The sequence below is a fragment of the Lycorma delicatula genome, chromosome 5 (genome assembly GCF_047948215.1).
Source record: "Lycorma delicatula isolate Av1 chromosome 5, ASM4794821v1, whole genome shotgun sequence".
In the NCBI taxonomy this organism is placed as follows: Eukaryota; Metazoa; Arthropoda; class Insecta; order Hemiptera; family Fulgoridae; genus Lycorma; species Lycorma delicatula.
In genome coordinates, this window is record NC_134459.1 from 72,351,317 (window position 1) to 72,495,495 (window position 144,179).

The 144,179-nt window shown below is 28.3% G+C and overlaps 2 protein-coding genes across 2 annotated transcripts in view; both read left to right on the top strand.

Moving 5' to 3' along the window:
* The first annotated feature begins 1,007 nt into the window (after nt 1-1,007).
* Nucleotides 1,008-81,963, top strand: LOC142325689 (uncharacterized). The gene is made up of 10 exons (XM_075367721.1): nt 1,008-1,203; nt 13,137-13,238; nt 50,969-51,508; nt 54,176-54,494; nt 63,954-64,165; nt 71,041-71,322; nt 72,389-72,581; nt 74,509-74,786; nt 75,762-75,901; nt 81,791-81,963. Exons 1-10 carry the CDS (start codon nt 1,008-1,010, stop codon nt 81,947-81,949), a joined length of 2,421 nt encoding a protein of 806 aa, XP_075223836.1. The 3' UTR covers nt 81,950-81,963.
* A 24,301-nt stretch (nt 81,964-106,264) lies between these two features.
* Nucleotides 106,265-144,179, top strand: part of LOC142325077 (salivary peroxidase/catechol oxidase-like) — a 56,888-nt gene continuing 18,973 nt past the window's right edge. Inside the window, exons 1-9 of the mRNA XM_075366403.1 lie at nt 106,265-107,208; nt 117,802-118,087; nt 127,826-128,034; nt 130,665-130,838; nt 134,770-134,963; nt 137,737-137,923; nt 138,516-138,713; nt 141,908-142,055; nt 142,407-142,563. Coding sequence (XP_075222518.1) covers nt 106,407-107,208; nt 117,802-118,087; nt 127,826-128,034; nt 130,665-130,838; nt 134,770-134,963; nt 137,737-137,923; nt 138,516-138,713; nt 141,908-142,055; nt 142,407-142,563 — 2,355 coding nt within the window. The 5' untranslated portion in view covers nt 106,265-106,406. The remainder of the gene's footprint in view (nt 107,209-117,801; nt 118,088-127,825; nt 128,035-130,664; nt 130,839-134,769; nt 134,964-137,736; nt 137,924-138,515; nt 138,714-141,907; nt 142,056-142,406; nt 142,564-144,179) is intronic.

Below are 144,179 nucleotides of genomic sequence, written 5' to 3' on the forward strand. Positions count from 1 at the left end.
ACGAGATAATAATTTTATAAATTATTTCCAACATTTTTTATTTTTTTACTTGTAAAAACGATTCTATGACAAAAGAAATTACAGTAGAATGACTCCTTTTATGATGAAGGACCCCTTCTTTGTTTATAAAATCATCTACAAAAATGCAATCACAATGTCGAAAAGCAGCTGATAATCCCATAAAGTAATAAACTTTAATCGACCATTAAAAATTTCCATATCAGTTTATGAAAACCCACCCGGTTGGTCGACTAGTGAACGTGTCTTCCCAAATCAGCTGATTTGGAAGTCGAGAGTTCCAGCGTTCAAGTCCTAGCAAAGGCAGTTACTTTTACACGGATTTGAATACTAGATCGTGGTACCGGTGTTCTTTGGTGGTTGGGTTTCAATTAATCACACATCTCAGGAATGGTCGAACTGAGACTGTACAAGACTACACTTCATTTACACTTATACATATCATCCTCATTCATCCTCTGAAGTAAGACCTGAATGGTAATTCCCGGAGGCTAAGCAGGAAAAAGAAAAATATCAATTTATAGAAATAAGAATTAACGGAATCCAAAAGCTTGACTTTATCTTTTAGTTTCTGGCCATATCTTTGAACAGTATTACGCCTTACAAAGTATGTAATATCCTATTTTTGTAAACGAAATAAATATTAATAATTTTTTCATATATTTTTTTCATATTTTGTATATCCTTGTATTTGCAAGAATCTCAAGAATAAATAAGTTGTAATGCATGGACTGGAACGTCGTCGAGATGAATTTTTATAATAGTATGAAGGTCATCCTGAAAATCTTTTTGGTTATCAACTCATTAAATATATAAAATTTAGTGATTAAAGATTAACAAAATCTTTAATCACTATGACAAACATAATGGGTGAACGACATATTTTTGCAGGTACTGTATAGCGTTCATACGTTACGTAAGAACGAGAATACTCATTCATCACAAGTACGCTCCTGAAGCAGAAACTGTCAATAAGAAGTATTACGTAAATGTCTTGTGGGCCAAAAGATGCTGTTCGACGCAAGAGACCACAGCTTTGGAAAATTGGCGATTGGGAAATTCAGATTGAACTTCAGCAGGCTCTGTATTTACCAAACATGGGTCCTTGCAATTTTTACCTGTTTCCTAAGCTTAAAATTCCTCTTAAAAGAAAGAAATTTGCAGGCAAAGAAGAGATCAAAAGAAGTACACTAAAATATGTTGGTGTTCATTAAAAATTACTAAAAATGCTTCCAACAAAGGAAACATCGCCGTGTGTTGGATCTGCAGAGGTATACTTTTACGTGGGCAGGTCATTGAACTGATGGTGATTGAACTGACCGGCCCAGGAGAGAAAAAAGGTCATTGAACTCCATGGGTAACAGTCAGGTAACAGCATACTGAATACCGAAAAGACCCGGCACCACGTCACGACACACTAGGTATGGAGTGGTGTCCAAAAGAGCAATAATAATAAAGAACTCTCAAAAAGAGCTAACCGGTAGGCCGACCTGCCATGCGGGTATTTAGCCGGTAGGTGGGGAGGCCTATTTGAGTTTAAAGACACTCCCCTGGGTGGCGTAATACCAACAAGTCGGTCCGGCCCAGGGGAGAAAAAAAAAGATCATTGAACTAAACAGATTAAGTATTTTTGTTTTTATGAATCAAGGTCGGATACTTATTGACACAAATCGAATATAAAAATAGAAAAAAAGTTGACAACAAAGTTGTAATACTTTCCTGGCATTGGTTATTTATTCTTATTCAAGTTACTGGAAAAAAATGATACATGACAAAAGGTTAAAACAATTTTTTAAATCTATATTTTTGAACTTCGATCGGCTTCCCCATATTCAATGTTGCTCCTAAAGTATTTTTTTGGGGCTACTGTTATGGTTAGAAAAACATAAAAAAATTGGGTTAAAAATATGCAATAAATAAAAAAGTATATTTTATCAATTTTTTGAAAAGGAAGAGAATTTGGGGGCACATTTCTTTTAAAATGATAAGAACGATAAGTATGTCCACGTGTAGTGAGCTTAATATAGGGTTATATTATTCAAAACTTTGAGAAAATTGGTTCCAAAATTCTAACAAGTTGTACCATATACACGATAAAAATATTTCTGTACAAAATTTCATAAAAATCGATTTATCAAGTCAAAAGTTATTAAGCTTCAAACACGCCAACACAAGTACATACATACAAACATTATCCGCCACTTTTTTGGTGTTTGGGTCCCTGGAAATGTCGAGAAATGCAAAGCACCCATATCTCATTTTTTGATTGATTACCACACTTTTCTTCTTACAGCATAGCTCAAGAGCTATGATGCCAGGAAAGTAAAAACGTAAATGAATATATTTTTCTAAACATAAATCATTCCACGATACTGAAAGAATTTAACCTACTGCAAGTTTATATTTTACATTAAAATCCTGTAAATTTGCATCAAAAACTGCGTAAATATTTAAGTTAAAAAATAATTACTAATAATAAATTTATCATAAATGTAGAAACACAGCGTCATCTAATCGTTCGTTTTATAAATCATTCAATATCTTTTATGATAAATATGAGGTGAAGAGAAACAACCATTAAGTGTATACAATAACATTTATTTGTGTTTGTACATGCTACCTTTTTTCTCAATATCAAGTAAAAGACATCATCGAAATAAATAATAATTGTTTTGTATAGTATCTTTACTGAATCAAAACCTTTGTCATTTTTATGTTATTGGCTTTATAATTTTAAATAGATTAGGATATTCCGTGGTGTGTAAATGCACAATTATCGTTATTTGTAAAAGTGGCCTTCATTATTTATAAATATCATTCGTTAATTATGATTACGATTAAAATTTTTTACTGTAATTAATATTTAAACAGAAAAATAAACAACATTTCAGTTTTTCATTCCCTTTTAAACCGCTTATTCCTAGACGAGCATTACTTGCTTTATATACTAACTCAGTAAATAAGTTCAAAGGATTGTTTTATAATCTCTTTCTTAGATGATGTAGAGTAAAAACGTTGAAGGAATTTTTCGTTATAAAAGTATTAAAATCCCTGTCAAACAAGTCTGTTACTACTTTACGCCAATAGAATGTAGTTTGTTGATATAACTTGGTTGTTAAAGAGTTACCTAAACGATCTTTGTCATCCGAAATCAAAAACAATAAAATTTAAATAGCGTTAATAAAAAAATTGTAGTTACTACTTGAATTTCAAAATAAAATAATCCGGTTACATCTAAGATATCTTAATCTTTTTGAAAAATTTAACCTAATTTAAGTCATAGATACAAGAGGATGGTATAACGAGGAAAGTTTCCGCCACTTTCAAGGTCACCATGATCTGACAGATGAAAAAATCATTCCTCCAAATATTAGAAACAAAATCAATTCATCTGAGATACAAACACTTACTAAACAAGAAGTTATAATGCTGATATCTTTGAAGACAATTTCATTGATATGTAAAAATGTTGAGGAAGCTCTGAAAGATGATCTTAAGAAATGAAAATAATCATACGTGAGTATAGTCAAGTAAGAATTAGTACTGATGTGCCGACTGTATAACAAAATCCCTGCAGCGTGAGATTAACCGTAAAACGTTTCTCCTCTAATTTATACCTGCAGCTATACAATCACACGGTAGTATGAGTTTTGAAAGTGAGAGCTCGATTAAGTCACGTTGAGTACTCAGGTTTTTCCCTATATTTCGATTAACTGTTGTTAATTATCTGCATTAGAATTTTTATTTTTTTTATTTTTTTTTTTCGAATGAAGGAAGTTAATTAACTTTCAAATAAGTCAATTCCGAATAGATCAATAAAATTGTTAAGTAAACGATTTTCCTATAAAACTTTCATTATGACGTCATAGGTTCATCTAATACTTAAAGACGTATTTAAATTATAAGTTTATAGAATGTACAGATTTATTAGATTCAATATCTGTTGTTGCAGATTATCTAGTGGTGTTTTACTGAGGTTTACACTGGGTACCTTAATCAGTGACGACGTAGACTACAATTTATAGTCATCTGTCTTTTACTAAACTGACTTCATTAAAATTTGATATATAGATTAATTACAAAGACAATTTAACTTACTGACAGTTACAAAGAGATAATGTAGTTAAAAATCGTCATCAAGTAAATATTGTATGTGACACGTATAAGGATGTACACAGAGATATATAGTGTGATTAATTCTCCGAATGTATCACTAATTAATTTAAAGAAACAGTTTTCAGTGGTGGCTCGTAGCTAAAATTAATGGAGATGTTGCTCCAGAAAATTTTTTCTGGTTCTTTTTAAGGCCATGGGTTAAAGTTTTCTGTAAAATAAAAGAATCGAAAAAAATGAATCAAATAGAATATCTGGAAACAGGTTAATAATATAATTCTACACTTTATCATATTCAAGAATATGATAAACGGTTTTTAAGCACACGGAGAGTAAAAAAATAAAAAGTACCTTCCACCAGCACGCCAAGGTCGGCACTGTGGAGCGACAGTTCTATCTGTCCCTCACAGCCTCGCGTGCAGCTTTCTATGTGCATATGTGCACAACAGCCAAACACTACGCCGCTGGAACTGTGAAGCGTACAGTTTCATACAAAGATTTTTGTATCTTTTTCATAAACTGGGGATGGCTACTGACATAAAGCTTAAGGATTATATATTGTATAAGTATATAGAAAGAATTAATGAAAAAAGGTCTCATTATATTAAATATTAACATTAATATGAAGTGGAAATAATTCCACAGTGCCTTTACGCAAGCCGCCAATGATTAGTTTTGGACTAGGTGACCGGTTTACCATTTAATTTGTCGTCTGCCCCAGTTATTATGAGATCACCGTGTGAGATTCCTCAACAAAAAAAGTTATTAAAATCAGTTCATTTAGTAAAAAGCAAACCTTGAACATAGAAATATAGGCACAAGTACACATATATAGTATATTCATATGTATATATATATATATATATATATATATATATATATATATATATATACTGATGACAGTTAAAAAATAAATAATATATTTATTACATAGAAATTCAGTTCCAAAGTTTTTTTCATAAACAAGCAAATTTTTTCTCCAGTTTTTTGAATTTTATCAGAAATGATTTATGTATTTTTCCAGAAATATAAAACGAAATATTATATTATTCTTTATTAGTGTATGATTATGAATAAGAAGAATATAATGGAAAATAATTAAAGCAAATATCTGTGATGTGTTTTTCATATTTAAAATAAACAGGAATTAAAGTAATTCAACTGGACGCCTACCTGGCCATTCTCCTAATAAACTCGACCTTGTTTTAAAAATATTAAAAGAGAAAATTAAAATTGTCACTAGTACTTTTTATAATAAAAAAAAACCAAAAAAAACGGTGGTTAGGTATGAACAATAAAGCATATCTAAAAGAAAATAAAAGGATATGCTTTTTTTTGTAGACATGCAAAACGTATTGTTGATATTTTGCATGAAAGAAGATTAAATTTTTTATATTAAACATATTTGAAACAATTTTTAATAAAACATTAAACTTTTGAATTACTAAAACAAAACATTTTCCAGACCTTTCAGCTTAGTCAAGCCAAGACAAAATCGCAATTATTTGTTTATTATTACTTAATTCTCTTAATATTGTTCGGAGTTTAACAAAAAGGTAATTAAACTGAACTTAGGAATATAGAGAAAACGCATTAAAAAGTTTAAAGATAATAAACAAAAAGTCTAAATTGTGTCCTCAGAAATAAGGTACAATTAGCATTGTTAATGAAGTGGGTGTCCCCAGGAATTATAAAATAATAAAAGCGATGTAAAAAAATGTGAAAGTACAATAAAGATCACTGTGGGAGAGAAAGAAAGTTTTGCAGGAGAAACTGGTCAAAGACAAGGTAGTGTACTTTATTATTTCTTATGAATAAGGTTCACAAGTATGCAAAGACAGGAAAAAACAAGGGGAAAAGTAATTGTTTATGGATTTTTTTTTTAGCAAAAAGGAAGTTGTAGTCGAAAACCATCTTATGCTTCTGTAAAATAAATAAATAACTTAATTAGCGGGAACGAAAATCGGCTAAGAGAAAAAACGAATTAGTGTTGATAACAGATTATGAAAGAAAGGCAAATGACTGCAAATACGAAGAGAAATTTTGGATATCTTTTAGGTATTTAGAATTTGCCAGCCTCCGTGGCGTGAGTGGTAGAGTCTCGGCCTTTCATTCGGAGGTCCCAGTCAGGCAAGGCATTTAAAAGGTATTTAGATGTAAAATTTCTAGACATGAAAAGTAAACAGAAAAATTTAGATATAATCCAGATTACAACCCGAATTTATCGGAATATTTGATGTTTATAACTAATGAAGAACGGCCACTGTAGAATTATAACTTTTCAGAGATATAATATTTACATCCTAATGTGCAGCTCAAAGCTGTTGGAATTTATCCAAACGTAAATTTTTAACCATATTCATAAAACTTCAAATCGTTTAAAAACGAATTAGAACAAAACTATTAAATACTTTTTCATATTTTGAACGGCGTTGTTTTACTCGCCTGGGTTTTTGTAAATTTAATTTTTCAGAATGTACAGTATATTATAATTAAAACTACAAAATACAAAAACTATAGACTGTCCTTGTTCGTAGATTTAAACGTATTTAAACATACATTATCTTATGATTCAAAGACTTAACGATATTTCATATAAGCAATGTGAGAATTAGGATGACCCTACCACCTTGTTTTTTCGTCCACTCGTGAATGAATTGACAAAAATATATGAGCAGATCAAAGTATGATCATGGGAGAACACAAAAAATTAGAGACAGCTTCTAGTAGCAAACGGTTTTATTCTGGCGTAATTTATATATCATCTCTTAGTACGGCGAACATTATATGTGGACAAATAGTTTAAATGCTGATCGTTAGTTTGTAGCAGAATTCTTCAATTCAACGCTTAAGTGAAGCATCTAATTAGAAAGGAGTGACAGACTAATGTAACTATCGGAAGTAAAGGATTTGCTGTTTTGTTCTATTGTTGCAGGTACCGATTGGAAATCCCGTTGAAGTTCTTATAGGATCCTTTTCTTTGATTGATTTATCTTAATTAAAACTATCATTGTTAATCATACATGCAAATATTTTATGTATGATGTTTATAATTATAAGTTTATTGTATAAATTAGGTTAACCACATTTTTTGACGAGTCATCAATTTTGTAAACAGTCCTTGTTACAATACTATAAGAAATGTATGTAACAATAAATAATTATAATTATTATTTACGTTCTACCTACTTTGAGGCGATGAGTTTCAATTGTGAAACTGGTTAGGGTAAATAGGTTTATTTATAACTAGCTTAGATGGATTAATAATGATTGGTTTCATGAAAAAAAGAAACGGCTACCGTTATGGCCAATGGTTGAATTCCGTAGGGATGTTCGTGGTCTTGCGTTGGGCATCACCTCCATAAGGTTATAGTTAGATAACTGAAACAAAATTTTTAACCTTTTAAATAAAGATTTTATATTTTTGTAAGGAAATTACAAACCACAAACCAAAAACAATAAAACACCTTGCATAATTTTATTTTTAAAAACCATTTTCTAAAATTTAATGAAATAAAATTGTATGAATGAATTATCTTGTGTTGTGTAACAACACCAGAGATATCTAAATATTTGTTATATAGACAATATTGGTGATTAATTTATATTTCGCTTCAATTTTATAAACGTGAAGTTGATCATAGATTTAATAAATTGATACCGGAATCACTAAATTTAATAAGGAATGTCGGTCATTGATAAAAAGTGTGGTAAAACCCAGACAAGGTTTATTGTGTAACAACTATATGACGGATACAGACTTGTATTTTGTAACCGACTATAGTACTATTAGTACGAGTATTTTTATTATTATTATTACTAATACTACTAGTACAAACAGTACTAGTAGTTCGTTGTATAAACAGTAATAGTTCATTGTCAACTTTCTTTTCTTTAATATTTGCATCTTTTGTTTAAAATAAGTGCTGACAGTTACATTTAAACTAAGATCATATCTATTACTAATATATGCGCTGGAGGTGATACATATTTTAAAATAATATAACGTTTAGTATGCCTAAGTTAATTTTTATAACCATAAATTACACCCATAACTATTACTAAAAAATAAAAAAAATATAGAACAATTAATAAATTGAATTTTAGTTTTTAACATTTGGGGTGAATCATATAAAAATATATTTTTATTTTTTTATAGTTTTAAAGTTTATTTAAAATCGGTTACATTTCTAAAAAAAGCTTGAGTAAATTGGATCACAATCGCAATCACATGATAAGGAATTCCCAGCGAAATTCCTAAAAAATTACACACTAGTATTACAAAGAACTTTTGTGACAAACAACACATACACTAAGTAATTATTAACAATATTTAACATCTAAGAGTACAACAAGTGAAAGCAAAATAAAACAAGTTATAAAGAGAAAGAAAAACAATGAAAAGAAAAAGAAAAGAATATGCAATAAATTTGAAAAAAAAGAATTGAAGAAAAAATACACAGCACTCACACTTAAAACACCACTAAGGTAAAGAACATATTCAATCTTCAATCTTCTAATGCCATTCGTTGTCTAGGAGGTTCACGGCTAAGTGATTCACGTGATATATTCGTGTATTTCACTGTCTTCACTGTATTTCACTGCAAACCAAGGTGCTTTTATTTAACATCGCAAGTTTATTTCAAAACCGCTGTAAGATTTTGATATCGAACTTGCTCACAGTATCCCAAAGTTGGATGCCATCGATTCGAATCGACTTTAAAATTGTAGAGTATATCAGCACAGCAGCTTATTAGATAAAAATAATCGAGAACCTCTACCCAATAACCAGAATATTTCCTTTAAATTTATTTCAAGTTTCCTTCTCTTCTCTCTCTTATATGAACTTTCCATGTTAGTCGACGGTTGAGGTGTAGACCTAAAATTTTAATTTTATTAAAAAAGAAGACTTTCACGATGTTTTAAGTCAGATAATTTTTTTTAAAGACCCCACCACTCTTGATGACAAAAGTATAGATGTATGTTCCTAATGAGACTGCATTTAAATACAAGTTTTTTTTTATAAAAATAGACAAAATACTCCAAACTCCTAACTAGTGTTTATAACAAAATACAAATCCGTATTTTTTTATCAACTTCAAGAAAAAACCTGATGTGGACACCACATGACTTTCTTGTACGCCTATTAAATTGCATGTACACATTTTTTTTTTTTTAAATCAAAAGTGCATAAAATTTTTTTTCATTAATAACTTCTGATGTTGTATCATATATATATATATATATATATATATATATATATATATATATATATATTATTGTTACTCGTATTAGTGAATTATTATTTATCGTAATTTTTTTTTTACCATCAGAGCCTAATAATTATTAATAAATCAATATATTTAAATTAGAAAAAAGTTAAAAAAAGAAGATGAAGTTGGATTTGAAATGATGTGCCTTCCCTTTGTAAGATCCAAATATTTCATTTGTTAAAATTTTATTTGACTATAATTCTGGAAACAATGAAAATAAATACCACTTATGGTATATTGTTGAAAAGCTCTCCTTGAGGGCTTATTACTACAGTTAAGAAAATTTCAAAATCCAATTTTTTTGGATTTTGGGCTTTTTTGGACACTTTTGGTCCAAACTATAAAAAAATTAAAATAAAAAATGCATATACTACAAATAATAAATTAATAAAATATAATAATAATAATTATGTTAAGATATCATATAATAATGCTGCTAATCGTGATAAGCAAGATGGTATATAATTTGGGTTGTGAAGATTGTAACATGATGTATATTGGTACGACCAATCGTAAATTCTCTATACGTGCAAAAGAACACATGGATAGTATAAAAAACAATAAAACTGAAAATTCTAACTTCGCTAAACATGTATTGGAAAAAGGTCATACATACAACCCAAATATTTTTATGAAATTTTTAGACATATCTTATAATTATTATGATACATCTAATTTAGAAAAATATCACATTTATAGTAAACAAAAAAATCTAATTAATGAGAAAAAAGTTTAAAAAAATAATTTATTTGAATTATTATCTCTTTATATCTATATTTACGGCGTTTTTAAACAATTGATCATTTAAAAAAAAAAAAAAATTGTAATATTAAATTAATATTAATATATTAAATAAATATATAATAATATAATGCATTATATAATTAATATATTTAAATTTTATTAACATTTTTTTTTTTTATTATTATATTATAATAATATTCTTCGAATAGTATTTCATTTGAATTATTATATGTACATTAAGGGCGTCTTTATTATCATTCGTACAACGTGGTCCCCGTTGATTTTCATTTTATTCCACCACATTACACTGTACAATTCAATCAGTATACTGATTGAAATGTACAGTGTACTAGCAATCCATCATGACTGGTTAAAATTTTAACTTTTTAACTTTATTTTATTATGATTTTTTAATCTCCTGACGATGGTATAAGGACTGGAAAGATCACGAGAATTTCAAAATTAATTGCTGGTAAGGTGGATTTATACCTTTTAATAGTATTTAATAATTTTTTTGATAGTTATTTTACGGGTAATAATATAAAATTTATTAAATAATTGAATTAAAGAAGCGGTATATAAGTATGGCTTTCTAAATGTTTTTATAATACCAATATACGCGAACAAAAATTCATATCCTTATTGAAACTATTTTATGGAAAGAATTCGTATTTTTTCATTCATTATACTTATTAATAAACACTGGTGTCAAATGATATCGTAAAAGTATGAGCCATAACAATGTATAGCTCATGTTTTTTTTTTTTACTCATGAACTTTATATACTCTTTCATTTAACAGAAAACTTCATTTACGACTTGCAATTTCAGTAATGCTGAATTGTATATAAATAGGCCAAAGAGCGGTACTATAATCAATTTATCCTTCAGGGACAATGTTTCTAAGTTAATAATTAAAAAAAAGAAGAATTACATTAGTTCAAAGTTAATCATTAGTTCTTATGATTATTATTATTACTAGTACTACTACTACAACTATTATTATTATTATTAACAAAAGTTTATCAATAATTATTTGTTAATAACTTTTGTAAAATTTCTATTAGCATCATAAATAGATATCTCTAAGAAAAGGAAAATTAAATAATTTAACCTTCACCACACTATATATATATATATATATATTTTTTTTTTTTTTTACTTTTTAATTCCGAAATTAGTATAATTTTTATCATCAATCATTTACATTGAATAGCTCTTCTTTATTCTATAATTGTTACGAGGGTGAACTAGTTGTAATCGGTAAAAAAATGAATTATAATTAACAGCACTCAAATGTATATTATTACTAGAATACCATTTTTTTTTCTTAATTCAGAGGGTACTGTATCAACAAGCTATGGTAATTACGACCCAAAAACAAAACGTAGGTTTGAGAAGTAAGCTAAAATTTCATACAAATTAACTTTCGATAAAATTATAACGTAAAATATCAATTTTTTCCGATAAAATTAGACTACTTATTTTTTTAAAAATCGGCATCAATAGTTTTCAATGGACTTCATAATCTGCTTATATATACTAGCTTCTATTATTATACTTTGAAGGTTATTCTGAATAAATAATATCAAACGTGAAATGTATATAGATATATGGATACGACACCCTTTGTTTTCTGGCATTTTGTTTTTTCTAGAACGTTGCTATTTGGAAAGGATAAGATAGTAAAAATCTAAAAAATTCCACCTGTCTAAGGTAAAAGAGGTCATTGAAAATTATATTTGTAAAAATCAGAAGAAAATTTTTTCCACGTTGCTGTATAATTTTTTTATAATTAGTTTTTGAATCGGTTTATATTGTGTACCTTTATTTATGAGTAAATTTATATATCATTTGTTTACTGTCATAGCAAGTAAATAATAAACAATATAAATATTGCACATTAGTATAGTATACTTTAACCGATATTTTTATTTTAAAGCCCCCCCCCCCCAAAAAAAATGTTAAAGAATTGCATATGATTTTAAAATTAATTTGGATAATTATTTTAAAATCTTGCAATATAGACTTCAGAAGTTATGAGTGTTTAAAAGAATGATTCTGTACAAATATAACAAAAAAAAATTAATTTCTTTAAATCTTAAGTTAAGTCCAGCATCTAGGTAGTATTCCCTTGAGAGGAATTCATTACTCCTCTGATATTGTCGGACAATATTCTCCCTAAATCGGAGTTGATCATCATTTCGTTTATTTGTATTTTGTTGCCAATCATTTAATCGCTTTTTGGTTTGATATAATTCTTCTGATCTTCATTTGTGTACACGTTCTCTAGTTTTCATATTTTCTCTCTCTTTACACTCATCATCCTCTCTTAATATTTTTATTTTTTCCATGGCCTTAAAGTTTTCTTTTTATTTATATTTATCATCTTCTCTTAATGTTTTATTTCTTTCTTTGTTTAACATTTTCTTCCGGTTTATTTTTATTTTTTTTTTGCTTTGCAACATTTTATTAATTTCTTTTTAATTTAAATATATTGATTTATTAAACTGTGATTTTAAAAAACTTTTACAATAAATGATAATTCAATAACAATAAAAAAAAATCAGAAGTTATTAGTGAAATAGCATTTATGTGCTTTTAAAAAATGTGTAATGTAATTTAATAGGCGTACAAGGAAGTCATGTGGGGTCCACATCAGATTTTTTTAACATTAAGTTTCTACGGTTTCTCATATTTTATGACACCTAAGTAACTTTTTATTGATTAAATAATTCAGTGTAGAATGTTTATCTTTGTCAAGAGATATTTACTGATTTAAAGTTAAAAATAATTTTCATACTTAAGTATTAATGTGTTTAATTTTAAGTTCTTTGTAATTTCCATGAAGTTCAGGAAAATTTTGCCAGCTTTTTTTTATGTAATAAATATTAATTAGTACATGTTAATTTAGGTGGCTTCTAAATCTCAATTTTTATTTAGAATTAAAAATTCGCTATTTATATTTATTTTTATTTCTTTGTTTTAGGAGTATCAACCTACTGCTTAATATCAGTACAACCGGTTTCACCTCAGAGAAAACATTACCGGCATCATAATAATTATCAGCCTTCCAGAACAAGAAGACAAGGTCAGTGCAATTTTATAAATTAAACAATACTGTTGCGTTGTCTTAGTCTTAATAATTTAAAACTATTAAATCGTTAGTTGATTTCAAAATAGTTGAAATTTACTAATAGTAATAATTAATAATGTTCATAATAACGCAATCAAAAGATTCTTAGAGCATTCTTAAAATTTTTTTCACTTAATTAAAAATATTTCATATTATACAGGAAATCAAAGACGGTTTTACACAACGGCCATACAAATTCCAGAAGATTACTTTCAGGTGTTGGGACATAGAATAATTTACGTCAACATTATTATAATTTTACTAGAAAAAAAGATAAACAAAAAAATTTTAACTAAATTTTTTAAAACGTACTTTTCTTCAAAAATAAATAAATAAAAACAAAACAAATTCGTTTTAAAAAGTAAAATTTAGATTTTTTTTAAAGAAAATTACTTTAAAAAAATTGTGTATTTATGCACGACTAAAATGAAAATCGTTAGTTAAATTTGATTAAATCCAGTGAACTGGAGGTATGGTGGTAATTGATGATGGTATTGGTGATAACTTGAGAATAACTTATCTAATTTGCATATTTAACGTTAATTAGACAAGGTTAGCGTGAGAAGCTAGTGTAGGTTATGTTTGGTACCCTCGCTTCGCTCGCTAACCTGGACTAATTAACAGTAATGTTTTGATTTTTTAAATAATAAATTTATTAAAAAAATCTCCACTCGCGCTACAGCCGGCCTCCGTGGCGCGTGTGATAGCGTCTCGGCCTTTTAATAATTTAGTAATTACTGCTTATAGACGAGTTATTATTTTAATATGTAAAATATATTAATATGGAGAATATGAAAATGACTGGTATATTTAATAAATGGTTATATATTTATTAAATTCTTCATCACTGGAGGCGATTAATCAAATTCACCGGTAATTATGCATAATCACCGGCTTAATCAAATTTACCGTACATAATGGTATTTAAAAATATATCAGATGATAAATTTTACAAGGTAAATTTACACTAATCATATTAAAATTACTTCAACAACCACCTGACTATTCATACTTGACTGACAGTCAAAAACAATCTGATCGATAGTTATATGTTATCGATTCAGCTCTCTTTCTCAAGATTTTCCCTTGTATTGTATACAGATAAATTCATGTGTATATAAAATACACAAATATATGAAATTAACAATGGAATATTGTATTGTCATCCGACTTACGTTGCTGTGAAATATTTCCCCACTGTATGATCTCGAAAAATTAATTTAATTAAGGTTGCAAGATTTGAGGACACCAATTGAACCATTATAAGTTAAATAAAAACATCTAAAAAATAAGTAAAACAAAATTCTATGTTAAATGCGTAATTAATTGCCCCAAATTTTGAAACTCTAAACTGTTTTTCTTAGTTTTTATTATGGTTGTGGAAAAACAATGCTTTATATACACTATTTTATTATGTAGGGAAGAATAGGGGATAAAAAAAAAATAAATATGATAAAGAGTATGAAAAAAATTATTAGTAGGTAATGAATGCACAGAAAAATTACATAATGGGGACTATTACTGAGCGTTGCAAAGGCTCTATGTAATGCGAGAACATGAATTATTTCTTACAATAATTTTTCAAATTATTTTCGTCAATATTTACACGAAAATAAGAAACACAGCTGGTAAATATCATTACGTGATCACAAATGTTACACTGAGCAATTATGATATACTGTTCGAGTAAAAAAAATATCTTTCTACTATATATAAAACTGGAAGAATCTTTTAATGGGACCGCTAGAAGAACAATAACAAAAAAAAATAGATGCATTTAGCAAAACTTAAAACTTGATAAACTTAAAACTTGAAACAATAAAACAAATGCAGTTGGATCAAATCGAAAATTACTTTTCCTTCTAACTAACTTTACAAAAAGGAGGATCAAATTTCAACCCTAAGTAAATTTTTATTTATATGAATGATCAAGTATTAATCTATATGAATAAATAAACCTTTTTACGTGCATATATTTTTTATTATATAAACGAATTTCCTTTGAATAGTAGTAATCTAATCCTGTAGTAATCTTTTTCATAACTTGTGAAACTAATTTAAACTAAAAATTGAGTAGTTGACTAATCGAAGATAGTATTACTTTTTTTTTATGTTCATGCGGTTAAAATTTACGAATTGATGCAAAGCGTAAAATATTAAGAAAATTAGTATGAAAACTTAAGTTATAAAAATAATAAACATCACAATATTTCACAGAACTTTGGTAGCAGGCTCTTTTTAGATTGTTTGTTTATATTGGGTTTTCTTGTATATGCCTTTTGCCTCTTTGAGTTACTTGCAACAATTATTTTTCAAATGGGCTAGTTTGCTTTGTAGAAGTATATTTTAAATAAAAGAATAAAACCGATTTAAAATACAGCAAGAATAATTAGAAATAATAATAATAATAGTTTTCAATTACTTTTCAGTATCAGATTTTTGAAATCGGGGCAAAATTAAGAGTGTTGGTAGTTGTTTTCAATTTCGTGTCGACTTAAAAAATAAAAATAATTGAAAAATTTTTTTTTTTTCAGTTTACCTTATGTAAAGTCGGAAAACAAGGAAGTATTTACCGTTTCCAAAAAAAAAGTTAAATCTAAAACTAATTGTTTAATTCAAAATAGTAATTTAATTATTTATTTGAATACAAATTTAATTCAATAACAATCTATTACATTTTTAAAGCCTTTTAAAGTTTGTTAAAGAGTATATATACACATAATTAGGTTTGGATGGAATAAATAACAAACAGAACTGAAATCTGATAAAAGTGAAAGATTACAAAACATTCAGTCTTATTAAAGCTCATTCGAATTTTGATTGACACATACACGATTAAAAAAAAACTTAAATATTAATTTGAAAAGAGAGATTTTTATTTTGAACCAGAAATATCTTTAAAGCGATAATGTATAATATTTGCAATAAAATATAGGAAGAAAGTTACTGTAATTAGGAAAGATATTTATATTATTAATACAACTAATTCACTTAAATTAAACCAGATTTACAAGATTATAATTAATGTACCAGAAATAAGTGTAAATAGGAAATATTTAAATTATAAAATAAAAAATAAAATAATTTCTAAATAGTTTTAACATAAATACAAGTTTGTTTATCTTGCAATTAATAGAGAAAATATTTTATTTGAAATCTGAAGGGAGCAAGACAAGGTAACATTAACTCTTCCGTTTTATTTTTACTCGGTAATATATAGCCTGTACAACAACATTACTTTCACTAGTCTTAGCTATCACTTATTCCCGTGCACTAACTTTTTTTTTATCACACAAAAGAATCGTACATAAATATATATATTTACATAAATATGCATAGTCGTACACATTTAACGCTAACGAATAGTAAATGAAATTCTTAAAACGCCATGAGAAAGAAAACTATAACGGAGAATGTAATTGGCAAACAATTGCTTTTTTTTCTCTCAATTATTTATTTAAATTAATTTATATCACGTGAAAACAGGTACTTGCTTCTTTATGTAATAAATGGGAAAAGTATATATATATATGAACACATTTTTTTAATATATATATTAATATATATTGAAACATAAACATTGAGGATCTTCAACAAAGGATCCAAAATAGATTTCAACAAATTTAGAATACTCCCGGAATTTTTGAACGGTTAAGACATCTCTCTAAAAAAGACTGGAGACTCGTGCATTAGAATTTCTAATGGTGGACTCTTTGAATAACTGTTATAATTTTTAACAATTGTTAATTGTTTAATTAAAAAAATAAAATACACCTAATATTCTACAACAATTAACGTAAGATTATCACAGATAGTTGTTTTATTTATTTAATTAGTAGATCTAATATTGTGTGAAAATTATTACTTAATTTGATCAATCTACAATACCAGAATTAACAATAAATAAAAACAATTAATATTTAATCGAATTGAATGTAAAGTGAAGGACATGAAAATAGACACAAAATTACAACATCAATTTTCTGCCATAACTCGGCTATATGTTACGCGATTTTAAAAAATAAAATGCCGTTTTATTCAAAATAAAAGGGTTAATATTTTAGAATATCATAAATTTTGATAAAACTAATATTTATAGAGATATAACGAATTGGAAAATAAAAATGACTCCCATTTTGTAATTTGCGATGGTATTTAAGTCCTGATTTTTTGCTAGTTTTAAAAATTTATTACAAAGACGCTTACGAAATATTAATTTGATCCTGTATCCGTACTTGAGATACAAATTTTTATATAAAAATAACAAAATGGCGGACAGTGGGAGAACGAAGGAGAAATTTTTTGTTTAGTTTTACAAGTAGAATCCGAAAAAATATAGCCAGCCCACCATTTTAGAAAAGAACCTGTATATATAGATATGTATCAACCGAATTAAGACTTAGACAATCTTTCGAATCCACAGTCCTAGAAAACTGAAAACTCAGTGACTGAATTAACTAATAAGCAAATAAAGTTGATTCATTATTATTTAAATCCACACCAAAGTAGAAATTTTTATTTTAATTAATAAATAATGATCGTCTTTAATTATAATCTTCTACATGTTGATAAAAAGGAATTAAACATAACATTAATAAATTAAAGCAAATAGAATTTAAAAAAAAAAAGAAGAAAAACTGTAGGTAGTAAAAAATATTGTTTGAAGGTATAAAAATCGACCTCCGATTTTCTTTTCATTTTAACAATATATTTTCTATTGAGTAAAAGATATCAAAAGATTTTAAGAACTGGTCGAATTGTTATTTTTATTTACTAACATTCTAACTGCATATTAATTGATATATATATATATATATATATATATATATATATATATATATCCCGAATTTATAATAATCTTAAATTTAATAATATATAAAATTACGTAAGCATAAAAATCTAATTGCCCTACTTTGTTAAATAACCTCAAACGCATTCCAACAATTAATCAGCGTGACTAGTGAATTTCAACCAAACTTCATTTCTAGTTAGAATTGTTATTTATAAACTGCTAAAGATCTTAGTGAATCAGAATTTTGTTCTGACGTTTGGTTTTGTTTATGAATTTCTAATTCTTAAATAATTAAATTATATTTATCAGTTTCATTATTTATATACTACAATAATAATGAAATAAAAAACTACACATCAACAAAAAATTAATATTCTATAACATTATAATGATTATGTTGTAATTTTATAATAATTCTGAACCGGCAAGAAAGTAATTTCGGTTTTGTATTATGAAATAAAGCTCAATTTTTTTATCCAAAAATAAACTTTAATCAATTATATATTTTCAATTCTATTCTGTAATATTTTACCATCTTTCTAGCAACTTCATGATTCCGCGCTCATAGAAATTCTTGTCCTTGTCAGCAAAATACTGAACCAAGTGTGACATAGCCGACCAGGCTGGTCTAGTAATTAACTCAGCATAAATCATTTATTTAACAGCTGATTTTCGAAGACAAAGCTTCTGTGATTCAAATCCTAGTAAAAGTTAATTCCTTTTATATGGATTTGAATTTTGGTCCATGTATACAAGTGTAATTTGATGGTTGGAGTTAAATTAACTACACGTCTCAGGAATGGTCGGCCTGAGCCTGTGCAAGACTACACTTCATTTACATGTCATCCTCATCTCAGTGGACCGAGGTGGGGTTGCTATTATTTATTAGTTGAACAGACTGCAATGTACACATTAGGAAAATAAAATAAAAAATGCGATTTCAGGTCATCATAATTAGTGAAAATCGTTCCATATAAAAAGAATTTTGAAAAATTCGAAATATCTTGTAATCTGATGGTGCAAGATCAGGGAATGAGACTTCACTTCCCACTAGCACCAGTAATTTTCCATGAGTTACCAAAGATATGTGAGGCCGTGCATAGTCATGGTGGAACACGATTCCTTTCCGATTTCCTAATTTTGACAAATTGCTTCCTCCAGTTTCATTTGATGTTGACAGTTAACATCTAAATTGATCATTTAGTTCCTTGAAAACAGCTAAAAATACACATCCTATAAAGCAGTTACTTTTATAAGGATTTGAATACTAGATCGTAGATACCGGTGTTTGTTGGTGGTTGGATTTCAATTAACTATACATCTTAGGAATGGTTGACTTGAGACTACAAGACTAAACTTCATTTACGTTCGTACATATGATCCTCATTCATCCTCTTCAGTAATACCTTACGGTGGTTCCGGAGGCTAAACAGAAAAAGAAAAAATGCTGAAAATTCACAACTTTGTAATCCCACCAAATTGAGAGCATGATTTTTTAAAAAAATATAATTCAGCTTTCGATGTGGCTTTCGTAAGTGGTAGTCACCTGCGTTTTCTTACGAAAAAATAAATTTTACATATCTTTCTGAGCCTCGACAGTTTTTTTGCCTTTACAGAAATAAAAAAGTAAAATATAAAGAAAATATTTGGTTTTGCACTCCATGTTAAAATTGACCATAAAATAAAGGCTGTAAACGAAATTAAGCTCTATTTGCTCCTAAATAATGTTAAAAGTGACAGCTATCAAATGCAAAAAAAAAAAATTCATAATATTGACAGAAGTCCTTTAAAACAAGCATAAAGCTCATTTGTGAAAACGGAAATTACTTTTTTGCCAATTCCAGTAAATGCAGAATTGTGGTATATTTTATTGCTCGAATTCAATTAAAAAGATTTTGCATCTATAAAAGTTTGTAAAACCATGGTAAAAACGGAAGTTCTTTCACAACAAATTCATAAGAGTTAATACTTAAAAGACTGTAAAATTTTTCAGAAATAAAGTTTTTTTATTCAGTGCAGTAATAAGGATTCTAACACTTCACAAAGTAATTCTCTTTGCTTGATATGTAAGTAAATTAGGATTGTACTGAAATGTTAGCAAATATAAAGCCTTCATAAAATATTCTATTATCGTAAATAAAATAGAAGTATATCGAAATAAGACTGGTCATTGACTATAATATTCTGTAATAAAATTTTAATTAAGATCTACTTAAACATGTGTTCATATTACATATCGGTCTAAATAACTTCTTTTACTTTATATACATATATTAATATGTATGAAACTTTTAACTTTAAGTAATTAAATTTATAAAATTACAAATAAGGAAGTAAATAATGGGTATTTAACGACTATTAATAATTCAAATGTATCGTAAATATTATATTAAATTAAACTTTACAACATTAAAATATTTCTGATATAAAAATGAAAAAAAAATTCATATGAAATTTCTTAATGCACCTAAAAAAAATATTTATTTATTTATTTTTTTTATTTATTATTTTTAAGGAGCACTAAAAACAGAATAAAATATTAACGAGGAAATACATACGATTAGTTAGTTTAACTGTACCATCAAATCCAGTTCAGTGAAAGTGGCATTACTGATGGGAACAAAAAGTAATGTTCAGAGTTGTAATGGTAAAACACAATAAACTTCTCTGTGTGTCCCAATTTTGACAGAACAGTTGGTAATAACTAAAAGGCTGCTTAAGCAATAAAATAAATATATTTCATCTGCTCTTAAAAAAGAAGAAGAAAAAAGCATCAAGTCATATATGCTTACTCCATGTTAAAAAAAGACAGTCATTGATTATTAAGAGTTAAAACATAAAAATTGTGGTACATTAACAATCGTATATTGGATGTATAATTTTATGTTCGAAAATATGATCTCTTAACCTATTTCACGGTAATCGGATTTATTTTATAACTCACATTTCCTTAAAATGACTAACAATTTAAAAAAAAAATTAAACATGTTTAAAAATAACAATCTAAACTAATTTTAAAAATCTTCTTTTAATAATACGGATCGTTTTTATTTCTTTTGAAATTTTCAACGAAACTCTAAATTCAAAGGAAATATATGTGTATGTGTTAATATATATACAGGGTCATTCACGGGAACCGGATGTTTTTGAAGTGGGTTGTACTTGGGCGTTCGTGGTGGTAGGGGCACGTGGCTGGTGTCTGACGTTTCCTTTGTTCATAGCATTTACATTTTAGTCGTTGAGATGGAGCCGTGAACGCTAGACCAACGCCTGTACGCGTATGACAGTTTTGTGCGAAATGACGAATCCGTAACTGCTGTTAAGCGAGATTTCCGCCTTCAGTTTATATCCATCGTAATGCAAGTGTCCCTTCTCGTAACACAATATTGCGATGGGTAAACAACCTTCGAACAAGCGGTTCAATATTGAAGAAAAAATCACCGGGTCCCCGACGAACTGCTAGCACTCTGGAGAACATCGAACGAGTAAGGGAAGCCATTGTCAGAAGTCCACGCCGCTCTAACCAGAGGCATTCAGCAGTTCAAATGAGCACAAGTACGGTAAGACGAATTCTGCATACAGACCTGTATTTCTATCCTTACAAGATAGCCGTCGTGCAGCAGTTAAACGAGCAAGATTTCACGCAGCGATTACAATTTTGTCGACAAATGCTTACCATTTTTGAAGAAAATGAAAATTTGTTATTGTTAATGAGTGACGAAGCCCATTTTCATCTGAATGGCTTCGTCAACAAACAGAATTGCCGATATTGGGCAGAAAGAAACCCACATCAGCTTCACGAGAGACCACTTCATAGCCCAAAGGTGACTGTCTGGTGTGCAATAGGAAAGGTCGGTGTTATTGGACCATATTTTTTTGAAGAAAATGACGCTGCCGTAACTGTAACAGCTGATCGTTACATTGCGATGTTGAATACGATTTTCATCCCTGAGTTACGAAACCGGGGAATCCATTTTCAAAATATGTTATTCTAGCAGGATGGAGCTACAGCGCACACAGCGAGGGCAAAGATGGCTGTTCTCCGTAACTTGTTTCCGGGGCGGATCGTTTCCAGATTCGGCGACATTCCTTGGCCCCCTCGGTCCCCCGACTTGAGTAGTTGTGATTTTTTTCTTTGGGGGTTTCTGAAATAGCGTGTGTACGGCAATAAACTGCGTATATTGGAGGACCTAAAGATCACAATTCGTCATCACGTCACCCAGATTGATGTAGACATGCTGCAAAGAATTGAGGCCAGTTACCGTGAAAGGCTACAACAATGTATTGCCCAAAATGGACATCACTTGCCGGAAATAATTTTTCGTTCATGAGTAAGTAACAATTGTTTTTATTTAACAAGTGTTTCAGTACCAATAAAACTTTTTTAAAGTAAATATTCAATTTTTTATGATTATTTTAAAAACATCCGGTTCCCGTGAATGATCCTGTATATATATATATTCTTTGATTCTATTTTTTTTTTTTTTTTTTGTTTAACCTTCGGGACCATCGTTAGATATTACTTCAGAGGATGAGATGAATGACAAGTAGCGTGTGAAAATGCGTGCCTGACCGGGATTAGAACCCGAGAACTCATATGAAAGGCCGAGACTCTAGCACTTGCGCCACGGAGTCCGGCATTCTTTGGTGGTTGGGTTTCAATTAACCATACTTCTCAGGTGTAGTCGATCTGAGTCTGTTCCATTCTACATGTTTACCGGTATATTTGTATTTGCATTGCAGCTACGTCAAGCCTGGCAAGCCGGTAGCGGTAATTACATTTGCTTACACTCGTGCGCGCACACTCACACACCCAGAAGTAGTTGGTTAACCAGTTACAGAAAACATCTATATTTATGTGCCAGAAGCCTACCAACATAAATATTTGATAAAATCATAAGAAATTTAATACTTTAGGTAGATTTTTTTAATAAAAAACTGAGAATTTTCTATTTTTTACTACTATAAAATAACTCGGTAACATTTTATAAAAATTATTAACTATTATTGCCGTTTTATGAAATAAAAAAAAATTTCAAAAGAAAGTATTATAAAAAAACTTCATCAGATTTAAAAAAAATATTGGCAACGGTATTAAATAACGGTAATATTTAAACAAATTAAACCAAATTATAATTATGTTAATTTTAAAATTAAAAACTAAAACTACAAAAAAAGTAATTAAAATACTACAAATTTTTCATTTTTATCTACATTTATTTAGCCTTCAAATAAAACTAAATTAACTCAATATGAACGAAGTAGTAGAAATTTCACTAAACATAACTACTACATAACATTATAGCTTGATAACTGTACGAAGTTTAAACAAAAATTATAATTTATTACTTATTTAAAGCTCAAAATTTAATAAATTATCATTCTTTTTCAGGATTTTTTTTTAAATCAACATTTTAGTATAAAAGCTTTCCACATTCCCGTTATACGTTCAAAATCCATTATTGTACCAGTTTTACTGAAAAACAATACATACCGGTGATAGAAATATCCCAAACCTAAAGGTTTCCGCAAGACAGTAGTAGCATTGTTCTTTATAGTTTTAATCAAAATTATTACAAGAATTTTTCATGAAAAAGCAATTCTTTTGTTATAATTTCATATTTTCATATCAGATGTACGATTCAGATTGATTTACCACATAGATGATACACAAATATAAATTAAATTAATCCGTTATAGTTTACTTTAAGTGAATACATTGGAATGGAATGGAATGCAATTTGGCGGGAGTTTCCCTTTCTTCCTACAAATCGCAGAACCTGGACAGTGTCCCTTGCTGCTGGATGATTCTAGTATCGGGCGTGTTTAAGGGTTTATTTTTAATGACGGGTCTAAATTTTCAAGTTTTGTGTTATTTTATATTTTAAATTTTAAGGACGGATTTAATAGCATTCCAATCCGTTTTTAACAGCGCTCTCGAACCCATTTTATGGTCCGACTGCGGGAGGCTAGGCTTTTGAAACCTGTTCTCCCGACCTAATTCCCCTTCAGACCGTCCACTGAAGTCCTTTCGGTGCTAACACTTCATAGGCTAGCAGGAATACGCCACAACGGGGCACTAACTGCATGGAGGAGCAATGCGCCCCCTTCTCCGGAGGGAGTCGCAATTGCTGGTTTAAATTAATGAATACATTGTCGCCAGTTAGTACGAACACATAAATTAAATACATATTACGATTAGGGATTCAAAATAAATAGTATACAAGTTAACGATACGTAAATTTTTGCACAAAATCGAATTTAAAACCAGGAATAAAAAAATAATTAAAATTATTTAAGAATAAATAAATGTATAATAATTTTTGCGATGTTCTTTTCTCCCTGAAAAATTTACGTAAGTCAATGTAATAATATTCGTCATTCAATCTATATCATATTGCTTAAAAAATTTTCTGTCAACCTGATAAAATGTGTGTATTTTAGAAATTACGATTCTAACTAGAGCAAAATCCTTAATTATTATGTAATGGATGGTATATTAAATAAGAAATAAAATAATATGAAAAATAAAGTTTTTAGGTCCTGAAAAAACATGTTAAATTATATCATAAACAAATATATAATAATAATAATAAAAAGGTGAAGAGAGGTTAGAGGAAAGCAGTTGATATCACGTTCAATGAACCGGTTTCGATTGTTACCGGGAGTTAACGCTACTTGCAATTTTATTCAAGATAGGTAACGTAATACTGTTAGTGTTTGGCTGCTAATAGCCGTAATTGTGTAGACGCCACTTTAAATTAAATTAAAATAATGAATTTTAGTTAATATATAAAGAAAAAAATTAACACTAATTAATGTTTATTTATTTGTTTATCTTTGGTAGAAAATATTTGAATTAATTTTATAAAAATGAATAATTATTAATAAATTTTAATAATTTTATGGAACATATCGTAGATCTGTTATTGAACAGATCAATCTTTTCTGAATTAATAATAGTTGAGATTATCGTTACCGATGATTTTCAAGCTTAATAATTTGCTTTATAATAACGATAAAAAATCGAGGATGTATTTATTTTATTTCTTCGTTTCATTTTTACTAATCTAATGTAATTTCATTTCATTACTCAATCTTTTCAACGAAAAGGTTAGAACCATTAAAGAAAAATAAATGAATACGTGTTATTTATCTCGATTCTTCACCCAGCTAGGTACGAAAACGCTTTAAAATATATCAAATTACATGCTTGATAACTTATCTGATCTCACACGATTTGAACGTTTTTTGGCAATAGGTATACCAGTTATCGACTATTTTTCAAATAACAGTTATTTCAATCAATTGCTACGCGTACGTCTCAGATGAGTTATCCATAACGGTACTGGTGATTTTTCGTAACTCTCACAAAAAAATGATTAGCCGGTGGACTGTTTTTATGATCGTTCACCGTAGCTATTTTATTTTTGATGTTTTATGTTATTGTTACCGTTCTCTTAAAAGCTTTATTTCATAAATACTATAGAAATTTTCATATTTATTTAAAAACATATATATATATATATATATATATATATATATCTAAAGCAATATCCGTTTCATTGTAAAAAACTTTATTCTCAAAACGTTTTAAATATTTTATATTTCTCTTAAACTATATATACCTTATACTACTTCATTATATAATCATCACATGAATTAAGACATTTATCGTAGCGATCCACCAGCTGCAATATACCCTCGTCATATTCTTCTGCCGACAGTTCATTTAACATCTTTTTTAAGTTCATCGTCACCAGCGAATTGCGTACCATTCAAATATTCTTTCAATTTCCCAAACAAATGGTAATCAGAAGGAACTAAGCGGGATTATATGGTGAACGATCGTAAATTTCCCATCCAAATATTCTCAGTAAATCACATGTCGGACCCGCAATACATGGACATGCATTATCGTGCAGCAGGACGACACCGTCGGTCAGCCGCCCACGTCGCCGATTCTGAATGGCGCGCCGTTACTTACGTAGAGTTTCGTAGTAGGCTTTTTCATTTATAGTCATTCCACGTGGCATGAAATCAATCAACAGTATGCCAAACCGATCCCAAAAGTCTGTGGCTATCACTTTGCGTCCAGATAGCTGTGGCTTGAGTGCTGGTTGGTGGTTAAGGATGACGCCATTCACTTGACTGTCGTTTTCTCTCTGGCGTGTAATACGAAATCCATGTTTCATTGCCGGTAACAATTGAATTAAGGAACTAATCACCTCCTTTTTCTGTGTAGCGCATCAAAAATTCCAAAGCAGATCCCATTCGAATTTTTTTATGACGTTCCGTTAATACGTGCGGCACCCAACGTACACAAACCTTTCTGAAGCCCAAATGGTCATGAACAATGCAACCAATAACAGCTCTTGAAACATCAGGAAGAAGAAGGCCAAGTCGGAAATCGTTGAGCGACGATCTTTTCTCATTTCATTTTCGACGCGTTTCAACGTCCTCGGTGATTATCGAGAGCCTCCCCGAACGTTCTTCATCATGCACATTAATTGTGTTATTTCTAACTTTTTCACACAATTTTCGGATGTGTCTTTCATTCATTACATTATCACCGTACACAGCCACCAACTGCCTATGAATTTCAGCCGGCTTAAAGTTTTGATTATTTAAAAAACGCATGATTCCACGTATTTTGCAGTCGGTGGCAACATCGATTTTCATATTCATTTTATAACGTAATAACTTACACGTAATCAATGATACTACAACGTGACAACTTACAGACAACAATGCAGGGTATACATTACTAGCGTGGCCATGAACGATATAGATTTGCCAACCTTAAGGAAAAACATTTCACAGCTGTCTTTACTTTAGAGATATCCATCGTATATATTTTAATTTAAAGTAGTAATTCAGACTGGAATAGCATTTACTTGTAAAAAAAGGCGGATAACTAGTTCGAAGAAAATCTCTTAAACTTGGCGAAGAGAATAGGAATATTAAAGTCAGTAAATAATAATTTCGATTATTTTTCCACGTTGTACAAGGTAATAAATTCGATTTAAATAAACACTAATCAGTAAACTAACATTTTTATTTAGTTTTCATCATTTTCTTTAGATAAAAAATTAAAATAACGAAATGAGAGGATTGGTCAACGAGACATTGAAGGGGAAATAAAACAGACCACCCGTAGAAGTTTTGCTGTTATAAAACGTGTAATTAAGTTTTAATTTTATCAGAGATGAAATAATGCAACTAATATCGATACAGCCAATTATAAATTCCACTCAGTATATTTTCATTACATGATTTTCTATTTATGAAGAGTTTTTTTGCCATTATCTTGACATGCGTTTCGCTATATAATTAATTTCACTATAAAAAGTAAATAATCACTATTAATTGCAATATTAAAATCGTTAATTCTGTGAAAGCCGTGAAAAGTAATCATAATAATAAAAAATCAAGATTAAAGTAAAATTAAAGCAATTAAGTAAGAAGACAACTAGATCCTATTTATTTTTACGATCAAATACTATTTAGCTTCTAAAAATGTGAGATTCTCAGGTAAATTCACAATTAATTTAAAAAAAAAAATTCCTTATTTTTAATAGTATTTATTAATATTCTCGGTTATAATAGAATAATACGAGGTGAAAACTAAGATTTATGTTAAATCACTTATATGAGTATATTGTATAATCCATTGAAATATCGATGTAATCGTATAATTTTCTTCGATCGATTAAAATGTTAAATAAATTAATTAGCAATAAATTTTTCATCCCTTGTTCAAGTGGCAGTGCATATATCAATAAGTTATATTTTAGGTTTACCAGGCCAGAATATGTTGTTATTAATTAAAAACTAACAACATAAGACAGCTAAAGACCAAAATAATACTAATAGCGGTTAAAATGTAACAAGTAGAGCTGTCAACTTTCGAGATAGAAAAGCAATCATTTTTAATCTCCACGTTATCCAAAAATGTAATAAGATTTACTATAAATATTTAGTATTTATATTAATATATATACTCCTTACATTGTTCCAGCCAGGAAGTTGACTTTTTTTCGCCTAAATTAGTTTTTGTTTATTTACTGTAACATTTTGTTTTTAATTTAATTCTTCTCCGATTCCAACTGATATTATTTTAATTAAATTTCCCGAAAATACGGATTAACTGTTTTTTCTTATTTGATTAATTTATTTGATTTTTATATTAATTTCGGCCAAGTCTCTTTACAACCAATTTACGTTATTTTATATAAAATGAAGCGTTTCCTTTGAAGGTATTTTTAATTTTCTTGGATTTTCCCTTGCAAACTCCCTCAAAAAAAAAAAAAAATTTTGAGGGGCTTTTTATTTTTTTATATAAAGTAAAAGTAAATTATTTCAATATTTTTCTCTTGAGTACGTACTTTTTCTAAAGTTCATATTACAGTAATCGTGTTGGATGCGCAGTCATTAAGAAAAGTAAAAATGTTTGTTTTCAGAACATTTTTTTTTTAACTCCGGGTCTACCGTTAGGTATTGTTTCAGAGGATGAGATGAATCATTTTTAGCTATGATGTGAAAATGCCACGCCTGACCGGGATTCAAACCTGGGACCTTCGGGTGAAAGGCCGAGATGCTACCACTCGTGCCATAGAGCCCGGCAATGTTTTCAGAACATGATAAAAGTTAATTGACAGTTTCATATAGAATTTTTTCCGAGATTAGGCCTTCAAGGATCATGCAAATATTATTTCATGTAGTTTCTTTCTTTTTCTACCAGAAGTTTTTCATTCTTTCGGAATGTTTAGCTTTTCTTTCTTCTGTTCATTTTCCTCTGTTGAGTTTCTGTTTCCACTTATAGGGATCTTTAATTAAAAATTTTTCTTTATTATTTTTTTTTTTTTATATTAACAGTCGTTTTCGGTAATGTTGAACTTTTAGAGCTCTTTTTTCATCTATTTAAGGACACCTTGACCTTTCCAGAGTTTATTGAAAATCTATTTGTTTAGCCTTGATTGGTTCATTTGGACCATGTATCCACAGAATTTTAGTTGTCGTTTTCTTATTGTTATTTCCAGTTTTTCAATTTTATCGTATATATCTTTGTTTGATTTCAGTCTGTAGCTTTCTTATGTTCTTCTTGAACCATAAATCCTTGATAAAATTCTTCTTTCTATACTTAGTAAATTTCTATTCTAGTTATATTTGTAGTTCGCCGTGCAAGATTACTAGTCTTACAACTAAGCTATAATGTCTTACTTTTGTATTTACAGAAACGTTCTTTTTATTGTAAATGTTGCCAAATAGATTATTATATAAATAAAATTATTAATTTATAATTTGTAGGCAGCACAAGACAGCGATAAGATCGCTTTTATTTTTTAAAGAAAAACTAATTTATTGTATTTTTGTCTTCAGTCATTTGACCGGTTTAATGCAGCTCTCCAAGATTCCCTATCTAGTGCTAGTTGTTTCATTTCGGTATACCCCCTACATCCTAGATCCCTAACAATTTGTTTTACATATTCCAAACGTTGCCTGCTTAAATAATTTTTTCCTTCTACCTGTCTCTCCAATATTAAAGCGACTATTCCAGGATGCCTTAATATGTAGCCTATAAGTCTGTCTCCTCTTTTAGCTATATTTTTCCAAATGTTTCTTTCTTCATCTATTTGCCGCAACACCTCTTTATTTGTCATTTTATCCACCCATCTGATTTTTAACATTCTCCTATAGCACCACATTTCAAAAGCTTCTAATCTTTTCTTCTCAGGTACTCCAATCGTCCAAGTTTCACTTCCATATAATGCGACGCTCCAAGTATGTACTTTCAAAAATCTTTTCTTGACATTTAAATTAATTTTTGATGTGAACAAATTATATTTCTGACTGAAGGCTCGTTTCGCCTGTGCTATTCGGCATTTTATATCCCTCCTGTTTCGTCCATCTTTGGTAATTCTACTTCCCAAATAACAAAATTCTTCTACCACCATAATCTTTTCTCCTCCTATTTTCACATTCAGTGGTCCATCTTTGTTATTTCTACTACATTTCATTACTTTCGTGATGTTCTTGTTTATTTTAATGCGGTAGTTCTTGCGTAGGACTTCATCTGTGCCATTCATTGTTTCTTTTAAATCCTTTTTACTCTCAGCTAGAATTACTATATCATCAGCAAATCGTAGCATCTTTAACTTTTCACCTTGTACTGTTGCTTCGAATCTAAATTGTTCTTTAACAGGAAAACTAATAGCAGCTAATAATAACACTGAATAAATTAAATAAATCAATTCTGAGACTGTTTTAAATACATGTGTAATCGTATTTATTAAAAAATGTACTCAGAAAAATCAAAATTTATGAGGTTAATCTGTAGTTACAAAATGAGTCGATAATTTTCGGTTATTTAAAAAAACGTACTAATGATATTTATTAAAATATAACCTAACGTTCTTTCATAAAATTTTAGATTCAAAAAATTATTATTTAAGTACGGATATTCTACATTCTACGATTAAATATATATATATTTTTTTAATTTAAGTTTAATTTTTAATTTATAGTTTTAATTTCCGCAAATTTCACTGAAATTTGATTTTTAGAAATTTTACATCGAATTATTATTTTTGATAATTATAAACTTTCATTTATTTGTGTTAATTATTGCGGTATTATCATTAAAAAAATGAACAAATAATTCTCATTAATTTTTTCTAAAAATTTGTTACAAAAAAGTGTTTTAATTAATAACATTTTCAAATGTTTGTTTCTCCGTTTTCCGTACATTTATAAAGTGACGCTTCCAAAAGTCATACATAATTAAAATTCGATTCAAATATGTTACATCTAATAAATAAAATAAAAAGAAGGTGGAAGGTTTCTAAAAAATAGTATTTTTATTTCTATGTTTCTTTTTTATGTAAATAGCAGTACTGCTGATGACAATCTTTTTGAAAATATTTTTAAAAAAATAATAGTTTTTAACTTTCTTTTTTGGTTAAAAGATAAAATAATTTCGTTTATTTTCTAACAGCATATAATCTAGTTAATACGATATCTAAAAAAACAAAATCAATCCAACTTTTTAAAACATCGAGAATTATTATTCTGATCGGCACAAAAGATTTTTATGCGAACAAAATTAATTTAAAATAAATTTTATACGCAAAAATACATTTAAATATTATATTTCATAGAGGATTATATAAATAAACGTGTTTTGTAATTTATATAATTATTAAATTTATAAATAACATACAGTATTGCATATACATGTAACAAACAACGCAAACGCTAAAGCTACCATAAGTTAATTGGCAGCCGATCCAACGATGTTGTAGTAATACAACCAGCTAGCTAACTTTAAACAGGGAAAGTGAAGTAAAGTCGTTAGCCATACAAACCTGACTTGACTCTACCGGATATTTCTCTTGAAAGTGAAATTATCCAAGCGAATACGCGGAAACGGTTTATACTATATGTATAAGATATGCACGCGTAATGTCTCACCACAACAACTTCTACTTATAAACAAATGGAGTATATTGGATATTCTAATATAGAAAATCACTTTCTACTTTGTACAATGATAAAGCGTTGTAGCATAAAACAACAACGATATTGACAAGTCACTCGCTTCTCAGTTGTAAAATGTAATATAATTCCATGTAAGAAAGCTCCTCTTAAATAATTTCTTCCTATTTATTCACTTTCTTTATAACTAATACCACAGTATAATACAATATCTTACAAAAAAGTTAATAATCCTTGTTTTTATTCTCTTCCAACATTAAAGACACTGGGATATTAAAAGTGTCTTTGTTAGTAGTTTGTGAAAATATTATAATTTTTCTTTCTACAGAATATTTCACTAAACAATATTACGTAATGAATAACATTGTGTCAATTTTCATTATTATGTTTCAATTAACACACGTATACTTTCCAAAAAAAAAAAGAAGGATATACACAAAACACACATTCACGCGCGAGCACTGGTAAATAAATACATTTTTTAATTGAAATCAGTAGATATAGTAATCCATTATACAAGTAACACATAAGATACATTATAATAATATAAACTTAAATTATAAAAAAAAGTCCATTTTATAAGTTATTTTAATGCAAAAATATGAAAATAATGTTAAGGTAAAATATAAATTACTACTGCAAAATAATTAAAAATTCAGAAAATCCCACTGGAAATTGTTTCGAGTGCATATTTATGTACACGTTGAATGCAGAAAAAGTCATGTGGTTTTTTTTTTAAATAGTATTATTTAAAAATTCATCGACAATTATATATTTTGTGTAAAAGAAAACTTTTTAATTGGTGAGAAAATGTTTTCAAATGATTCGGTAATTTATTAAAAATGGTAAACATAATAAGGCCATTTTATCATAAGACGAAGTATTGTGTTGAATTCCGTTGACTGGTTTGGTAGAGTTAAATTTTTTTTAATGAGTATGTTTTTAGAAAAGATTGTACATTCATAAATACAAATACAAGGAAAAGTTAAAATATTCGATTTTCTAAATATAAATCTTAAAAATGGGTTCTGACTTTTTGTGGTGACCCAAGAGATGACATTACACTTCAGAGTTGAATTATGCATTATAAATGTTTAATTATGATGAAAAGGTTAACGTTTTATAAAGGCCCTTTAAAGTAAAGCAGTACGGATTGATTTTTGTTTCAAATGAACTCAGTTTGATAATTCTAATGCGACTGGCAGGCCGGAGCTGTATCCAACGCGAAAAAAAAGCAATGAACAATAAACAACATGCAATATTGCTTCGAGCCGTTCTCATCCCAGATTAATTACTAACAATCATGGTAAACAACAAAAGTAATCTTATTTGGACTTTATTCTAGTTATTGCCAAGCTATACGGTTACTGTATTCTTTTACAGTGAAATATATGATTATGTCATCTGACGAGGATAGGAGTTGATATTATGGTAGTATCTGAGAAAAAGAAGAAAAGTAAGGAAACTACGGAGTATGTGGGTACAGTCTTCACGAGAACTTCCAATAGATCATAATGCTACAGTTTGTGCAAAAGAACTACAGAATTAAGCTAGGCATTTTAAAACTACTACCGAATGGGTCCTGAGAATTGTTTTACAACACAATAATACTAGTTAAAGTAAATTGATAAACTTCCAAATAGTATTCATTCGTATACATGGAAACTCTTCACCAACTACACACACACACACACACACACACACACACACTCATATATATATATATATATATATATATATATATATAATATTATCTGGTTAAAGCGATACGTATCTCTTCGCAATCAGTTGTTTGTGTTGTTGTTGAATGGCAACTTTTTCAGCATAGTGATATCTCATTGCACTTATAACTTATATTTTACGGAACCACCGTAAAGTATTATTTCAAAGGATGATATGTATGAATTTTAATGAAGTATAATCCTGTAACAGTTTCAGGTCGATCATTCCTGAGATATGTGGTCAATTGAAACCCAACCACCAAAGAACATCGATATCCACGATCTAGTATTCAAATTCGTATAAAAGTAATCTTTACTAGCCATTACTTGGATTTGAACCTTAAACTCTCGACTTCGAAATCAGCTGATTTGTGATGACGAGTTCACTACTAGACCAACTTAAGCGTTTTTGCTTTACAACTTAAGCGTTGTAAAGCAATTCATTTTATAGTGTCACTTTAGAAACAAAACCCAAGTTTACTACGGTTTCCGGATAGGTAAGAGACTATACAGATTGAAGCGGGAAGTGGGAGACCACTCCACACTTCAATTTCATAGTGTACTTGTAATGAAATACTTGTTATTCTTGAGGATAGCTATGAAATTTTTGTTATTGCCTTGTGACTTGTCCGGTCACAAAACTACAAAAATATTAACAGATCACAGAACTGTTTTAATTATTTTATTCCAAAAGCTTCACAAAATGTGCGATCTCGTCTTATTATATAACTTGCTACTTTTAACATGGTTAATTGATGCAAATAGAAAGTTTCCACGTATGTTTTTGCTTACGACTTTTGTGAGGTTATAATGTCATCATAACCAGTATTTTTAGTTTATTTTATGTATTTTTATAATTATTTCCTTGTGATACGGGCAATGGATTTCTAACATTTTAAGTTTTTGTGTCACTAACTATAGAATATTTAAATAACAAATGAATGGAAGTTTATGAATGGGGTACATATAGAATATCAATAATATAGTGGGTCTACGTAATAATACATTTAAATTACTCGTATATTAAGTAAAATGTTATTAAACTTTCATTACACTTCCAATAATTGTTTCAGTTATTAGTTCGAAAAATATAGATATTTTATTTATTTATTTAAAAAAAAAAATTTTTTCAGTAAAAAAATATAGCTTAGAATTATGTATTTTTCTCAGTATTTTTTTCTTATCCTCTTGTTCTGATTTCAATTTAATTTTTCTTTTCTCGCTTGAAACGTAAAATCTTAAAATTATTATAATTTTGTAGGCTATCACTCCCCACTTACAATACAATAGTTATTAGTGATTCAATACGAAAAATACATTATAAAAGGAAGCACACCACATTGATAATTCTAAGGTTTAGCATTCATTTTTTTAATCTAACCTTTATCTGTTTTCTGTATTAATTCTAATTTTTTTTTTGAGTGGAAATGCTTCTGTAAATGATAAATTTGCACAAAAATATTTCTAAATGGCACATTTTATTTTTTTGTTAAAATTTTATTACTTTATGGCGCCTGTAGGAAACCTTTTTCCTTATTCAGTTAAGCCTCCGGAACTACCGTAAGGTATTACTTCAGAGGATGAATGAGGATGATGTATATTTTAGATGTGTTGTTAACTGAAAACACAACCACCAAAGAACACCGGTATTCACAATCTAGTATTTAAATCTGTAAAAAGTAAATGCCTTTTTTTAGGATTTGAACCGTAGAACTCTCGACTTTTAAATCAGCTGATTTACGATGACGAGTTCACTCACCACTAGACCAACCCGGTGGGTTTGTAGGTGACGTGACAAAATGACATTTTCACAATAATTATCTTCCTCCTCAGACATTTTAGGAAATTGAGGAGTGGAATAGTTTCCCATTATCTTATTATATACGAGTAGCATTGTCTTATTATAGCATTTGTAATGAATATCACTATTCTTGAAAAACGTTTCTGCGATTGGTGCCGTTTTTTACTGCACGTGCTGTACAAGCGTTCAAAGCTATACGAAAGCCTGGGACGAATAATGTAAAACAACAAATTCATTTTATATATTATATATAATCCTTTTTATTTGTACCTTGCTACAAAAACTCACCAGCAATGGTTTTTATCTCATATGTTTTGTACTGAAAAATAATTTAATACTATCAGAAGCTATTTCTCGCTAGCAATACATCTACAAAAAAAGACACTTTACAGTATAATATACTTTATATATAATATAATAAAATATAGATACAAATTTATTTATTTCATTTATAAAACAGTGGAGATTAACAATTTAATCATTATTAAAAATTATCTATCTTACTGAGTATTTTGGTCATTACGACGCACCTCATACACATTAATAAATTTACGTAGTTTCATGTATGGTAGTTTTAATGACCGGTAGCAGGTCAACTCTCCAAAAAAATAAAAAATAATAAAATTAATAAATTTAATAAAAATAAAATTAAATCATATTGTAAAAATTTAATTTCTTTAATTTAATTCAAACAAATCCACCTAAAAATATTTCTATATACAAAAAACAACACAAAATTAAAATTAAAATTATCCACAATAGAAACATGTTTCTAGGTTATTATTTAACAAATACTTCGAAAATACTTTGAAACTGTAAATAATTTATAAATTAATAAATATGTGAAAAAAAATATTTTAACAATTAATTGTATGCCTGTATGGTTATAGATTATCATAAAAAAGTTCTTAGTTTTGAATTTTTCGTTATATTAATAAGCCTACTTTCATTTTATTGAATCATAGAAAAAAATACAAAAACATAGGTAGCAATCACTATGAAATAAAAGAGAAAAGGAAGATTACCAAAACACAAACCTGTTATGTTGGATCGCAATTTTGCAATAAACAAGCAACAGAAGAACAATAATTAAATTCACTCTTACTCAATCAACTGCACCTACTTTTATTTTAAATAATAAAAGAAATTTCCTACAAATGATGTTTTAATAAATTCTTTATAAGAAGTTGCATAACACAAACATCATGAAACTTGACACGAGAATTTTAACCAATGATGAACGTCAATGTCTCTTAAGGATACAGATGCACGTATTCTAACTGTTTTTAATCATTGTTCGAATTAGTCCATGACCACCTGCTTAAACGGTACTTCTGTGATTTCCCATTAGTTAAGGCCGATACGAACGGTAGTGAGTCCTCTAGGTCACAAATGACTGTTATTCAATAACTGGGTTTAACCCGTATAAGATAACCTTAAAAATAAATCACGTAAGTTTAACTATTAACTTTTTTAGTTAAATCTCAATCGATATGTTTATTTTTAGTAAGATAATTATAATACATCGATCGATGTTTTGCTTATTAGTAATGTTATTATATAGCTTATTAAATTTAATAATCTATCAGCCACATTCGTAATTAGCATCCCAATGTCAGCTCTTATAATACCTGTAATAAATATGAATCATATGTTACTGTTTATTGTATGTAAATTTTAGCACTGTATTTTACTCATTGGGGTTAAACTAAGGTCACTGATTAGGAAACCTTAGAACCATGACTTCTATTCTGGCATTATAAAAACTCCATTGAACTGTAACTGGGTTCAGTAATAACATATAATCACTATGATGCGTGGAAAATTTTAAATTAGTAATGGTTTTAACAATTATACTTCAATATTCGTTGATATATAGTTCGACTCCCAGTACGCTGGATTAGTGTTCAATAACATCGATATTGTACTCCATTCCCAGCAGAATTTATTTATCTTTTACACTTTTTGTTTATTTATTATAGACAGAATTTTTAAAATTTTCTTTCTGAATATAATTGTCTTTTTAGTTTGTTTATCTTATTTGTTTTTTTTTTTTTTAGTAATGCAACTTATATACTCATTTTTTTACGGTTGGCAATAGAACATACATGTTTGGCCTTCCCAGCATCAGTATTTTCGCTGCGGAGCTTTATGCTGTTAATAAGGCCTTAAATATAATTATCCCAATAAATCAACACGTACTTATCAGTTCAGATTCCATGAGTGCCTACAGGAGATTAGTGATGTATTCCTGATGTATCTTGTTGTCTGTGAGGTTCAGTGTGTTATTTCTCAAATGACTCAACATAACAAATATGAGCTTCTGCTCAATTCCCAACCATATTAGAATTTCGGGCAATGAGTGCGCTGATAGTGTGCCAAAAGAGGCTTATTTCCATCTTCCTTTCACTAAACGTGTTGTTTCTGATGAGCTTGTCTGTTTTCTGAAGTGGCAAAGTGAATGAAATGCTACCATAAACAATAAATTTCGCCTTTTTAAGGACACTATATCATCGTGGAGTTCCTCATGCAGGAATAACCGTTCAGAGAAGGTTGTTATTTACCGTTTGCGAATAGGGCACACTAACTTCACTCATGAATATCTGATGACTGATGAAGATCTGATGACCGATGCACCCGTTTGTGTTCGCTGCAACTGCCATTGTATACATTCTTGCGGGTTGTATCTGTTATACGGCATTGTGTCGGAAGTTTAAATTAATTGCTAATTTCCAAAATATCTTAGAAAACAATGAGACGGTGTTATCAAATGTTTTATGATTTCTTGGGGCCGTTCGTTTATATTCAAACATTTGATTTTTACTATAGTATGTTTCCGCTGTTTATGCCATTTAGCGTATAACAGGTGGGAATTTTATTGTTTTAATTTAGATTATAAATGTAATATTTTATTGCGGTTTTATTTCACTTTTAGCACACATCATAGGAGTTTTCCATTTATTCTGTGTTTTTATATTACTGGACTTTAGTTTTTAATTAAATTTTTAATATTTATTTATATACTATTTAAATGCGCTAATGACGATATTTCGTTGTGCCCGCAGGGAAATAATTTTTCTATTATTTAGTTATTTTTTTTTCTTTATTTATTAATTTTTTAAGTATTTTTTATATTATTTAAAAAAAAAAAAACATTTCGATCAAAATTATATTTTTTTAATAATCATCATTTACAGTACAATTTTTCAAAATAATATTCGGACGATACTTTTTTGGCTTTCTCGTCTTTGAAAAAAATATTTTCTTACAAAAACAAAACTAAAATCTCGTATAAATTCAAAATAGAAAACAGATTCTGATGAAAAACTTAAATTAATGCAGTGGAATTATTTACTTCTGATATCCAAATAAGAAATGATGAAAACAATAATGAAAAAACTATTGGAAAATTCTTTTAATTCAACACTTAAAAAGTTTTTTCTCATTAATTTTATTTTATGATCATGAATGTGATAAATAAGAAAATAAAACTGTTACACACACACACACACATGGGACTAACCTGAGAATACTGATGGCTTATATAAAAAGGCTTTATTGTATTCTGTTTGGTAAATAATACAAATCTAACTCAAAATCGACATAAAATATTTATGGGTTCCCGAATTTTTATTCCAATCTTTTTACTTCGACAATACATTACTGACTAATAATTTTTTAATGAAAATATATTGAATTATTTCAATGTTTTTGTTTTTCAAACGTTCACTTATTAGAATACAAATATAAGAGAAAAATGGATGTTGATTTAATTTTTCCTATAAAGAAAAGTATAAGAAACTAAATTATAGCACCACTGATATCATGTTCATTGTAAATTTTTTAACCAAACCAAAACTTAGTAATTTAAAAGTGCATATATATATATATATATATTTGCATCCATATGTTACAGAAAAAAAGGTTTTGTTAGAAATAGCTAAATAATCGAAAATGAGTCGAACAAATAAAACCTACTTTCTTTCAAGATACTGGTTAAAACAATCAACAATATTTTATTTACTCCATTTATTTTTCGTAACGAAAAATCTAATTTAAATAATTTAATTTCTTTTAAAATATTTTATGATTAGCTAGCTAATGCCATGAAGGAATGTATTTACACAGAAAATAAAATTCCATTGAAGTATAAAACAGAAAGATTAAAGGATTAAAATTATATTTTTAAAACTATTTGTCGTTATTTGAGTATTGTACTTTATGTTAGTGAAACATAAAGAAAACTAATAAAATTTGAAATGAAAAGAATAGAAATTTATGAAACATGGCGTAACAAAACAATGTTAAAAACAAACTAAAAATTTAGAGACCTTCAGGTGAACTGGGAAACAAAAAATTAAAAACAAAATATTGAAAAAAGAACTGCCCAGTATTTAATTATTATTTTCAGATTTAAACATTAGTAATGAAAAAAAAGTAGAAAATTACATTAGATTAGTCAAATGAGTAATAAATTATAAAATATAATTTAGTTAATTTTTTTTTAATAATAAAGTAGCCTATGCACAAAAACTTAACAAGTAAATAAACAATGAAAGTAATATTGTATTAATAGTGAAAGTTTTATCTTTGATATAACAGTAATAAAATAACTTCAAAGATTTTATAACATGACGTGACTAGCATTACAGTACACAAATTATAAAAGGTATATGTGTGTGTTATAATATTATTATTATTATACTCTTAATAGTGCCTCTGTTGGTAGATGTAATATACTCAAATTACAATAAGAAAAGACAGTGACTATGTAGGTATACACAGAATTGTCAAATAAAATTTATACCGTATAGTTTGCTCTGTATAATGTTATTACTAGTTATTCAAGTTTATATTTATTATTCAGTTATTGTTGTCATTTTTGTCGTTATTATTACTATTACGTTAGATACCATTAATATGCCATTACCAACCATTACATTGGATTCGATATGCGTAATGTAAGTGTTGCCAAACATAGATACCATAATGTAATATAAAGGGAAAAAACACGACTTACAGATTATAATGCAAATACGCTTTAAAAGTACGAAAAATTAATATATATATATTTATTTTTTCTAAATAAATTCATTAATATTTGATAAGTAAAAAAAATATTCTTCGTGTCAGCGTGATATATGAAGGTCGTATCAAACTTTTTAAACTTTTTGAAATCATTAAACTTGACTAATACTTAAAATTCCATTTTTCACGCAATATTTTTCATTTATAGACAAATAAGTGTTCATTATTCAGATTTGGACGACGGAAAAGATGAAGAACCTTGCTAAACCATAGTGTCTTCACTCTCTTTTTTTCTGTTTAGCCTCCGGAACCACCGTAAGGTATTACTTCAGAGGTTGAATGAGGATATATGTATTATTGTAAATCAAGTGTAATCTTTTACAGTCTCAGGTTAACCGTTACTGATATGTGGTTAATTTAAACCCAACCACCAAAGAACACCGGTATCCACGATCTAGTATTCAAATCCGTATAAAAGTAACTGCCTTTACTAGGATTTGAACTTAGAAATCTCGACTTCGAAATCAACTGATTTGCGATGACGAGTTCATCACTAGATCAACCCGGTTGGTTGTAGTATCTAGACTAAATGGACGCAACATATCTTACTCATTTTCTTTCAATCATTTGTCGCAAATAGTAAGCTTAGTGCTGAAAAATAGTATATAAACTTAAAATTTATGGACAAAATATGCAAAATACGTCAACATTTTTTTATAATAATTAAAGTATTATTACGCCTACCAGTAATAGATAGTGATGAGATTGAAAAAATGTGGTAAAGGTAGTAGCTTTTTACTTTGATAACCATCAATACCGATAAATCAAACTGACTGGGATAGCCCATTTGCCAACAATATCTAGCAATTCCATGTAATTTGTGAATAACTAAATATAGTTTATATTTCTTAATAGAAAGTTTTGTCTGAAGGCCAATGATCAAGTATATTAATTGCTTGAAAAAAATTAATTTGATAATTAATGATTATATCCTATAATTACAAATCATCAATTGGACGAAATAGTTTGAAACAACAGTGGACTAGATTTGTTAAACTTATGACAAAGTTTGATTTCATTTCTCTACGTGACACCAGGAAAATATTTAACAATCCAAAACGTCTGACTACTACAAATCGTTTTAATTTTTTTTTTAGTTTGTTACACGGCAAGAAAAACAAGGTATGGATAAATTTAGTGAATGAACGACTATGTTTAACAATTATGTTTAACTTTTTGGCATAAAAAAATGTAGTTGAGAAGTTATAATGAAAAAACAAAAAAAATATTCATTACATGTTACATTAATTCAACAATTTCGTAGTTGTATTTATAAAAAAAGGCAAATATTAAAACTGCAGTAAGTCTGAATTTAACTGTTAATATTTTTTTTTAATAAATAAACATTATGAAAATAATAAAAGTACATGAAACAGTGAAATAAAATAGAAAATCATTCCTGATCACTGGATTCTTTAGACCACAAATGGCCGTTAGATTTCACAAACTAAACCAGTTTTTAATGTTTTCAAGGCAGAGAAGCTTATTAATTCACGACTTACATGGCATCTCTTCGTGTCTTTTGACGTTAAAATGTCACAAATATCAAACTAACTAAATTTTCGACCACATTACATATCGATTACCGAATAGAAAACGCCGGTCTACTATATGTATCGTTTAATCTATTGTTACCATACTGAACAGTTTAGATAATCTTGTACCGATACAAACAGAATCACTTTTATACAGAAAATAATTTTTTCGCACTAAATCAGAAGTTTTATAATTGTACTTTTTTTAATATTAACAAACAAATATAGAAAAGTACATCACATATCAAGATAAAGGCTACTTAATTTTCATTATGTTTATTATAACAAGGGACTTATACTTTAGAACTATGTTATTCAAAATGTATAAATTATAAGTGTAATATATATTTTCTTTATTTATTTAATTAATAAATGATAATTTGATGTACATACTTCTGAATATTGTTGTCAATCGCTGAATAATTTTAATTGATTTGTTAGTGTATTACAATGTAAGTAGCGGACTGAATAAAAAATACAGTGTTTCAAATTAGAGATTTAATAAAGAAGTAATTCCCAAATTTAAAACCAGAATTTCTGTGTGTTAAAACATACTGGTTTTAATTTTGCTTAGAAATTCTTTCAAACAAATGCTGTCATTGTATAATAGTCAAAGAAAAAGAAATGTGTAATTTTTTTATTATTTATAAAGTTTTTTTAATTTATTTTTAATCACGCGGCAAATGCTGAAAATATGAATCGGAGGAACATGCATGTGTGGATGCTTAAACCAGTAGAATTTGAAATTCAGTCTACCTATCTCATCCCTTTGAATCGGTAAAAAAGTATTCTAATATTAAATCAAACTGCATTAATACATTAAATTGAATAAAAAATATTTTTTCCCAGATCTGCGCATAAAGACGAGTTTTCGTTATTTTACTTCATGAAATATTTTTTTGGATACTTTTTTATACAGTAAATATAAGAAAACATAAATTAAATAAGGGAACTAAAAGAGGTATAATTTTTTTTTTTATTTAACTTTAAAATATATTTTCTGTTTATAAGAAAACTAAGTTTTTATGACTGTAACTTGATGAAATAATTAAAAATAACGAATAGACCGTATATACAAGCACAAAGTTTAAACTCATTCACCACTGTGATTTGCTGCATAACCGCGTATGAAAAATACTATTACTAGGCCATAATCTCACATTAACCTAAGGCAGCATAACCTCAATTTGAGGTTATGCTGTCTTTTGTCGACCTTAAATTGAGCGTAACTGAAAAACGAGTTAAAATATTATCAAATGCAAAATTTCCGATATACTAGTACAGCATACCTAAATTTCTAATGAAATTGATCTAGTAGTTTTGGAGATTTTAGAACCACTAAATTTTATATATCTATGCTATTTTTGAAAACTCGAAAAACATTTTATATATGGATGGTATTTTCGTAATCCTCGGACCTCAAAACTGAAAATAGGGCGTGATACTCATCCCCCAGTCCTACCATGCTACAGAAGTAAATACCTAAGATTGAAGTTATTTTGTCTGTTGCTAACCTAAAATTAAGCACAACCAACCTTCATTAAACTTTCACAAACACAATTTCAGCAAAACTACTGCAGCTTATTCTAAATTTTAATGAAATTGACCGAGTAGTTTTGAAGATTCCTTATATTTATAAGGAAACTGTATTTTAAGTGAATGGTATTTTCGTACTCCTCATATCTCAAAACGTAAAGAAAATTCAACTTCATCCACCAATCCCACCGTGCGTCCAAAATTAATACCATACTTTTCTTCAAAAATTCGATAAAAAAAATCTATATTAAAAAATATGTACTACGTAGAAACACTGAAGTATTAAATTGTGTAGTATTTTTAAGTTTTGATTAACTCAATTTTATAGACTAAATTGGTTCTGGAAAAAACGACAAACGTTTAAAGGAATTTTAAAACATTAAACTAAAAGATATATATATATATATATTTAGAGAGAGAGAGGGGAGAGAGAGAGAGACCGGCAGGAAGTAATTTTTTCATAGGCTGTATGCAGGCTAAGGATGAATAGTTTGACTATTCTGAAAGATACGTGCATGGATACTGTTACACAGTATGGCGGACTAAGGTAACAACTACTCGTACTCGTATTAATAATAGATATCTCTGTACAGCTGTTTCATTGCCACAAGGATAGAGCTATTTGATGAATTTTGTCTCATTACTGGTAATTTGTACAAAGATATAATGCATTAGCTAATTATGATTGTAATTGATTTGAAACAGCGATTTATGTATTTTGGCATGAAAAATACATTTTTATATATTAAAAGAATTATAGTATTTTCTCGACTAGTTGCTAACAAATAAATTTTTCTTCATTATTTAATATATTAAGAAAGTCATACGATTTTTGTTTGTGTTATTTTTTATCTTATTTATCAGTAGAGTTATGTCAATAACGGTTAAAAAAACAAAAAAAAAAACACAAAAATTAATTACATAATTTACTTCTTTACCAAAGAGCAGATAAAATAACGACTGAAAATGTACTTTCCAATAACGAAATAAAAAAATTCAGGAAAATAAATCAAACATAATAACAAAAATATAATAAATAAATAAAAAGTGTTCTTAGCAACGAATATAAAGATTTCTTTTTTTACAGATTTCTAAAAAATAAGATCTCAATTCGGGTTTTACTTTTTTTATTTAATGTGTGTTTAAACGTTACTCCTAAATATGCCGGTTTCGATGATTTTTATTTTATTTTCTACAGCTACTACTTGTTTTTATTTTTTTTATTTTTAGTGTTTCTGTGATATTTAGTTCTTTCCGGAGGTTTGATAAGATTTTAATGGGAGAAAAATTGCTCCCATTCTGAAAACAATGAAATATTGAAATGTACATGTTGTTTTCTTCAATCCCTTGTAATCCCTTAACAATATATCCTTGTATTCCCATTCATTAAAATTGTTTTAGGAACATTTTAGAACAACTCCAAGGTAGAACTGTTAGCTCATATTTGTTTGCTAAACTATTCATCAGGAAAATCAGGAAAATATGGATATTGGTATCCATATAGGATATTGGAACCTATATAGCCTAAATGTATCCTAAATAGCCTAAATTGTATCCTAAATGGGGTGAAGAGATTTAAAACTTCCTTCCTGTAGATGTATACGGATTTGAATAGTAGATCGTGAATACCAGTGTTCTTTGGAGGTTGGGTTTCAATTAACCACACATTTCAGGAATGGTCGACCTGAGACCGTTCAAGACTACACTACATTTACATTCGTACATATCATCCTCTGAAGTAATACATTATGATGGTTCCGGAGGCTAAACAGAAAGAAAGAAAGGAAGGTGTCTACTGTAGAAGATTTGAGAAAATGGATTTTTTATTTTTTAGACTTCTATACCCCTGGACCGGATCTGCAATCAAGCATGAATCATCCAGGGGCGTGTCGTTGCGACTCTAACGGGCCTCCCCGTCTGCCGGCAATAGGTCCAGCATGGCAGGTTGGCCCACCGGTTCTGGATCGTCTTATTTTAATTTGCCTGCCTCTAATAACTTAGGCAGGGGTAACCGGGTCCAGCTATGCTGTTCCCGGGAACCCCCCATCCGCCGATACTCGGTCTTATCTCCAATTTTTTTTTTTTTGACCCGGAGGGTTGGGAGTCCCCGTGCCTCCTCACTGTTGCCCACTCGTGCAAGCACGGACGAACGGGAGCTCAGCAGGGAGCTGTTCTTCCTCCCACATCTTCCACCCGGGCTTCAGTCTGCCCCCATTCACTATAATCCTTTTTCTTCCTCTTTAGGATGCCTACAGTCAGCTTCTCCGTGTTAAGCCTATTCCTTAAACCCTTCAACATGTACGAGACAGCGATTTCAGGTGTCACCCATTCGAGATTACAATTTAACTTGGCCGGATCTCACCGAGGACATTCTAATAAGGTATGGTAGGGGATGTCCTGCAGCCCGTAATATATGCAATTTTGGAACATCCTTGTATCAAATCGGTAGAGATGAAAAAAATGTATTAAAAATGTTATGTCTTATAATAAGAATTATTGACTACTGATTGCATTAATATGACGCAATAAAAACTTGTATGTTTATGAGTATCGACTGTATATTTACAAGCGGCTAAGATAATGAATTATGAATTGCAATTACAAGCATGCAGAACTGCCTATTTGAATTGCGTTGATAATTACAATTATCAACATGGTTAAATAATAAAGTAATATAGTAAGCATGAAATGTAAGATTAGTGTAATATATGTTATTAACTTATTAGTGGCTTTTAAATAATTAAATTTAAACACAAAAATAAGATGCTACCTTGGAGCAGTTTTAAAATGCCTCTAGACGATTTTAATGGGAGAATTTATGTGTACATTTTAAAGGATTACAAGGTTCACAAAAATCGCATATATCCTTCAGTAATTGTTTTTCTCAGTCAGAGCAATTTTCTCCCAATTAGATTCGTATTTAACCTCTTTCAGGTAACTTAGATGTAAGAGTTATTTTAACAAAAATTATATGGTAATAAATGTATATTTATTTCTTGTTTGTCATTATTAAATATCACAATCATATATAGCCCAAGATTATTCAGATAGCCAATTTCATGTTAAACGTAAGGTAAACATAAAAATTATTTCATGTTCGATACATCCTGTAGCATACGCTTGCTAGTAGTTATATATATATTTTTTTTAAATTTAGTCAGCCTTTTTTATTGACCTACTCATACTTTACACTAAATAAAACAGAACTACAAATTTAAAAAACTACTATCAGTATTTTCTTAAAAAACCGACTTAAATAAACGTTTAAAGAAAATTTTTTAATTACAAATCTTTTAAGTTGGCGACAAATCAAAAGTTAAGTGTTAAACTAAGCGCTTACAAAAAAATTAATTAAAATTTTTTCAAAATATTTAGAAAATAATTTTTATGATTGTTTCTATTTTTTTAACAAAATTTTACGAATACATTAAGATCTTTTAGGAAAATACATGAAATCTGGGTAATAAATAACATCATACCTCTTCAACAATTTTAGATTTTCCACCAACTTTTTCTAACTAGCACTGGATAAAAGTACACAGCTCTTGACTGCATTAACACGAATTTTTGACAACAATCATGAAAAGTTCTTTCATAAGAATGCCACGGATAGAAAAACCCTTCTTGGAACACATCTTTACAAAGAAAGAAGAAAATAAAAACATACACCACAGTGGAGGGATCGTGACAAGTTCAAACTGAAAAAATAATTTTACATATCGTATCAGGTTAGCTTTACAAGTTTTATAGAATACCTAGGTATAGTATCTAATCTTTTATATTTCACATTTTACCGGGCAATTTATACAGAGTGTTACACGAAGAAACGGAGAAACTTTCAGGACATGTTCCACAGGTGAAAATAATGAAAAAAAAACATAGGTTTGGAAACGCTTTGTTTTTGATTACGGTTAGCGAAAGATTTCCCCAGATTTCAGCTCTTCTAACAAAAAGAAGACCGACTGTAATTTTTCAGACCCAAATTAAGGAGTAAAGTTGGTTGTTTATTATTTAATTTCAGATGTGAAATAGGAGTTGTAACTTTAGTAGTTTTTATGATCTCTGATGTAAAACACAAAATTCGATCTCGAAGAAAATTTTTTTTTAAGTTAATGTAAATACAAATAAAATATTTTTAGTTTGTTTTGCTTCAATAAAAAAACCGATTTTTAAAAGTTTCTGTTTATTTTTTATTGGCTGTATTTACATTACTTTTCTCAGAATTACATTCTCTACAATTTTCGTCTCTAAATCTTTTACATTTATTAGTAATTCAACAAACCCACTGTACTACAATCCTAAAAAAAGTTGTTTTTCAACACCGAATTTTGTGTTTTACGTCGGATATCTTAAAAACCGCTGAAGTTAAAGTTGTGAGACCTAATTTATCATACTTCCCAGCTCAAATTACATAAAAAATGACCAACTTTACTTCTTAATTTGGCTCCGAAAAATTACACTAGGGGTTCTTTTTGTTAGAAGAACTGAAATCTGGGCGAAATCTTTCGCTAAACGTAAACTCAAAAACACATCATACTGAATATTACTTCATTTCTTCGTGAGATACCCTGATGATTAACTCATCACCGCACAGCATAAAAATTCCTAATATTAGGTAAGTGAATTTTAGAGGGTATATTGTCTTTATAACGTAGGCACCCACTAAGGAACGATTTTGGAATAATCCGACTACAAGGTATTAAAAATAAGGGGGAAAATTTTTAAAGATGATTCTATATCTCAGGAACCGAAAGATTTACAATCGTGAAAATTAATATTCAAACATTTCTTTGAGATTAAAATTATACGTACTTCACCATAAAAAAAAAAAAAAAAAAAAAAACATTTGGAGGGGTGAAAATTTTCCATAAAAATATATATTTTTATGGAAGCCAAAGGTGTTTACACCAGTGGAAATTGATATTTAGAATTTTCTTTGAAAACAACAATTCACATGTTACACTATTTTTCACAAATCCAATTTGAAGATCAAGGGGGGTGAACCAAAAGTTTGAATAAAAATTTTTAAATCTCAATAATGTGTCTAAATCCAAAATTCGTTCAATCGAAACCGCGGACAATAGCTAATTAAAATTAAACATGTATTTTTGAATTATTTTTTTTGTTGTAATTATTATAATTGTGTTGTAAATATTAAATAAACAAACTTGTTGATATACAATTAAATCAACCATAACTAATTTTTACCTGCCATAATTAAAATTTCAACAGGCATAAACTAAAAAGTACTTACAACAATTCACAGTTCGATAACAAACATAACTTCTAAAATATTTATGTTTTAATGGGCTTGGTTATTAAAATAAATTAATAATTATATTAAAAAATATTGTAAATACTGACCGTTAGATCCATTAAGGAACTTCTAGGGTCATTATTTTGTTTAGGATTCTCATCAACAATGATTCTCAATAATTACACAATAATTAGAATTTCTTTTGCGCTGAAGAATTGCAGTATTCCATTCTTCTAGGCCATAAATTTTTAATCTGTAATAAAATAAATGAGAAAATTAGTTAGTCAGAAGATAATTTTTTTCTTTTTTTTTAATTAAAACAAATAATAGTTTTAAGTAAACTAATATAAAAAATATAATTACACATCCTTTATTTTACTGCTATAAAATTTCAATTATGTTAATAATAACAATAACAATTTTCTAAAAATACTTTCCATGAATTCAGTTCTAATTACTTTCTTGATATAAAAAACAGCGGGATATAATATTTTGTTAACTCAAGGATATCCGTTTCACAATGTGGTCTTTATATGTTTCTGCTAAATGAATTAAGAAGACAAAACTTATAAATTTTAACTGAAAGTAAAATTTTCTATATTTTTTTATTTATTTATTTATTTTTTTTTACGAACCATGTTCTAATCTTTTTTTCGTGTAAGATATTTCTTTCGTTATTATTATTATTATTACGTGAGTTTGAAATATAGGTTCTATAAAATATTCTATAATATAAATATATAAAACCTTAAAATATTCTTCCAAAAAAAACCTATTGCAGAACATTACACAACAATGACATCTTCAATAAAATTGTTGTATAAAAATTATATAATATTTTTTGTTTATTTAATAACTTACTTCCATACCTTTTTAGTCGTCTTTACAAACTATTTTCTGGAACTATTTGCTTGCTGTTTTATTCCTGGTATTAGCTGATGTTACTACTGGCGGTTTATTTTTATTTATTTTTTTGTTATCTGATAGATCCATGTTTAGAATATGGTCAAAAAATGTGTTAGATGTGAATTGTGCCTACTCACTTAATAATCGTTGATTTGTAAAAAAATATAACATATTTTTTATGATATTCAAATACGCTACGAGTTGTTAATGTTTAAGATTATATCTCCCTTTTTTAAGTGTGGAATATCAAGGCTATTAATGCGGGTGGATTTTTAATATATGTTTACGGTAGGGTTGTCAAATATTGATTGTAAAGGGTTTTAAGTATTCATTGTATTTTTGTTTAAAACTGCGCCTTATTTGACTAATATAAAACATCGATTAATCGGGACACTTTATATGGTTTATATATTTTAGGAGCGTTGTGTTTGTTTCGTGATTTTATTCTGAGAGCATCGTTCTCTTCTGCTCAGTTTGTTGTTCTGCAATCTATACTGTATCAGAATTTGTTAATATTTATGTATATAAATATTTACTATATTTGTGTAATATTTATGTTTTTATATATTACATTTTTTTACCGATTTTTCGAAGAAAAATACGGTATTACTTTCGGTCTAATGATATTAATAGAGGGGGGATGAAAATGAAGTTTCTTTAAGTTTTGAGGTATGAGGAGTACGAAAATACCATTCGCTTAAATTGTGGTTTCCTTATATTTTTATAGGCCTATGTATAAAATTTTGTGGCTAGATATTCTTCAAAACTACCCTATCAATTTCACTGAAATTTTATTTATGCTGTAGAAGTGTAGCTAAAGTTCTGCATGTGAAAATTTAATGAAGATTATTTTTTAACCTCCGGGACTACCGTTAGGTATTACTTCAGAGAATAGAATGAATGACAATTTTTGTAGCCTGTGAAAATGCCATGCCTGACCGGGTTTTGAACCCGGGACCTCCAGATGAAAGACCGAGATGCTACCACTCGCGTCAAGGAGGCCGGCAATGAAGATTAGTTGAGTCATTTTTGAGTTTCGCTAAATCTAATGTCGAAAACATTTGAACGGGGCAAGTAAGAATCGTGATTCTTTATGATGCTGCAAGTTGGAACGTTGACCTTTCTTTATCTGGGTTATCTATTATTAGCAATATTGTTCGGCGTATTAAGGTAGCGTTATCTACTTTGAGGATCGTGATGATTCGGTATGTGTTTGGGAGGTGCAAAAGGAAACAAAATAAAATAACGAAAAATCTATCTTCGTGCTTAGTACTGTGCAAAAATGTTTTATATATGTTAAAATTATGTATTTTTTTGTTTATCTTTCTTTTTATATGAATTTAGCTATTTTGTGTTTATTATATTTCAGCTTATCGTTATAAAAATGATATATATTTAAAATTATTATCATTGCTTACCTTCATGGACAAACAGTTAGCAGAATTCGAGTATTTTTCTTTTCTCAAAGAATTCAATGAAAAATTCAACTTAATAAATCATATTTATAAATTTTGATTATATCTAATATATATTAATATAATTTTTTTTTCAGTTTTTTTCAGAGACTGGACTAATTACGGATCGGTCGGAAATTATGATTTGGATTATAATAATAAAAATTCTACGACAAGAAGGTACTCAGAACCGTCATGGTCCAATTATAATATAGAAACAGAAAATTTTAACAATAGAAAAAATGTAATCCACGAACCAGAATATAATAATTTAAACTTAAATCGTCGGTTAACCTTTGAAGAAGATTCATATCAGCCTCGATTATCCGGATTACATACAAGATCTTCATACTTATCGTCAGAAAATAATTTAAGATATCCAAGTGCAGCGTATTCAAGAAGTAATATGCAAATTTGGCGTCCAGATATGAGCTCAAGGACTAGATATTCCAAAATATCTCCAGAATTCGTAGAACACGTTGACGAAGATGAATCTGCACGATTATTATCACGCGATACAATAGCTACAATATCAGAAACGTTAGGTGCCATCAATACTGTCGGCAGATATCTGGTTAATTATACAAGAGGCAACGTCGTTCCTGGTGATCGATTAGATATGCAGCATACCTCTGTCAGTAACTGTTATTTTTTGTAATATAAAACTTTTATTGTTATTACTTTTATTTATTACAGTTAATTTTTATATATTAGTAATTTACAATAGCAAATTAAAATTTTTAAAGAATTAATGAAGATTTAGTCAAAATATATACATTTTACCTTAATTTTAATACGTATGGATCTTATACAAGTTTCCTTTTTATTAAGACCAGTAAGACTAATAAAATAAAAAACAGAAGAAATACAAAACAGATCGCCCATTTAAATAAAACACTTGGTAATTTATTTATCATTTAAGAATTTTATTCCAAAGAATAGTTGATTTTATTCCAAAGAAATTTTTCGATTTCTAACGCAAAAAAAAAGATTATTGTTAAAAAATGCCAGCTTTTTCCACTTGGTTTGATATAAAGCTGATTACTGATTAATTTCAAGATTTTATATATAAGTTAATACGATTACTGCTCACTTCAGAACAAAAAAAAAAAAAAAAACAAATATATATTTAGAAAAATCGTTCATATCAAGAAGTATAAATCTTTCGAACGAATGAATCTATCGAGAAGTACAAATCGTTCGAACGAACTGAACCGTTCGTGCGCTGCGCCCAGCTGTCCGGCGGCCATCATTGGTCCGTTCTGCGCCAATAGCAAATAAAATAAAAATGTGAGCAAATACAACAAACAAATAAACCCACGCCCTATTATTTTTTATGGAAAAGGTGTATGTGACACATTTAAAGAACCTAAAATTTATAATGTTTATTGTTTGTCGTGTCCGTCCGGTAGTATATATACTTCAAGGCTAAGGAAATAAATAAAATGATTTTATTTTATAATGTAATTATAAATATATTTTTTGAACCTTTTAAGATGTCTTAATTGAACTCAACGATGTCTTTAACAGAAATCTCAATTTTTATAATACGGTATTTAAAATACTAGATCGATGCTAGATTTCACTTTGATAATTACTTTTGAAAATTATCTTCCAAAGGTGGTATTTCAATTAATATATATTATAAAAATGGATTTTTTATAATACATTAAAAATGTAAAAAAAATACAAGTAAATATTAAATTCAGGAAATACATATACAGCCTATAGTTTTCCTATAGTGATCAAAGATCGTCACTTGAAAGACTGAATGTTACATGGATTTCGTTGGGCTCGGTATGTTAATGCAAAACAATATAATCAGCTCGGTGAGATAATAACAAGAAAGTACTTCATTCCTCACTTACCACTGTAAGTCTGATTAATTGTTTTTTCTTGATTACTGCTATGCCATTCTCAGGTTTTGCTTTTTGTTCATACCACGGCTATCATTATCCTTTTTAATTTTTCCATCTAATGGAAAATTTATTTTAAGATAGAAAATATGTTTAGGTTAATTTCGGTTATTTTAATAACTGAGTATGCTTGACTAAAATGCTGAGCTTGGTAAAATTTTCGTACATAATACAAGTGTACTATTATTAAAAAAATTATTAACTGTACTATAATAATACTTATTGAATTATTATTATTTAAACATTACCTTCGAAAGAGAGGTCAAATGTTTACCTTTCAAGGTGATATTAGCATTTTTTAAAGCAAAACCATATAAGAAAAATAAATTATATTGAAATAATGTACAATATAGGATTATACAACAAGTCAAACGAAGACTATTACAATACGAAAACATAGTCAATTAAAAAATTGTCAAATTTTAAATCGGCAACAATGAAGAAAAAATTGTAGAACCAAAAACTTTGAATTTTTTTAACATTGATAAAACCAAAAAAAAAACTATTAATAAAATAACGGTTTATTTAATTACTTAATCAACGAATAGAAAAATAGGATATTTTTTATAAATAAGTTACAATGAATATTCAAATTCATAATAAATCATTAATTATTTGGTTTGAAATTTATAAAATTATCTAAAATTGGTTATAAGCTGTATAAAGAGATGTAGAAGAAATTTGAAGAATTATGTTGAATTGTTCTTATTGCTGACAGAAAAAAGAATTGTAAAGCCAATTAGAATTTATTTTATTTTACTTAGTAGACTAATAAAAAAAGTAGGTTAATGACAATGTACCAAATTATATAACTCCTGTAATAGAAAAAAATTATGAAAAAAAAAATTTAATGAGTGAAATCCACTATGATAGTAAAAATTGGAATGTTAATAGATTAAAATGGTAAATATTATTAACTTATGAATTTTTACCTATTTAAAAAAACAATTTCGAAAGGAATTTGAAGTAATATACCTAAGAATAAATTTAAGTAATAGTGACTAGAATAAAAACATTTTTATTTGTACGGGTAAATGGATTTATTACGTACGACAATCTTCTTCCTTTTTTTTAAAAAAAACTTATACATCTTTTCTACAATCTGTGTTACTTTTTTACATTCAATTATAGATGCTTTTATAGATTTAGAAAGGTAGGTTAATAGTAATTTTACATGATTTACAAAAATTAAGTACTGCTTTAAAATGCAGTAAAATAATAATTTTCAAGAAGCTTTATGGTCTAATCACCTAATATTAAACAGGGAATAAGATTATTATTTTAAAAAGATAATAATAAAGTAATATTGTATGAGGTTACACTCCAATTGTAATGATCGGTAATGAATATATATATTATGTATTTATGTGGTATGTTAATAACAGGCAGCAACTTCTGAAGAGGATTTGCCTGGAGCCATCTATACGATAAGCAAGAATGTGTTAGGACGTAACGTAACGGATAGTATTGCTCCACTCGTACGAGGTCTGCCACCATTGGTGACAGGATCTGGTAAAGCTCCTGTAACCGACCAATCCGGAAGTCCACGTCCTTGTACGACACCATCAGGTGGACCCGGCTTCTGTGATGATCTCAGTAACTGCCCGCAATTGTTACTTAATTTAGGTAATCTACGATCATCGATATGCTTTAAAAGTCTTTTTGTACCTGGAGTGTGCTGCCCAAAAAGATCTGGAGTAGGAGACAAGTACGTAATTTTTTTTTTTTTTAGTTAATTAGCACATTAAATATTATTAGCAAATTGATTCAATTTAATTGCAAGAAAATTAATTTAAAAAAAAATTAATATATATTGGTGGTTCAGTAGCTGAGTGGTAGTATTTCCATCAATCAAAAGGTTCTGGATTCAATCTCGGACAGACATCGTAAATTTTATACGCTACAGAATTTAGTACTAAATTATACTGTTTTTCAGACGCAAATATAAAACCTCTTTCCAAGTTCTACTTGCTTAATCTCAGAAAAATTAGAAAAAAAATAAGAGAAAATGTTAGGTTTAAATTTAAAAAAAAAAATGAACCAAAAATAAATTTCTTAATTTATAATTATAAACAAAATAATTTAACAATTTAAAACTATTATTTCAAAAGCCATGTTATTTCAGCGATTGTAAAAATTATCTTAAAAAAAATTATTACTTATACCTGCATCAGTGCACCTCTGCCTAAAATACAACTTATGTTTGTGATGGCAGCCGTTTTTTCCAGAGCTTTCTCTTTTACTATAATAAACTCAGATTTTACGAATTACGATCTCAAATTGTTGAAGAAGTTGTTCTTAACTAGTTAAAAAGAATACTCGGTATTTATTTTTAGCATCCGTAGATAATTCATCAGATTATAGAAATCTTACGCTTAGAGAAAAAGGAAAACTCCGATAAAGAACAGACGAAATACTGATTTTGCATTGTCATTATAGGATTTTCTCCAAATATTTAAATTATTTAAACCCGTAAAAAACCAAAATTGAAACTACAAAAAAAAAACCAGTACAAATATGCGAAAGGCGATCTACATCCCTTCTTCTAATAGGAGTATAATCCTGCAAACGCTTCCTCATTATGAATTTTAAATTTTAATGAAAGACATTTCTAAAAACAGTTTTCTAGAGTCCGTTGGATTTTTCCTTCAAAGGATTTAATTGCTAGTTTAAAAATAAAAACGCACAACTATACTAAAAATAATGATCAGATTTCCATAAATGTAACTAAAAAAATTAACAATATCCTAATCCAATTTCCTTTTTTGAGAATCTACATAAATATAAATAAATGTAAATATTCGTTTGTTCAAAATCTTATATCTCCGAAAGTTCTTCACCGATTGCTTTGAAACTTTGACACAACGTTGCACGTTTGCCACACGTTGCATTCGAATTCGCGCGTATTTTTATATACATACTTTTTATATACCTAATATGTCACACCTGTGACAGGTAAAAAATGCTTTTTTTGAAAAACAGCGTTATTTGTTGGACGTAAAAGCAACATATGCTATACCAAATATTTACGATTCCATTTCATTGTTTCCGATATGTGTGTCCGCTATAGACTAAAAATATACTGGACCGATTTAACGCGCGGGAAAAAGGGAAAAATCGAAAAGGTAAAAGGGAACATGTAAAAAAAGGGAAAAACGAGAAAAGGAAAAGGAAAGGGGAAAGGAAAACGAAAAAAGAAAAGGGGGAAAGAGGAATGAGGAGAGGTAAATAAGGGAAAGAGAAATGGAGGAAGAAAAGGGTAAGGGGGAAAGGAAAGATGAAACGGAGAAAGGGAATATGGTAAAAATGAAAATGGGGAAAAGGAAAACGTTAAATTTTGTGAAGTACCGTAATGTTCATTTTATCTATATATATATATATATATAGATAAAATACTCAAATCTAGAAATAGCGAATCATTGCCGGGTCTGCTAGTAAATAATAAGTTTATAACCATAAATCAGTAAACGCAGCCTTAAATAGATCGTTTAGTCCTAGTTTAAAAAAAAAAATGTACGGTTTCAGGACTTCGGTGATCGTTGGATAGTCAGACGAGTTGAATTAGGTCGATAGAACAAACACTTATTTTTCTTGCAAGGTAAAGTTAATAAAACAAATTTCCCGGTGACATTGAACCAGTAAGACTTTATTAAAATGGGTCCGTCATGATCGCTGGAGAGTGAAATAAGCATCTTCCTTAAAATCATCATGATCTGTAATTGAGTAATTGAAGTACTTGAATGGTATTTATTTTAAATGAAAGCACTGTAAATTAAGAAAAAAAGTGCCAAAACATAATAGTGAGAAAAAATTGGCTATTTTATGTAGTACTTTCCCTCCAGTTTCCTTAAAAATCTTTCTTCTGTAGAAAAACAATTGTATTAAGATCTACTACCTAATACAAGGAATAGAAACAGACTGATTCATATTTCAACATAAAAGATGTTTAGGTCAGCTGTTGTTCCTTTTAACACAAAAAGAAATGAAGGCTTTATAAAATGCATCTTTAAAATTTAACATTTTTCCTGTTAACAAAAAATGTGACGCAATATGAACAAAAAAAAATCGGGTGGGGCTGTATCGGGGCGCACGGCCGTTGGTTTAACGTGAAACGTTACAGACCTTGGATGAAGTTCCTCCGAGCTACTACAGATCGACCAACTTATCTTAAATCTTATCCAACTTATCTTAAATGGGAGAGCCACTATCGTATTTTTTTTTTTTTTTTGAATAAAACTAAAAGTCTCCAATGGAAAATTTTTTTCATTTCCCCAACTCTACAGATAAATTGGTCGGCCTGTATGTCAGCGAGCCACTTTTAGTGTATTGGACCGAAATAAAAACGAGACATTGACTACGTACTAGATTTAATTTTAATATGAAACAGACACTAAATGGTTCATGATATTTACTTCGACTAATATTCGACGACAATTTTGTTCAAAATTGGTTGTAATATGAGAAGTAAGAGACATAAGGCATAATAAGCAGCGGTAGAGGTGCTCGCACCGTCGGCATCGTTCACTGAGCCCCCGTGCCAGCTTTGCGACGCTCCCGAACAGTTTCGCTCGCTCGGCACCGGATATTGAAATACCTATGCGTGGTCGATAACCTCTCCTTACCAACGGTATGCGTAATTTATATTTTCGGCTGACTTTTGCGCGGGCTGAGGCTGACATACTGAATTTTTATACTTTTTTACATGTTTACTTTAATTTTTTACACATAAATATTGTCCAATATACTTAAATCGATCTATCTTAACAACTCTAAACACAAATACACAAATCTCTGCGCTATCACGTCTAAGTCGTGAGCTACACTGAATAGAAATGAGCGCCCGTTTTGACCGATCTGCGTTGTGCCCCCACCCCCTAAACTAGCTCACCTATGACGCAAACTCAAATCGGCAAGCTGACCATGTAACTTATAGAATGGCATCGCATATATGTCTCTGAGACTAATAAGGGGTTTTTAAGGCAGGACGATATAGACCTTTTCGTTACGCAACAAATTTCTTTTCTGGTAGCCGTTTGTTTCGATGTGATTCTAAACACGTTTCACGTCAAAGAAACAAATCATTTTACAAAACATTATCATTTTACCCTGCTATATAAGTTTTGTATAAGAAATACATAATAAAATAAATAAATACTTACTTAGAACGTTGCATAATTATACATTAGATAGATCTTGTCATGGTAGTTATTATACTCCAAGAATAACAAAAGAAGTGACAAGCATTTGATAGACGAATCAACATGAAACTTTAATTAAATAATTTTTAAGAAATACAAAAGAGATAATAATAAAAAAAATTAGAATTGGTCAAAATCCGTTTTAATAAACAAAATAAATCTGTGAAATAATATTAAATCGAATGTATGAAATACATTTTCCACCTCCATTGTAGTTTGATAGGTACCTCAGAGCTTCATTCGGAAAGTTCCATCTCAAATTCCAGTCAAAGAAGCATTTTTCGAAAGCAATGCAATATTTATACTGTTCTCAATGCACAGGCTTCGAGCTTTTGAGGATAATTAATGAGATATTAAAAAAAAAGTAAAAATTATAACATATTATTTGTACACGTTTAACGAATATGGGAAAAATTCATAAATATTTTTACTTTCCCGTCCAGCGCAATAGCAGTGCTATAGCTTTAGAAGGGAAACTATTGTAACCGATCCAATTTGGGAATATACGGTTTGCACCGAATCTTGACGTTTTCACACCTAAGGAATCCATAAAACCGGATAGAAATTTTCAGGATGTTTGTATACGTGTATGTATTAGGTGTCGCATTCCTTATATCTCCAGAACTACTAGACCGACATTGAACAAACTTTGTCAGATTACTTCTATTTATGGGGAATTGATGCCATGAATTTTTCAACTTAAAAGGTGAGGCTGTACAGCAAGGTCACCTGTACAGTAAGGACATCATCTCGACATTTCGCCTGATTATTTTTCTTAGCCATATTTGTTAACAATTAAAAAATAATATATTAAAAAAAGTTTGCAAAATAGCACCCCCACCTCAAAAAATGTCCTAAATAAGCTAGTGGCTAAGTGGGAATACTGTGTCAATAGTACCCGATCACACCACAAGAGCGATAGTGTAGCACTAACGTACAGATGTAATCGTCCGCTACGTTGTGACGTCACACGTAAGTGGTAAAATTAAATAAATGTATAATATTTAAAATGTAAAAAGTATTTAAAATGGCCGCTAGTACTGCTACACCAGCGTGATGAAATACAGTACACACGCGCGCTTTAGTTAGAATCATTGAATTAAATAAATAAAAAATAATATATTTAAATAAAATGAAAAATATTTTTAATTAAGTTGTGTGTGTAAGCCGTGCATCAGGAAAAAGCCGCGTGACGGGAAAGTCCTACAACTGTGTTGACAGCTTTTTTCTTATTTAATTACTATTATTTAAAAATCGGGAGGTTAATATTAGTACTATAAAAAAAAGAAAAAAAAACTCTATTTAATTTTAAACATGTTTGTATAAGATTTTTAAAAGGATCCATAATTTAATAAAAATGGCAACAAAAATATTATTGAGGCTGTTTCTCGTAAGCTGAAATACTGTGTTTGTTAGATGAAAACAGTTCTGTTTCACGGTTTATATAAGTTAATTTTTTTATTAAATAAATGACAATTTTTAGTAAAGGTAGGGCAGTTTTAAATACTATTTTTAAAGGTTTTATTCAATAAATATCGGCCAACATGTACGAATAATGAGGAACAAACAATAATCTGACAATCCATTTTTGAAACCAGATTCAAAAGGAATAATTAGGTATAATTTTAAAAGAAGCAAAGGCATATATATGTATATCTTTCAAAAAATTTATATAAATAATTTTTTATAAAATATATATATATATATATCACTTGGAGAATTCATTATTTATTAACGGAGTTCCTTAAGAAATTTTCTAAACACGTGCTTCCGACCTAATTCGAAGCTCCCAGCGGTACCTTCATTTCATAGTACCATTAGTTCGGGAGTTACTGTATTTAGCTGAATTCAAAGCAAGGATTTGGCATTTTTTCACAATTTCATTATCATAATAAAAAAATTCCTCTTGCCCTTTGGTAGTAAATAAGCAAACAAATAAATGAGTGAATAAATAAAGGGGTCTTATTTTATCGCTCAGTTTGTAATCATAATTAAATAGAAGTTATGTGTTTACATACAACCTGCTTATTATATAGTTTTTAACTCCGGTCTGTAATATAATTATACATCTTACGGCCGCTTCGAAAGTTCAGTTTCAACTTGTTTACAGGATACAAAAGTGGATTATCAGTTTTTATTTCACGCTAGTAAATATGACTCATGAACAGCGATATACGTTTATATTTTTACGAATGTCCACACTTTGATAAAAAAAAAAATTTCTAAAATATAGCAATATTTGCATGTATTGAACCAAAAAGAAAAAGTTATTTACAACATAATATGTCAGCCTAAGATAAAATGACTTTTTAAGATTTAGTTTTTATTTTTAATAAATTATGTAACAATAATCTAAAATTAATTTAAAGGTTTTCCTTTTTAGGAAAAAAAGGTAAGCTTATCACAGGGTATAGAATATTACTGTTCACAGTTTTTAAATAATATTAGATATGACAGAATTATATTATTTACTTATTGTTGTTGCTTTACTGAGGTCTATAGATAGTTACTGTGTAAAATTTTACAATTTTTTCGTGATTGTGTAAATTTTGTGGTATGGATTGCATTTAAATTAATATCTAGCAGATATGTGGTATTTAGATAATAATGTAATTGAAATAGAAAATCTGATTAAATTTTAAAGTTCTACTTGACTAATGTAAGAATTTTAGTTTATTTTCATAGTATTTTTTCCCCTTAATTCAGACTGTAACCCTTACACTTCCACTTAGATGGGATTAATTGGATTACTTTAAATTTTATAAATAATTATTACGTGTGGTTAGTTATGTTGTTGTACTTATTTATTTTAAATATATTTTTCATTTGTTTGTTTTTTCCATTGAATTTTGTGCTAAATCTAGATTTTTACACTCAGATGGTTTGTTTTCATTAATTTTTATTGAGTGTTTTTATCTTTTATTTTGTCTGCTTGTTTTTTTATGGTTACTTAAACTTGTTTTGTTGTTTTAATAGTTTTCATCTTTTTTTTTGTTTAACTGTAAAACTAATATATTGCTTAAATTAAAACTATAGTGCAGCTCTCTTATTTTTTTCACGTTTGAACAACAATAATCTTTCTGGTTGTTCATCCTATAAAACTGAAAAAAAGTTTATAATGTAAATGTACTGGTGATGGATGATGTGATGTTAGTATGGGGTGAAGGAAATCCTTCATTCTAAGATGTCAAATAAATACTTTTTGTTTTTTGTTGACAATTTAATAATAAAACATAAAAATAATAAAGGTTTGGTGTAAAACGTTTACTGTCTTGAATGTGTGTTGTATGGTGCGAATGAATGAATGAAAAGATGATAAGACCTGGTGAACAAAATACATTTTGTATGCAGCATTTTTTTTTTTATAAGTGAAGTGTACGTTATTTCTGTGTGGATCTGTGTGGTGAAATTCATGATCTCAAAGATGAAGTTTAAGAGATTGTTGATTCATTTAATTTTTTTCTAAAAAAAATTACAAAAGTAACAAATAAAAAAAAAATCCTTAAGTTGGTTGTACAGCATCATAGAATGTATTAACACTTCAAATTTGTTAAAAATTGAGCAACCCACTTTCAAAACTGGAAGTTTTATTTCAAAGGAGTTTTTGAAGCTAATTGGCAGCACCTTCTTCAGTCAAGTTACTGAAATTGCTAATTTTAATGGTGCCTATCTTAAATATGTTAGGAAATTCTTTAAGTATGTAATCAAATAATAAATTATTCAACGTACAGTGTTTTTTTATTTAATATAATATTTGTCAAATTCTTTGTTCAAGTATATTGATATCTTAATTTTTACCTATTACATATAAAATTTATGTGTTTTGGTTAATGTCTTCACATATATGCTCTGGTTTTATGAGTTCTCCAAAATTTTATTCTGTAGTTGTATCATTAATTTCTATATTTCCAGTGTAATATTAGTGTGAGCACAGCAGTTTAGTTTATATAATTCTGGGTTGCTGTGTTTACTAGTTCACATTTTGTTATGTTAGTATAGTGTGTGTATTTTGTTAACAATTTTAAAAACAAACAGTAACCTTCTTTCCTAAAAATGTTGGCAATCTAGTGTGATTACAGACTGATATATGTTACGTATTTTCTGTCACTAGGATTGTTTCTGACTTTCCTCATAATTTTATCTACCTTTTGTCTAACAGCAAGCTACAACAAAGATGTGTGTTATAGGCAATGTAATATGTGTAAGAAAGCTACATTTTTGTGCTCTATAGGGTGGTTAGTTATGTTGTGGGTAAATGTGTCAGTTGTAACGGGTTTTCTGTCAGTTTTAACGGCACGTTATCATTTATTTTGGATGTGGTGAAAGTAAAAGTATGTTATTGGTGAGAAAGTAAGTAAAGTAAGTATCTTAATGGTGAGAAAAGAAAAATGACTTTTATACAAAAATAAACTCTAAATAAATGATTGCTTAAATGAAGTATACTCAGAATTACATAAATTTTACAAGCATATATATTTGCTTGCGTCAGTAACAATGTATTACAGTAGATAAATGATTTTTTTTTCAATACATGTCCTAAATCAAAGGAATTTTGGTCACTAATCCTTAATAAGAAAATAAGATTTTTAGATGAAAAAGTTTTTCATTAATGTGATAACAATTTTTTAAAAAGTGACAGATTCTTTACAGAATCAACTTTCGATAGATTATTTAATACATAATTAAAATCTGTTCAAGAAAACAGAACAATTAATGAATGACCGATCAATTTTACTTTCACCACTCAATTAAAAACCTCCTGTTCAGATTTACATAAATTTAGTTGTTGGGAAAGATAACTGGAATTTAATGAACTTTTAATACAATGAAACTATATAAGATAATTCCCAGAATAATATGAGATGATATGTTGGTATAAAATGGTAATATTTTTTAATACCTAAGTTAGTTTTGACTGATTACATAATTAGTAATCAGGCACCATAATTAGTAAATCTTCATCACCTTTATCTGTAATGAAACAATGAGTACACACTATACTGAACAAACAGGTCAGTTTACCATCAACAAACTGATTAATAAATTATGATAGTCAGCTGATAGCCATAAGTCAGCAGAGGTTAGTCATCAGGAAAGGTAGTTTGAGCTATTTCTAACAATCAAGAAAGAATTGATCCAAGGTACGGAATTTACTTATAATTAGAAAATATAAAGTAAAAAAGAAGTTTACTAACAAAAAAGTTGAAACACCTTGATTACAGAATTAAAAATATCATAAATAATTGTATATTGTTAAAAAATAGTGAAGTGTTAAAAAAATGTAAAATTAAGTGCCTGTTTATATTAATAAAATTAATTTTGTCCAGCATTAAGATAAAGTTTTCAAGCTTTAACCAATTTATTCAACACAGTGGAAAAATTAATGAGTGATATGTATTCGTAGTTATAGATATTGACCTTCAACAAACAAGAAAATAAATTTTTTAGATACAATTTTTTAAAAAAATTGTTTTATATTCCAAAATATCTGTATACATTTCTTAAAAGTGACAATCAAAAGTTTTCATAATTCTCAAAAATTATGATGAGACTTTTAACTAGTTAAAACATTTTGCATCTAACAATTTAGTATACATTGTAGCCTGAATACTTGTTGAAGCCTAATACTTCCTTTTTTGCAGGAAGTATTATTCTTCAGAAAAATTTTAACTTCACTAGTTAAAAAACCCATTACTTAATATAATCATTTACTGTAGTGTAGTTTTCTTTCTTGCATCATAAGAAAGAATAACCATTGAAAGAAGAAGAGTTGATTATTATTTTATGATTGAATACTGTTAAAAAAAAGTTAAATCATTTAACAATGAATATGATTAACAGCATATACTCATTATGTAAAGTATGCCATACCACATATTATCATTTATACTCTGTTAGTTATGTAATGCAAAACCTTTATCACTGAATATAAAAATTTAAACGTATTATGTTTTTCATAATTTTTTCAGTTTTGGAATATTTGATGTAACAACAGATCATCCATTAGTACACACAACAACAACATCGACAACAAGACGTCCACAACCAATAGTACAACCAACCTTACCACCTCTTCAGCCATCACCATCACCTGTGCAACCCGTATTATCAGCTACAAGTGTACCTTTATTAATTTCAAACAAGCCAGTGACATCTTCACCAAATTCGTTATTCACTGAAGGTAATTATAATAAATCATAATATTAAAGTTCTTTGAAGTTCTTTGATTAGCTAGAAAAAGGCTGCATCACCACAAAAATATTTGATAATTCCTTTACTTTGATTAAAATTCTTGATTACATAAGTCTCACCTGAATATACTACTATACTTATAAATTAAACCCAAAATATATTGCCTTAATCATAACAAAATTTTTTTCAGTTTATATTGTAGGCTTCTTATTGCAGACTGAAAATGTAATAATTCACGTCTCTTTGTCAAAAATTTCCTAATACATTCTTTAAAAACATTTTTTTTTAAATATAGTTTTTAATTGAACTAATAATTTGACATGTACTCTGTAGTATTATATGTTGCTACATTAAGCATACATGTCATACCAAAACAAAAGTAAGAGGTAGTTAAATTCTAAATTCTAATCTTTAATCTTACAAGCTAATTCATTTCATCAATCTCTAGATAAGGAAAGAAAACAGAAATAAAATTCAGAGTTGCTAGTCTCACATCAAGTTGTGTTTGAATAATTTGTTGTTATTGATTATGGATTGTTGTTTATTCATACTATTCTGGTAGAACAAACAATCAGGAACTGTCAGAACTGAAACTATGATTACAAAGAACTAATGAAGTGCACAATTATTTTTTGTAAGAAAAATTAAATAGTTTTTATATTTCATTAGGGTAAAAGTTGTTCTGGTGTCTGCATAATAAAAACACTTAAGCTTCAAATGCCACTTGAAATTGTTTTATAAGCTTTTAGTGAACATCAATTATAAACTCTTTTTTAACAATTACTGTAATTAATAGATTAAAGTAATTTATTTTAATTCACTCAAATGTGAACAGCTTTTTCATGACATTACAAACAAACAAGTAAAAAGTTTCTTGCTCTAAAAACTAATATTGATGCATAATTTTAAATTCAGAAGTCCTTTTTTTCATAATAACCTATAAAAACAAAATTTAATTTTAACTGAAGGTAAATGTTGTTGTAACCTGTAAACAACAACCAACAACTAAGTACAATTCTTGGTACTGAATAAGGAATGATCAGCCTGAATATAGCCAAGTTATTCAACTCATTAAAATAGGTGGGTTAAAGTGTCCAAATCAGTTTATATTTTTCAGATAAAAAAGAAATGCCATAAATAAGTTTTCAGATAAGCTATTTTTCCAGTAAATCATATTTGTTTAAGAAAACACTCTAAAAATATATTTTTTTTCCTGAATGCTACTATATATAAAAAAAAATAACTTTTAGTAAAATATGTTTTATATTCTGTACAGAAAACTGTAAATAACCTGTTATTAATATTACTGAGATAGTATTGTAATGTATTATATAATATTTCTATATTGAAATTAAAATGCATTGTGTGTAACTTATGTAAAAACTTTCTTTTAAACTTCTTATTAAATGTACAGCAGATGCTTTTGCACATTTCAGCACATAATAGAATTATTTTTATCTTAAACATATATCTTTAGCATATTAGATGCCTTAATCTGAACAATTCAAAACTTGAAATGTAAAATCTGAGTAAACAGATTTTTTACTACTCAGCGTAATTAATGAAAAAGCTTTTAAAAAAATTAGACATTTTATTTACATTATTATAGAAGAAAATGATCTTTATCCTCAGTGATGTAGGATTACACAAACTGGCAGTCACGAGTAACATGTGACTTGTCATTTCATATTGCTGCTCTATGATTAACAAAATGAATGTATTCTATAATTTTCAACATAAGAAAATCAATCAATGTTAAATAATTTATGTCACTGATTTTTTCTTGCGTCTATTCTATAATAAAATCTAAATGACTCAACAGAAAACTTAAAAATACTTCATTTTGTAAACAACTGCTCTTAAAAATTTACTATTTTTCATTTACAAAATTATTTTCAATGAATTTCAAAATATTTTACATGAAAGTTGTAAAACTCTTAATACTGTCTTATACAGTTTAATTAATACTGTAAGTTTTTACCTAATGGTATTCTAGAGAAGATGGGATAAGAGATTGAGGAATTATAAATTTATTAAATACCACATTCAATCCTGTATTTCATTCATCTGAGTTTTTAAACAATATTCAAAATAAAATAATGTCACAAATATAATTTCTTACTATCACATTTTAGTATTATTATAAACCTATGTAAACCCGTTTCCTCACATAAATCATGCAACTACTTTTAGGTAAAAAAGTTGGTCAAAAAAATAATGAATTGCGCAAGTAGATATGGTAAACCATTGAATTAAAGTATAGAGTCAAAACATTGTGTCTAATGGGAGAGAGATTATACAGTTATCACAAAAACTTTTGAGTGCACACCGGTTGAATGAATATTATCGAAAAGAAAATGGAGACATAAGTTAAGAACAGGTAAAAATGCATAAACTTGAAAGCAAAAGAAAAATACAAACAAAATGATAGTATTTAAATTCAGAACTTAAAAATTACATTTAATTTTAATTTTATTTTAAAGTTATTCAATTAATCTGGATAAAAAGAAAAAGTGACCTCTTTTTATCTTATTGAAAGAAAATAAGAAATAAAAAGCAAGATATATATACAAACATTAATATACCTTCTGTTGAAAGTTACTTGACTATTTCATGATATATTAATATTATAAATGAATTAAATAAGTTATCCAATTTTCAATAGTTTATAATAACTAAAATAAATTATCATACTTCCAATAAACTGACTTGTATAACAACTTATTGACTTATTTAACTTTAATATTACTATTCAAGAAAAGTATAATACTCAATAAAAAGTTTTCAATTCAACCATAATTTCGGTGAAAAATATTTACTTTGGCAACTCAGGATTTATGTAGAAAGTTTAGCTAAAATTGACTTACTTTGGTAAGTACCAAGAATTGTTACTTGATAAGAAATCTCTAATTTGTAACAAGATACAGATAAGGTGATGAAATATCCAGTGAGAATTCAGAAATTCTTTTAATGAGGAATAAGCTCCATACTCAAAAATATATTTTAAAGACTAAAACATTACATCAAATGTAATTTAAAATAAATAGCATAGGTTAATTAACCCTAGGTTAATATATGCTAAATCATAGTGGTAGCATCACTCCCTCTCTTTAAAAGGTTGTGGGTTCTCACCCAGGTCTGGTGTAACATTTTTTCATATGCTGTAAGGATTCATCTATAATTAAGTACACAAATGTTAGCCTGGTTACTGGAGAAAATAAATAAAATATATAATATGATTGAAAATATTAAACGTCTAAATTGGAGTCATATCAGTGATAAGAGGAAGGGAATGTTAACTGTTAATTATAATCATTCCCCTCCCCACCAAAAAAGGCTATTTGAGTATTTTTTTCACAATCAAACATTATTCCATAGTGAATGGCTGTGAATTAGATGACAAATTCTGTACTAATATTGAACTAATTATTTTTAACATTTCTAATAATCTTTTCAGCAAATCTTAAGTTTCAGAAAATTTTTGTTCATAAGTTCAAAATTTATTTTGATATTATGACATTGAAATACACTTATGCCAATATATTTAATTAGGAAGATAAAATTAATGAAATGTCAATAAAAATAGTGTCAAACCGTTCCTTAGAATTGAACCTGAGATGATCTGATTTCAAAGCTAGCTTATCAATTATTACCCAAACTGGCCAGCCAGTATTCTGCCATCATAATACTTTCTTAAATGAACTGTCTACTTATATAATATTATTTCAATGAATGGGAAAAAATTGAGGTTGGCGTGACAACCTTGCCATTTTGTCATCTTATACCTATCTGATAATAATTTTCAAATGACATAAAACAATACAGTGTTATCATTAGAATCCTGTGTTATTCTTATATCAATATAGAAGCAAGGTGGCCCTGTGTAAACTACAGGGCACCTTGGTCTCAGTTCATTTTCCAGTATGAAAATACTTCTTTTTTTTTAACCTCCAGATCCACTGTTAGGCATTCTTCAGAGGATGAGATGAATGATTTGTAGCATATGAAAATACTGGAAAAAAACAGTTTGAAAACACTGGAAAATGATAAACCTAATTACTAATTTTTCTTTAAATATGGTTTACCTAAATAAATAAAAAAATAAATAATCTTGAAAATTGTGTTATCCAACACATCGTTTATACAACAGTAAAAAGAACCTAGAATACTTGCTTAAACATTTTCAAAATTTTACTCTATGACTCTGCTTACTTATACTTTGATATGTAGATTACAATAAAAAAAATAGCTGAAGGAGATTTTGAAAAAAATGATTAATGTTTCTGTATTCAGACAAATTTAACATTTAAAAAATTTCTTAACTGAAAGGATAAGCACAATTATAAGTGCATTAAAGGATGTTTCTAAATTGTAATGGTGATTGATAATAATCTTTACAAGGAATATATAACCATTAAATCATAAGAAAGTTGTGTTTCATTACATCACTGTGTTATGTTACACTATTTGTATAGCGTCATTGAAATAATAAATATTGCAATAAAAAAAAATTCAACGATGACAGTAAAACTGAAGATGGTTATGAACATGTCATTGCATGCTGTAAATCATACACAATAAATAAATTATTTCTAACATGGATGGACAATTTGTTATTTTGTGACTTGAAGCAGTGAGAACTTACCATTAATGTAACACATGAATATAATGAAGGTACAACTTCTGTTTTTCAAATATATAATATATAATATCTACTAATGATTAGGATAATTTTGCAGTGAATGACAAAACTTTTGATAAAAATATCCATCAGCAACAATACTAGCTGTAATGAAGATAAATTTTACACCAAATCAAACTAACTGAAGATGATGGGGTTCAGCACCCTTTCCTGTAGTTGATTTGTAGCTTAAAAAAAGTGAGAGCTATCTCAATACAGTTTGTTGATGTTAGCTGGTTAAATAAACATAAAGCCTACTGCTTCAAACAGGTATATGTCTCATTCCACATTCAGATGCTACATGTTATTCATACTAAGCGATTTCGTCTTATATATTCATGAAAATAGCATTAGTTTGAAACTCTGAAAAAAAAAAAATGATCTTAATTAAAGAGTTTAACGTAGTATCTCATAGAACCTAGCTTACCAAAATATTAAGAATGTTGATTCTTAATTCTAACCATAGGTTGACATTATTTTCAATGACACTGCATTCTAGTAAAATGCAATTTGTCACAAGTACTAAATAATACTTTCCTAACTCCACTGTGAGGTGGTAGTGTCTGCCTTTTTCTAGTTGTTCTGAGTTTGATTTCCAATTAGGTTTTGTATTTTTTATAGGCTACAAAATTCATTTATGGCTAAATGACTAAACTTTGGCATAAGCTTGTTGTTGCTTGAACAATAAATAAATAATATTAAAATTAATTTTAAAAGAACAAAAAAATTCATTGTCTACTAATTTTTGAGAATACTCCAGCAGCCACACAGTCCTTAAAGCTGCCACAGAGTTTCATGCATATTTTTATTAAATAATAAGATTTTTAATTCATAATAATTTTATCAAACATGGCCCATTAGTATGATTATACAATAAATAATTAAAATATAAAACCCACTTACCAACAAATCTTTTTGTGCATTCAAGCGCTTTCGGAAACAAATTCCATCTTCAGGAACTTAAAATTTTTTAAGATATTCTTAAAAATCTAAAACTTTATTGTCATAAGTAGAATTGCTATGTGAAGTGTGAAAAATATATAACAGTGGTCATCATGTGTTTAAAATTGTGTCAACTTAACATCCTGTCATTGTGAATGTCTCCACCATTATGGTAAAATGCGAGGGGAACAGTATGGTTAACTCACTCTATAGTTATTGTTTAGAATTTGTTTATATTATACATCATTTTCAAATCTTGTTTGTTCATTTATTAATTTATCATTATTAATTACCATATATATCTAAATAATGACAAATTAATAAATAAACAAACAAGATTTGAAAATGATATATAAGCAAGTACTAAACAATAACTGCAGAAAGAGTTGATCATACTGTTTCCCTCCCATTTTACCATAATAGTGGAGACATTCGTGACAGGATATTAAGGCGACACAATTTTAAATACATAATGGTCACTGCTATATATTTTACATTCTTTACACAACAATCCTATTTATGACGTCAAAGTTTTAGTTCTTTTAAAAATAATATAAAAAATTTTAAGTTCCTGAAGATGGAATTAGTTTCCGAAAACACTTGAATGCATAAAAAGATTTCTTGGTAAGTGGATTTTATATTTTAATTCATTATCAGTGAAATATATAAGAAGGGCAAGCAGTTTATTTATACATACTATTATTTATATATATCATCTAACCTGAAAATTCTACTTTAAGCACATATTCATGCTAAAATTATTTAACTTGATTGCTTAAATCACAATGCTATTGCACTTACACAGTATAATATTAAAATCAATGAAATGCTTAAAAAATCATTTTTTCAAGGAATGTTAATATTTATTTTTAATTGTAACATTAGAGACAAGTAGTATTAAAATTTGCTTTTAAATCAAATTGTTGCAATTTCAAAAAAAAAAGAAAAGTTATCAGAAAAATATAAATATAAGAAATGATAAAAATCTTACAAAAAAAAAAAAATTACAGTATGTTGAAAAAAAAATTATTAGCTTTAAATTATCAAATTAACAAATTTTTTTATTAATTAATTTTCTGCTTGTTCAATCTTCTGTGAATCTGCCAAAAAATAAAATTGCTCATCTACTACACCCATGAAAAACACGCTTTGAAAACACTGCTTGAATGAATGGAATGAATTTATTTAAAAAAATTTATACTACAAAAGAAATTAATATATATTTATCATGATGTTTATAGACAATAAAGATAATAAACTTGATGTAGACTCAACGAATTTACTAAGCTTTAAATACCGAAAAATGAATGGTGAATCAAAATCAATTGATTCTGATGAATCAAATGAACTTTACAATGATGACTCATTTGAAGATGAAGAAGATGATGATGATGATGATGTTGGTGATCAGGATGAAGATGATGATCTTTCATCTGAGCTTAACTTCTATCAAGAAAGAAAAAAAACTAGAAAGAAAGAGATTAACAATTCATTTGATGAAGAATATGATGAAGAATTAAAAGGTAATATTCATCAAATTAATACAAATAAAAAGCAGAACATTTTTTAGAAAAAAATCAAGTTTTTAATGATTCTAACTAATATAGAAATATAATAAAATTTTCAAATATCTACTTCACTTTTCATTCAATGTATTATTTTATGATTTATATATAAATATTAGTTTAGTCAACAAAAATTTAGATTAACACTGCAGCACAGAGCTAATGAATTTATTTTATAAAGCTAGTTTTATATTTTATGTAGGATGAGAAATAATTTTTATTAAGATAACAAATTAAACTGTATGATGTTCAAGTCCCTTGTAATTAGAACACTTATCAATCTAAAAATAGGAATTAAAACAACTTGCTTTCTAAATTCATGGAAATATAGTTGTAGATAATCTTTTTGGAGCTGTTATTTAGCTCCTTTACCATTAGAAACAAAGATTACAATACCAGTGATGAATCACATACGATCCCACTGGCCTGGTCTACAGCTCAGAAAAAATCCTTTTGAAGTATGTACTTAGAAAATGAATAAATCTTTCAAGTTTAAATCACCCCTGTCATTTTGATCAATAAATTAATTACCTTTACACTTAATTCCAAAATATTTTCTGCTTTCAAGACTAATTAAAATAACTTGGTATTTGTAAATACAAATGTAAAATTATAAATTTATACTAAACAAAAAAAGTAGTATATTGAGAATATCTATCTGCTAGACAATCTGTGAGAATCAAAATTTTTATTTGTTATATAGTGCATAATATGTGTTTATCTGATGTACTTACTCTTCTACCTAACTTCCTACTCCATGAGTAAAATATTGGTAAATACGGATATCTCAGAATGTCTAGATATATTAAAATGCTTTTCAACATTATGAGATAAAATTAATAAGATTTTAATTTTAATTTTATTTTTATAAACACATAAGCAGTCAGGTTAATGATTCGTAAAATAAGATAAGTTTTTTTACTAAGCTAGAAAGTAATTTGTCATATAAATTTTAAAAATCTAGTATAATTAATTATAAAAAAAAACCTATAAAAATAATAATTTTTTTATGAAATTTATAAAGACTGTGGACAACCTGAAGTAGCCAAATTCAGAGTTGTTGGTGGAGACGAAGCACTTCCAGGAAGATGGCCATGGATGGCAGCTATATTTCTTCATGGTCCACGTCGAACTGAGTTCTGGTGTGGTGGATCATTAATTGGACCGAAGCATATTTTAACAGCAGCTCACTGTACAAGAGACACCAGACAAAGACCGTAAGTATGAAAAAACTCAACTTATAAATGAATTGTGTACAGCATTTTTTAAACAGTTTGGTGATTGGAATTAACTCTTACTAAAATTGTGAATATTGAATAGTTTTAAATAAAAAAAGGGAAATATATTAATCTAATATAAATGTAAGGCTGAAATTTAACCATGGAATAGAGTAACAGATTATAACCTGGAAAAAAATATGAACTCAAATAATGGTTAACTGTTTACAAATGCAATGAAATGTGTTCTAAATCTTTTTATAACTATTAATAGCAGCTCATTTCTCAGTGATGGTAGTGGTGATGGTAAATGTTTTAAAATAGTCATACAACAGAGCATACTGGATACACATTCAACCAGAAATTTCAGGGTGTATATGACTACACATAACAACAGACTGCAAATCCTTTTATAGATAGAGAATACACTAAGTTAAAATGCAAATTATATGCAGTTGATGAATTTTAAAAATGAACAAGAACTGGACAAGAACATATGAAATGAAAGACCACAACAAATATAAGTTACGCAGTTGCATAATTAACAAAAGATAATTTGTAATCACTACAAAATGGGTCACAAGCAACAACAAAAACAACACACACATGCACACACATACACACACACACAACAAATACACACAAAACACACAGAGAGAGTGAGAGAGTGAGTGAGTGAGTGTGAGAGAGATAGAGCGAGAGAGAGAGACACACACACAAACACAAAAGACCTCTCTATAAATAGTAATGAAAAGATCTTCTGGAAGCACAATTTCATTATATTTTCTGAGAGTAATGTTTTACAACTAGTTTTTTTCACAAATTGAATTATATTTAATCATTTTAATGAATGAAGATGTGGGTAATAAGATACATAAAACATTAGACTTTGAATTATTCCATATCATCACATGAGAAAACTTATCTGTTATGATGAAGTAAAAATTCAAGAATTTTGAATCTTTTAAAATATTTTTTTAATTTGAGTGCTTGTATTACTAGTAGATGAGGTTCAATCAAAGGAATATATGGAAAAATCAAAGGAATATATGAATGTAAACAAGACCGGCTGTTTAGTAACTTTGTTTAGGATCCACAAACTGAAGAAAGTAGATTAAAACTTTTTTTGAAATTGCTATTCCACTGATCTCAATGGCAGAGTAGTAGTAATAGTAGTACCTCTGCCTTTCATCAGGAGATTCTGGGTTAAAGTCCTAGTTAGCCATGGCATTTTTCAAATGTTACAAAATTCATTATCATCCATAATATTGTTACCTATTTTTACTGAATTAATAAATAAATAGAACAAAGTACACATTAGCAGTTAAAAAGTTATATAAACTATCTAACAAATTTTGTTTGCCTTGAGTATAGAAACTAACAGTCGAGGCTGTAATAAGTCTATACAGGGCAAATAAGATGTAGCTATTAACAATGATGCAAAGAGTACCAAAAATTATTTAACATATTTTTCATCACTGATTTCACTTTAAATGAAGCACATAGCGTAAACATCAATGATAATATGAAATTTTTTTACAAAAATATCAGCTACAAAAAAAAACCTTGAAATATACAATATAAAAATATATTCTAAATGAAAAAACACAATTTAAATCACACACATTCTTTGAACATATCGTAAACAGAAAAAAAAAGCAATTTATAGACTCAAAATTAAATTAATTGACCGAGAATTATTAGTAAGGCAGAACACTCAAATAAATTTTTGAATATACTTATAATGTTTTAAGTGCACATTGTATTTTGTAACAGTTTTTTTTAATTACATTATTTCACGTTTCAATTTATTAATAATAAAAAAGTTTACATTTTTAAAGCATACTACAGCAATAAAATTTAGCATAACTCATTTATGAGTAATAAAAAAATTTCATTTATTCTTTGTTACATTTCTTATCAACAGTTTTAATGCTCGCCAATTTACTGTGCGATTGGGTGACGTTGATCTTCGCCGAGATGATGAACCATCATCTCCTCAAACATACCATGTATCAGAAGTGCGAGCACATCCCAGATTCAGCAGGGTTGGATTCTATAATGATATAGCTGTGATGGTATTAGAACGTCCTGTTAGGCGATCACGATATGTTATTCCTGTATGTTTACCTCCTCATCGGCTCAGGGATGATACATTTATTGGACAGAATCCAACCGTTGTGGGTTGGGGAACTACATACTATGGTAAGTAATTAATTTTAATTACGGAATAACACTTATTTCAATATTTTTTTTTGTGGCTTGAGGATTATTAATAGAGATGGACTACTACCAACAATTGGTAGTACTGTTCACACATTCTTTATGAAATTTTTAAGTGTGTAGAATGTAGAAGATTTATCAAAATAAAATAAAATTGATTATAGACTATATTAACAAAACTTTTAAGACCATCTTCTCATGGTTGTTCAAACTTTAAGTTCTATAAAAATAAAAGAAGAACTATAAAAAGTAAATTCTTTAAATTTTCATTTTTTATCATTTTTGGTTATAATGAACAATTTCAATTCAATAACTTAATTATAAAAAAGAAATAAATCCAACCTAAACTTATGGACAAAAACCATAAATTGTCATGATGACTGCCCCATTATTAAACAAATAAACTATAGTGAGAAGTAATTGTACTTCTCACTACATTTGAGGTATCATGAGCCAATGCTCATGATAGTACAATTTACTTGGATGTGTCCATTCATTGCATTTTAAAACAAAATTTAATCTGACTACAAGATTTTGATCTTAGATGTACCTAAGAAAAAATCTGGTCAGATAGGCAGATTTTAAAACTTACAATATCTGGATGGTGGCAGTATATATGAGAATATTAAAAGCAAAATTATATATTCAGTTAATAGAAAGACGATTGTAATACATATTTTTTTTCATTTTCAATCTCTGTGATGAGGAGGGGGAGTACCAATTTCAATCTGGAAGGTTCTGGGTTTGATTACTGGTCTGCTTGCCATTATTCATCTGCCATAAAAAAGAAATTCCTCATCCTAAAAAAAGGAGGGTGTCTGTAATAAAAGGTTGTCTTGTAGTTACCAATGTGAATAAATTGTGTAATGCATGTTATGTATTCTTATCATATTCATGCTTTCTGGCTGATCTTTCAGCAATATTTATGATTTAATAGTGTATATCTTTATTTTATAGGTGGTAAAGAGAGTACAATACAAAGGCAAGTGGCTTTACCAGTGTGGAAGAATGAAGAATGTGACAGAACATATTTTCAACCAATAACAGAAAATTTCATTTGTGCTGGTTACAAGGAAGGAGGGAAAGATGCATGCCAGGTATATTAATCAAAGATTTATTTTTATAAAAATAACTATTTCTAATAATCAAATACCTAACAATAATAATCATTATTATAAATTTTTAAACTGGTTTTGTGTTTCAACTGTTGAGGGTGGTAATTATGGAAAATTATTTTTAATGAGAAACTAACCCAAATTTATTTCCTTGTATTTAAAATATCTTATAGTCATAATACTTTCAACCACTTTTGCTTCCTTTAGTGACTAGTGTTGCTGTTCACTGTGGTCTGATATTACCTGTGGCAATTTTCTAGAATTAGGAAGATATCTGTTTACAATGCAACCAAAGATTAAATTAGATCTGAACTAGCTGTTCATTTTGTATGTCATTGTGTATTTATTTATATATTTCATATTTGCATTTTGTAATATTGTTAAGAAGTGATCTTTTTTTAGGTATATACATGAAGCATTATAACTAGATTTGTGATTTGCATCTATGAGGTGGTTAATAAATCATTCTAAGTGTGCAGTGCTCTTATGACGCAAATTCTCAATAAACATTAATAACACTGATTTTCTATAAGTACCCAAAAATATCATAGGACACTCAAACATTTTGGTATGTAGAAGTATAAATAAACAAACAATAACAATATGTAGTACTAAATGAATGTATACAGTTCAAATTGTACACAGTGATGACTAGTATGTAAATATGTGTTCATAACTCAAGAAACCTACCAATAATAATATGCCTGCCAGAATGAAAAAAAGAAACATCAATTCTAAAAGATTCCACAAAAGTGACAGAAAGCATTGAGATGTGAGTTTTTAAGGAATTATATTAAGTGAATTTGGTTAGGTTTGTTATTTAAAAAATTAAAAGTTTTATTCAGAATGATTTTCGGTAAATTCTGTCAAAATTAGAATTTCTTAGAATAATTTTTTGCAAAACGTAATGAATTAAATCAAGTCTATTTACAAACAGAACAAGATTTTTTTTGACATTTACAAATTATTTTCCATTTTCAATGAACAGCCAACTCATGTCAGGTTGTCTAAAATCACATGGATGTGGCACACTACATATACATATTTTATCTATAGAAAGAATACAGTGGGAAATAATTTAAAATTACTCTCACAACAAAATCTTTTACTTTTATATAAAAAATACACATAAATCAAATGTAAAATATACATCTGTTAATGGTAGATCATTCTTTATATGATAAAACATCTGAAACAATTTTTCACAATTCATACATTATATGTAAAACACTAATATGAAATTACAGTATTAAAAATAAAAAATCTATCTAAGTTTCAATAAAACTGATTTTTATTTTTATTATTTTTTAATAAGCTAGCAACACATATCAAATGCACTTATTAAGTCTTCCATAAAACCCCAAGATACGTGTATGTGTTTATTGAACAGTAGTAGTAATTTTCATCAAATTTATTCACTTAAATAAAAAAAAATTGTATAAAACTGAATACAGTAAAATAAAGAAGTTAAAAAAAAAACACAGATTTGCAAACTATTATATGCATCCATCCAAAACATCTTCAGATATTCCTATTCATGACTTAAATTCAAGGACACATTAACAAGAATTGTTTTTTTAAACTCAATTTACATACTGTATAAAGAGCTTTATTTATTTATTTATTAAAAAAAATTTATGAACAAAAATTGGCTTTAATTTTGTTTTTATTATAATATGATTTTTAATTTGTGATTTAATGGAAAATAAAAAAAATTTAAAGTTAAAAACATTCAAAGTTTGTTGGCAAATACTCATAACATTATTCATTCAATATATATATATATATACATTATCACAACTACTTTTGTTTACTGAACAAAGAATATTAAATGAGCAAAGAATTAAATATAATTCATGAATACTTTTTATAGGTAGCATAAGTTATGATATTTTACAGAATTACAGAGTGCTTGCAACATTGTCCCAGATAATGTATTAAAGTAATACAAGTTATTTTATTTTAGGGTCAGTAAAAAAAAATCTATGAAATACTAAGTGACTCTGAACTTTCTTGAGATAATAAGGTTTTATATTGTATTATAATTATTTCCTATTTACTCCATTTTGTCTTTCAAACAAAAACGAAGAAAGAAATCAAAGAGAAAAGAAAGACAACTGAATTACAAATATGCATTTTTTTTCTGACAGATGTACTAAAACAATATTAAAAATTCAAATATTGTAAAAAAAAAGTGAAAATGAGCTCTAAGAAATTCATTTTTTTATACACTCTATATTAGCATATTTTATATTTTTTGCTAATATTTTATAGCTCCTACAGGTAATTTAAAAAAAGAAAAAGAAAAAGGTAGTGACAAGTTTATTTTTTAACAATCAGTGAAAAATAAATAAATAATAATTTATTAAAACTGGAAAATTGGTCTAGAACTTATGCATGAATGGACACGCACGGGCATGTGCGCACACACACACACACACATAACGCATATATATAGTCACTATGTAGATATCTATAGCTTTTTTCTTTTTCTGTTTAGCCTCTGGAACCATCATCAGGTATTAGTTCAGAGGATGAATGAGGATGATATGTATGAGTATAAATGAAGGTTGTCCTGAAACTGTGGTCTTCCACAGTTTCAGGACAACCATTTCTGAGATATGTGTTTAATTGAAACTCAACCACCAAAGAACACCAGTATTCATGATCTAGTATTCAAATCTGTGTAAAAGCAACTGTCTTTACTAGGATTTGAACCTTAGAACTCTCGACTTTGAAAACAGCTGATTTGCAAAGATACGTTCACCAGTAGACCAACCCACTGGGTTAGATACCTTCCAGTATTTGCAACCCAATTTTCAATCATTATTTTCATCAACCCCCCCCTATCATACAATAACAATGTATATTGTATTGAATAATGTATTTTGAGTATTTTGACACTAAAGCTATACTTTGACCTTAATCACAAATGTCACAAATTACAAGAATAAGTAAATTTATTGATATCTGGCAACACGATCTGCTGCATTGACAAAACCAGAATCGATGCCTTTCTTTTGCTCTCTGTCACGCCCATCATATCAGATATTCTTGTGGTTTTGCGAGAAGTACTGATTTGTCTCAAACATTCTGGAACATCTGCGTGACCGTCTGTAGAAATTTGTATAAATGCTGCTCCTCGTTTAATTCCAGCCAGTCTCAGTTGAGTCTATCCTTCCATCACTATCGAATCTATCATGAAGGTGTATGTTGTAATTTGCATGTTAATTGCAATTCATGGCAGTACAGAATCATGGATAAATTTTTAACTAGGTGTAAGCGAGCATTAGGCGATAGTGAAGCAACAAGTGCATAGACAAGCGTTGTTCTAAAAATAAAATCAAGAAAATATTCTAAGGATACTTAAATTTTGGGTTTGTCAGTACTGAAGTAAATGAAGAAGAAATGTGTGTCATTTCCCTGTGTGTCATTTGCTCAAAAGTTTTGGCAGCAGACAGCATGAAACCTAATAAACTTAAACAACATTTGGAAACACTTCATAGAGAGTACATTAAGAAACCCCAGAGTTCTTAGAATTAAAATTAAGATCATATGAAAAGCAAACATCATTTTTTTTAAATTTTGTCAGTGAATGAAAAAGCTGTACCTGCCTCTTACAAAGTTTCTTATAAAACAGCCAGATGTAAGAAGCCTTACACCACTGGTGAAGAGATTACTTTGCCAGTTCTAATTGAGATTGTAGAAACCATGTTTGGAGATAATTTTGCCAAACAATTTGCAGTCTATACTGCAAATGATACTGCTGCCCTTCAAATTGGTGATACAGCTGAAGATCTATGCATCAGCTGAGGCAACAGATAGCAATAAAGATGCTCATTTCATTGCCTATGTTCGATTTTGTGATGGTATGTCAGCAGTAGAAGAACTAATTTTCTGCAAACCAATAGAATTCAAAGCAACAGCACTCGCATTATTTGCTATCTTAAATGACTTTATAAACAAGGCGAACACAGAGTGGAAAAATTGCATCAGAATATGCACCAACAGCGCTCGTTCAAAGTCTGGAAGATTCAAAGTATACAAGCACTTGTGAAAAAAAAATATCCACAGTATGCCTGGACAGATTGCATGATCCCCAGAGAAGCTCTGTCTTCCAAAGAAATGAGTCCTGGTCTAAATATTGTGCTAATGACAGTTGTAACCATAGTAAATTATATAGAAATGAGATCCCTAAATCAAGAATCTTTGCTGCACATTGTAAAAACATGGGTGCCGTACATTCAGCGCTACTATTTTATTGTGATGCAAGTTGGTTATCATGTGGGAAGTTTTTGCAAGTGTTTATAAATTAAGAGATGAAATTGCCATTTTTCTACAAGAGGAAAACCGACCGGAAGTCGAGAAGTTTCAAGATGGTTTATTTGTGATGGACTTGACCTCTTTGGTCGACATATTCGAGAAATTAAATACCTTGAATCTTCAACTCCAAGGAGCACATATTTTGGATATGAGTGATAAAATTAATGCTTTTTGTAGAAAATTAGAATTGTGAAGCAGAAATTTAAAGCAAAAAACCTAGAAATGTTTGCAAACATGGATGAATGTATTAAAACTTACAAGGCTGAAGAACAACATGTGAAAGTTGTTTTTGTAACAATTTAAAATCATTTAGATATGCTGGCAAAGAATTTTAAAAAGTATTTTCTTTTTGACAGCTTGGTAGCAAGTAATGAGCAGGTTAGGGATCCATACAAAATCCTCCCGAAGGGCTCTCAGCTCTCCGAAGAAGAAATCTTCATAGACTTCTACACAAATGGCGAAATCAAAAGACAATTTAGTAATAAATCAGTCTTTGAATTTTGGGCAAGGGTGAATGATGAGTTTTCTGCATTGAAAACATGAGTTTTCTGCATATACTATTACCATTTTCAACACCCTACTTTTGCAAAACCAGATTTTTTGCAGTGGCTGCTTTGAGGACAAAATATAGGGCTCAGCTAAACATTAAAAAAAAACTCATATCTATTTCTAATATTAAACCTTCCTTCGAAAAACTTTGCTCTGCAAGAAAAGTCCAAGGGAGTCAGTAATAATTATTAAGCTTGTTTTTAATTTAGTATTGATAAGTTAATTATTAAAAACATTCTGCGGTACTGATAGAATCCGATGTATAAGTGGATTACATCAGTGTAAACGTTTATTTTATTATTTATTATGTCAGAATGTATTTTGTTTGCTTTTCTTTCAGTAAATTAATAAATTTTTTTAATAATATTTTCTTTTCAATATGCTTGCACCCCTCAATTAGTGTTATGCTCCCCTAGGGCTGCACACCCCACTTGTTGAGAAACATGATGTACGAGATATTCTTGATCAACAAATCTTTGAAGTAATCACTGAGGATGCTACTCCTTGAGAAATTCCATGTACAACAAAAGAATTTGGTTATAAGAGATTTATTTTAGTTATTGTAATCAGGTTCGATTTTTGACAAAAACAAAAACATATCAAAACTGAATAAGTACTTGAGGATATGAAAAATTGAAATTTACATTTTTTCTGCTATTGAGATAATTTACATTAATATTGAGACAATTTACATTGTTTAGCTATTGAGAATTATATTTCAATGTGGAAAAAACTTACTTTTAAGAGATGAAATCAAAATCAATCTTGTCTGAGAACCAAATGATTCCTGGTATAAAGGGTGAACATTTTTATAATTTTATTTGATCCTCAGACACAAACAAGCTGTAACTTATGACCATTATTAACCAGAACAATAAAATCATAATAAGATTTAAATTACAATAAAATTATTTCAATTTTTATTATTAGCCTCAAAATAAAAGCATTATTAATAAAACACTGGCCTAAATTAACGTGTAAACTTTATTTTGTTAAAAGGGTGATTCTGGCGGACCACTTATGTTGAAAAAAGATAATCATTGGATGCAGATTGGAATTGTGTCATTTGGCAATAAATGTGGAGAACCAGGTTACCCAGGAGTATATACAAGAGTTACGCAGTATTTGGATTGGATTGATGCTAATATGGTTACATGATATTTTTTTCTCATTATATTATTTATACCAAATGATCTAAAATGATGAGTTATTATGTGATAACATGTCAGTTTAACGGCTCTACAAAATAAACAAAAAGAAAAAAACTATAAACAAACCAGCTGACTTGGGATAACATAAAAAAACTAAATTATAGTTACCTGTATGTATTATTTAATAAATAAATACCCTAAGTCAAGATAATTAACTAAAAAATGAGTAATAATTATATTTTAATATGTAAGAGTTAATAAATAAGTCATAACAACTTCTGAAAAGAGATATTAATCTACTTAGGAACAAAGAATTTAAAAAAATTAAGTAATCTTAAATATTGTTTTTAGAACAGTTGGAGATATAAAATAAAGTTTATCATTATTTAATGATTACAATTTTTTGTTTTGGATTGTACTTAACTGCATATTTAAAAAAACTGCATGCAGGTAAGGAACAATGTGAAATTCAATTTAATACAGTATCATACAACTCTACAACTCATTTCACAGTGTTAAATAACAAATTATTATTTTATTTTTAATGAAAACAGATAAGGAACAGAAAATATTTACTTTCTATTTATATTTCAATTGAAATGAAGATTTGTGCATCTACAACATGAAGGTCTTCAGTTCCTTGTATCTGGATCCTTTACCTAAAAGATAATAGTTCAAACATAGTACAACATAGTTAAAACTAGATTTTTTTAATAAAAAATTAAATCTTACGAAATAATCTATTATTTTTTACAAGTAAAATCTGCATATAATTTAAATAATTTTGATATATATCAATCATCGTAAATTAAATACTGAAATAATTTTTTAAATTATGAAGATTACTAAATCAAACAAACAATTCAGACCTCTTGAATTATTATTTACAGGAAGGGAAGCTTTGTTTCTTGTAAGAATTTTTAAAAGCTATTGCTTTTACTTCTGAATGTGAGTTTACATTGGTGTATATGCATGAGGATTTGTATGAATTATAAATCAAATAGATTAACTACTACATTACATAGTACATCACTTTTTACAAGAGCTCACCCCCTCATACGTTTTGTATAAGTAAAAAAAAAAAGTACAAACTTTGATTTGTATGAGGTGACAGTGGGTTGTTTTTATTCACTGTAATACAATCATTTACTGCCTCAAAATTAAAAGTTTTGTTTAAATTATAATTATGCTTTTAGATTTATGTGAAGTAATTACTTTTCAAGCATGTTTGATGTAAAGTTTATTCCATTTTCATTTTTATTTATAAACTATAAATATAAAAGAAATATTTTTGTCATTGATTTTATTTTTTGTACTCCTTATCATTAGATATAATCACAAAATAAATAAACATTGTAAATCTAAATAATGGCAATTCATATTCCACTAAAAAAAATATTTCACTGAAGCAGCATCACTAAGTTCACTTCAGTACAATAAAACCAGTACTGAACACTAAAAATCACTATCGATTTGTATATAAGTTTAAAAAAGAGTATTGTTTCTGGTTTTGATAAGTATGTTGGTTTGTATGTTCATACAATTCCTCATTTCATAACCAAGTTTTATGATTAACGTCATGCCAGAGAGCTTTTACTTTAACGAATTAGTGAAGGTGCGGCATGAATTCCAGTTGGTTGGATGAAAAGTAGTTTGGATAGCCAATTTGAATTTATCTGAGGCAAATCAAAGAAGTAATTCCTGGATTTGAAATAAGCTATCTGGCCTTCCATATGTTGTATGAGTATGCCAAATACGATTCGGAGCACACCGCAGTAAGTTGTATAGACTGGATACCATCTGAGCAACGCTTACATCAGTCAAAACTAGAAGGATCGGACTGAATGGTTAGTGGTTGCAGAATTTCTGCACATTTGGCTAGGGAACAGATTGCAGAGGGAATCTAGGGTGCTGCTTGGTCTTGTTCCTGTGTACTTTGCTTTGTTACGATTTCTTGTTAGTGTTATTTTTATTTTGGTTGTTTTGTTATTAATTTTATTTCTGTGTCTTTCTTTTTGTGTTTTTCTGCATTTGCGTATAATGGTGAACTCACCTTTTGGGTAGCTGGTTGATACAGTTCTTTCAACGACTATAGTTTTCAGTCTTGCATTAGACTAGAGGTAGAGGTGTGTTTTGTTATTTTTAATAATCGTTACATTGATGGGAATGTCGCTTGTGGCATTCACATTGGTGGCATCCTGGGCCAAGGCGACTGAGAGATGTCATATGCTGAGGTTTATAAGATGACCTGCTGTAAAGCCCATCAGGGCTAGGTACAGAGGAAGTATCTACCCCTAGGAGATCAGGATGTACTTATAATTTTCATAAATTAATTACATAATACTTCTATGAATAAACAGTCTATATCCAGCGAAAGATAACTGGTATGAATAATAAAAGAAACAGCAGAACATATGATTTACAAATAAAGTCATTAAAACTATTGATTTTACTGAATTTTATAGTTTTAAATATTTAAAAAAATAAACATTAGAGGTGATACATTTTTTAATGTCTTGTCACTAAGCAGATTATTAATACAGATCTGAACATTAACTGAATTAATGAGCTGAAACAAAAAAAAAATAGTTGAACTTTTAAATTGTGTTTTTTAGTGTTACAGACAATAGGCAGAGTTATTATTATTTATTTATTTATCCATTTAAATAGATTAAAAATACTCAAACAAAAAAAAAAAAGCTGAATTCAGCTTATATTTGAATTTATGTATATTTATTTAGTTGTTAGATTATTTGATGTAGTTTCAAGGACATAACAAAACAACAAGAATACACAGATTTAATTGTATAGCTTCAAAAGGTATGAAAAATGTACGAAAAATGTCACGTCTTCCTGACCTTTAAAAGTCTTGTTATTATGATAGGGTCTGATTATACAACTTTTCATAAATTTAAAAGCTATAAAAGCATGATGTAGAGTATTACACTTTCCAGACCTTAAAAATTAATAGAAATAGAAAAATGTATTTATATCTTGAAGCACTTTAATATGTGAAAACTAATATGACTTTATTATTATTATTAACTATATACAATGCTTAAATCATTCTTTTTTTCAATAAACTTTTCTAAAAATGTTTCATTAAGTTGCTACTGAAAAATGAACAATACACCTGCTATGGATATATCAATTAACTTTTTATGAAAAGCTATTATTTTAGAGAATAATTTATTAATAAAAATTATTAACACATTTAATATCGGAATAAAAAGCATTTTTTTTTTTTATATTTTTGACTTATTTATTAACTTTATGTTAAATCTAAAGCATACTTTGTTAAAATAAGACTGTAAATTTATTTTTATTTTTTCTTTAAAAAAAGGAGCAGATTTCACATTGAGAATAATTTTAAAAGTAAAAATAAAAAAAGCAGGGTTTTCTTCTAACCTCATAAGATGATTAATTATTAAAACAATATTCATCTAATATTATGTACTTATAAATATTACATAATTATACTGATAATTGTATAATTTACTTTTATTCAAGTAGGTTATGTAAAAAAAAAAAAAAAAAACAATAAAACAACTAAATAGTAAGCAATTTAGGGTCAAGTAAGTCACACTAATATTCAGTATCTATTTTAATGTTAATGATTATTGTGTTTTAAATTTAGTACAATTTAATGTAACAAGAACAATAAAATATCTGATGTACAAATAAAATAGGAATGCTTTTACCACTTACAAATAAGCTGTTGAAAAATTGTGTGTGCTGTGTGAATCACAGAAGTAACAGCACTCTACATGCTTGCTTTGCAGCTTTAAAATAATATCACAGGTATTGATAAGTAGTGAATTTTTATCCATTTTTTTTTTTAATCATAATAATATATCATTCCCAGCTGCTCTGTTATCATCTACTACCTTCAGTGTTATTACACTATTTTCACAAAAAAATTTAAGTTTTCATTGATGTACAAAATTAAATATAATAAAATATCTGAAATACATAGTATAAATAACTACCATGTTATTATTTGTTAAATGTCTTACAAACTTGTTGATTAAGTTTATGAACTGATGATTATTAAAATAATACTGCTTGGAGTGTATGCAAATATTGATCTTTTTTAAGTTTTTAAAATGTTTCCTTTTTTCCACAGCAGTTTTTTTTTAACTCTTTTGTTGTGGTATTACCGTTGTTGAAGGAATATATATATATATATATACATTTTGCAAGGTTTGAGGAGGTTAAAAAATTTCTTTAATAATTGATAAAATAGTAGTATCAGAGTTATGTTATTTTTTGCAAATTTAGAGAATGTGTGCTGTTCAAATATGCTTCCTTCATACATTTTTATTGAAATGTGAAAAGTATTCATAATGCAATAAATATCTATATATGAATGTATGTATTTATGTTAAATGTGTGTGAATGTAAATGTATATTCTGATTTTATTAGACGATTTCTAAAGTTTGATTTCTGTTGTAAATACAACTGCACTTATTCTAAAAAATGCACTAATAGATGTGCACTTTTTATCTGTGATTGAATGTGCAAATGGTCTACACAAATTATTATATATTTCATTAAGTCATTACAGTTCAGCACTTGACACAGGACTCTTCATGACAGTGTTTACAAATATTAATATCTATGTATTGAAAATATCAGGAGGAAGCAGAAAATAACTATCTAAATATAAAATTTAATCAGTAGTACTTACTTCATAATGAATTATTTAAAAATTCTTTAAGAAAATTAAGCATTTTTTTACCAATAAATAATTTTCACAAAATTTTAACATCATTAATATAAAATTTTAACCTTCATATATTCTCTATTTATTTTACTGTATTTGTCATTTAAGATTCATGTTAAATTGAATAAAACAAGATTACTGTAGTACTTAAATGTTTTTCACAAGAAATACCAAATATTACTGTGACTTACTAATTGATTTTACTCAGAGGTTTTCAATTATATATATGTAATATTAGTATCAAAATTTATCTAGTGTTTATTTATTGTAATATACTGTACAAGCTTGTGATATTTAATGTAAAATTGTAAATAAATAATTAATAATACAATATATTTATGTGTATATGTGTATTTTTTTTAATTACTACATATTAATTATATAATTCAAGAATGTAGTCAATTCATTTAATTAAAAAATGTAATCACAATGAATTCCATTGAAAAATGAAACAAGTGCTTTAATAGAATCCTCTATGACTCAATATATTTAAAGCAGCGATAGGGGACAGAGAAATTCATTTAAGCCCTACATCCATATTTATTTATGTCATTTTATAGCTTTTGAAGCATTTATCTCAATGCTTTACAAAAATCTAATTCACACTGCCCAAGAATATGCCATATAATTGATGTAGTTAAGGAAAATTGTAAGCTTTTCATTCTTTAAAAGGTTTCTCGACAGATATGATAACTAACTCAATATTTTTTACATTGTAAAATAATTATAATAGGCATCAAAGTTGTAATATTTTCAAAAAAGTTTATGATAGGGTACATTTTAAAAATCTCATTGGTAGGAATAATTTCAGTTGGTGTCAAGATTACAAGTATATTGTGATTCTTAGTAACTTGTCAGTGTTATCTGTGGAGATGTACCTTTAATTTCTGGTATCAGGATTATTTATATAAAAAAATAAATTATGAGGTATTAAATTATTATTATCTTTTTATTACTTATTATTACTTTTGACATTTGAAAAGCAGGGAGATAATTCCTCTTAAAAATTCAGCAGTTTTAGTCATCTTGTTACTGACTAAAAAATTAAATCTCTGGAATGCAAGTATCTTTTATGTTTGAACAATAGTGGAAATGATCAGGAATTTTGATTTGCCTGCAGTAGAAATCTTTGATCAGAAAGCACAGTTATAGTTTACCATACAACTTTAAAACTAGGAAACTCTTGTAATTAAATAATTTAACACTTTCCAGGTACTATACAATAAGTAATATTCACTTCCTCTTTGGGATCAGTTTGCATCCTTGTACGTAATTTAATTTTTTTCTATAATGATATCCAATGGACCTAAGGTTGGATACATGCGATATTTTTCTCTTAATGAAGAATTTGTCCTTAGATCTTAAATGAGAAGTGACAAAGAGATGCATATTTATTTAATATTTAATGCCTTTCATTTGTTTCCTAATCTCAATTTTTACTTTCTAATACTTCCATAGGGCTGGTCTTGTCCAATTATAATTCAGGAATCATAATCCAAAACATTTGATGTAAATTAATATTTCCTGTATATATCTTTATGAAGTTTTAATTACATTTTTTAGTTCATTTGTACTAATATGCACTTTTTTTTTACCTCCGGGTCCGCAGTCAAGCAATTCATTCCACAGAGGATGAGATGAATATTCTGTAGCGTGTGTGACAAATGGAAAAATGCCATACCTGACCGGGATTCGAACTCAGGACCTCCGAGTGAAAGGCCGAGACGCTACCACTCACACCACGGAGGCTGGCTTACTAATATGCACTAAGTTGAACCAGTATCTGGTATTGAACTGTTGTGCTTTCAAGATTTATACCACTTCATGGCCTATTAATCATGGTTATGGTTAATAAAATAACAAAATGTGACAATTAGTGTGTTAAAATAATAAAAAAAAACTACGCAAAAATCTCAAATCGCAGTGTTCCTTCATTAAATTATATCAATAGAAGTAATAATAGTCAGGATAAAGAAAGAAATAATGTATTACAAATATTTCATGATGAAATTTGAGAGCCAAATAACAGCTGAAAAATAGTCATAGCAACCAAAATAATCACAGCAACTTAAAAAATAGGGACTTTACAAAAGGAATCCCAAAAAAATTAAGTTAGTCTAAAATTAAATTTTGAATATGTACAAAATAATTTATAATTAATTCAAGTAGATAATAGTTATTATTTATTAATGCATTTTTTTGTATATATTGTCCAGGATGGGTGGTAAATGTATAAATTAAAAAATATATATACTTAAGCAGTAACAAACTGGACAGAAATTTGTTTTGGTTTATTCCAAAAGTTTACATTTTAAAATGATATTTATCTTTTAATTCTTATGTAAGTATTTACATTTACCAATATAATTACTAATAGAAAATGTTTTTAGAAAATGAGTATTAAAAAAATTAAATAATTTCATAATAATTATTAATGCACTGTTATTAAAATAAAATAGAATTTAGAAAGTCTTATTAAAACTTTAATTAAATAATTTATTAATACAACTATATGATTTAATTCAGTTTGCTATAATTACTAAAAAAAATTACTTCTAAACTTTAATTTTTATTTAAGAAGATTTGATCATGAAATTCCAAGAAACAAAATTTTGTAAGGAACAGTTAATGCAATTAAGAATTTTCCTGTAGACTAATTGTAAAATTTAACTATTATGATTATTAGGAAATAATTATTCATAATATAAATCAGATAACATTGTTTTAGTTCAATTATTAATCTATTATTACTATTAATACTAATACAACAATAACAACACGTGTACACATGCACACACTCTGTGTATGTATGTACATAGAGGTGTGTGTGTGTGTGTGTGTGTGTGTGTGTGTGTGTGTGTGTGTGTGTGTGTGTGTTTGTGTGTGAGAGAGAGAGAGAGTGAGTGTACCATGTAATGTATACACATTTATAATTTTATCACCTTGTAACACACCCTCTCACTGTATTTTAGACTACGCATCAGTGATTTTAATAAATATGATAATATACTGTGTTTAATAATAAATAATTACAATTATCCAGTATGCATGATAACAAAAGAATGGTACTTTGTTAGAGTAATTATTTTTTTATAAAAAAATTCTTTAATAATTTCTGCTTATATTCCTGAAGGGGGCCAAGATATGCAAAACACTGTTCTATATGTTAAAAAAATTCATTTTATATTATTATAAACACCTTTATCTACTGAAAAATCAAGTATTTCCTTTTTAGATATAATTTAAAAAAACTTAAAATTCTGAATCTTTTAATGTCTTATTCATTATATTTATGCCCATGATAGTAAGTGATGATTTTAATTTAAAAATTTAAACTTTTGCAGCAAGAAATTGAATTAAATTGCAATAAATAGATTTTTTTAAAACTTACCTAATAATGTTTTTACTCATGTTTATAATTTCCTCAGTGAATAGTACTGATGTTCTCCCATTAGCCTTAGCTGATATTACCATTCTTTGTTTTTGTTTTTAATCAGATTTGTTACAATGTGATCAAAAAGCATACGTGATTTTAATTGTGACAATGGCCCAGTATCATAACTGTTGTGTACTGTTTTATATTTTTTTACCATCCACAACGTTCAAGGGCATTAAAATATTGTCTTTTTGCATATGTGTAGACTATCAAGGTTTTGTATTGGTGAATTATTATTTGTATTTATGTTAGAAAATGTTGTCTCCTGTTGCTGTGGAAGGCTTATAAGTATTCATTATACCTTTGCTTGAAACTGGATTCTGTTTGAAAAATGTAGATACTGTGCCATTGGAACAGTTTAGGTTGTAGTGTCACTTAATATATTACGTAGTCTATAGACTAGTCAAATTATATGAAATTCCATACAAAGATATAATTAACACTTAAAAACCCTTCTCAGCAACATAATGTCAATATTTGCTTACTAATTCATAGACATAAATCATAAAAATCCACTAACACTGACACTAACTTTCTATTTTACATGTATACTGAAAAGTAGCACACTTTACAGTCATAAACATTACATAACTGAGGATATGCTAAGAAGAATAGGAGAGGAAAGAAAGATTTTGAAAATATAAAAAGAGGAAGGCATCACGGACAGGACATATTTTGAGAAGAGACTGTATGCAGCTAAGGATACTTGAAGGGAAAGTAGAAGGAAAATGAAAAAAGAGTAGAAGAAAGATAGGAATGACAACAAATATAAGAAAGGAAAGAAGTTATTGGCAAATGAAAAGAAAAGTTCTGTATTGAAAAAATTGTCCATTTGAAACCTGTTGTAAGACAGATCCACCAAGAAGAAGAAAAAGACCTAATGATATCTTTGCCTTCTTTGATGAGGGCAGTAGCATTGACAATACTATTGTCAATGACAATAGCAATGACATTGTCATTGACAATGATCAGTTCATCATGTGTGTCTACTTGTTGTTTATATACCTCGTACTTCATCCATCCCCATAAAAAGTAATCTAAGGGTATAGGGTTCGGTGATCTAGATAGCCAGTTTACTGCCCTCTAAGTCCATTTCATTTACCAGTAAATTTTTCATCTAAGAATTGTCTTACTTTATTTATGAAATGTGTCGTTGCTCAAGTTGATAATACATTTTGCTAATGAGAGATCTTCAAGCACCATAAGAAATTCATTGTTTAAAAATTCCAGATAATTTCACTTCAGGAAATGTTACTTTAGTATAAAAAGGCCTATTAATTGGTTGTTAATCATGCCACACCAAATATTCACTGGCAATCGTTGCTAGAAATTTGATTCAATTAGAGCATATGGGTTTTCTTTAGACCACCGATGTGAATTTTGTGTGTTGTTTATGGCATTGTGGGTAAGAATAACTTCGTATAAAAACAGTGGAATAAATGGTACAAAAATAATGGAATTATTGGTAATCGTCATGCATAATTAAGTAGTAATTATTGTTAACCCATTGAACTGCAGTCATCTGGCATAGTCACTGCTAAAGATGTTGAGATTTCTGAACATGTTAAGGATGCAGTCTGTGAGCGAGTTATGTCCTCCCTCCATTCTGTACTTTGTGGAATGTTGAGTCGTGTATAAATTCTTTGTGTCCTCGTTATAAGACTAAGCTGTACCACCTGAAGAATATTTTCCTTTTCATCACCATGTACCATGTTTTGATTGATGTTCAGATGAAATGTTCACACTGGGAACTGTACCATTCTCAAAAAATTATTAAAAATTCTAAAAAGTACTTTATGGTTTGTAACTACTCATCCAGGATACCTACACTGGTATTCTTCCACAGCAGCTGGAGCAGCATTCCATTGCAAAAGCCATACACAAAAATTATATCAGCATATTCTGCAGATTAAAGACACATAGCATTTTTCAAAAAAGAATTTCACTTTTTTAAATTCAGGTTCAACTGGAAAAATTAGGTACAGTTTAGAGTACAACATAAATGCAAAAAACTACATAACTTGATTCTCAAAAAATAATTAAACACAATCAAAATTATGTCAACAACTAAATTACCTAACGTTTATTATTAAGATGTAACTACAATTTTATGACAACAATGAATAATACAAGTATTCAAATTAACATCAAAGCAAACAGTGCTGCCAACTTAATTTTTCAAGGTCTAAATTTATTGTTTTTAAACAGCTATTTTTAATTTATACAAATTCTTAACATTCTTCTGTTAAATTTTCTCTTCTGTCTTGTTTTAAATCATAAAAGTTGATTTTTATTTATATATTATATTAATCAGTTTTCTCAGAATAAAACTTTCTAAAGTTTTTTTAACACAATTTAAGCACTTATAGTCATTTAATAAAGTTATTGAACTTCAAACCTAGCGAAAAGACATGTTTTTGTCACTGAATTTGTCCGTTTTACCTTGGATATCATGAAAACCACAGAAGATACAGTTCTGGAACCTGTTTTATTCAATTTTCAGAACAAAAAACATAAGAAATCATTAAGTTTACACCTTATATATCGCCTTAAAAATTTCAGTATGATCTCATTTCAACAGGGGAACTGAAATCCAGGTGAAATTTTTTATTAGCCATAGCTCAATAACAAAGCATATTCGGAAATATATCTGTATGAACCTTTTTCCTTATTTCAAGCTCTACAATCTGTTTCCAAATTATTCTCCTTTCCTTCTGAATCTCTCTCTCACTCTCTCTCTCTTATATATATATATATATATATATATGTATGTATATATATATATATAATAACTACTTCTATATATATATATATTGTTTATTTTTTTATTAAGACCATGAATGGACCACATGAATAATTTTACGTATGGATTTTAATCTTTTCTCTTCAGTAAATCTTTCACTTTTTGTGAATGGAACTGTTTCCTCTTGTCAGACCATGCCACATTGTTGTGGACTTCACACTGAAATTCTTAATTTTGTCTTGAAATGTGTTCCAGTCTTATGTTTTTTAATCGATGATGTTTATTTGTTGCATATCTTTACAGATATCATCTATCCATCTATGTCTGTTTTTCTCTTTTGAGGTTTGATGTACATATGGATACAAGAAATGTGGCCAAAGAATTGGACCTTGCAGTTTTCAGATTATGCTACTGAGTTTTTCAGTGTGTGTAGATTTAATTGTTGGTTCGGAGTTTGTAACTTTGAAACAGAACAAATTAAAAAAACCCACTAAAAAGAGCCCTGCTATTGTACAGATATTCATAAAAGAACATCTTATCATACTTATACATTAAGAAATATACAAAAACATAGAACGATGATAATTATGAACAAGACATGTAATTTTAATAAATACGTATTCTCCTAACTCAATAAAATATTAGATATATTATATACCAGGTTGGAATAAAATAGTAACAATCATTGAAGATTTCTGCAAAACGAAGTTTAAGAAAATTATATTAAAATAAACTGAGTTCGGTTTGTTATTAGAAATTAACAGTTTAGCTTAATTTTCTCCAATGACTGTTATGAATAAAAAACACGGCTCTTATTAATCTTAATTCGATTGCCAGGAATTTGTGATCTCAATTAACAATGAATTGATTAACACTAATTCCTTGTACTGTTACTGACTGGTTGAATTTTATGAATTTCTGACACATTCTCTATTAATTTTTCGTAATAACATGAATTGATTTTTATGCCATTTTAAAAATAAACTGAGTTACGAAGGATTTATACAGAAACCAGTCGTTTGCGACATTCTGTAACGTCACATTAATTAGTTAAGCAGTTGTGTTTTTTTTACAGTATTCAATACCATTAAAGTGTGAAACATAAAGTGTAATCTTCTTTCTCATTTACATCATGCGACCTTGCCGCATTTATAAATGCAGAACAATTGTTAAGCAATTCTGTGCATTCCAGTTACTTATGTTTTATTTTAGAATTTATATTATGATTTTTAAAATTCATAAATTATCAGGAATGCGACAAATAACTGTGATTTTGACACATGTTTTATATTGCGACGAATTAAGACTAATGAAGAAAAAATATGTTTATGTAAGCCTAAAAGTTCTCTTATATAACTGTAATACTTCCTAAGAGATGAGACAATTTTGTTTATTTCGATAGATTTTGTACCAGACGGAATAAAACTTTCCTACCAAGGATATTATATATGGGTTCAGAGAAAGGTTATTCGGGAGGTTGTAGGATATTTCATTACCTTTCGATCACTCAAAAGCTGCGAGAGGTTGCAAAGGAACCATTCGTTGAAAACTCTTTCCTTTCTTTTTTCCCTAACTTCCTCTCACGATTTTGTTATAAAGATATCTCATACTGCTCATCGGATTAAAGAAAGAGACTGAAGCTCTCTGAAAATTTGTCCTCTTTGACCTAAATAAATATTAAGTGAGATGAGGCCTACGGCTATAAATACCAATAATGTTTGTGTTAGGCGGTAACAGTAGGCGAACGGTGAGTGGGCGTTACGTCAATAAAAATTATTGAGATATCAAAACATGTTCTCACCTTTGCTTTTTCTTTTTATAATTTTTTTCTAAAAAAAAAACAAAATTATGAATACATATGAAAAATTAACGTTACAAATAACTTTATCGTGCACGTCTGCAATGTAAAAGAGAAAACAAAAATTGATTTGTAAGTTAGAAATGGTAAAATGATTTGTATAAATACAGTAGTTATTAAAGCAGAATTTAAAAATATTTCTAGTACGTGTGTGTCAATATGTAAAAAGCCTTTCATTTTGTTATAAGCGTCTTTATACCTTAAAATCAAAGACTTTGCTTATTGAAAATGGTTAATTTTTGTTTACGGAAAGATTATTTTGATTATCATAATTTTTCGGTTGAGGTAGAATGAATGAGTTACTCTAAAAAGTCTTAAGCTTTTAAACGATTTTAATGCAGTTTATTGAAACAATTTTGTTTCCACTATGCGCTCGATCAAACACTTAGAAAAACTTTCTTCTCATTGATTTTTTTTTAATTTGATCATTTTTGAAATCTGAATTATGCTGTCAAAAAGCAGAGTATTCAAGCTTTAACTCTTTTTTTTCCTCTACCTAAGCCACTTGGTTGCAAAGTTAAAGTAGTTTGAATAAAAAAATGTTTTATCGTAAAATATAGGTGTCCCTTTAATTTTTTCTACTAGTGTATTAGGTATTTAATTTTAGTTTTACATATCAGGAAAACATAATTTCTGCCTTTTTATTTAAATGGTTAATTTTTGTTTACGGAAAGATTATTTTGATTATCATAATTTTTCGGTTGAGGTAGAATGAATGAGTTACTCTAAAAAGTCTTAAGCTTTTAAACGATTTTAATGCAGTTTATTGAAACAATTTTGTTTCCACTATGCGCTCGATCAAACACTTAGAAAAACTTTCTTCTCATTGATTTTTTTTTAATTTGATCATTTTTGAAATCTGAATTATGCTGTCAAAAAGCAGAGTATTCAAGCTTTAACTCTTTTTTTTCCTCTACCTAAGCCACTTGGTTGCAAAGTTAAAGTAGTTTGAATAAAAAAATGTTTTATCGTAAAATATAGGTGTCCCTTTAATTTTTTCTACTAGTGTATTAGGTATTTAATTTTAGTTTTACATATCAGGAAAACATAATTTCTGCCTTTTTATTTAATCAGCCATCGCATCGCCTTCCTAGTCCGCCTGAATGCCCCTTATTTTCTGTGGGCTTTCTACCAACCCCCCTGAAGGCCTCCAACGCCCACAAGGGAGCGTTATCGCCCACTTTGAGAACGAATGGTGTATTGAATTCGATTATGGAGATAGTGGGGTGATTTAAATTACCTTTTTTCATGTAAACGTGTTAAATGGAACTTGAAAGAATGGTACTCTTACACAAAAATCAATTTATGATCACAGATACTAACACAAAAGGCCCTGTAATAGGACCTGAATATTTTAAGCTAAATTTAAAACCACCTTATGAAAATAAAAATGCTAAGTAATATATCAGAGTTACACACAGCCAGTAATACTTAATGCAATATATTTTTATTTGATTGCTATAAGTAATTAAGTTTGAAAATCATATATATATATTTTTTTTTTTTGAAGATTCAAATAATTCATCAACATACTGACCACAGTTATTAAATTCACAAAATAACCACTTAATCACCAAACACAGTAACAGAAAAACATAAAAAAAAAAAAAAAAAACTATTAGCGCTGTATATCGAAGCCGTACGTATACCTCATTTGGCATTTCGTTATTTCAGTAATATGAATTCAGCCCATAAGTTCGTAAGCTCAAACTCGGTGTCTATGAACGGATAGCTATATTTAAAATCTTCTTTCACAGCAAAATGTATGTAACTTTTTCACAATAAAATTTATCCAAAAAACGTATGTAAAAATTATTTACGACTGAAAAGTTTTTTCACAGTATGACCTGGTAGATATCAACCGAAGAATAATCAAAATATTGTGAAAATAACACTTATTATATCAGAAGCATAAATCATGTATAGTAATTATAACATATTTTTAGTATGTTGGAAAGTACATATGAAATTTTTTATCTTTCTGATGATTCGTTTAGAAGTAATCACGATTAATCACAAAACAACTAACCCATTATTTTTAAAATAAAATTAGATCTTATAAAATTGTTTTCTTTTTATTGATCAGATGTAGGTTAATACTTTACTGAAAAAAATATATCCAATGGCATTTTCTATATTATTAAAGACATATCAAATTAATTAATTTTTTATTTTTACTTTTTAAAAACGTACTTTCTATAAAAACTGAAATTCTAAAAAAATAAATATTTATACATCGTAGTAAAAAGTAAATCATAATATTTTCAAAAGTAAAGGATTATTTAAAAATTAAGTTTAGCATACGAAATAATTTAATTTAATTCGAGGAAAAAAGATCCAAACAATGGATTACCCAGTATGACCACAAAAAAAGCATTGGACGCGATCTCAATTCTATTTTGCATCTTAAGTTTAGTTCTTTTAAAGAGATTTAATAGGTATTGTATACTGAAGTTATCATTTACCTTTTGCATCAAAACCTTTGTCATATTTAAAGAATTTATGTAGATATTGAACATAAATTGAGGTCTTTCGAAAATAGACAACTTTATACATATTATTTTGGTGAAAACAAAATTATCTTCTATATATGTTTACTGGTTAATCCATTATTTGAATCTTTTTTCCTCGAATTGAATTGAATTATTTCGTATGCTAAACTTAATTTTTCAGTAGTCCTTTACATTTGAAAATATTTGCATGAATTAACTAGCGCGATATACCAACTACCTTCCGTTTTAAATTTAACAGCGCTGGTATCATAGACTACTCGTAATAACCAAAACTTTAACAGTACGTTTTGAACTTCGGTCGAGAAATGAGCGACGGAGCAACGTGCAAATATTACGTTTTGTTTTAAGGTGGGTAAAAGGTGCCATAGACACTTTTTTAATGATACAAACTGTTTATGGTAGTGAAGCAAAGAGTTGTAAAAACGTTTTTAAGTGGTATGCAAGGTTTCGTGATGATAGAGAGAGCACTGAAGATGACGACCAGGAGTATTATTGACAGTTCGAGCAGAAGAAATGTTCAAAAAGTGGCTGAAATTCTTCGAAATGATCGCTGTGCATCCACCAGATTAAATGAGGAGATCACTAGAATTCCTAACACAACTGTGCATCGCATTCTAACTGAAAATTTGGGCAAAAAGAAGATCTGTTGTCGCTTTGTGCCCTACTCACTCATTGACGATCAAAAAGGTTGCAGAGTGGAACTCTGAAGAGTGAAAAGATCGGCCGCTAGGGACCGAGACTTCATGTCTTGCATCGTTAACAGATGATGAAATATGGTGTTTTCAGTATTTTGAGTGTTTTCATCGTTTCGACACGATTTCAGATATACAGGAGGCCACGACCATAGTACTGCAGGCAGTTTCAAAGGTTGAGTATCAGAATTGTTTCAAACAATTTTTCCAACGCTTCTAGTTGTGTATCGACTCACAAGGAGCCTATTTTGAATAAAAAGTTATATAAAATAAAAATAAACAACGTGTTGTATTTCATCTCATATGAGTCACCTTTCCTGTGGGACGGACTGTGTATGCCTCTTCATCCTACAGACTGAATGAATGACAATTATCCTGCATTCAAGAATAATTGTCATATATTAAACGTAGATAAGATTCTGATTCCTATCATAAAGTCTAAATAAGAGTAAAAACTAAATTATTTAATTTCTTTGAGTCAATTAATACCGTAAGGGAATTGATCCCCAAAACAGAAATATAATTTTAGGTAAATCGTTCGTATAAAGAAGACTAAATCGTTCAAACGAATGAATCGTTCGTGCAAACTTACCCACTACGCATGTGTACTACACTGTGGAACAAAACGTTAACCGCGGAACGAAAGTGAGTTAAAGAAAAGTATGAAAAATAAACTATGTTGGTTAAATACAATACGGACCTGATTTTGTGCCCTCCTTAAAGTTCGTTCTTTCCTTAAAAAGTAGTATATAAATTATATTTTTACTACTTTTATCTAGTCTTCAAGTGCTACTGTGAATATACTGTAATAATCTGAAAAAAATTATAAAAATGTCATTTTCTATTCATGAAGCATAAATTTTATAATATAAATCACGAACAATTAACTTCTGATCTAGAAAATTCTGTCATTAAAAAAAAATTGGTTTCCGTCTTTTCTTCTTTTATTTATCAACAGTATGGGTTTTAAAGCAGTAGATTTTTCTTTTTGTTAATTTTAATATCATATGTTATAACTATTAAGTTAATATATTTTCATCATGAACATGTTTGAAAATATTTTTAGAATAAAAAAAAAATTGCTGACAAAATTTAAGACTTAAAATAAATGTCTTTTTACTTAATTACTAAAAAAAGAATTTTCTAAAGAATTAACTATTTTTTCCCCTTGTAGCTAAATATCTGCAAGAGAATAAAATACGATTGTTACTATTTTTGTTTTCGAATTATAATACTATTTGAATTATTTTGAAAATGCAAAATAGTAATAATTCATAATATTTTAACTTTTCAACAGACAAATTGAATTTAGATTTAGGGACGAATATACCAAGCCTGTTTTATTATTAGTTCGTCGAATTGTTGACTCGTTTTTCATATTCTATGTAATCTTTAACGTTTAAAATTTATTCGATTGAGAAAAACTGTAATTATACTTTTTTAAATATTTTTAAGAGGCATATTTACATAATTATCTACATTTTTGATAAAAATTATTTCACCTTTTATAAATTTATTAAATTTTTTTAATAATTTTCAGTGTACAATTTGACATTCCATTATCTTTCTGCCTCCTTTATTGTTAGGTTTTAATGAATAAAGCAGTGGTTTGTATAAGATATTCAAATTCTTTGCAACCCTATCCGTTTGGGATGTTGGCAACCTCTTGGCTGGACTTCCTTTGTAGTGAGCACTGAATAACTCTGCAAATGTTTGCAGGTCCAGTGTCAGAGATTTTTTTTAGCCAGGAGGTTCATCTCTTACCGACATCTCTTTTCGAGAATCTTTCCCCGTAGAATTTCCTGCTGTTGGTATTATATGCTTCTGTTTCTCACAATGTGACCGAGGTTTTTGAGCTTTCTTATTTTCATAGTACTCAATGCTTCTTTATTATTTTTCATTTTGCGAAGGATCTCTCAGTTCTTGACACGATCTGTCCACAGCAATTTCAGAATCCTGTCATAGAGCCACATTTCAAGGCTTCTAATTTTTTTTTCCCGAGTGACCTTTTCAATCCACGTTTCAACACTATAATAAAGAACAGAGAACACATAGCAGCGAAGGAATCGAATTTTTGTAATCAGTGTTAATTCACGGCTTTTAAATAGTTTTCTCGTTTAGTTGAACACATTCTTAGCTTTTTCAATTCTTGACTCCTCAGAATTATCCCGCTGGTCGTTAACAATGGTTCCGAGATATGTGTATTCATTGAAGGGATTTCTGGTCGACTGTGTGATGAAATAGGGGGATACATCTTTTGTTAATAACCATAACTTTTTTAAATTTATTTTATTGTGTAAGATATACTTCCCAAACATTATTAAATTATGTAAAATATAGCGTTGTACATTTTCATAAATATAATACCTATATACGTTCATATATTGTCATACGTTTGATAAATAATCAGTTCAGCACGCCTACAGCATCTTCACGGTCAGACACGCGATATAATGTCATAATTACATTACCAATAAGGAATAGCAAAGACAATTGCCGCAATTCAAACAGTCATTGCCATGATACCCTTTATTACAACAGTGTCATACTAACGTAAGTATTTCTTAGTATACTAAATATTGTATATTGGTTCAAAGGACACGTTATGTCGTGCTGTGATACTATTCATATATACCACAGCCTACTGTTTTGAAGGCCATTTTTGCAGTAAGGACTAAAATAAAAATGTTAATATAAGTACTGCATAAGAGTATCCTGGTTCAGGATGACGCATATGTTGTTTAATTATTCACCATAATTTATTTAAAAAAAACGTAGACTGAAATTACAGCATTGTATGATTTAATACTATAAAATTTTATACTTTAAAATCGTATCCTATTATTATTATCTTTTTTAAATGTTTGCATGAATTATTAATTAATGCAAATAAATCAATTTAAATCTTAAATAATACGAATTTTTCGAAAATATAAATAAAATTTGGTATTTTAAGAGTAATAAAACAGAGTATGATTCGTTATCAAACCAGTTAGTTGCTGGACTAGTTCCGACTCGTATGATAATAAGCTAGAGGTGGATGTACCTCCTTGGCAATCCAACAATGTTACATATAAACGTGACTTGGTTTGTAAATCGGCGTTACCGGTTGTTATATTTTATCGAGGGGTAACAGACATTGTTTAATTTAAATCAGCCGAAAAAATTATGTTTTTTTTTTTTAATGATAAATTCACCATATAAGCTTGAAGCATATGAGTAGGAATATCGAACAGAAATTTTATAGCGTATTAAAAATGTCATGTCTGACCGTGATTCAACGCCGGGAACCTTTCGGATAAAAGGTTGAGACGCTATTCCATCACGATTAGATGTACTTTATAAATTATAAATATGAAATATAAATATAAATCAAATTATAAACGAAGGAATTAACGTGAAAGTTGTATCTACATTTTGTATGAAGATCGATAATTCAGGCACCATAAAGAAAAACCAATAACTGTGTAGATTTACGAAATATGCAATAAATTAATGAAATATCGTTCTGGTGCATTGAATTATTTATTTTTAATTTTAATATATTCTTATTTGAGCATTTCACCAATAAAACAGTCAATAGAAACTTCATTTCTCACCACTAAATTCTGATATAATCGTTACTTTTAATAAAATTCATTTTCAGGAATTTTGTATCACTAAAATAAACTGTATTATTTAAAGCTACTGCAAAATCTAAGTAAAGTAAACTGATTAAAGATTAAACCCTTTTAGTAAAAAATTGTAATATAGTATAAATAACAGAAAAAAATTTGATGCTTGTTTTTTATGAATATCCCGGCAGTCTCTTGTATCCCACGTAGCTATCTGGATTCCTGCAGGTAGCCGCGTCCCTTATTTGTGACTTATTCGTTCCTTATTCAGTGAGGTGTAGTCTTTTATAGACTCAGGCCAACCATACCTGAGACGTGTAGTTAATTGAAACCCACCAAAAAAATACTGCTATCCACGATCTAGTCTTTAAATCCGAGTAAAAGTAATTCCTTTATTAGGATTCGAACCTGAGAACTCTCGACTTCGAAATCAGCTGATTTATGATGACCAATCCGGTTTTAAGGGTTTAAGTTAACCAGACCTTATTTATGCCATTGTTTACGTTTTGGGCATCTTATTAAAAATCGCCCTAGTAAATATGTCTGTAAAATTGATTAACTTATTAATTTATTATTAACCGGGCTAGTTAACTCGTCGTCGCAAATCAGCTGTTTAACAGCTGATTTTTGAAGTCCAAGATTCTGAAGTTCAAATCCTAGTAAAGATTAGTTACTTTTATATGATCCGAATAATAGACAGTAGATACTGAAGTAATTAGGTGGCTCGGGTTAAATTAACCACAAACCTCAGGAATGATCGACCTTAGTCTGTACAAGACTACACCTCATTTACATTTCTTAGATATGATCCTCATCTCATTACGCTATGAGAAAGTTTTTTATTGTTCATTAGTAAAACAAATTGCAATGTAAACATTAGGGAAAAAAAATTTCCATTAATGCTTTCTTGAATTGATAACATTTTGCTATTGATTTCATTATTTTTTTCACACATTTAATTTACTGCGATATTATTTCATGCAATAGTATAAACATTTTAACTTTTTAATAAATGTGGATATCAATCATTTTTGTTTTTAATACGATTAAATTTTTATTTTGCGGCACTTCTAATCAAGATTTCATTATTGTTTCCCTTGATCTATCGAAAAAATTGCTGGACAAATATTTTACTATTCGTGGAAAGGAAGAAGTTGAATGAGAGTTTATTTATTTATATGTTCACCATCGCAGATTTACCAATAAAAACGTGTTCACAAATAACATTACATCAAGCCTTCAACATACCTACAATCGAAAAAGAAATCTCAAGATTTGCTTCAACATACTATTTAAGATTCAACAACCAATCGAATGTTCTGGCAATTAATTTTTTTGGACATCAGTGACAAAATTCGATGTTTAAAGCGTTTATACCCTATTCACCTTTTTTTTTAAATTTAAGCCTATTCATCTTCTTTAGAAACTGTAACAAGAATAGAAACTGTCGAACTGAGACTGTATAAGACTATACTTCATTTAAACTCATACATATCATCCTCATTTATTCTCTGAAGTAATATCTGAACGGTAATTCCCGGAGGCTAAACAGGAAAAAGAGAGAAACTGTAATGAGAACTAGCTAATTTAAATTTTCTACTCTGTGATACGGTCTAAAATTATACAAACTGTCAAAAACAAAAAAAAAATTAATTATAAAGAGGTTCTCACTCAAAACAAATAACACGTCTGTGATCATATTGGGTCTCCCACACTCATCGCCAAGCTGAAGATTGTTTTGCAAATATAAATCAGATACTGCATTTATTTTACTTTATAATTAATCTCAATAATAAACCAGTAAATTATTAATGGAAAGTGTTATGCAACTTTTTTTTATAAAATAATAACTTCTATATAATATTTTTTTGTTTTGTTTTTAACTGTTAATACTAATTAAAAACACAAAAAAACTCGCTTTCTCTTCTTCACGTTCAACATGTACATAAATATGTGCTCAAATAATTTTCAATAGCGGCTTTTGAATTAGAATTATTTTGTATTTCTCTTAATTTTTTTGTATTTAATGGATTTCTTTAATATTACTTCATGACCTTATTTTAAATACATTTATTTTTAGTCTTATAATCCTTTTTTTATATCTTTAATTTATGTTAAATTGACGTGACCTATTTAATGTATTTTTGTACACTGATCAAAATAAAGATATTTATTTATTTATTTTCATAATTTTTTTCAATGTATTATTCTAATAGCTAATAACTTAAGCAAATATGTAATAATTTATTTTTAATATCACCCTTATTGTCTAATCGACATAAAACCGAAGTGGTTTCATGAAGAGATAAAGTAATTAAAGATCTAATCCGTTGTTGAAATGTTATTATTTTTTTTTATTGTTCGTAAATTACCGTAAATATAAAAATTATTATATATTCCATGTCTTCCCAACTGTTACACTTAATAACTTTTAGGCTACCACGATCAGATTCTTGGCAAAATACTTGAATATTCACTTTAATAAAAATTCACATGGGTAATTCAAATTTACACAAAAAGGAAACAATTGAATATTATTATTTTTTTTAAATGTATTGGATTCTAAATATAAACCCAAAATTATCTATGAATAAGTTAATAATTTACAAAACCATTCTCAATCTGGTCTAAGAGATCCAATTTTGAAGAACATCAGAAAAATCCAACAGAAGTATATTATAAAGTTTTCAATCCAAAATTGTACGCAAAATCGCAGATTCACCTTGGTACATTACAAATAACATTGTACATCCAGTCTTCAAGATACCTACAATCGAAGAAGAGATCTCAAGATTTTCTTCAACGTACCATTTAAAATTCAATAGCCATTCAAATGTTCTGGCAATTAACCTTTTGGACATCAGTGACGACACTTGATGTTTACAGCGTCTATTAACCTTTTTTTATTAAATTCAAGACTTCTAAAAAGTAAATGCACATATAGGAGTTATGTATATATATTCTATTATTATTGTTAATTTAATTTAGTTATGATAGTACAAATAAATGAAATTAAAAAATATGTTAACAAACCTACTGAGTTCTTATTGGTTACCACTATAAGCCTATATCTGAACCACAAAGAAAAAAGACCTACATAAATAACAGTATAAATGAGATGACCCAATATTACTTTACCGAACTTGTTTATACCTACTCTAAATGTATCTGGATTTTAATTTCATTAGTACACAATACCAATGGCACTCTAACTGTTTAATAGATAGTAGCAGTAAACATTTAGCGGTTTTCTCCCTCGATAACTTATGAACTAGCACAGGATATGTTTATGGTTAGGAAATCAGTGTTGCGTATTCCTGATTTTATCAGCAGCCGGTATCGCAAGGAAGGTAGGTGATACCTTACTGCGAAGTGAATTGTTAGTTGGGTATCTTCCTGTGGAATATTTTATACATTTCATAAAAAAGTGGAATATTCTACGGAACAGGTTACAGAATAATTTAATTACGTCTATATTTTTACTCGTAAATTAATAACTTCCCCGTTCCTTACAGCTCCTTTGCCATGATTTTCATACAGAATACAAAACTCTGTATTGTATTAATCACAGATGACCAGATTTCTATACAAAACAGTTGGAAATATTACATAATGTAGCCAAACAAATAAAGGAAGTGTGGTACTGAATAGTAGTAATGTGTTATAGTAAAATGAGTTTGTAAATATGGCAACCTAAGAGTGGAGGTAATCATGCAGGCAAATTGGTAAAATAAATTTGTACCATTATATTTTACTTTTAATAATATGATGTATAAACTTTCGTAATATATTCTTAATAGAGATCCCTAAATGTATCGCTTAGCCTGAAATTTATTAGTACGTATAGTAAGCAAAGAAAATAGTATTTAAAAAAAAAAAATTAAACTTACGAAAAGTAAAAGCAATTTAACCGAACAATTTTTGTAGAAATTTTTATTTTTATCTTCTATTGAAAGTTTATAGTGTTGTCATTAATCGCAAACTCAGGAATCGTCAGTTTCTCATTTTACAACGTTAGATTATCAGGAAATTGGTATAAGTAACAAATATTTACCTTTTGTTATTAGATTTATTCTGAAATCCTATAGAACTAAAACCGAGTTAAATTGCTGCTATCTTTAACAATTGTGCTTTACTCTACTGCATTTCAAGATTGCTCTGTCTGGAATAACATAAAATCAAGCTCTGCATTATACGTAGGCTTACAATTTATTTGTAATTAGTAATGAATAAGATTTTATTGTTATGCGAATTCCATTTAGAAGATGTTCTGAGTCTTTAATTCCGGGACGGGTAATTCGTTTTATTTATGTTTACGGAATTCCAAGAAGCAAAATGGTAAGGCTGTACAACCTGTATCCCTATATACAATCCTGATTGCCCTTGAACTTTGTGAGATACAGTAATCAGGAACGTGATAGTAAATTATAAAATCATTAAAAATAAAAATTTAACACATTTCTAAATAAGTAGAAAACCTTTAACTATAAAAAGGGGTGGAAAAGTGCGTTAAAATAAGATATATGTAGGTTAAAAAACGCTATTTATTTATTGTTACTATTATCAGGGATATATATCAAGGTAGAACTACTTTATATATATATATATACACACACAAGGTTATGTTGAAATGTTTACTTTTCTCGGAAGACAGCAAACGTAGTGTGGGTTGATTATGTAAATGCTTTATACACCTATAGAGAGCCGATGAGTCGACCTGAAAGGAAAGGAGGGGCAGGGGTATTGGTAAGACTGTTCACCAGACTCTAGCATTCTGCATTTAGCATCCGTGTGTAAAACTGTGCAGCACACGTTATTTAGGTTTAAACCGTACTTAACTTAAACTTTACCGGCCGGCGAAAATTCTTTTACTAAATACACATGTCAAAAGTTTCAGATTTAAAAATCGCGTCGTTACTGTCGCTTTTAATAACATTTTTAATATTATTAAAATGTATAAAAGGGCAACAACAACCGTTTAGGATAGAATTATTTGATGAACAAAAACAGCAGTCGGCTTTAATGATTGAACAAAATAATGTACACTTACAAATACAGAGATTACAACAGCAATTACAAATCGCTACTGAAGCGGCTGTGAGAGAGGCATTATTACAACAACAAAACGCACTGACTAGAAGGTTACAAGAGATGCAATCAGAACAACTAAGATTACAACAAAGATTACAAGAACAGTTAATAGCAGGTTCTAGAGTAAACAGTTTCCCGGTGACTACGACAACAACTCAATTTAGAATAATTAATTTACCTTCGACTCAACAAACACAGAATCAAGTTACACGACAAACAAATCAAAACGGATTCCAACAACAATCAAATACATTTTTTCAATCGACCGTACAACCATCTACACCTGTGCAAACACAGCAACAGCAACAACAAGGACCGCAACAATTTCCAGAAACAAATTTTCAACAGCAATCAACATTTAATAATCAACAATTTCAACAACAGCCATCCCAAACGCAAAATACATTTAATAAACAGCCGTCAACAGTACAATCAGGCCCTCGTTGCAGTACATTAAGTGGTGAGAGTGGTGAATGCCGGCCTCTTGTTAATTGTTTATCTTTTTACGCTGAATTACCAGAATTGAGAAGACAACCGTGCAGGTTAATTCAAGACCAACTTGGAGTTTGCTGCCCTCTACGATCGAAACCAGGTAATAAATACTATTATTTTGTAATTATTATAATTGTATTACTGTATTATTAGTTAAATTACTAGCTAAATTAATCGACCATGCTCAGATTAATTATTCATACTTACGTTATTAGTTGTTTAATTACTTATGTAATCTTAGTTTATTAATTATAATTACTGCTCTTCTATGTTACTGGTCGTTTCAATAACACAGTCTGTAGTATCACTGTTAATCTGGAAGACCCGGATTCAATTACCAATAAGGTTGTAGATTTTAAATTTCCTTGGTGAAAAATATAATTGTTTCTCTAAATATAAACAGTATGCTTAAAATATTACATTTGAATAAATAATATTTTTGTAAAAAAAAAAATTGTATTGAATTGATTAAATATTTTATTTTTAGACATTTATTTGATGAACCTTACTTTAACAAAATTAACGGGTAGGGCTTGTTCGTTTCTCAACATTTAAAATTAACTATGCCCTAATTATATTTTCCATTTAATCGCGTTCAATATTTATGAATGTATTTTTTTTAAATTATTTTGTATATCCTACTTAACAAAAATTGGTAATAATCCTTCTCAAGAAGAGTAATGTTTTTGGATGGTAATTTTAATATTTTTTTGAAACGTTACCTATATTTTAATAAAACAGATAGAAAATCCGCCTCGAATGTATGAGTAACAACGGGAAATATGTATAAAACAAGACAGCTAAAATTAGTAGTCATTATTTTCTTCAAGCCGAAAAACCAACCGTTTGAAACGCATTATGTATATCAAATAGAAATGCTCGAAACATTAAATTTTTATTATTAACTAAAAAAATTTAAAAAATATTTAATAACTGATTTCATTGAATCGTGAACTTTTTTGAAAAATAGTTTGCAATTTGATCTAGGAAAAAAATAACCATATATAATTAAATTAGTAAATATGATTTGAATAATAATTAATGTTACATGAAAAAGTAAAATTATAAATTAAATGCTCACAAAGAATTTCAAAATAATTCGGAATATTATTGATTTACCATAGAGTAAAAATTTATATATTTAAAAATATGAACAGTATTTTTAATAACGTAAAATTTTAAAATGACATTATTTGAAAGTGCGTATGTAATTATCGTTCAGAAATTATACAATAAATACCATGAATCATATCTGGGTCGTAGAAAGATTGTAGAAGAAATAAATAGTAATAATATTAATAATAATCTTGAATTAAATAATAAAAATTAAGATATAGATTTGAAGATAATAAAACAAAAAGACATCGATTGTTTTTGTCTTCAACCTTTAATTATTTCATATATTTTCAAAAATACTGCAATTGAAATGAATTAATTTCAATTAATAGCTAAACGAATTAGTTTAGCTATATAGAATTTATTTTTACTTGAGATTATAATATGTTTTTAATAAAATGTAATTACAGGTGATTCTTAAGTAAATAAAAATAAAACTATAATTTGTTACGAACCTATATTATAACTTTATTTTAAATCTAATTTATAATTTAAATTTAAAACGATGAATAATCACCGGATCTAACACCTTAATTTATTTAAGCTACGTAAAATATAAAGTAAGATTAATTCCAATTTTTTTGAATTAAAAATCTCATCAATTTTAAAGACGGATTGAGTGACAAATCTTAAGATATTTAAAAAATATGATTTTGAATAACTACAATAATATTTGGTAAAAAATAAACCAAAATTTATAAAATATAACTAAAGTAATTGTTCTGATGTAAATGATATAAACGTAGTTAAACGTTATTGTATACTGTAAACCTATTAATAACAAATATTTAAAATAAAAAAAAAACGCAGTTCTGAATTTAGTTTATATTATTGTTGTAAGTTTTTCGAATTGGAAAGACATGTCGTATTATGGCATGGGGGGGGGGAATCAAAATTAATATTACATTCAAACTGTATCTGTGCAATCAGTATATTAATGTTAAAAATTAGGAATAAATCTTGAAATTTAAAACTGAACTAAACTAAACAATGCACGAACAGAAATGTGATTATAAAACCTTTAATAACTGTGATATAGTAACTTGCTTTAGAAGAGAAAATATATGTAAAAAAGAATAGATTCATGTTATTAAAAAAAAAGAGAAATACTGATGCCTTTCAATACTTCAAGTGTAATAGTTTAATATAGAAAAAGCCAAGGTAATGTATAACTGAAAGATTACTTATTTAATGTCATAATTAACGAAAATAAAAATTAACGATAATTTAAAAACCTATAAGCTAATTTCTAATTGCAAAATCTAAACCGGTTTGCTGGGTAGTCTTATAGCGGTCGTAAAAATAATAAAGGATCCCCAGCGTACATTTGAACATAGAACTGGATCCCGGCCAAGAAAAAAGATAATAACATTACAAAACAAACGCGCTAGAAAAATAAAAGAACACTACTACATTTTTTGAACTATACTACAATAAATTTCACAAAGATAGCTTTAGAAAAAAAATCAATTATTTTTTCTTTTTTTTTAATACACTTCAGCGTTGAGAAAAAGTTCGATGTTGAACATGAACTAATGTTTTACTACCAGGAGAAAGAAAGGTTTTACATAAAATTATCTGTTAATCAAACCGATATACCTAAAGATTGTATGAAAATAAAACTAACTTCAAACTAAAATAAAGACAAATATTTATTAGTTAAGTATTACTCCCTAATTTGGCGGACTTCAAAAGGTAGCAATTTAAAGGAGAGTTGGACACTATCATTTGGTTCTTCTGGTACTTTTTTCGAAAAAGTGTCACTGGATATTTGGATAAATACCCAGTTTTGTTTCTTTTTAACAGTATATGAATGCTATTTGATTAAATGTCAAACGGAAAGGATAAGACAAGAATAAGTTTCGTTATGATAATGACGTAAATTCAACCCGATATCTGTGTTTAATGTATTGCATTCGGTTAACTGAGGTTGGTTCTGCGGGTTTATCATGAAAGCACTTTAATTTTTTTTTAATTAAAGTTTTATGAATGTTTCAATTTGCTGATTAACGAACACGATCCCATTGAGTTTCTGTAATTGCGTGGAATTCTACCGGGAATCATCAGGACATGTTGCAATGGACACGCTATGCATATATATGTAACCGACGGTGTAGTACGGCGTTGTAACAAATGTTGTTAGCGTTAAATGCTATACGGATATTATATAGTATTTAACGCTTACGGGAGCATTTAAATAGCGGATAAAAATCACAGGGGAATTACCAAGGTCCCAAGTAAAATCCTACTTCATCAAATTCATGTGGCGTCGCATGGTAGGAACGAGAATCTATTCTAGAAAATAATCGATGCAATTAGAGACTCCTGGTCACCAGAAGTCGCTACGTAGCAAACTACAAGTAAATTATTTCCCTGATCTTTAAGTTGAAATAATCCAGTAGTTCGTAAATTAATGATAATCGCCAGTATCGATAAAAGTTCCGTTTTTTTTTATATATATTTTTTTTAATAGCCGGGTTCATTATACTATGGTTATTTTAATTTTTTAGTTTTGGTGTACTTTATGTAGACCTATAAAAAAACGATGTTCGAATGAAAAATCTATCCTCAAAACAATATAAAAGACCTCTTGATGCAACTAACCAAAAGAATATTGTTTCTACTTCCTTTAGAGAAGTCAAAAGTAGGGATTTTTTAAATAATATTAACAAGCGTGAGCTAAGGTTTTATGTTATGCAGTAGTATAAATGATTCTTTTAACCTAAATTTTCAAACTAGTTTTCTCGAAATTACGCATTGAAAATCAGAATAAATTCAGGCTACATAACATTACCGAAAATGTAACGCTGAATGCAAGTAAAAAGTATCGTGTAACCTGTAGTTAAAAAAATTGTCCTTTAATGTAATGTGGAAGAAACTTCCTACAGGACTACTAGAAAAGGTTTTTTACGAAATAAATTTAAAATAACATCATCAAAGTCAATGCATTTGAACTTGATTGTGGTTGAAACATAAAAAAAAGAAATGAATAAAATAATATGAGTTGACTGAAAACCTATTTCTTTTATGAATTATGTTAAAAACAACTACATAGAAAAATAAAATTATCGTTAACCGCAGTAATTCTAAAAGGATTTATGTTCTTAGTAGGTTATTTTCATTAGTATTTTAAATTAATCTATTTCAAAAAAAGAAAACGTACTGGATGTAAAAAAAATAAAAATGCTAACAAATTTTTTACTTAACAGTAAAAAATTAATTAAAAATTGAGTAAATAATTAATTAACAGATTATTCAATTTAAAAAAAGTAATTAAATCTAATACAACTAAGTCAAGTGCACTTAAAGAAATTCAAATTTTATTTCTACGTCCACATAAATCTCAAATGCTTTTAAATGAATATGAAATAAATTAAAGATTGATTACATGAAGTATTAAAAATAATAACCTAAATAAACCTGAAATGAAACCGTAAACATGGATGTACAGTTTTTCTAAAATGGTGGGCTGGCTATACTTTTTCGTATTCTACTTCTAAAACTAAACAAAAAATATCCTTAGGAAAATGGCAATTTCTTCGTTCTCCGGTTGTCCGTTGATTTATATCTCAAGTTCGGATAGACGAATCACATTAATATTTGGTAAGCGTCTTGGTAATGAAGTTGTAAAACTAGCAAAAACTAAGGACTTAAATACCTTCGCAAATTACAAAATGGCTGCCATGTTTATTTTTCAATCCGTTATATCTTCATAAATATTAGTTTTATCAAAATATATGTTTTTGCTAAAATATTAACCCTTTTATTTGAAACAAAATGACATTTTATTATTTAAAATCGGTTGACAAATAGCCGAGATATGGCAGAAAATTGATGGTAATTTTGTCTGTTTTCATGTCCTCCACTTCACGTTCAATTCGATTAAATATCATTCGTTTTTATTTATTGTTAATTCTAGTATTGTAAATTAGCATCAAATTAAGTAATAATTTTTTTACAATAAATTTAATATTAAACTATTAATAAATAAGTAAAGTTAATAAAATAAATGAATACAGTTATTTATTTTAAATAAATAAATACTCGTAAATTAAGTAATAATTTTCTCACAATAGAATTTAATATTAAATGATTTTATAGTAATTTACAATACTAGAATTAACAATAAATAAAAATAATTAATATTTAATCGAATTGAAGGTGAAGTAAAGGACATGAAAATAGAAACTTACAACATCAATTTTCTGCCATAACTCGGAAAAATTTTTTGCAATTTTTTAAAATAAATTTTAGACCCATTTAAAAATTTTTCCATCAATTAACTGGTATTTAAAATAAATTATATTATTTTTTTTACAAAACCAATTTATAACATTCAATTAATTTAAAAAAAGGGGGAAAAAATACTAATAAAAACTCTGAATTCTATGTATCTTTGTTTAGCCTATCGTATAAGAATAATAATGCACTCAAACAGCTTCATTATCAACCAAATTCTATACATATTATATTTATTTAGTATCGTCACATATTTACTTAAGTCTCAGTAAGATTTATTATTTTTGATGAATTAATATGTATTATAATTATTTAATGTTTAGTAATTGTTGGTTTTGTGATGGTACTCTAATCAAGGTTTTTCAAGGTTCCTAAGACGGTGTTTTAAATTCTTCAAAGCAAATATTACAGAAATTCTTTTCTTTATCTTTAGCCTACCTATTCATTCTTGCGATCTCTACAATGATCTATAAAATTATGAATTGTTCTGATGAAAATATTTATTTATTTATAGTAGAATGGAACCGGCAATTTTAATTCAAAAAGATATATTCCCAAGAAGGATGACCAAGGATTGCCCACTTCTTTCCTTAAATAAATAAATAAATAAATAAAAACGCTATCTTTCTGTACTTCGAGTATTTCATAAAAGGGCATTTATCATGTTAGACGGTTGAAATTTTGGTGATATAGTCTCTTATTCAAACACAACTAACTTAAAAAATATTGGATTTTTAAGAAACTAAATTTAAAGAAAGATTTTTAAAAGGTTCAACAGGATTTTTATGAAAATAAGTTTATCTTGAAATTTATTTTTATATAAAAAAGTAAAAATTAAACAGCATAAACTAACATTTGAAAAAAAAAGTCATTTAATGGTTAAAATTTTGATTGCAGTAATATCCCACATTCAAATAAGGAAATATAAAAAAACTAGGTAAATAATCTGAAAATTAGTCGCAGATTAAAATATTTTTTTTCAATTTAAGTTAAGGTTTTATTAGACAATTTTTATTCTTGAGACTATTGTTTTATTTCAAACATTCGGTATTCAGAAAATCGGTATGTGTATTCACATACGAAATAAAATGATAAATGCTTTGAAAAATGGCGATATCATGATGTAGGCTTATATATTTACTTACAAAAAATTTAGCAGCAAACTGTAATTATTCTATTTGAAATCTTTCTTTCTTTTTTTTTTTTCATTAACTGTGTTCTAATTCTTACCTTAGTAAGAATTAAATAGTTAAACATTAAATAGTTTTATTTAGTTTTACAATTTTTTTTTATCTTATCTTTAATAATCATTTATTATTAAATTCTATGACACTCGAACTATATCCCAAATTGATAAACATGATAAAAGTGATCCTCACAAACTTTAATTCAGAAGTGAAATTCAGAGGCAAACTCTCGGAACCATTTGAGATCAAAACCGGACTGCACCAACGCGATGGACTCTCTCACTGATACTATTCAACTGCGCTCTGTAAATGGTAATGGCTCAATGGCTCAAAAAATGCCACCGGAAAATACAAATAGGCCAAAAATTCAAAACAAACTGTCACGGTTTTGCTGACGACTTGGCACTGCTAAAAAACGACATCGATGAAGCTAAAACACAGACATCAGAACTTCAAATATTACAGATAAAATTGGCCTCAAAATATCATTCGAAAAGATAGAAATTTAGCCCCAAAAACCAACACAATTAAAAGAAGCAAACATAAAGAGTAATAAAATCAAAATTATAGTAACCCAATTTAAATACCAAGAAAAAATAATAACTAACAACCGAAATGAAGAAACGACACTACAAGCAAGAACAAACTACTAAAGTATAAAAATTAACCTGACAAAACTACAGTAAAAAATGTCTATCCATAAACGCAAAAATGAGACACTTACAACGCAGTTATAATACCGGAAGCCACATTTGTAGCAGAAACACTCTTCCATCTGAACGAACAAAGACTGAAAGACTCCAGAAAATCGAAAGAAGAATTAGAAGAACCTGCATCAATAAAAAGTACCAGAAATACGGAAAATGGTGGATCGCGCTCAACAAAACCGTTACAAAGAGTTAGAAACCATCACTGATACCATGCGACTAGGATTCTTGATACTGAGGAGACTAGGACTCTTTGGACATATAATGAGGATGCAAGATTCAAGACTTCTGAAACAGCTGGTACAATACAATCTCGACTCGAAAAATACCAATACAGGATGCAGATGGATCAGAGAAATAAGACAGGATGTAAAGGAAACTGGCCTTACCCCAGAAGACACCACAGACAAGATAAAATTAAACGAAAAAAAACAAGTACAGAAACGCTTCGTACTCACAAGAAAAAAATTCACAACACGAAAATTTTCGACACCAGAAAAGGCACGCGATCGAAACGTATAAAAAAGTACTGAGAGAACCGCAAGGCCCGAAAAGTCCCTTCGAAGAGACTTGGATAACGGACTGACTAAAATGATCCTAAGTGGTCATAAAAGATGAAATTCATAAAGCAGTTGTTTTTTATAATAAAATTGCTAAAATTACAAAACATTACTAAAATTACTAAATGACGAAAAATAAAACAATAACTAACAAAAAATTAATTTTCAGTTCATTAAAACCAGGTTTTAATATTAAAACCCACCGGGTTGGTCTTGTGGTTAACGCGTCTTCCCAAATCAGCTGATTTGGAAGTCGAGAGTTCCAGCGTTCAAGTCCTAGTAAAGCCAGTTGTTTTTACATGGTTTTGAATACTAAATCGTGGATACCGGTGTTCTTTGATGGTTGGGTTTCAATTAACCACACATCTCAGGAATGGTCGAACTGAGAATGTACAAGACTACACTTCATTTACACTCATACATATCATCCTCTGAAGAATTATCTAAACGGTAGTTACCGGAGGCTAAAAAACAGGGAAAAGAAAAAAAAAAGGTTTTAATATTAAAATAAGTAACTTAATTGAATCCGGAAAATGGCAAATGTCAGAAAATGGGAAGAAGACTTCAAAATCTTTTCAAATTCCGCAAAATTTGCGGTCTTTCCATCCACTAATATTTTTATGTTTGGAAGTAATGATAAAAAGAGGTAAATAAAACAAATTATTTCTTGTTTGAAAAAAAATTTTATCATGTAAATATCGCATAATTCGTCGAATCTTTACGTAGTATTTTATTTTTGGAATTTATTTTTGTAAAAACCAAGCGGATTTATATCTTCCTTTAATGATTAACTACTACTATTTTTTAAAGCTGTTATTTATAGTCATAAGTAAAAAGTTAGTGACTATAATACTTCAATTAACGATTAGTCACGACGTTCAAACATAATTTCAAAATATTAATGTCGTGAAGGACACACAGTAAAGCGTCGCCAATTTGTTTAGTTTTTATTTATTTGTTTATTTTTTTAATAAATACAATACGTTGAACCGAAAATTTATTTAATTTTCCTTCAACTTGGGTATAAACACGCGATAGCATGTGTATCTATAATATTACTGCATGAGATTAAGCTCTGAAACCTTGGTACGAGGAACATTTGCTCTATGATACAAATAATATTTGCGATACTTATAATATTCCGATTTGAAGTAAGCAAGAATTACACGTTCGCTAACTGAATGCATACAGACAGTGCACTTTTAAATTTTTTAGTAAAAATTATAAACACAAAGATTTATCATTATAACTCATAAACATATTATTGTGGCACAATACAATATTTCACCAAATATAATACTTTGTGAAAACTGATATTTTTCACAAGATAATAAATTACAGTTTTGATGTCATTAATAACGAATGTGTAAACCATTTCTCACCAAGTAAACAAAGGTCAATCTTAGATAAATAGTATAATTGACAACAACATCTACATCTAATTATAGTGCAAAAATTAAAAATTAGTATTTTTACCGCTTACATTGATAATGACATGGGCGCGCGCGCGCGCACACACACACACACACCATACAAGGAAGTAATTTGGGGAAGTAATTTTATGATTTTTAATTCAAAACCTTATTTACATTAGTTTCTTTGATTACTCTATATTTATCAGTTTAAATATTTGATTTCTAAATCAAATGTTTTTAATATAAGAAGAAAAATTCTTCTGGTAGAGAGGTCAGTATGTTCATCGCATTTTACAGCTAGTAAAACACAAGTTAAAAAATGACTTATTCAATGGCTGACTACCTCAGTAAAGATTAAATAAGTGTCAAAACTGAGTTCATTGAAAATTAGTCCATTAAGTTAAAAACTTTAGCTGGTTTGCACTGTACACAAACTTACAATAATGATTAGAACTTAGTGATTTGCCAATTTGAAAATATCTGCATTTAAAGTACTGTAGAACATAGACGTGCTCCAAGAATGAAAAGAAAATGGTTGTCAGAGGATATTTTTAAATCTCTTTTCTCCAAACTGTTTCACTATATCTTCATCGCAGTCAAAATCAAAGTTGTCTTCTTCTTCATTCCGTAAAAAACTAAACTATAAGATCACTTTTAACTTCATACATCATTTCAACAATGGCCACCCTGGCTTATACTGAAATCTATATAATCTCTGGCCACCGAGATTCAAGTATATGCTTCAAACACATTTCATTATAACTCACAAACATATTATTGTAGCATAATGCAATATTACATCAACAAATATAATACTTTGTGATAACTGATATTTTTAGAATTAAAACTGATGATAACTAATAAATTATATACATTTCTAAATAGGAGCAATTTTACAGCAATCTTAAAAATCTCATCTTAGAGTTCCCCCCATTTCACTAGTTAGACTTCTGAGATGAGATTTGACAAAAAAAAACTTGAAAACAAAACAAATTCATATGTATTATTTAAATTAAACGACTTTACAACAGGCATTTTAATTGTGTTTAACCAGTCAATTTTCTCCAATTACAATTAGATTCCATTAAGAAAAGCATGGTGATGGTATCAATTGTCAAATTCAATTATGAGTAACTCAAACTGAATAGATTTAATTTAGCTGGAGAGATACTTTTTTAGTTTTAACAATAACAGATATAAATTCCAAGAATTAATGTGTTTTTGATTTTACTTGTAGTTGATACATTAGTTTGGAGGTAATGGTGAAAAGTTCCATCAACGGTTTTAAACATTTTTGTTTTGGCAGTAAAAGCAGCAATTAAAATTATTTACTAGTTAAATGTGAAAACCAAATTTGATTTTTTTTTAAAATATGATTTTTTAGTTATTATAATTCTCTTCTTACTCTATGATGTAAATCTGTTATTAAAATGCATGCATAAACTATATTTATTCACTTTTTTTTACAGTCAATTTTGGTGGATTGAATAGCGGTGTATTAGTTCCTCCACCTCCTCCACAAGTTGTTATTCCACCATTCACCCCGCTACAATTAAATCAAGCTGCATCAATCGCTGTACGGCAGTTACAACAGAGACTGCAATTTGCACAAACATTATTTCAGAATAGAATTATTGTATCGCCAAATACACCAGCTGCATCTCATCAAGAATTTTTTCCAACAACTAATGCAACCCTTAAACAGGGTGAATTAGCACAGAAAAATGTTGATGCAAGTGTGGACCTCGTTAATGAGTAAGTAAAAATAAATTTTTTATAACCAAAGAGATTCATTATCATGGATAGACATAATTAATTTCTTTTTTGATTATATAATGCAGCGTAGTAACTACTTTGTCATATTACATAAGTGTCAGTTTTTAAATGAAATATTTTGAAAATCATTATATTACATGTTTTTCAAATGTAATGTAATGGTATGTTATTCAAATAAATGATTTATTTTTAACTTTACGTAGAAGAAGAGACTTACATTGTTGGTCTCTTCATTTGGTCAATTTATTTATGAATGACAGGCATTAATATCAGTACATTAATATTATTTAGTGCAAAATTAATGAAGTCAGTTGTTGCAAAGAACAGTTGTGTAAAATGTCTTAGAGACAATATTTTAAAATTGTAATCATACAATTATATCTATTTATTTTCATCATAATTGTGATTTTTAATCTAATTAAATAAAAAAAAACAATTTATTGAATAACATGGTGGAAAGGTAATAATACTTTATAATTAAAAACTACTTTCAAATTACATAGCTTTAGTTCTAACAAAGGATCTTTTGGAGCTAATTACACAGTTCCCTCTTCAGTGAAGTTGTCAGTGGTACTATTTAAGGACAGGTGCCATTTAGAACACTGCCACCAATTATTATAATTAAACTGTTTAATTTAGCACAGTTAGGTTCTTTGGAATTTTTATGTAATTTGAAAGCGAGTTGTTTATAATTTTAATAATAAAAAAAAAAAAATGTTCACTTTCAGTTTTATTCATAGAAAATATCAATGTCTTCTTCCAAATATCTTCTAAATAATAATGTGGTTGTCAATGGTAATATAGCTTTTCTAATCACAGACAAGGATAAATTTAAGATTTTTTAATTAGATAAATTTCATTTCTTAGGTTATTAGATTTTGTTTATAAAGTGTATAAACAGCTTATCATAAGGCTATTAAATATCTGTATTAATATGAACTCATTTTTTTAAGAAACTGTCAGTTTAAAAGTTAATATATTTACACATATTAATCTGAGATACTAAGATATGTGTGTCTAATGTAAATTTCATTGTGCTACATTTCAAAAAGAAATAAAATCATTGTCAAAATAACATAAGGCTAGGAATTTGTAAAGCAAACAAATTTTTGAAAGAAATTCAAAGTTATGTATTCACCAGAAATAACTGCATAACTTTAATGTAACAGATGAATCATAAACTTTATGTTTTTTAGTGTTTGTTTCATCTTTCTTGATAAAGTAAAATATTTTCAGAAAATCTGGTTCTGTAAAATAAGCTATGCATTAGCAAATAGAGTATTAATATCGATCTGTAAAGAAAACAGATCATTTTTTTTTTATTTCTATTTTTATTTATGTATCACCAATTTTACCCATCTTGAATAAGCAGCACTTCAACTAAATTCAGAGTTTACACTATGCTAAATTACTAAAAATATTTTTTAAATACATGAAGGTAAATAAAGAAACAATTTAAGTATGTAGAATCTAAGTTAAAGGTGTAAAATCATTGTTACATTTAATATATACTATGTTTATACTAAATATATTTGGTTTATCTCATCAATTATGAGTAGATATTTTCACTAAAAGCAAAAAAAAGTCATGTGATAACACGATGATTATATTCTAAAAAAAATTTCACTATTGGAATTATTTTTGTGTTAAAACAACTACATTTATCATGCTAATATATATTTATTAAGAAAGTTAACTAAGGAGAGGAGATAAAGTTGTATAAATCAATGTTAGATTGTCATGCAATGAAAAAACTTACTGTTATGAGTTATAAGAATGGAAGGTTTCATTGTCAAAAAAAACACAAAAAGAAATACATGATTTATAAATGTGAGGTGTGTAAATACCAGAGAGAAAAAAGATAGTGTTCAAGAGAGAGTGGGCAAGACACAACATGACAGATAAAGAACTATATACTATTTCATAAAACAATATCATACTACAACTGTAAATTTTCCTCACTACTACTAACAACTGTTGTTATGCATGTAACTTTTAAAATTATATGATGATGGTGGTGGTGGTGGTTCTTTGTGAATTAATACAAGCAGAATAATTTTATGAGTAAAAAGTGACCATGAAATGAATATTCTTAGATTAAAAAATGAAGTAAAGATAACAACAGTGTCCATTACACGTAAACCAGAATAATTATTAATATAGAAAAGTAAAATAAGTAAATTTTAATAATTAATTAGTAAATCAATAAAAAAAGTCTTGCATTTTGTTTCAATATAAAGTAACAGCATTAAACACATTACAACACATTAAGGAAAAAATAATGAAAGAAGTTTAAATAACATGATTGAAAATTAGAGAAACAATTCTCTGTATAAGAAAATTATTACAAGTAAACCTATATGAGAAATCTAATTCAAGGTTAAAGTAAATGATGTAAGTAAAAACTAATAATAAAAAGAATCAGCTGGTAATTTATTATAAATATATTTACTAATTAAATGGATAGATTCAAAGGATTATGTATGGTATTCCCTGTTTGTAAATTATAATTCTGATATTTTCACTATTACATTTTATTAATTCATAACAGGATTTAAAGTCAATGTCGATATTTAATCATTTTATTAATAAGTTACATTAATTATTCTCTAACACACCATTTAAAGTTCTCTTAATAGGAAATAGAATTATAAAGATGATCATTTAAGTTATAAAAATAATGATTTAAGACAAAATATAGACAGATAATAATGATAAGTTTTACAATTCACTGTCATTGAAAAAAGTCTACTTCATAATGTTTTTTTTATAAAATCTAATATTTCACATAGTTTGTTCTAGATCCATATATATATTTTTTTTTTTTCCAAAATTTGCTACTGCCTAAATTTTAATTTCCCCAAATTCAAATTGTAAGTGTGTGTGCGTGTGTGCAACGCACATATGTAAGAAAGGGATCTAAATAGGAAATCATTTCTTTAAAAACATTATCATTAGAACTACACTATCTATAAACACTATTTGAGACTTAATTTAAAAAGTAATTCATTTTCTTAGTATGTGGAATTATATTATTACATAGATAGTCTATAGAAATAAATTATATTTTCCAGATGTCTATTATAGCTCGTGATTGATTCTATGTTCAGTAGATATTTTGATAGTATAATTAATAGTTTATTTTTTTTACTACTATGCTCTGAAACACATTTTAAAGAAATATATCACTCATTAATATGAAAGGAAATTGTTTAATACTTAATAATATGAAAGCGTTAACAAATATATTGAATAAATAAAAATTGTGGATTAAAAACCAAAAAAGAAATAAAATGGAAATAAGGGATGAGATAATCAACTAGAGATTGGACATTATTAGGAATATGTGAAATTATGTGAAAGAATGTTAGGATGTGATGTAGCTTTACATAATGAAGAGTGACGTGATTGTGTATGGTAGAACAGAATAGAAAGAGTGGGAATAGAGAAGCCATGCTTGTCAGAAATGATTAGAAAAAGGAGGAGGAATATTTAGGATATGTCATACAGCTTATGATAAGACATAATAGCTTACTTCAGTCAATCCTTGAAGGTGCTACAAAAAAGAAAAATAGTAGGGACTGACCTAGGATGGAATACATTAATCAAATACAAAATGGCATTGGATGCAGAACCTATGCTTAGCTCAAGAGAATGTCTGACCAAAGAGAGGTTTGGAGAGCTACTGCCAACCTATCTATGGATTGATAACAAAAAAAATTCATAATTTCATATTATTCAGGTGTGTTCAGGTCTTTGTATTTATGAGATATACATATATATACATATTATATACATATAATGTATGTAATTTGTCCTGTTTCAATAAGGTAATTTGATTCCATTGCAATGTACAGTGGACTTTTTGTAATTTTTTGTTGTCTAGGAAGTCTGTCTGATGTGATATTTAGTGCAATCACTGTAGTTTAATTCAAATTAATCATTATTGCTGTGGCTTTTTTGTGTTTGAATTATATTTTGTCAGTTGGTGATAACTTACACATGGTGGAAATTAATCTTACAGAGTGAAATGAAAACTTGGATTATATATAAATGACTTGAGCCTTGGATAGAGACAATGGAGATAAAACTACAATAACCTGTTAACTAGAAGAAGAACTGAGCAACTGAGTAAAAATTGCATATGAGAGAAACACTGATTGCGTTTCTGGAAAACTAAAGAAAAAAAGATTTTGGGGATTAAGACAAAAAGGATGGATAAAAAACAAAACAGTAAAGCTGGTATTTAATTGTTATCAACTTGTAGGAGATAACTGGGATACACAAGAAAAAGGTGATAAAACAGATAAGGAAGAACTGGGAGAAACAGAAAGAGAATTGTCCTCAGCAAGAGATAGAGGAGAAGGAGATAAGGGATAGATGAAAGTGGAGGCTGTTTATAAGACATAGATCAATCAACTGAACACAAAGGAGAATAGACTAATAGAAGAAAAACAAAACTGTATGAAGTTTAATTTACGATGTTTATTTTATATGTTTATTAAATTTATTAATAAAATATTAATAAGTTTATTATTTAAATTTTAAATTTTACTAAATTTATTTTAGTAATATATCAATCAAGCTGGCACACATATTTTAATTAGGAGGATCGATAGATTAAATGATCACTGAAACTTTATCATAAATTCAACCAAGACTAGCTAATCAAGAAGCCAGCAGGTTAAAGATATGCTACACCAATTGGGTAATCGTTATGGTTGATGGTGTTTGATATTTGGATTACAATTTAATTATTATCAACAGTTAACTTTTTATTTATTGAAAAATCGATAGATAAGTCTTCCACATTAAATAAAATAAGAAGCTGACATAAACACATGAAAAAATATGTTGCTAAATGATCCAGAAAAAAATGATAATATTAAAACCTAAATCACTAAAATAAATACTTAAAAAATTTACATTAAAATATATCACTATGATAAAATGTCTTATAAAAAGTTTATACACTACATAAAAGAAGTATATAATATTTTCAATATAGGTAATTTCCTTGACTTGTGAATTGTAGAACTGTATAAAAGAAAGAAATATCATTCTGTAATATTAAACAAATACTGATATCTTTATTTAAAGGCAATGATTCAGTTATATATTAAAAATAATTTACAATAGAAATAAATTCTATAAGTATTCTTTGTCCTTCATTTGAATAGGAACATTTTCTTAATTTGTTTCTAACCTTTAAATAAAAATTAATGGCATAATAACTAAAGATATTATACACCAATGCCATTAACAAAGCCACATACATCCAATGCCAATGTAACAATCCAATTCTCGTTATTCTTTCAAATTGATAATTAATTACTATCTCCTTATATGTTAAGTAATATTTTTTAGTTAATCAATCTTTTATAGAGGAAATGTGTAAATTACATTAAGTTGTGATTGTTGTATATTGTTTCTTTCTAAATTTTCACCATAAAAAGGATGTAATGATTAATTCTGAAAAAAATAAATATATTAACAAAGAATTAAATATATAAGTATCTATAAATGATGATGAGCAGGTAAATTCATATGCTAGTCCAGATGTTTCTATGGTGCATTTGTAGGATAACTGAAGAGACATGACTGTTCAAGATCAGTCAGGATTCTTTAGTTATTTTTATCCCTTGATTGTGTAAAAACATTAAACAAGTTATGTTGTGTTATTTGCTAAGCCAAATGTATTGTTATTTGAATCTGATGACAAATGGTGTATAGCTTATGAAATTGTAAAATTTTTATTTTTGAAATTTAAATAAGTTTTCAGGGAACAGAAATAATTTAATATTAACAAAAATATCAATAAAAATAAATAATGATAATAATTCAATTCAAATAAACTTTATAGTATGGAATTCTGATTATTCCAATGTAATTAGTATTAACAGAAATGTTTGTAAATATTGAAAAGAATTTATTACACTGAGCATTAAATACGAGTGTTCAAAAAGTGATGTAACCTTATGGGAAAATGAGTAAGTTACAGTAGTTGTTGAAAGGGGCCTCCAGGTCATAGTGTTGTTGGCTGTATTAGCGGTAGCATTGTCCTGTTGAAACCACATTTACTCTAGCCAGTCTGCAGGTATAATGTTTACAAATTGTTGCACCATCTGTATGTAGCACTTATTGTTCACTGTACGTTAAAGAGTGCCATGAAGATTCACCTACATGAAATTGCACACTAGATACCCACTTTTTGTTTGTGCAGAGGAAACTCATGCAGCTGATGTGGATTTTCTGTACCAAATGCATGAATTCTGTCTGTGCTTTTACGTATCCATCGTGGTGGAACCATACCTCATCAGACCAAAACCAATCATCGAGTTCTTTCCTATCTGACATTACAGATCACATGAACCATTACAGAAAGCTACATATTTTTCAGTGTCTGCAGGTAACAACTCGTGAACAACATGAATTCTGTATGGATGCATCTTTAAACACTTGCACATTAGTAGTTTGGCACTACTAATTGGTCTCTCCATTAGACCAATCTGGCTAGATGTGCGTCGCACAGACTTCTTGGGACTAACAGAATACACAGCTTGCACGTTGATCAACTTTTCTGGTTTTAGCATTTTCAGTTGACACTTCTGACTGCATCTGCCACATTCTCTATCTCTTGGAACATGTTACACAGCTGCTTGATGGACTTGTTTGGTGCATCTGCACCATACTTTTCTGTGAAAGCATTCTGAGTCTGGGCATAACTGGCACATCTAAAGTATTGAGAGACAATGAATATTTTCTGTTGCACTGTGATAAGGAAACATCTTTCATAAGATTGTGTCATTTTTGAACATTCTGTACTGTGGTATGTAAGAATTTATCAATTTATTACCACTGGTAGTCTAGATATATTAACACACTAGTTCTACCAAATCAAACAAATTTAATATAATTAATTGTGTGAATTTACATAAATTAAACAAACACCTGGTAGATCAACTTAGATCAATAAATTGAAACAAAGTAATAATTTGTCAATTGTTTTGAAATAATAAATATGAATTATGTTGACTGATATTTAATAAATCAAAAATGTTAACTTTTCAAAATTTTTATGTAAAAAATCTTTTATATAATGTACTCAACAAAAAAAAAATCACTTATTTTTAAGAAGTAATAATGTTATCATTATTAAATACCAGACAATAGAACTGTCTTCACATAAATCAACAAAACACTTGAATGGTTGAGAGAAAGGGTCTTATATGTTTCTGCTGTCTTTTCTATTAAATTATTGGTGATTCATTTTTAATAAATTTCTCTTTAATTTATTTAAAATGAAAATTAAAAGAAATCTTTTACAGAACCAGTTTTACTTGTGATGAATTTGTAAGTAATACCGGTAAAAGAAACTCAATTTTTCTTAAAAAGAAAAATTTTAACTTTTTTAATTTTTTTAAAAAGTACTGAAATAATTTCCTTTAATGCTACCTAAATATTTTTCTTTTGTTTTATTTAGTAACACCACATATTTATTTTACTCTTATTTTATATATTTATTACTTTTAGATATTAGTTTGAATTTTAAGCATTGCTCTGATCAAAAATTTATAATAGTTGTGCTTTATGTTACCAAGCAAACAGTAGAACAGTTTCTATTTTCACAAACATTTACCCATTTCTATATTATGTATCATTACAATTGGCCTGAATAAAAACAGTAAACTGAATTAAAATAAAATACAGATTTAAAAGTAGTTGTAAATAATCGGAAGAATGTTAAAAACTGCAAATACATATTTCTTAAGCTTACCTAGATAATTTTTTCATTTTTGAAATACTATGAAGTATGAAACATGTATGAAGGATGAAGTGTTTTATGTTTTGATTAATTGAGAAATTTTGGAAAAGAATTTTTGTATTATGTTGTTAGCATCATGAAGGATCAAACTATTAATTGTCTAATCAAAACCTTGGTACCTAAGAACACAAAAAATCTGGGAGTAATGATCATAAAATTGCTTATTAATAGTCTTAATAATTATTAAAATATTTTAGGTATTATTATTATTTTTTGGTAATTTATACATTTCATAAATGTATCGGCTTGGTTTTCTTGGCATTTCTCCCGCCACCACCCCATTCGGTTGCCCTAAAGCATAAGACCAAATGTCTGTGCCCCAAACAGCTACTGAGCCACGAAAAGTTTAGCGACCAGTGTCCTAACTAGTTCCTAGAGCTAACCTAAAAGCATGAGCGGAATAAGCGTGGTACCATACACCAGTCACTTGCGTGTCCCACTACCCACTTGTCATATATCACTAAAATGGGTAGGTGCACCCTGTCAACTACTAAAACATATATGACTATCGATAATTAATTTATCTCATCAAAGACAGCGATTCACTGCTACGCCTAGGCCACTGAATGCCAACAAGTACCTGTCCACCATTAAAGTGTTTGGAGCCATAATCTGGCTGGTAGCCAGTCATATCTCTCGGTTAGCTTCCTACAGTAGCACGGTAGGAGACTTCTCCCTTAGGTAAACTACTGTTGTCGGTTGAATAAAGCAACCGTATCAAGGAACTCCCACGTGGTCCAACAATGTGGTTTTTGCCACATTGACTCGCTGCTTGTGAGTGACCAATTTTCCTTTTGACCTCTAAGTTTCAGGGTGGCCTGAGTTCTGGCGTCCCCACGAGCTAGGTAGTTGAATATCATGTGTTTGTTTGCCTGGACCTCCCCGCAGATGCACAGCTCATCAGCTGCCAGGTGGAATCGAAACAAATATTGGTTTAAATTTACATGGTTGGAGAGTGCTGGGACTCCCACTGCCCTTAAAACAAAGGAGAAGCATACCATCCTCTCAGATCCTGTAAAAATCGATACAAGGACCTTCCTTTAATCGTGGCGTGCCATTCTTGCTGCCATGCTTCCATCGTGGGGCTGTAAAGCCTTCTCCACAGGTGGGAGATGGGCAACTGTTCAAAATTTAGAACTGGTGCATTGAAGTCACCGTTCCACTTTGGTAAAGGCCTGGCTCGAAACCGCATCCCAAATACCTCGGCCTCCCTAACTCTTTGCAATTTCCACATGGCGACCTGAACTTTCACCACTAATTGGATTGAGAGAGCCTTTCCCAATTCAGTGGTAGCCTCGTAAAAGGTTGTTTTAAAAACATCAGTGCATACAATTAAGGCTTTGTGCAGGGTATTCCTTAAATTTTGAATAAGTGTTCGATTTCTTTCCAACCTATGCGCCCAAACGGATGCTGCATAAGAGATCATACTTTCGAAGACATCTCAGTACACCATGTACAAATGATGCCCTGACAGTCCATAATCCTTTTGAGCAATCCTCCTAAGCTTGTATGCCGCTAGTTGCCTAATGTGATTGCTAAACAGCACCTTCTCATTAAACAATAAATGTACCGGCTTAACATTTATCAGTAAACTAAAAGTAAAAACAGTGCAAAATACGGTGTAAAATCTTAATTACCTTTTGATCATTTTTACATAAGATAAATGGCACAGACAGATAAAAAGAAGGGTAGCAAATCACTTGAAGTAGAATTCAGGAATAATAAGTGATTCCCTTAATGCATTAATAAATAAGCAAAAACCAAAATTTAATTTTTAATGTATTAGGCATAATACAATTAAGCATAATACAGAAAAAAAATAAAAACATTTTTTAAAAATTATTACATAAGTTTATGATTAAATGTGCACTAATTATTAAAATTAATTTCAGATTTAATTTGACACCTGAACAAGGAACATTTGCACTGCCTACATTCAGTATTTTAAATACGGTTATTGCTGATACTTGTCCCCAAACAAGTGTTTGTCAAGCAAGCAAATATAGATCAGCTGATGGTTCTTGTAACAATTTAAATCAAGATCGTTGGGGAAGAGCTGGAACTGCATTACAAAGGATTTTACCACCTAAATATGGTGATGGTTAGTAAAGCAAAAACATTTTTATACACTATTCTTGTAATGTGGAGTTATTAGCCAGTTACAAGTGTATAAATGATAATATATTTTATAAGTAATTAAGTTTACAAAAGAATGACAACCAAATTGGTCTTGAAATGAATTCCTAGTTGCACGATTTCCACAGATCTGGAATTTTTTAGAAAACAGTACCACAACAGAGAACCTCTTGTTAACAATAGTTATTAATTTATCTTCTGTTACATATATTTTACATGCAAATGTTATGGTAGTCATAAAACTATATGAATATTCTACCTACTACTATGAATGCCTCTAAAAAAAAAATGGCTTCTGAAACACTTTATTACCATCAAAGTGATTCACTTTTTAAATCATTTTAACATTCTTTTACTTGAATAATCCCAATGCCATTGATACTGAAGTCTGGCTAAATCCTACAAGCTCTTTCAGTTCAAAAATCACCAAGCCATTGATAAAATTAAAAAACTTTTTTTGCACACTATCATCACATACATAAGTATTATATGATGAAAGTACTTAACATAATTATGACTGTAAAACTGTTCCAATAGAGCAGTTACAATACAAATAAGTTAGTAAGCCTGTTAAATAACTATGCTAATCTTTTTTCTGAGTTACTCTGAAATAAAGTTAGCATGTTATATACTAATATAACGATCACAGTGTACTTTTTCTAAACATCCATTGGATGTAAAAACATGTAATGTTTAAATTCATCAATATAAGTATAGTATATGTAGTACAGTGGTTAAATTCACAAAATGTACAGCCAAGACCTAAAAAAGTGTAGTGATGTTTCATGAAACATGAATCATAAAGGGTCTTCTGAAGGTTTGGTAATTATCAAAAAGTTATTGGAAGATGACAAAATAACTTAATTTTTTGAACCTGCTGGAATTACAGACTGCAAATTTTTTTGTTAAAAGCTCTACATTTAACAGCCAGAGCTATTTAAATGTGATGAAAAATATTGCTTTTACATAAGAATGTGAAAGATAAATATTAAACATTTGGAAAAAATAACTTAACTTGTATGATAATACACTTGCTTTCTACTTGTTAAATATGAGGAAGTTTTTGATTACAAAATATCAATATAATATGTTCTCTCTTTGTTAGATATGGAACTGAATAAAATTTTTCCTCTCCACAAGGGAAAGTTTCCTATCAGAAGAAGAATGAAGTTTCTTCTTTTGTGAAGTTTGTTCACTAAAGAAGAATTTGCTGCATGACTTACAGCATACTTTCACTGCCCGCAGTTAGGAAATAGATTACTATACTGAAAAATTAAAGCTTTAATTCTGAAATTATCTCATTAATTAAGGGCCAAGACAAGTTTTATGCTATAATAAAATTAAAAAGTTACAGATTTTTAATGATTTTGAAAAATCAGATGAATTATTAAATATGTTTGAATAAGGTTACACGCAGTTATCAAATATTTGGAAAAAAAGAATTTCTATTGTGTTAAAAAAATACTTACAATTTGTGCAAATACAGGACATTAAGGTGTGCTGGTAGAGCATTAAGAAACATATTGTGGTTTTTTGTCTATAGACTACCACTAGGAAAGCTGTTTTCCAAGTGAAATTTCCAGTGTTAAATTAAATTTAAATTTAATTGAAGAGTGGATGCATCACTGACTGTAATTAAAAAAAAAAAATGATGAATTTAATTATATCCTGATGAATAGGTCATCACTATGAAAGTATTCAAAGGATCAAACGTAATTAAAAAGCATAGTGAGAATTAAGTGTATATAAATACTATATTGCTACTAAGATGTGATTTAATAAGTGCAATTTCCTTTTCATTGTTAAAACAAGCCTACACTGCATACATTTAAAACAATCTCCAATCACACAAAGAACTAAATGCAGATTCGTGCATAGTAGTCGGTATTCATAACCAGTACAATGAATGGTCTGCTCCAAAAATTAATTTGCTAAATCATTCTATCTTTTTAAAATTTAATAAAATTTACATTTTTTAATTTCATTTAGAAGAGATTTAAAAATGTTAAAGAACTGAAAAAAGCAATCAATACCACACTGGAATATGGTAAAAAAAATGTTATATGTAGCAATTTAATATAATATTAAATAATTATAAATCAGGTTTAATACTCATGATTTGCTTTTATTTTTGACACTTGAGTGCTTTTGTGGTACATCACTTCAGACTAACATTAAAATATACATGTATTTTAATGATATGACATTAAAAACCAAAAAACATTTTTAATATGTTGGAATAACTGCATGTACTGTATAATAAAATGTTAATTTTAATTTGATTGAAGAGTGGATGTATCACTATCTATGATTTAAAAAAAAATTATACAACTATATCCTGAAGAATTGGTCATCATTATGAAAGTACTCAAAGGGTCAAAACTAATTAAAAGCATAGTGAGAATTAAGTATATATAAATATTATATTGCTACTAAAATGAAATTGAATAATTTATTTATTGATGATAAATATATCATAAGCTACACTACTTACTATTATTTTAAGTTTTAAATGTTTAAAAACAAGTTTATTTAATCATATTTAAAAATTGCCATTAAAAATAATTACAATATACTGTTAACGTTTTTTCTCAGGTGTAAATTCACCAAGAACTAAATTAACAAATGGTGCTGATTTACCCAGTGCTCGTATAGTAAGTGTACTGTTTGCTCAAGATAAAGATCTGCCATCCAGTAATTATACTCTTATGGTTATGCAATGGGGACAATTTCTAGATCATGATCTCACACACACTCCTATCAGCAAAGGTGAGCCAAATTCTAAACTTATTTAACTTTTTTTTATTCAGGAACTTTTACTAATATTTACAAACAGCAGCATTTATTACGTAGAAATTTATTTATCTGCATACATGTTAAAAGTAAAGTTTCAGAACCACACAAAAATATTTCTTAGATATCAATTTGAATACTTCATTTTTTTTAAACTTTCAAACCAAACTTAATGACAATTTTTTTGGGAAAGGAAATTAAGGGTATCTGTTTTTTTCTTTTTTTTCTTTTTAATGAATGAAGTTTAATTTAACAATAAACTTTGAGTATTTTTCTTAATTCATTAAAATAAAATATATTCATAAAATAAAAGAAGACAAGCTTCTGTCATTGAAATTTGTGGTTTACTAAAACTAAAAATCAATAAAAATGCATATTACATATTACATAGGGTATAAATTTCCAAATACATGAAAAATTTATATTTAAGAAAAATAGACAGATATGCAAGAAATCAGTCATACATGAGCCAACGTAGAGATTATATAGAATGTTCAAAAAGTAAGTATAACCTTTCATCCACTAGTACGATAATATTTAATATTGACTCACTTAACATTAGTTGTTGTAAATGGTCTCTGTGAACATTCATATGTATTTGCACAGGTCTCTTCTTGTTTTTGAAGACTCTCACAAGTTGTTCATGTGGAATATTCTAGGTGAAATCATGAATAGCAGTTTGAATTCCTAGAGGTTGTAGGGGTTTCCTCAATAAACATTACTTTTTGCATAACCCCAGAAGTATAAATCTAGTGGGCTTAAATTCAGAGAATGGCCACAACCTTTTTTAGAAATGATCTAAAAACCTCTTGAAGTAATTTTATGAACTTCGTAGCTGTATGGTCATACCGTCTTGTTAAATTGAAAAATTATTAATTTTATCCTCGATTAGCTCTCCCATGAACTGGTGAATAATTTTACAATAACAATCTGAATTTTTTGTTTCTGTGAAGAACACTGAGCTGACTATTTTTCTTCTGGATATTACATCTCTAACACAATCTTCTAGTCATATAGAGGAACTTCATGTATGGCATGTGGGTTGTTGGTTGACTATACCATGAGTTCTGTGCCTGCACATACCCTTATAAATGGAACCATGCCTCAGTAGTACAGAGTACAGAAAACATAGACCAAAATATAAACAGAAATGTCTGGTAGAAATGGTTAAAACCATTCAGAGTATTGAATTCACTTTCTGTAGTTAATGGACTGAGCAACCTTTGACACTCGTTAATTGTATATGGGATGAGACTGAGCTTTTTACAAACAGCCTTGGGTGCAGTTGCAAAACACCAACGTTCTTCTGTCAGGGCAACTCTGATATGTCATTTGTCTCAGTTTTTCTTCATTAATTATTATTAATGGTCTACCACTTTTTTCATAGTCCTTTACTGATCCCAACTTCCTGAATTTCTTGATCAGTGCTCTTATACTACTTGTGTGTTGATTAGGAACTGGTGTACCTGGAAATCTAATGGAAATCTGGTCTTTTACTGTCTGTGTGTACTGTGTACTGTTGTTTATGAGAAACATTTCTGTTCTAAAATTAACACCATTCTGAGGAAAATGGAGAGACAATTGTGATGAACACACAATGAACAACAAAGAACCCCGAAACACATTTTATTGTGTTAGGGTCACCAACCTGACTTGCTCACAGATGAAAACTGTACACAACATAGGATTACCAATCTTAGGAGAAAATTTTGCAGTGCATGGAATACAATCCCTCAACATATATGTTATACTGTTACTGTACAACATAGGTTTGTATTACCTTTTGAACGCACTGTATAAATACTTTAGAGAACTAACTGCAGGGCGTGCCATAAGCATACCTCCGTAACTAGACCCTCCAGGTGGGTTGCCTGGTGGATAGTGTCTCGGATTGCTATTATATGGTGTCCAAAATTGATTATCTCTTGTCTAAATTGTTTTTTTTTCAATGATGAAAATTGATCAAGGAAAACCAAAAAAAGGATTTGTCATTGTTCAATTAAGCATCATTCCTCATTAGAAAATAAGTTTTAGGGTGGGTTACCATCATCGCACTTTCTAAAACCAAAATAACTTGTTATTTATTGAAAATAGTTGTTAATTAATAAATTAATTACTTTATTATTTATATATTATATTAAATTTATGAAACAAATTATCGTAGTACAAAACTAACTTTCTTTGTCAAATAACAAAAAAGAAGTTGGCTTCAAAATCAATAAATCACTAACGAGAATATATAGGATTCAAAATTCTTCTAATTTTTTACCATTATTGTTTCATCTAATTTTGATCTTTATTGTTTACCATTTGATTTGACCCACATGTTTTGCCTCTATGTTTGTTTAATTGTAACTACAAGGCCAAAAAAAAATCATATATACGATTCTAAATGGATAATCAATGTATTTTCAGTATTGATTTATTTGTAATGAAAATAGTTGTGTTTTAAGATCTCTACAAAATTGAATGAATGAATTACGGTAGTAGAATTTATTAATTTATTTTATAATTATATTACTGTTGTTATTTATTGTTTATAAACATTTAAGAAAAAAAAAAATCATATGATTTTTTGATAGGCAGCATGTTCGATCATTTAAGCATGTTCTCAGCTAAGAGGGACGCACGTACAGACAGATACACATACAAATTCCCTTTAGTAGGGTAGGACTAACTGTAAGACTTAATCAGAATATAGTAATTAATTGTATATAGTAATTAATTAATATAATGAGCAATTTTTAGCAAGGTCAATTTTTTTGTGAAATAAAAAAGTTGCTAATAAGAACACCTGGATGAATCATATAAATTTAATTTAGTCATATCAAGAAAACAATGCTGTATAAAAATAATGATGATAAAACTGTTTTTTTATTTTTATTTATTGGCTTTCGATTAATTGGCCATTAACTTTAAATAAATTTAAAACCCAGTAAATGAAGTTTACATGAATGTATTTTGGACACAATTCTTAAAGTAAGCATTAAAGATCAACTCCCACGATTCTCCATTTTTATTAAACAACTTTATTGCGTTTTAATCCTGTAATGTAATTTGTAACTCCTTTCAATACACAATTGTACAACTGGAATATCTCAGAAGTAGAAACCTAGAAATTGAAAGGTGTAAAGTTATATTTAAAAAACCAAGTCAAATGAACTTGTCTGTAGATCTATGAAGACAAAAATGTGGTTGTTTTACTTTTTGTTGGTATATTATATTTTGGGATTTATTGGTGGTTAATAATCATAACATAAGATACCACTTAAAATGGAAAGAAAGAGATTATATTCAATTATTTATTCAAAACAAAGCGAACCAAACAATAAGACAAGAATAGGGAGTAAAGTATCATCTAGATTAAAAAACAAAACTGATAGGATTAGACCAACTTGTCCTATAAATCTTTCTTTCTAAATGACAGGCTGAAAGATTGAGTCTTAGTAGTAACAGTTCAATCTTAATGTTAATGGTTTTCTGATTCTGTCTTATATTCATTATTTATTATTATCGACATACAATATATTATTATCAACATATTATTATTGACTAAGAGTACTGATTAAAACACTCTTAGTCTGGCAAATCTAAAAATCAACATGTAATATGCTTATATGTCCATTGAACTTTACTAAAAAAGGGATTGGACATTACTACATACATATATATATATATATATATATATATATATATATATATATATATATATTTATATATATCCACAATCTTCTACATTACTTTCATAACTTTTCTTATCAAATGACCATTTGTTTGTCACATTTTGTGCCTACTATATATTTTTATGTATAATGAATGACACTTACAAGACACACAGAAGACTTACAAAAACACACAATCTTTGAAAAAAAAAAACATTACAATTATATTTTAATGTTAATAATAGGTCAGAGTGGTTCTGGAATATCTTGCTGTAGAGATGGAAAAATTTTACCAGATGATCTTAGACATCCAGATTGTTTTACAATAGACTTACCAAGAAATGACCATATATTTTCTCCTTTTGGTGAACGATGTATGGAGTTTGTTCGCTCACTACCAGCACCACGACCTGAATGTAATTTTGGACCTAGAGAACAAGTAAGTTTCAATATAATTAATTTATTATTATATATTTACAGCTAGATATTCAATTACACATAAATTTTAGTGAGAAGAATGAAATAATACAAGTACTATTACAAAACAGCATTAAAATACCATTACAGATTTTAATCAAAGTTCTTATTTGAGGGCCACAAAAATTCCTTCCTTGATTTTAGCTTCATTAACACCAGGAACTTTTTCATTCAAAAATAAATCCAGTACTGTCTTTATTCATCACTTAAAAAGTCCAATTATATATATAAAAATAATATAATTATATTATACATAATATATTATACATAAATATATTAAGTGAAGGTAGAAGAATCATATCATATCAATCATATAAGATAAAAATCTTTTCTTTCCATGATTCACAGTTTGGTCATTCCTTGTTGATGAAATGATTTTCTTATGCTTGATGTCCCACTCGCTTAAGAAACAACAAAATTTGATATATCTGAGTTGCAAAGCCATTAACAGTGATTTTTAAATTGCAAAATGTAGTCAAACAATACTTCTCATACCGAATTATTTCCAAAAGGATTTCAACATTATCATACGTATCCTCCATTTTTGTTATATAAGTTAACGGTAATGAAGGAAATTTTTCCTCATTGAGCAAAAGGGCGGCAGCCTTCAAACCAGTTTTCAGAGAATCAATGAAAAATCTCCACTCTGTTGTTTTATGAGTAAATAGTAAATCCAATACAAGACAAATATTGTTGTGATGCATAAGTACTTTGCTTCACAGTAGAAATTTTTAAACTCTTCCTGGTGTTAAGAAAGAAAGAAAGACATTAATACCATATTAATGGAGATGCCAGCCTTTCGGTCTAGAACCCAAGCTCTCACCCTGTTTTTTGGACAATGATTCTCATTTTGAACTTTGTTGTCTGCCTTATCTTCCAATTCATCTTACATCTGTTGGAGGATGTAGTACAGAGAAATCCTCACTGTGAGGTACTGACTTCATAGCAGATGGCTAATTTTGGTACTTCTGCGATTTAGATTTATTATGTATTTATTCTATTTTTGTAGTACAGAAGTAACAATACAAAAATGCTTTTGTGGTTAATGTAACAACTGTGTTACATGAGTTTTTCCTATACCCATGTAGCGGAAAAACCATACATGGGTATTATGATCACTGATGAAGTTAGACAGATCTATTACAAAAATTGGTATGAACTGTAGTTTGCTTGATAATGGGGAATGGATACCAATTTTTATACTAGATGTGTCTAACTTCACCAGTGATCTTAATTAAAAAAATTGTCAAATCCTCATACACATAACAGAAGTTATGTGAATAGCTTACATACCTCCTTGGCCTACATATTCTCTATTTAACAAAGTACACTTCAATAAACATCTATATATCACTAGAAAGAACAGAATAAATTCATAATAGCTGCATATGTAGTGAATAAAAGTGTGTTTCTAGAATTCTACTCACTGTCTGATAAAGCAGACTCCTATCTAGCAACATGTTGATATATCAGGGAATGAATTATTCTGCATACAAATCTGTTGCCTTTGTAATAGTTGGGTTGTGTCCCATGTTCAGTTTCAAATCATTTAAAACATTATAATCCTAAAGAAAAATATTCTGAAAGAAAAATAATGAAAAATGTTATGTGCAAAAAATACGGTTGTTATAAATTGCTTATTGCATTGTGAATTTAGCATTAGAAACTCAATATACTTTTGCCAAAATCCAAAAAAAATTGAGTTTACCTGTATAATACTTAAAATTTACATCATGAACTGCACGTTACATCAAAAGATAATACTTACATTAATAACATAAAATATTGCACTTACACAGACAGTATGTACATCATTAAAAAAGTAACAATAACATCATCATTATAGATCAATAATATATATAATAATAATTTCATATTATAAAACCATATTCTACACTTACAAATTAAATATGATAAACAACAATACATTTCATTACAAATTATGTCTACCCTGAAAGCAATCATAAACCAGATATACTGTTATATGTCGTAGACTACATGCTCATAGAACATAAAAACATAAATACATAAAATTTAGAGATAATCAAATACCTAATTATAATACATATACAATGTTTACAAGATAAATATTCATTTCTAAAACTTTACAAGTTCATATTAGATTGGGTTGTGAGAATGGTAAGTCAGTCTATTCTCTTTTTCTCACATTTCTAAATTTAATAGGTTTTTGATAGGTTTTTGGTGTGGATAACAATGTTTATTTCTTTATGTGTGTTAACAATTGTTTAATTGTTTTGTGTTGCCTTTAGTAAATATTTCTGTCATTATTACAATTGAGCTGGAATATTATTTTGTTGAGATTGTATAAATGTTTATCCCATTCATTGTAAAAAAGATTTATAAACCACAGGAAACAGTTAAACCATTCTAAACCGTATGGATTTCCTTATATAAAAATAAGAAAAAACCATAAGGAGTTATTTGAATGTAATGTTTGTATTGAAATTAAGTAGTTTTATTTTGTGATTGTTTTTAATATGTCACTATTTCTGAAATATGTTCATTTGATTTAATATGCCAAATTTACATGTGGTTTGAGTTTACAAGAATGTTTAAAGATTTTCCAATTTTGGGGTTTATTAGGTTAATCAATGCTAATACTGGGTAGTATTATCAAAATTATCATCCCTCCAGTACTAGTGCTCAAATGTAAGTATAAAATTGCTCATTAACAGTTAAAAATGAAATGTATAATTTAAAAAATGTTTAAACAGATGAACCAGGTGACAGGGATTTTGGATGGTTCAAATATATATGGCTCTAACTTGGATCATCAGCGTCTATTAAGAGAATTTCGAGGAGGTCAACTGAAAACTCAAAATGTTAGAGGTAAACAAATGTTACCAGCAAATCCAGATGAGTGCTCCAGTGAAGATAACAGACTCTCATGTTTTAGAGCAGGTAACATAAAAATATTTGTTTAATATTGTACACAGGATATTGTAAAGATAAATTAATGTATACCCTCTTCTGGAAAGACAAAAAAAATTTAACAAACACAAATACTACTGATACACAGCTATACACCACTACATTTACTTAACAAATTAAAGTATTTTTACATTTATATCGGTATATGTTTTTCACATTTCAAATACAATGTGTCATATTGCCATTGCACCTCTTATCAAGCTTCTTAAGTGTATTGTCTGCCACACAGCAGTTACCCACATCCTCCTTGGGTAGATCTGTTTGTCAGTTGTCATATATTATAATATTTTATGTTTGTTTATAGTTTCTGAAGGTGTTTTTGAGAATCAAGTAAGTTTATAGGAATGAAAACTGTTGGCTGTAGCTTGATGAAGAGTGCATTGCTTTATTAAGCGGTGCTGAAGCTATGGTTCTTTAAATTTGAAATGATGACCTATGCAAACTGTCACTGGTCTTGTTTTCTATTTAGTTTGTTATCAAAGTGATTAATTCAGGAATTTAAGGAACTATCTTTTGCACTTTAATTATTTGTTAGTAATTATGAATACATTTTTTTTTTTAGGTGATGGCCGAGTCAACGAGCAATTACAATTAGCCCTTATGCATACCATATGGATGAGAGAACACAATCGTGTTGCAAAAGAACTTCAGCTATTACATCCTGAGTGGTCAGATGAAGCATTATTCCAAGAAGCAAGAAGAATTGTGGTGGCAGAAATGCAGCATATTACCTACAATGAATTTCTTCCCATAATATTAAGTAATATTTTTAGAACAGCTATTAATGATTATCAGTGATAATGTCTGATATTAAAGATCCAATCTATGAAAAGGTTCTCCGCACATTAAGGTTAACATTTTGAAATAGTCCTATCACAAAGGATGTCCACACACAAAATTTCCAAAGTTAAAATTTCCTATAATGCCAAATATTAAAAATATAAAATGTCCAGGGTGGCATTAAAGAATATCTGGTAACCAAACTGTCCTAAAATGTCGATAATTTTCTACGGAAGTTTTATCAGAATATGAATCAACTGTTTATTGACATAAGAAAATACACCATTATTTTGCCAGACTGGATGAGTGAATCATTTGTAAATGGGTAGGCAGTGCTTTCAAATATCAAATTTGGATAATATGAATTTATTTTATAATTCATCAACGTTCTGCTGAGATGTATTGCTGCGAAGTTTCAAACGATAAGAAATTGCCCTAAATTAGGAGAGATGTTGTTTTTGTCTTTATACTGCTGATATTGGTCAACCAGATCAGCCATTCTGTGATGGTTTAAGAGGTACCTTTTGCTTAACAGTTGTTTTATACTGATGTGTCCAGCCAACAATTATGTAAGCAATATTTCTGTTTCATTTTGTTGTTGCTGGAAATGTTCACTGAAGCATCATATATTTAAGTTCTGGGCAACAACTAATCATTGTAATTGTGAATAAAACCCTTTAATGTGTTGTTGGTTTATTGACAATCACTTTCCACTAAATCATACACATTCCGCTATGCAGAAGAGAATCTTGGAGACACAGCTCTCCTCCAACCTTTTGCAGGCTGACCAATGATATAATTACAAAACTTCAATGTAAAATGTCTACTCCAGCACTTCTTCATTGAACAGGTCATTTAATAATTCCCATATCTGAGTTAAATTTTGCAAAGGAGTTAAATTTTTCAAATTTTTAAATGTTAATGACATCATCTCTTGTATCTGGTGTCTTATTCATGGATGATCTATGTCCAAGTATGCATCTCTCAGCCCCTTATTTGTAACACTTCCCCAAATAGATCTGTAAAATGAAAGAGAAAGGTCATCATTATATTCATATTTGGAAATGATATATTTGCCAGCTCAAAATCTGACATTGAAGATGTTGTATTTAAAAGAATTGACTGTAGTGTAATTAATCAGTTCTAGATATATTGAGACATATGCTGTTTCAGTTTGTCAAACTGTGAGGCAATAAACAAGTGGAAACACATAATTTTTAACTAAATCATGTATTATAAACAAGTTGAATGAACTAATTAGCAATTGCTTTGAAGGTTTGTTCCATCTCTGAAAATTGTGTATTCCTAGAAAGTATGTTTCTTAGTGTCAAAAACATCAGATTTCTATTATTGTTGTACAAACCAGAATCATAAATAAGAAAATTTTCCCTCATAATGTATTAGTATATGGTTCTTCAATTATTACTTGGCCTAAAATTAACAGTAATGAAGGATGGACCCAATATTGTTGGAAGGATACAAGGTGAGTGAGAGCATTTTATTGACAGTGATGCCAAAACCTCTTCATTATCGACTTTTGATATTTTGTTTCTTATCACTGTAGCAGGTTATTTAGTAAGATTTGCATTCGTGCACCTTCTTATTCCGTTTAAAACTTCTTGAACAAAAACTTTTGTGATGTTGGCTGGGTGCAAATGATTTTCAGTACCATCTCTAATTACTCATATATTGTCCAAGTCCTTATTTGTTGTGCACCTAGCATTGCATGCCTTCCAATCAAAGCAGTGCTATTATATAGATGTACCATGGTCATTTTTTGAGTAGTAATGATATAGGTTGTCCTTGTATAGTAGCATTGGTTTATTTTTTTGTGTTAAAATAATTGAAGCCATGAGTCTCGATCTTTGTGACTGTACCATAGAATTTTCTAAAAGTTATTGAAAAAACCATGATAACATTAATAATGTATTGTTAACAGTAAGAAATACAAAGAAAATGGGCTTACAGTGGGTCCCCTTCAGTCCCAGTCAGTAACTCCTTAACACTTATTAGTCAATCAAGTTCAGTGTCTCTAGAAACAGTAGTTAAACACAAATTAATGGAGTAAGATTATTTTTAGCATTAGCTAAATCTTTCACAATCAGATACAACTGAAAATTCGGTTTCTGTTTATTTTAATTTTTACTTCATTAATTAAATATTTTTCTGTCCTAAAATTTTACAACTTAGTATAATTAATGATTGATATGTCAGTATTATCTACGTATTTTCTATCACTTACAAAATTTTTGATTTTATTCTGTGTTTTATGTAGCTTAATATCTCTCTCTTTTCTCTCTCTCTCTCTCTCTCTCTGTGTGTGTGTGTGTATATATATATATATATATATATATATATATATATATATATATATATATATATATATATATGTGTGTGTGTGTGTGTGTGTGTGTGTGTGTGTGTGTGTGTGTGTGTGTGTGTGTGTGTGTGTGTGTGTGTGTGTGTGTGTGTGTGTGTGTGTGTGTGTGTGTGTGTGAGTATGCACATGCTAGTCTGGACCAAATATTTCATTGTATTGAGTTTCACAGAACAATTAAATTCTGATCAGAGTGAATATTTTAACGGCTAATATTTCTAACAAAGCTGCACATTTGTGCTTTCTAATGTTTTCTACATTTTTGCATTAGTGTGTTTGTTATATATTTAAGAGTTGTATTTGTTAAATTTTTTTGGATATTGTGAGGTAAGAAATATCTTAGTATTTAACAATTAAGAGTTAAATTTAAGAGTTTGTAATGCTCTTCAGTGAAGTTTGAAAATGAAAGTTTATTTCTTTCTAAGATGTATTCTGAGAACCATCAGAAAATATAGGTAACCACTTTTCTATTTTACGTTAATATATTCTCTATAAAGAGAATACAAAAATTCAAATATAGAATATAGAACATTCATTATATTCTATGTTTCACAGAATATAAACATTCAAATATATCTGTTACTTTTTGCTTTATTATTATCACTTTTGTCATCTGATGAGGTATTTTGAATTTTATGAACCAGACAAATGTAATGCTTTAATTACTATCTACAAGTCATGAGGACAGTGAAAACAATTGTTAATTACTATTACATAAATATAAGAAACATAACTTCCAATATTTGTAAAGATGATAACTTTTTATTTTAAATATATATTTTTCCAATTTTTTGCAGGTAGTGAATATACAGACAAATTTGAGCTTTCTCCACGTGATTCTGGTTGGACAAAACTTTATGATGCATCTCTTAACCCTGGTATAACTAATGTATTTGCTACAGCAGCATTTCGATTTGGACACAGTCTCATTCAAAGTCACCTGCAGTTAGTATAAAATATATACTCACTATTCAATCTACCTTATTACATAAAAAAATTATACGAATAAACGCAGTTTTTGTACAATGAAAGTTTTATTGTGCTTGTAATGCATAAATCCTCAACTTCAATTAAAATTTACAAACAAGTTATCAGTAAATTTATTAGTTGTGAAAAAAATGTTTGATGTGAAATGATAATTCTTTTATTCTAATAAATTGTTTGTAATAAAAAACTATTTCCCATGATCCTTTCCTATCTACATAATTTTTAAATTGCATTAGATTAAATAAATTATATAATTAAAAATGCTAAAATATTTACTACTTGTATATTTAAACTTATTTTTTTTTACAGTGGATATGGTAGATTTGGAAATGTTAGAGAAAATGTGACATTAAGTAAACAGCATTTCAATCCATTTATACTATATCAAGAAGGAGCTGTAGATGATTTTGTCAGAGGACTTTCTACACAATCATCCCAAAAATTTGATAGATTCTTTACTAAAGAGGTATTATTTTCAGAAGTAACATTTTAATAACAATGTTTTTTGGAGTAATACTAACAATTATATCAAACAAAATTAGATGCTTAAGGCTTTTACTAACCAAATCAGGAATGTTTTCAGCAATAATATCATGAGCAAAGGAGTTAATTAAAACTTTTAAAAAAAATTTTCTGGAAGCACAAAATGAAAGTAACTTTTTTATTTACCTTTTTATTACTATAATATGTAACATAAAACTTATCTATTGTAAGTATAAAATATTGTGAAAATAATGAACACTTGTTCACTATTTTGAAGGATGTACTTACATTCTCTTAAATATTTGTCAATTCCATGATTGCTAGAATAATATATTTTTGTTTATTTTTGTCAAACTTGATTTTTTTAGCATGCTAAAAACCATCATATTTTTCATTGCATATTATATTAATTTTTTTGGAAACAAGTCATAAATTTTATTTACTTATATTCTTTATTGATTAATTCACCATACAGAAAGATTAATAGATAAGTATATGATACAGACTCTTAGTAGCATATACAGTGATAAATGGTGAATGGGATTCCAACCAAGGAACTTTCAAATTAAAGGCTAAGTGATCAATCCTTCACAGCAGTTTGCATTGGTGCCTTGTTACAGTACCAATGCAAAACAAGCACTTTACAGTAGCATTGTTACCAATACATTACATTTATTTACATTACTTTTGCTTTTTTATAATTGTTCTCATACAGAGCTTCTGAAATATATCTAATCCAACAGGTATGTGCTTATCACCATGTGCTGGCAAAGTAGATCAGTTTGATACAATGTAACAACAAAATGACTACTATTCTCTTTACCTGACTTATAGATGAATATAATTTCAGCTATAAATTCACTGATATTTTGTATTTAAAATTATTGTATTAGATTATTGGCTAATTTAAGTATTTCATGTAAAGTTCCTGGCATATCTGTAAGATTTTAATGGTGGTTATTATTATAACAACTAAAATATTTTATAAACATATTCATAAAAATAAAATTTTTATAATTAAAATACCTGAAAAAAATGTATAAGGTCTAAAAAAAATATAATAATTAAATTTTTGTAAGCTTACCTTTGCTTAAATTTCCTGCAGATGGATATCACATACCTTAATGTAACCTAAAACATAAAGCGGTGTTACTTAATTTAGACTATTCTAGCCTCAGTAATGCAGTCATATCTAATATGACTGTTATTAAGGATTTATACTCAAATTTTTTTTACATTAAGTTTTATGTCAATCTTATCATAAATCAAATAACCTTTGAATCAAAATAGTCAGTGGTTCATAATAGTTCTTTACAATATTTATAACTTTTCTGATAAATGGAAAACCAAAAATATTTATAATCTTCTCAATAAATTTGACCTTTTTAGTTATTTTTAGTTAAATTATTCTTAAATATTGTCAATAAATCCAATTTATACATGAAATAAAATTATGTACTCATAATAATTTAGTAAATATATATGAAAGTTTTAAAAATATAGGAACTTACCAAAAAATTCTGGATACAATTTTTAAAAAAATATATTGAATATAATAAAAGTATTTCTGAATTTGTATGTCAAGAAATAATGAATTTC

What these genes read in the sequence shown, in the direction of transcription:
- LOC142325689 (XM_075367721.1), top strand. Translation starts at nt 1,008, where the DNA reads ATGTCTTGTGGGCCAAAAGATGCTGTTCGACGCAAGAGACCACAGCTT. An exon ending in CAAAGAAGAGATCAAAAGAA is followed by an intron (nt 1,204 to 13,136) that starts GTACACTAAAAT and finishes TCTTTGTTTTAG; the next exon opens with GAGTATCAACCTACTGCTTA. An exon ending in TTGGGGAACTACATACTATG is followed by an intron (nt 74,787 to 75,761) that starts GTAAGTAATTAA and finishes TTTATTTTATAG; the next exon opens with GTGGTAAAGAGAGTACAATA.